The sequence below is a fragment of the Mastigoproctus giganteus genome, chromosome 7 (assembly GCF_048544385.1).
Source record: "Mastigoproctus giganteus isolate SK-2022 chromosome 7, ASM4854438v1, whole genome shotgun sequence".
Lineage (NCBI taxonomy): Eukaryota > Metazoa > Arthropoda > Arachnida > Uropygi > Thelyphonidae > Mastigoproctus > Mastigoproctus giganteus.
Window position 1 is genome coordinate 26,904,802 of NC_143581.1, and position 144,179 is coordinate 27,048,980.

The 144,179-nt window shown below is 36.9% G+C and overlaps 6 protein-coding genes across 6 annotated transcripts; 3 read left to right on the forward strand and 3 right to left on the reverse strand.

Moving 5' to 3' along the window:
* The first annotated feature begins 401 nt into the window (after positions 1 to 401).
* On the forward strand, positions 402 to 3,385 carry LOC150082742 (techylectin-5A-like). Its single transcript, XM_090378784.1, has 5 exons — positions 402 to 507; positions 784 to 944; positions 1,101 to 1,206; positions 2,691 to 2,855; positions 3,096 to 3,385. The coding sequence occupies exons 2-5, from the start codon at positions 813 to 815 to the stop codon at positions 3,377 to 3,379; spliced, it is 687 nt and encodes a 228-aa protein (XP_090234910.1). The 5' UTR covers positions 402 to 507; positions 784 to 812; the 3' UTR covers positions 3,380 to 3,385.
* Positions 3,386 to 5,975: 2,590 nt separating this feature from the next.
* Positions 5,976 to 11,673, reverse strand: LOC150082743 (techylectin-5A-like). Its single transcript, XM_090378785.1, has 6 exons — positions 11,589 to 11,673; positions 11,065 to 11,209; positions 7,811 to 7,968; positions 7,234 to 7,339; positions 6,780 to 6,944; positions 5,976 to 6,305 (listed from the first exon to the last, which is right to left on the reverse strand). The coding sequence occupies exons 2-6, from the start codon at positions 11,207 to 11,209 to the stop codon at positions 6,010 to 6,012; spliced, it is 870 nt and encodes a 289-aa protein (XP_090234911.1). The 5' UTR covers positions 11,589 to 11,673; the 3' UTR covers positions 5,976 to 6,009.
* Positions 11,674 to 15,045: 3,372 nt separating this feature from the next.
* On the forward strand, positions 15,046 to 43,127 carry LOC150082744 (uncharacterized). Its single transcript, XM_090378264.1, has 13 exons — positions 15,046 to 15,460; positions 16,330 to 16,435; positions 23,608 to 23,756; positions 24,652 to 24,808; positions 24,966 to 25,071; positions 26,303 to 26,467; positions 26,621 to 26,903; positions 33,158 to 33,284; positions 39,943 to 40,090; positions 41,935 to 42,092; positions 42,253 to 42,358; positions 42,469 to 42,633; positions 42,822 to 43,127. Exons 1-13 carry the CDS (start codon positions 15,444 to 15,446, stop codon positions 43,124 to 43,126), a joined length of 1,992 nt encoding a protein of 663 aa, XP_090234390.1. The 5' UTR covers positions 15,046 to 15,443; the 3' UTR covers position 43,127.
* On the forward strand, positions 33,294 to 35,554 carry LOC150082745 (techylectin-5A-like). Its single transcript, XM_090377581.1, has 5 exons — positions 33,294 to 33,394; positions 33,520 to 33,674; positions 34,511 to 34,616; positions 34,870 to 35,034; positions 35,131 to 35,554. The coding sequence occupies exons 1-5, from the start codon at positions 33,310 to 33,312 to the stop codon at positions 35,430 to 35,432; spliced, it is 813 nt and encodes a 270-aa protein (XP_090233707.1). The 5' UTR covers positions 33,294 to 33,309; the 3' UTR covers positions 35,433 to 35,554.
* A 3,433-nt stretch (positions 43,128 to 46,560) lies between the features above and the next one.
* LOC150082746 (techylectin-5A-like) lies at positions 46,561 to 61,977 on the reverse strand. Its single transcript, XM_090378786.1, has 6 exons — positions 61,967 to 61,977; positions 59,387 to 59,534; positions 57,393 to 57,571; positions 49,474 to 49,579; positions 47,886 to 48,050; positions 46,561 to 47,080 (listed from the first exon to the last, which is right to left on the reverse strand). Exons 2-6 carry the CDS (start codon positions 59,532 to 59,534, stop codon positions 46,629 to 46,631), a joined length of 1,050 nt encoding a protein of 349 aa, XP_090234912.1. The 5' UTR covers positions 61,967 to 61,977; the 3' UTR covers positions 46,561 to 46,628.
* Positions 61,978 to 106,919: 44,942 nt separating this feature from the next.
* On the reverse strand, positions 106,920 to 118,691 carry LOC150082747 (carboxypeptidase B-like). The gene is made up of 10 exons (XM_090378265.1): positions 118,595 to 118,691; positions 118,265 to 118,340; positions 116,233 to 116,369; positions 113,714 to 113,810; positions 113,285 to 113,386; positions 111,551 to 111,760; positions 110,962 to 111,052; positions 109,790 to 109,992; positions 107,305 to 107,389; positions 106,920 to 107,110 (listed from the first exon to the last, which is right to left on the reverse strand). The coding sequence occupies exons 1-10, from the start codon at positions 118,681 to 118,683 to the stop codon at positions 106,923 to 106,925; spliced, it is 1,278 nt and encodes a 425-aa protein (XP_090234391.1). The 5' UTR covers positions 118,684 to 118,691; the 3' UTR covers positions 106,920 to 106,922.
* Between the last annotated feature and the right edge of the window lie 25,488 nt (positions 118,692 to 144,179).

Genomic DNA, 144,179 nt, shown 5'->3' on the forward strand with positions numbered 1-144,179 from the left:
CTTGTCAAGTGACTGCATTCTGCTTCCTGTCTCTGAAGAAAGTAAGCCAAAATGAAAGGTAAGTTCCAATCCTGTGTTCCTTCTGCGTACTTTGATTTTTTGTTCTCGAGTTATATCGAAGATATTCCACTTAAAACCAAAATACTTTGATTAAATTAATGATGATTATTGAGAACAAATCAATCATTTTCTATAAAGTTTGTTATTACATTAATTTTTGCGATTTCAACACAATTTATTTTGTCAAGAAGACCTGGAAGTTTAACTGCTGATTTGTTTTGTAGATGACGTTGCAGTGGTTGTTAATAACTTTAATTTCGTTGGCAACAACTGGAATTCGAACATCGGATGACACCAAATGCTCGACAACTGGAACTGGAGAATCAGTCGACTCCAAATGCGTAACAACTAGAACTCCAGCACCAATCAACACCAAATGCGATTTGATTTACGCAAAAGAAAAAGTTGAAGAAGCTTATCGTACAACGAAGAATATTTTATCGAAAGGTAAATAAAACACGAGTATGGATTGGTATATATACGTTTATTTGTTAAATTTTGGTTGGAGTAATAAAGTCAGGGTTGTAAAAGGGTTCATTGTACACCAATACCATCATTTATTTTACTTTTACCAGTCAAAATTATTAAAATAGTTTCGTTTTATTAATATGCATGCTGGTAACGACAATCCTGTGGTTAAATTCCATGATTATTTAATTAATTCCATGAAATTTTATCTCTAACTTTTAATCCCAATATTTGAAGTTTTATTGTTTTTTCCAGTCAGCCAATGCGGCTGCCATTGTCCCCCAATGGACTGTGCCGATGTGCTGGAGAGAGGGTATAATACCAGCGGAATATACAAGATATGGCCCAGAAGTAGGGTGCTGACAGATAGCATCAATGTCTATTGCGATATGGCCACTGATGGTGGTGGCTGGACGGTTCGTATTTTTTGTTATTGTTCAAAATTATACACAACAAAATTTTAAAACATTACTGAATATAAAATGGAGAAAATCTGGTGGGACATTATAGCGAATTTATATGCTTTATATTTCATTTGAAATAATATATTTCCAATGTTTCGATATACATAGGTTATCCAAAGAAGAGGGGAATACGGTCGAGCAGATGACTTCTTCTATAAAGACTGGAATTCATACAAAAAGGGATTTGGAGACATCGATATGGACTTCTGGTTAGGTATTGTGGCGTACATTAAATTTATGTCTGAGAGAGTAGGTGTAACAGCTAGAGTGTCCCCAAGATATTAGCAGCACAAAAGGGTATTCATTTCTTAAGATAAAGTGTAACGTAATGCCATTAACAACTCTGGAAATTTGTTGTACTTCTACTAACAATGAGAAAACGATGCGATTTATTTTAGAACAATTTTTACATTTCTAATTATTAAACAAAAAATCCATGCAGAAAGTCAAATGAAACCATGGAACAAATTCGAATACAGATTTTGCATAGTCCACGGAAATTAAGTAGAGAAACAAGAACTGAATTATATTGTGTTTCTCTCGTGAAAATTTAGAGGATGCTTATGCAATAATCTTAAGCCCTAGGGGTAGCACAGTTGGTAGAATCGCTGTCCTCCCCATACCGGGTGGAAAAGACCCGAGTTCGATACCCGTCGATGACGGGAGAATTTTTATGAGCCTTTTTCACAACGTAGCTGAGTTATTCGGTCTCAGGCGAGGTTCGCATGGTTTTTTTCTCCCGGAAACTCGAGCTTTTCTTCCAGCAAACAGAAAATCGACGCCAGAAACACGCAATTTACAGACAATATACACAGAGCAATAAGGGCCTTAGTCGCTGATGCTCCTGAATCCTATTGCAAGAACAAACCTTTTCAATAAGATTCCACTGCTATAGCCGTGATCCTAGTAATTGAGCCTTGGTTTTGAAGAGGTCCAAATCTATGACCAAATCTTTCTATTCTGCCTGAGTGATTTGATGCTGCTTTGCAGTATCAGGAGTTGAAAAGTCTGGATCTGTTCTCGTTGGTTCTCCATCTTCTGAAGACTCCTTTTCCGATTCTATATCAGAGTCAAGTCTGTTAGTTTCTGTTGGCTTTGGTGCTGGCATTTTATCATCGTGAGTAGCTGACCTGGAGCAGAAGGTATGTTGGAATAGTCTACTCTAGGATTTTCCAGAAAAACCAGTAATCCAAAATTAAGGTGTACTTATAATAAAAATTAATACCACGAAAAATAAGCAGTTAATCTTCTATACAAACCTGGTTCCAGGAACATGAGAGTGAATTCCGCTACCCTATTCACCACGTTTCAATGCAATTGAGCACTTGGGGGCTGCGATGGAAGGAGGTACCACTACGGGGCTGAGATACTACGTGCCACCAAAAACAAGATACATACATATCCTGTATGCCTCCGCTGTCTGGACCTTTGCTTCAGTTACTAATCTCAAGAAGTAGTTTTCACTTCAACCTGGACTGGATCTCCTTACCATCATCAAACTTATCCTTTAATCATCAAATCATATCTGACGCTTGGAAATTTAAGGAAATTATTATTATTTTTGTTGTTTAAGTTGCATACCTTTTAATTAGAAGCTAAGATAAAAAAGCAAAATAATAATAATAATAATAATAATAATAATATTGAATTTGTCCATAATATAAATTACAAAATAGTCTTCTGTTTTTCTTTATCTAGGGAATGACAACATATACGCACTTACAAATCAAAGAGACTATTCTATTAGGTTTGATCTTAAGGACTTCGAAGGAAATTACAGATTTGCAGTGTACGATGACTTTTGGATTACGGGTGAGGAAGAGGCTTATGTACTGCACACCAGTGGCTACAGAGGAAATGCTGGTAAGCATCCAGTTAAAATTTCTTTTAATAATTGCCAATTTGCAGTCATATATGCAAGACATTATACAATTATAATCAACAGTCCTACATTGGTGAAGATATCCATCTGCCTCAGTAGGAGATTAGATTTGGTCTTATATTTTAAGGATATTATGTGCTTATGTTATTTATCGATACTTGTACACATTTTCAAAATTCATTTGTGCAGAAATAATTCAAATATTATTATTGTTTTTTCAGCGGACTCCTTCAGTCCGCACAGTGGAATGAAATTCTCCACCAAAGACAGAGACAATGACATTTTCGATCAGCATTGTGCCCAGTTATATCATGGCGGTTGGTGGTTTTACACTTGCCACGCTTCCAATCTAAATGGGTTGTACCTCAGGGGGAACCACACTCGGTATGGTGACGGAGTGGACTGGGTATCATGGAGAGGACATACGTACTCCCTTTTCTGGACTGAGATGAAGATCCGTCCTGCTAAGTTGAGGATTACTCAGAGAGAAGTTACTCCCCAGTAAATATTTGTAACCACAATCGCATTATACTTTTTAAGGTCTATTAATTGTAAACAGAAATTGGCCTATTGTATTGGATTTGTTTATTAATTAATTTCCAGAGAATTTTGTTTTCGATGATTGGTACTGCCTGAAACCTCATTTGTAATACATGCCATCAACATATAAACTCACTTGATAAGCTTAATAGATCGTAAGGGCCCAGCAAAGATCTCTAGAATTGCATTATTCAAAATTTTGCAATCTACTTTTGACTTCAATCTTCCTCAAAGCGCCTACTGAATAGCAAATATTTTAATATAGCCCGAATTATTTTTCAGAGGCTCTGGAGGCAACGTCTTTGAGGTCCAGGACGCTTTTCCATTAAAGGGATTACTAATGTTTCAGACGATACGAACAACCTTTCAATTGAAAAAAATATATACAAAGTATTATTAAAATAATTGAAATAATCCAATTAAAATAATAGAAGTAATCTTAATTTATTATTATAAACGTACGTGTTATCAGAATGAATTCGAACAGATATTGAATATTGAAATATGTTTATTGCAAAATAAATAAAACTAGCCTATTTATATAGTAAAAATACACTGGCAGGTCAGAAAATTAGAAACTTTTATTCAATACCTTTTCCCACATTATAGTCCATGCACGTCGTGGCATGGATTCCACTAGATATCCGAGGGAGTCTAGTTCTAGATTTGACCATTCTTCCATCAGAATATTTGTCAGCTGTTGTATTATGATCGGCAGAGAACACGTATCCCAGACAATCTCAATTGGATTCAGATATGGCTAATTAGAAAGCCATGGTCTTCGGAATCTTCGGAATCGTTACTTGATCCATTCAGGCAGTTCACAGATGCACTAAAAGAGATCAAAATGAAGCACTGCAGGGTGAAGTTGATCGGATACCACAGAAAGATATTCATTGGAGGTAAGACGACCTTCCAACAGTCTGAGCGGACCCAACCAGTACAAACAGAATATATCGCATACTATGATATCTCTTCCAGCCGCTTGAGTGGTGATTGAGGATCACGTCATACTTTCACCCTAACATTGGTCCAAAACATTGTAAAGCGAGACTCGCCACACCACATGAACGTTTTCCATTGGCCTGTACTTGGCATTGGCCACCATTCTAGTCGAATATTTCCGTATTTTATAAAAAAATAAGTAGTTTCTGTGGGCACACGACTACCAAATCACAAATTCTTCAACTGCCGCTGCAAAATTCAGATGGATATGAGTCTTCTTTGCCTAGATCGAATTATTCAGTTATTTTTTCACTCTGGACCTTCTATTCGCTCGATTCGTTTTAAATTTCTTCAATCTCGTTCTTGGATTATCGATTTTCTATCGCATTTATTCCCTTTAGAGTTGCATTTTCCTTTCATCTTCCACTCACTGTATACTTATGAGATGGTTGCTTTCATTCCACTAGTGATTTCCTTTGTTTTCTCAGTTGTGGCTCTTGCTAATCGTGGTCCAACAATAGCAGCTTTCTGAAAATCGAAATGATCACCTGTCCTCCCATGATCAGATCCATTAAGGAGCCCCAGAAAAGCATAGAGTATTTATCTGATTCCAAGAAACTTGGGATCGTACCATTTAACAACACATTTGCATAACGCACATTTAATTATCTGTTGACAACAATTGAAAAAGGTTTCTAATTTTTTGGCCAGTGATTGCACAATCAGTTTACTCATCTTTAATCAGCCCACTGCATATTCATATAAAACATTAGTGAACTTTACTTCTCGTACTAACTCTTTGAGTTAGTTTAGCAGCTTGGAAGGAATTTTTTTTGTTGGAAGTTTTGTTTTGTGGTGTTAACAATTATTTTAAGGTGTATTAATCAAAAAATCTTTAATGTTTTTTATGCCATCTATTAACATTTGTACACGTTGCATTTCTTAAAATGAACACTTGTACATCACATACAAACTAAAAACAAGAACAGGTCGAATAAATTACAATAAATGTTTAATATTTCATACCATTAGATCTAGAAACCTTTTTGGAAACAAAGATTTAATTTATTCGATTGAAAATGGAAGAGAACACCCCAAAAAAGTCACGGAGAAGACTTCTACAGAGAATGAAATGGCCTCAAGATCACAGTCCATTTTAATACGATCACAGTCCACACCACACCGGTGTGGGGGGGACTGTGATTGTATTAGCTTTCGAATAGTTATACCCTCATAACAGTCCAACAGTTAGTTGACAATACCCGATGGACAGTGATGTAGACCACTGTCTGTCACGGAAAACTTCAAAGTTCAAGCATTTTAGGAGCAAGAAAAGAACGTAGTCTGGCTTTATAGTTTAAAAAAAATTAATACCACGTGATTTTTGTAAAAATGTATTTATTTAAATGTAAGAATACAATAATAAATTGTTCTGTGCAACACAGATTCTTAATATACACCAACTACGTTGGTGTATATTAAGATCGAACAGTATATATCAAAGTTTAAACGAAGAAATATATAACAAAAATTAATTCTACAAGAAAATATGGACATTCACATTGTATAACAATCAGAATATGGATATATGTTAATAAATCATCAACAATCCTGGCTCTGATCAACTGCACATTACCATGGTAATGTTTCTCATAGTGGATTCAGCTCTTCTTCTCCAGATGATGATGCGACAATATCCAAAGGCCTCAGTTTCATCTCAGTCTTAGCCAGAGAATATTTATAACCTTTCCATTTCATCCAGTTCACCCCATTGCCATCGCTGGTATGGTTCCCTTTTAAATACAGTCCATTAAGATTAGACTCGTGACACCTTTCGTACCACCAGGCTCCTTTATAGGTCTGTGCACAGTTCATATGGTTGATGTCATTATCTCTATCCTTTGTGGTAAAATTGCGGCCATTATGGCGAATAATAAAAGAATCCCCTGAAAGAGAGAAAATGTTTAATATTTATGCACAGATTGGAACATTGATCTTTACATTTGTATATTCAATAAGAGAGAGAAAGGATATTTTTAAACAGTTCCTTTCAAGTGATTTAGTTTCATTTAACATATTTTGTTGTGTACTGAAGATAAATGAAATATTTTACCATTAAACTGAAAAAATAGTGCAGTTTGAGAGATAAATTTTGACCATGATGAAGGTTTAAGTTTCCTCTTTTATTAGCAGCTTGTTTTCCTGTTAATAAAGGTTATTTGTAGCTGGGGCACTGTATTGATGGTAGGGCATAGTATATACTATTACAATTGCACTTCATAAAGCAAAAATTAGTTTCAGTAGCTGATCTGAAATAATGATTCAGAAATGTTTATTAAAACAATATTTAACGATAGAAAATACGTTATTTTGGTGTCATACTGTTATTTTATTGTAACCTATTGACAAATATTAAACACCTGCATTTCCTCGGTAACCTTCAACGTGCAGTTTGTATAGATTTTCCTCGCTGTCAATCCAAAATTTATCATAAACAGCATAGCGAGTTTCTCCAGGGACGTCGCTCAAGTCAAACCTGATGGAATTAACTCTTTGGTTGGAAATAGCGTGGATTTTATCATTACCTGCAAGAAAAAAAAGAGTCATTTCAATGTACCCTACTTCTATTTCATATCTTTTAAGGATTCTTTTATGTCTTTTATTCAATCTATAATTCAGGCACACGGAATCTTACGAGATACTGACCTTCAATTTCTAATATTTTTATGGAGCAGTGTATATCCTTTAATTATTGTTAACTACCCTCTGAAAAAGTCTCTCATTAAGATTGAACTGTGCTGGAATTCTTTCAAATTAAACAGTAAAATAACTGTTATCATTTTATGCCTCGTTGCGCGAGCTACTAATACTCACCCAACCAAAAATCTTGGTTCAGAAACCCGAAGCCAATTTTGTAGTCCTGCCAACCTTTGTAAAAGTAATTTTCCTCTCGTCCAAAGTCGCCTCTTCTTTGAATAACCTGCAATAATCAAAAAATCGAGTAGCTTGGGGATCATATCAATTTCCAAGATTTCTGAAATTTATAATGGACAATAGCAGACCAGTGTGGACAAAGCAGGACCAAAAGAAGTTGCAAAAGCTATGCAATGGGTCCATTCAGTTGATGAACATTCCCGTGTTTTAGATGATAACGTTCGGAATTCAGCTGTGTGGTGTCCACTGTTACTGCAACATTCTAGGATTGTAAAACCTCGTGGTAAATTGTAGCTCGTCACAGTAACTTCGGAATTCCCAATGTGCCAAGAAATACGATCATTTAACTCCTTCCAGAGTTTCAATGCTGTCCTCTTTTTCTATCCACAGAGTTCAAAGATAAGTTTTATTACTCGTATACCCACATTTTAAATTGATACAAAAACCCTGTTAATACCACTTTTTATTATTATTATAAATAATTTATTTTATTGTTATTATTAGAAGGACTACTTACTGTCCAACCTCCACCATCAGTGTCCATGTCACAGTACACGTTGAAACTCTCCATCACTGCTCTGTTTCGGGGCCGTATTTTGTATATTCCGCTCTTGACATGTCCCTGTTGAAGTATTTCTGCACAGTCCACTGGCAGACAATGCATGTGAGATGACTCTGTTTGAATAATTAATGTAATTAGAATTAGAATCGTGAATGTTATTGATCTGCTCTTTTTTTATGAGTCAGAGACACGAGCGATTTTAAAAACTCAGTAATTAAATAAAGAATTTAATTATTGAGTTTATCGTAAACTGTAAACAGGGAAAACGTTTCAGAAAACATAAAAGAATTATGGTCATAATTTTAAACATTATAATCGTTGTAAAGAGAAGTAAAATATAATAAACATCGTAGCACAAATCAAGAATAAGTAAAAATAATAGCAGGGAAGTTGGATCAAAGCAAACCATGGATTGTTGTTGGCGCTGAAACACAGCATGGTACGGATTAGGTGGATGTCAGGTATCGATGCTCAATCATCTGGCACAGTTTTAGCCACAAGGTTTGGAAGAGTTTATTCCAGTTGAACAGATGCGATCCACTCTAGGAGAATGCGACAGTATTTGCAATCGACAACCACTTTCTACAGGTCAACTCAAAGGCGCAGCAGTGCCTGTATTTTAGGGAGTGGCTGGCAGGTAGGAAACGATTACAAAGTTTCAGACGATTGTGTTTCAGGATCATTGTGGTCAGACCTCGAGGATGGCTGAGGGTTGTTCCATTGACAGAAATCCCAGATGTTTTGGGCTGAGCAACTAAAGTCCTTAGTTGCTCAGCCATATCAGTGGTTCTCAACTGAGGGGTTCGGCGATGCTTATTTGTGGCCCATTTCACGGTCTAGTATTCACATGCGAACACGGGTTTTTGAATGAGGCCGAAGCAGATGCCCAGATTTCAGCTGCATATAGAATAAATGGATAAACGATGGTTTGAAGATATCTGGAAGTGGTTGCGGCATCGTTGGAATGAAGTAGGTGCTCTCCAGAGTAAGGTGATACACAGTATACCTCCAGAAGCGATTCCTAAGGATCGCTACCGGAGGTATTCTGTGTGCGCATCAAATATCAGCTTCGAAATAGACATCGAGGTCCTTATGGCTGGTAACCACTGGAATGAGAGTGCCACAAACTGATGGTTGAATTATTGTTGCTGTCAGTGAATAAATCATTATTGCAGATTTAGAAGGGTTAAGGTCTAACCCAAAAATCTGCAAGTAAGTTGAAAGACCGATCAAGCTCTCTGTGAATGAAGATGCAATTGCCTTTGGGTTTGCAGACTGTGGGATTATGGTAAGAAACTTTATATCATCGGCATATATTAAAGCATCATCACGGGGACACATAAACGGAATAAGAATGGCTGAGAAAGGGGAGCCAGAAAGGACACCACCTTGCTAGACTCCTGCAGTAATTTTCAGGATAAAGTGATACTTCTTCATTGTGAGGTGGACACTTCTATTACTCAATAAAGCGGTGAAGAAAGCTAGAACACCGCCATTAATCCTGAAGAAGGATTTCAGAAGACAGAGAAGGGCTGTGATGTCTAGGCTGTCAAAGGCAGCTTCAATATACAAAATAGCCAATTCTGATTTAGTTTCGAAGGCCTGAAGGATGGATGTCTATGCCGCCATGTGATGTGTTATTGTGGGTCTATTTGCGACTGAAAAATGAAATTGCTTCGGTTTCTGTAGCATGAGCTATTTGCTTAATTCTGGAAGGAGTACATTTTCTAGAGGTTTTAGGAGGATGGAAGAAGTTGTGATTGGTCTGAAATATTTTGGGCTTGTTGGCACTAACTTTGGTTAGTTAGTTGGCACTAACTTTAGCAGTGGAATCACATAGTATTCATTCCATTGGGCAGAGAAAACTCGTGTGGAAAGGAATGAGTTCAAGATTGAAAGCAATGCATCTAGGATGAAGGGGCTAAGGCACTTAATCGTGAAATGCGGTATTTTATCTCGGCTCGCCGTACTAGATGGACGCAGTGAGTTTATAGCATTTATCAGTTGCTGTCTGGTGATAGAAACGATGGATAAGTCATCACTAGGAGCAAACTCTGAGTATTGGAGAGGAATTTCTGCAAAAGCGGAATTGGCTTTGAATCTTGCAATGCAGTCCATCCAGTTATAACTTCCCTTCCACTATCATCTTTCAAAAAAATATAGTAACCTACATAGTGTTGCAAAAAGTAACCAAACTGAATTCAATCAAAACAAAATGTTGATAAGGAAAGTGTTTTCTTATTTGTCTCCCTCAAAATAGTCCTCAAAGGACAGAATACACTTATTACAGCGTTCTTGCAAGATTTGGAAAGATTTCGAAAATTCATCTGCAGTCAATCGTTCTTCGAAATGTCATAAACACTATCAAATTGGCCTCTTTCAATCTCAATTTCAACTTGGGAAACAGATAAAAGTCTATCATAGCCAAATTAGAAGAGTAAAGAGGGTGGTTGAGCACTGCAACCTGTTTGTTAGGTAAAAACGTATGCCCTTTGATCGCTGTTTGAGAAGGCGCACTGTTATGCAATAGACGTGAACAACCGAACTGTTAAACTCTAGACGCACGCCCTTGACTCGCCAACAAACGTTACAGTATCTCTAAGTGGTAGTGGGCGAGAAACGGTCCTTCTGGAACGAATTCCTTGTGGATTATCCCTTTGTGATCAAAGAATGCATTCAGCTTGGTCTTTGATACACGTTTTCTGGGAAAGAAACTTTGGTCTTGGTGAGCTTTGTGATCGTAATTCTGCATTTTGTCTTTTGGTCTCAGGATCATAATGGAACCACCAACTCTCATCTCCAGTAATAAGTAATAATGCCATTTAGGGGACCAGGTCACCTAAGCAACAACTTCAAGTGGACAGATTTTCATGAAATTTTATATTTGGCTCTTCTAGAACGATTTGTCGATCCTCCCCAAATTTAATTAAAATCGGACCATTGAAAATTATACTTATCTTTTGAAACATAGCTGAAGCACTGGATATTATTTGTTGCTATGCGCTGGTTGGAGAAATGAAAAGATTGGCAGATGCGCAGAAACAAAATTGCCCCTGATTACACACAAAAGTTGTTGCTTTTTCTTCTTTTCTCTTTTTTTTCCATTCATATAGTAAATCATGAATAATTACTACTAAATTGTTACTTAATTAAATATGCAAGGAATATTTAACGGGATGAATGCATGCATTTGAGCTTATGTAGTTTACCTTTGGACAAAATATTCTTCATTACTCGACAAGCTTCATCAATCTTTTCATTTGCATTACTCAGAGCACAATCATTATCAACTGATCCATGAACTCCGGTTATTACGAACCAAGTGAAAATTATTATCCACCACTGTAGCGCCATCTGTAATTCAAATTGGTTATTTTATGATTAAAAGATCAAACACTTGCCATGTAGATTGAAAATTGTTGGAAAAACTCCAAACTTTGAACATGTTATGAACGCTTTTTTGATTTTTTTTTAAATAATTAGTTTACTACTAAATTTTAAAAGTGTATTTATGCATTTCCTAATTTTATTCAGTAAGATAAGTTTTATCGATACTAATTATTAAAATCAAAATTAAATTAATTATTTCTAATGGGTTTTAGACTCTTTAAGGTTTTTTCTTTCGCTAAAGTATTTTGAATATTATTTAATCAAAATATTTTGGCTTTAAATATTATTCATTCCTACATGTTAGAGACAATTCGAAATTCAATCGAACACAAAAGGAACTTACCCTTAAAATGAAACAAAAGCCTGGAGTTAAAAATGTCCACTTTAAATTGAGCAAAATGCTCCAAGAGCTGTGAGAATTTCTGAACGTGTACCTAAAAACGTATTGCGTGGAACTTTCTTATAAGTACTTCCGTCAGAAAGACTAACGGAAGTGGAGTATACACTGATTGATAATCAGTAGAAGGAAGTAAATTTTTAATTGATTCTTATGGTTATCACAAGAATATGATAACTTGTTAGCCTATCATCTATGCGTATGTGCACGTGTATACAAGTAAGCGTACTCAAATAACTAGTACAGTACCCTATCGAAACTATTCGATCATTATCACTTTTGGAGAAAAAAATAAAATTAATTTCAATGACGTGTAACCCACATTGCCCATAAAATTAATCATGGAACACTTCGGACAAGTTCCTTGTAGTAGAGAGTAGGAATTTGTGTCCATTCCTCCTTTAGAGCAATCCCCATTTTGAAAGAGGGGGGAATTGTCCACGACCTGATCCAGTGTTCCAGTTCATGAAGGTGCTCGATACCATAGAGAACACTTTTGAAAATCATTATGCTAATTGTCGTATGCACTTTTATCAAATTGGTATTCTGAATACGCAACAGCTGTTGCTTTGTTGAATTTAGCAAAACTCTTCTCTATACGATGATGGACCTTGACACGGCAATAATAACAGGCTGAGTTAGGGTCGGAGCGAATTTCTATGAAACCACCATGATGACGTTTGAAAAATTCATAATGGATTTTTCTGAGCAAACCTGTAAGCCAAATTTCATGATTTAATGATCTTTTTCTGTTCTGATCTTGATAAAATCATCCGAATATGAGGCCCTCGTGGATAGCACAGTTCATAGAAGCGCTGTCCTCCTCACACCAGGTGGAGGAGTTCGAGTCCTGTCGATGAGTGAAGGGATTTTTATGGGCCTTTTTCGCAACGTGGTTATCACGGAAACTAAGATCCAGCAAATAAAAAATCAACCTCAGAACATATGTATTTCATGTGAAGGAAAAGTACCAAAACCTAGGTTCTTTTGCAAACAATATGCCATCAAGAATACAAATGGAATATCTGTGCTGAACTAAAAGTGGTGGCGTTGCTAACTGGGTTGCAAGGTGGATACACTAAATACTGTTGATTTTTATTCGAGTGGGACAGCCGAGTGAGGGATTAATTTTCACTACAGGGTAAAAAAAATGGCCAGACAGTTCAGAAACTACACCAAGCCAGAAAAGTGTAACACATCTTCCTTTGGTGGGTAGGTCGAAAATCTTTTTAACCTGTAGATAAATTTAATTGCACGTCAAGCTAGTTTTGATAAAATTATTTCTGAAAGCGAGGGACAAAAAGGAGAAGGATTTTCCTGTATGGGGCAAATGTTTGCTCGAATCAGCGAAGCGAAGATAAAAGAGGGAATTTTTGTGGGTCCTCAAATAAAACTGCTCTTCCAAGATGAGTAATTCACTAAAAAAAATAAGGCTATAGAAACAAAAGCCTGGAAGGCATTCGGAAACGTCTACCGGAACTTTGTAGGCAAGGTGAAATCACCGAATTACAGTGAAATTATGGATGAGCTAATTTTAGCGTACAGAGAATTGGGATGCATTGTGTCGTTAAATCTTCATTTCCTACATTTCCATTTAGACTATTTTTCTGAAAACTTGGGAGCAGCCCCGATGAACACGATGAAAGGTTTCACCAAGATATTTCTCAAGTGGAAAAAAGTTTCCAGGAAAAATGAAATCCAAATATGTTGACAGACTACTGTTAGAGTCTTTTATGGCAGACACCGCAAATAACGACAAAATAAGAGTGTTTGGTTATTAAACAAACATTTTATAAACAGAATAAGGTTAATAGACATATTTTTCGATATTTAGTGCTGTATGTAACATTTTCTAAAAATATATGAAATCTATTTTACTAGAAACTTAAGTTTTAGTATTTTAGATTAAATATCATTAGAATTCCAATACTGGATATTAAAAGAGTTATTTATAAACACCAATTTTCGGGATGCAATTATTGATGATCATTTAACACATACAGTAACTGAAATTAATTACTTGTATGTATTTATAGGAGCTTAGATCTATTTTGCATTTGTGATGAAAAATCCAAGAAATTCCCTACACTAGGAAATCAGATACTTTAACAAGTATCCCTTTTGGGATATAATAAGCCATGTTTTTCTTCTAACTGGGAGTTAAGCATCCAACCTTCTTGGAATTACACCGTTTTTTGTAAAGTGATTCTAAGAAATACTTCAGATTTAAATTTAACTGACTACATTAGGTCATGGTAGGAATAACCATCAAATCGTTTGAATATCAGTGACAAAAATCTATATTTCGCTGATTTAAAATCTGTTTTTAATCTGTTGTCATTTCGAAACTAGATCCCCAGTAGAAATCAATTTTCATAAATTCTCAGAATAATAATTAAACCCGCTAGTACGTTGAAGGAATAACATTCAAATTGACGTATTGCAGATTCTGTTTTTAATTTTATCACTAAAAACATGCAATTCTATGTAGGCTACTCCTCTGAAATTATAGGAATTCTCTTTCAAATAGAATTAAGGGAAATGTTTACAGCTTAAAGACTATATATACTTATAAGTGCCAAAATTTCATTCAGTAGAAATATTAATTCAAGCATGAACGGTCTCTTTCCAGTGCTCACACAACGGTAGGTCATAAAATACTTCATGTTTTTTTTCTCAGTTCAGTTAAAGCCCTCGCCGATAGCGTTGCGGATAATGTCTCTTTCACTGTCTCACACAGAATGAAAATAGCCCGATAATATTCATCTGGAAGGGAAACATTTATGACTATTTTAATCCATGGCCATGTTATCCGGTTTCGGACATTAATGGAGATTTTTTCTCATTATTTTAGTTGTTGTTAATAAATTAAAATTTCTTCTATAAATAAAAAATCTAGAGATGACTTTATTATATAATATATATGTATACAGCGCGTATTAATCGGATCAACACCATGACGAATTATGTCCATATTTTTATCTCCAAAAATATTTTACAGCCAATCATATACTATTAAATATTTACATAACCACATAATATTAAATATTTCGGATGATGGCATATTATTCAATTTTTCGAATAATCACACAATATTTCATTTTTCAGATGATCCAACAAGTGATTTGTGTTTTTATTCCTTTTATCATTGTGGTGTGTGGTGAGAGTCTCACAACGGACAGTAAAAATTGTGGTATTTCTGATTCTAGAAAAAAGATTGAAGAAGCCTTCAACATCGTAAAGGATGTACTAGAAAAAGGGAAGTATAATTTCACCCTCTATTTCAACTCTTTTGTTTGGCAAGTTTAACATAAATGTTGAATCCAAAATACTGTGTTAATGTTATAGAATTCTTTTAAAATATTCAGATTCCTTTTTCGCATTTAATTCAGCATTCAGACTTCAGCGTTTCGATAATCTATTCCATAAATATCCTGACAGCACCGGAATTCATAAGTAATGGTGCAACGTTTCCAGTTGATCCTGGATTATCGACTTTGAGCTCTGATGAGCTCAAAGTCGATCTAAAAGAGATGCAATTTCTCAACTATCACAAAAGTATAACTTTAGAATAAGAATATATGTATGCAATTTTTGCTTCTTTGCCTCGTTGCTAATAGCCATTTTCGCTTCTAATTATAACTACACTAATTATTCTAACAGCTGAAAGTCGAGGTAACAAGCCAGTGGACTGCGCAGAAATATATCGACAGGGCCATGCCAAAAGTGGGATATATAGAATATGGCCAAGAAATAGAGTGGTGATGGGAGGCTTCGAAGTGTATTGTGATATGGGCACTGATGGCGGAGGATGGACAGTAAGTAGAAAGATTTTCTATAATTTTTGGGCTATGCACATTTGTTTTCCAGATTTAAAAGAAAATCAAGTTAATCATGATCCTTTCCTTGGAAACGCTATCTAAATAATGTGTGATAACCAGCCTTCAGAACACAAAAACCTGAATCCAAAGTGCATTTTAATTGAATTGCTCTCAACAGTCTGAATATACAGTTAAACTCACCTTGGTAAAAACATTTCCACTTGCTTTTTTCAAACTTGGCGAATCAGACGATCACGGAATAGGGATTACATGATTTGAGTTCCCTGAAACTTAAAAGATAAACCAATTCAACTCTCCAGTGTTTCGATCAAGTAAACAAACTGAATTTTGCATTGAATGCCCCTAAAGATGTAACATTTGCAATGGCCAGTGAAGAAACATCTTGCCATTTCAAATTAACAAAATATTTGAATATCGAAAACTATTCGATATTCAAATATCTGTTGGATATCGAAATCATAAACCGTAAAATTTCATTTTATCTTTTAAAATTTGATTTTATAAAAAAACGTGAGAAAAGCGAATATAAATATTCCCTTCCAGAGATCAATACTTCCTCTAAAACTTCATTCTTATTGAAGGAAGGATGAAGTATCAATTTTAAGTCTTCAACTTCTTTTAAAATTACAAACATAATGAATAATTTTTAAATTCAAAAAATATTCAAAATCGCAAAACTATGAAAATTATCCAAATTCTGTCAAAGCGAACTTTGCTAAAGAAAAACCCTTCACCACAAATTTCTCTTTTTGTACTACAGTAAAGAAAATAAATATCCAAATTGTTCAGAAATTTTTATAAACTGTTTTATAGCATGTGAGTAATTTATATACCGATCATTGCAGGTTATTCAAAGAAGAGGAGACTTTGGTAGAGAGAAAAATTACTTTTTCAAGGAGTGGCAAGACTACAAAGTTGGATTCGGTCTGTTGGATCAAGATTTTTGGTTGGGTACGTAAGCTCATGAAATGAACTCCAAAATATTAATCCTGACAACAGTCGTTTTCTCCTTAACTAAAATAAATAATTAGTCTATCATCGGAAAGCAAGTTTCTGGTTCGAACGAAGTTTGATCATGATAGAATGATATATTTATAGTGACCAGAAAACGGTTCCAACACCAAATCGTTGGTATAATACCGTCTTCCTCACATCACTTTGAAAAGACCTGAATTCGAATGCCGTTAATGATTGGAACAATATTTTATGGGCCTTTTTCACAACAGAGTTGAGCTAATCGGTTTCAGAAGATGGTAGTATTGATTTTATTCCTGCAAACGTAGTTTTTTCTTACAGCAAACAGCAATTTGACCACAGAATATTTGCAATCAATAGGCATAATATATATCTCTCAATATGGACTAAGTTGTTGATGATCCGACAACAACTTTGTCCATAACTGTAAGTGAACCATGACCGCTCATGGGAGAGTATAAAATCTGTCATATTAGGACCACCCGAGAGGCAACTCAATTGCCCATGTATTATCTATATAAATTGCGTGTGTTTTCTAGTCGAGGGCACTGATGCTTGTTTTACTAGAAGAATGACCCGAGGTTCGAGGGTGGATAGAAAGGTTTTCCAACTGACCAACTCAACTACTGAGCGATTTTATTGTAATAGTGTTCTTAGGAGCATCGGCAACTAAGGTTATATTGCTCCGTATATATTATGTCTGTAATTGTGTGTGTTTTGTGTTCGATTTTCTGGTTGCTGGATGAAAAACCCAAGGTTTCGGGAGAAATAACCAAGCTGCCCTCGCCTGAGACTGACTACCACAAACCTTTGTGAAAAAGCCCCTTAAAATTCCTTACGTTTTCGACGGACTCGAACCCAGTTCTTTTCCACCCGCGTGGGGAAGATGGCGAGCCTACCAATTGTACTACCCCCACTAGAGCTTAAGATTCTTGCATAGCATCCTCTAAATTTCCTGAGGAAAACGCAAACTAATTCTGTTCTTGTTTCTCTACTTAATTGGACTATGCAAAAAATTTTTGAATTTGTACTAACAGTGCTGACACCAAGGATCTACTGAGCTAAAATCTCAAGAGCTATCTCAAGTCACCGACTTATAGATTAATACAATTTGGAATTCGACCCCATTTCCTTTTAAAATTGCGTTTGCGTAATCATATGAAAAAAAATTTTAAATTCAATGTCTTTGACATTCAAAAATCATACAAGGTACCCCGCATTGATAAATGCAAAGCTGAAGTTTTTAAAAATTGGCATTAATCATCAAACCCGAAAAATTTAGAAACTTAACTATCAATTAAATGAAAAAGAAAACTTCAGATTTGACATCATGTCACTCATTCATTTTTGGGTTTCTGAAAGACGGCGGGTTTTCGGAGAATGCGCAAGATTTCCATATCTCGAAATGTTTTCAAGTAAATTTATAAATCATACTTTTCTGTAGGTAATGATAAGATCCACGCTATTTCCAACCAAAGACCAAATTCTATCAGATTCGACTTAAGTGACTTTTCTGGAGACTCTCGCTATGCTGTTTACGATAAGTTTTGGATTGACAGCGAAGAAAATCTATATAAATCGCACGTGGATGGTTACAGAGGAAATGCAGGTTTGTACATTTTCTCTCTCTCTCTGTTGCATATTCACACATTCACACTCCAAGTTTAGCTAAAATATTTTGTCTCATTTCAGGGGATTCTTTCACTCCACATCATAACGGCCGCAACTTTACCACTAAAGACCGAGATAATGACATTCACGAAAGCAACTGTGCCGTGTCCTATTCAGGGGCCTGGTGGTACGAATGGTGTCACACCTCTAATCTTAATGGTCTCTACTTAAAAGGAAATCATAGTAGTGCTGGTAAAGGAGTAAATTGGAATTTGTGGAGAGGGGATAACTATTCTTTGGCTAAAACCGAAATGAAACTGAGACCGTTGGATTTTGGTTCACCAACTTTCCAAGAGATGCCAATGTAAAGAACATGGGCTGATGGAGCTATTTGGATATGTGATGGTTACTATTGTGATATTTGCTCAAAATTCTTTTATGGTTGAGATTGCAGAATTTTCTAAGAGAAGACTCAATGATTTCGTTGAATACGGACTTGAAGAGCAGAATTATTTTGTCGACTTTACTTTCATGTTATTTCCTTTTGTAATATATTTACTTGTAAATAAAGTGTTTCTGAGATTTATCCAATTAATAAAATACTCAATAAATTGTATTTTACGTCCACGAACACCTTTTATGTAGTGTACTGATTCTTTAAAGTATTTTATGTCATATAATGTATGCACGTTGCCAAGAACAAGGTAGCATATTTGTAAATGAGCTTCTAATAATTTTAGAAGCTCATTTTAGAAGCAAGGATAGCGAGACTAAGCAGTGGGGGTCATTTTGTAGAAAGATGGGAGAAGAGTTGCTCGGGAGCAAACAATAGGTCGGGTGACCAGATTAGTCGCAGCGCCTCCTCTGATCAGCGACACCATAAGTTCCGAACAGGAAGTAAGGGTACGTCAAGTGTTCGAATTTAAATTAAGACATAGGTTTGCTCGTCGGTGATGGGGACCTTCATATACGCTATCAACGGTTAACATCAAAAAAGGGATACGGTTGGGGAAGGAAAGGGGCAGATATCCATAAGGGAGGTTGGCTCGCGCGAAAAAGGGAATTGCATTGGGAAATTAACACTAACGAATAACACGGGATGTGATTCCAAGGCGTCAGAAGAGAGTGGTTAAAGTCCCGAGCAAAGGCAGGGCAACAAAGAGGGGCGGTACGAAATTTCGGGGAACAAAAAGGAACAGCGCACGAGAAAAAGGGATTCAGTCAGTCAGTTGAGTAAGTTTTGACCAAGATTAAGATGGAATAGTTAACAGAATAAGTTTAGATAAAGTTTTAAGATAGATAAATCAGTTAAGAAAAGTGTGATAAGTTTAAAGACGAAAGAAGTGAGTGAGTAGGTCCTATAAGTTCTCCGCGGTAGAGAACAGTTGAGAGGTTGTGTTATAAGCTTAATGATGGAAGCAACGGTTAAGTAGTGTGCTGATGTGTGGGCCAAGCAAGGAAATAAAGCCTAGTCCAGCATTGGAAGGTAGTAATCTGGGGATCGAAGTTCCTGGCAACATAATCGCAAGCTGTACCTCCAAGGTTTTGTCGTGTAAGAGACTACACTTGTGTCCAGGGTCCGGCCAGTTGTGAAGACATGTGAGTCGAGTAAGGAAAGAATGCCAGTCCGCCACGGAATGAGAAAAGGACGAGAGTCGAGTTGTGTTTTTCTTGGAGAGAAAGGCCCAGAAAATAGTCCCCGAGAGAAGTCTAACGGAGAACCAGATATGGAAAGGATGATTAAGTTTTAAAAGGTCTAAGTATAAATATAGTGAGGTAACGGTGAGGCGAACCTGCCCGAGATGAGATGGAAAGCCCGAAAGTTTCCGGAGAGAAGAAGCGGAAGCCCTAGCGGAGAGATCCAGTTCACCAATAGAAGTAAGTGGTCAGATAACGAGATATTATTTTGTGACTTAGAGGACTCTAGAAATGGATGGGGGGGGTTATGGGGAACATGTTAGCATATATGTACAATCAGAAAGGAGGTACCTGGATAAGGTTAAATTGCCTTTAAATGAATGGATGTAAATTAACTAATTTTGGATGGGTTAATTAGGAAAGATTATAAAGATGAATGTTATATAAATGAAGTCCCGAATGTGATGTAATGGACGGTCGGAAGTATGGTTGCCAGCATAAATGTTAGAAATAAGATATATGAAAGTATTAAAGATGATTTTAATTGTACTGAGATAAAGTCTAAATAGGAAGAGTTTATCATCATTCTTGTGACTAGAAGAAGAGTATTGTATAAAGGAAGATTCGAATGTGGAATCTATGTTGATACAGAAGAGATAAAGGTGAGTTACTTAGAGAAGTCAGTGCCTGTTAAATTATGGAAGTGTTAACAGCCTTGTGATATATAGAAGGGTGATGTATAGGAAGGTAGTTTAACCTGGACGATAATTACATATCTTGTTCGGTAAGGTTAATACCCTCTAATTGTAATATGTACTTAACCATTGATCATTTCCATTCATGTTCTTTGGCTAAGACTGAAATGAAACTGAGACCGTTGGATTTTGGTTCGCCAACTTTCCAGTAGATGCCAAAATGTAAAGAACATGGGCTGATGGAGCTATGATGGAGCTAAATTGGATATGTCATGGTTCCTATTCGATATCTGCGCAAAATTCTTTAATGGTCGACGTTACATAATTTTCTGAGAAAAGAACTCAATAATTTCAATGAATGTGGAGTTAAATATCACGATCATTTTATCTAATTTACTTTCATATTGCATTTGTAATGCTGGTACTTTTAAATAAAGCGTTTCTGAGATTTATCCGATTAATAAAAGACTCTTTTTTAACTGTAATTTCACAGGGAAATAAAAAAATTTATTTTATGTAGTGTACGGATTGTTTTAGTGTAATGTGGGCGACTTACCATAACAAGGTAGCATACTTGTAAATGAATTTAACCATGGACTCATGGAGTCTATGGTTAAAGATGAGATTCAGAACCATCTCCACAAGAATGATGTCATCAATAGATCCCAGGATGCGATCATTAAAACACTGGCCGTGCCTGATAAACCTAAGAAATTACTATGAGATAGTAAATAAACAGTTTGATGCAGATAAGAATTTCAACATATATCTTGACGTTGGTTGAAACAGGGTTTTAGGCATATCAACAATGCGTCGTTTATAATATGTCTCTAAATTTCTTGTGTTCTGTGGTGGATTTGCTGTTTCCTGTTCGAAAAGAAAAGAGCATGGTACCTTCGCCTGAGGTCGAATAACTCAGCCACTTTTCAAAAATTGTCCATAAAAATTGCTCGAGTCATTGGCGGGATTGGAAATCGAGTCCGGTGTGTGGGATTGGCAAGTACCAACTGTGCTACCCAAGACGGCCATATGGGTAGCATTAATTCCGGATTTAACATACCAATGGGGTTGTACCACGCTCGACTTGGTGAAGTATTAAAAGGAACTATGGGTAACTGCACAGTCCAACATGAAGACGTTCTCTGGGCTGTGCAAACAAGCTACTAGTTGATGGGGTTCTTCGATGTTATACAGGAATTTTTTCAGTAGGGATAGGTTGTTGTTGTTATTGAGGTTTTAGGAGCATCTGTCGCTAAGGCCATATTGCTCCAAATATACTGCAAATTGCGTATTCTGTGTTATCATGGCAGTACCAATGCACTTTATATCAAGACGCCCCTAGTCGTAACACTTCAGAAAAGTGTACTGACGTAGTTTCAAGACTTCTGATTATTGCTCTATTTCAGGGGTCGGCAGTCTATGCACTGTGGACCATATATAGCCCACCTTGTGATTTACTTGGTCCCGACAGGTTAACATTTTAAAAACCTGATTTCTTCTCCTTGCAATTCTTAATAAAGGAAACAAGAGACGTAAGCGTGTATATATATTTTAAATTTTTTCAAAGAACTCTTAGTGATCGAACTATTCAAAGAAACGAATCTAAGATACAGACAAAAACTGAAAGTGTACAAGTAATTGTAATTGTAGTAGGGTTTTCTAGGACCATCAGCGACTAAGGCCATAGTGTTCCGTGTATACTGTCTATAAAATGCGCTTGTTATGAGGTCGAATTTCTGTTGGCTGGAAGAAAAACCCGAGTTCCCTGGACAAAAAAAACCATGCTACCCTCGACTGAGACCGACTAACTCGGCCAATTTGTGAAAAAGACCCATAAAATTCCTCACATCGTAGATGGGATTCGAATGTCGCATTTTCCACCCGGTGTGGTGATTCTACCCACGAGGGGCGTGTTCAAGTTAACAAAAATTAATTGTAAAGACAATCTTATTTAAAAAATTAATACTTATTTTGGTGGTTAATATGATCCTTTTTAATTTAAGAAGTGGCTACCATTAATTAGTATTTTTAAAAATAGATTATATAGCTTATGATGTTCTTCTACACGTTTGTTCTAATAATTTTACTGCCATTACTAAAGGATTTTTTAATTTAAGAATTGACACAAACAGAAGAGAAGCAATTTGTTAAGGGACCTTAGGCATCCTGTGAGCAATAATGGAACCCCAACAGCTATTCCCATTACTGCTGAAACGTTACATTCTCTAAAGATCGATTTTAGGCATAAGGAAACAGATGATTGCTTAGAATCTGGTGAATTGATAACAGTTTTAACCACTCCAGTTGTTTGCCCTCTAGTTTATGTTATTTGTAGATCTAACCAGTATTTTGAGCCCTTTCGCATTATTCTCCAAAGGTGGCTTAATCAGTAATATACTTTCAGATAAATTAAAAACGGCGGTAAGACATTATTGTATATTTTATTGTAAAATTCTGATTTTGTCATCTGTATTTAAATTAATCCATTCCCACAGTAACTAATGAAACTCCCTAATACCCTTTCCCACGTCTATGGGACGAATCACATTCAAATTGACGCATTGGAGAATTTTTATTTAATTTTATCACTGAAAACAGGCAATTCTATGGAGTCCACTCCTTGGCAATTATAGGAATTCTATTTCTAACAGAATAAAGGGAAATGTTTACAACCTAAGGTCTATATATACTGTAATACAAGTGCAAAATTTTCATTCAATAGCGTAATAATTTTAATCCAAGCACCAACTGTCTTTCTGCAGTCCTCAGACAAAGGTAGGTTACAATTTAAAATACTTCAATTTATTTTTCTCAGTTCAGATAATGCCCTCGCCGGTGGCGTGTGGATAAAGCTCTCACTGTTTCACACCGAATGAAAATAACCTAATTTAGATTACCGTTGACTATCAAAGTTGAGGATAATATTATTTTGGAAGAGAAGCTTTTTATGGGCTATTTTCATCCATGGCCACGTTATCCAGTCTGGACTTTGCTGGAGATTCTATTCTCTAATTTTATTTGGTTTTAATAAAGTGAAATTTCATCCATAAATATGTATGAGTCTGTGAAGCACCATCTGATAAAGTATAGCTCTATTTGTAGTTCTATAAAAAAATTTCAGGTGATCTGATGTTATTAAATATTTCAGGTGATCTCATACCATTAAATTTTTCGAATGATGAGAGATAATATTTCATTTTTCAGATGATCCAACAAGTTATTTGTGTTTTGATTCCTCTAATCATTGTGGTGTGTGGTGATAGTCGCACAATGGACGATAAAAAATGTTGTATTTCTGACTCCAGAAAGAAGATTGAAGAAGCCTTCAACATGGTAAAGGATGTACTAACGCAAGGAAAGTATAATTTCTTCCTCTGTTTAAAATCCTTTGTTTGAAGAGTTTGATATAAATATTGTGTTAATGTTCCAGAAAACTTTTTAAAATATTCCAATTCCTTTTCTACATTTAATGTTTCAGAGACTTAAGTTTTTCGATCATCTATTCCTCAACTTGCCTTCTGATAGAACTGGAACTCGTAAGCAATGGTGCAATGTTTCCAGTTGATGCGAAATATGTTGGCTGATGAAATCGAAGTCGATCTAAAGAAGATGCAATTTCTCAACTATTCTTTCTGTCTTTAGGTAGTAAGATTAAGAGTAGTTTGACAAAATAAAAGAAAGAAATAAAAAGAGTAATTAGACGAAATAAAATAAGTATATTTTAGGATTATGAGGAGCGTGTTCGACACAAAAAAGCTTTCCAACCTGCATAAAGATTACAAAAGCATAAATAGAGGGCAGGATTACTGATATCGATACTGCTTTCAGATGGTTAATCAGTCCACATACGTCATACATCCGTGAAACCATATCCTTCATTCCACATTTATCAGATCGACTCTCACTGGTAGGATTTTCATATATTTTCTTTTAGAGTTTCGTTTGTCGAACATTCCAAATATCATTAAATGTGACCAATAGAAGTCCAGCAATGTTCACATAGGTTTCTGTATATTGTATCTCAAATCTGGAGATTTTGTTCTTTGCTCTGCATTGGTTTGAGCAATGAATGGACAATATGGTGAAGATGGAGAAAGGAAATATTCTCGGGTCTCGGTTGTTATCAGTTTACTGATAACAACCGAGAATTACTCTTCTGCGTGACTGTTAATTTATTTTAATTATTATACGGTGAGTATACAGATAACCAGTTAAGCTTCTAATTATAACTACGCTAATTATTCTAACAGCTGAAAGTCGAGATAACAAGCCAGTGGACTGCGCAGAAACATACCAACAGGGGAATGTCAAAAGTGGAATATATACAATATGGCCGAGAAACAGAGTGGTAATGGGAGGCTTCGAAGTGTATTGTGATATGGATACTGATGGCGGAGGATGGACAGTAAGTAATAATTATGTAATTAAGTAATAAGAACTTTGCTAAAGAAAAGCCCTTCACCATAAATTTCTCATTTCTACTAGAGTGACGAAAATAAATATCCAAATTGTTCAGAAATTTTTTTAAAGCACATGCGTACTTTATATACTGATCATTGAAGGTTATTCAAAGAAGAGGTGACTTTGATAGAGCAAAAGATTACTTTTTCAAAGAGTGGCAAGACTACAAAGTTGGATTCGGTCTACTGGATCAAGATTTTTGGTTGGGTAAGTAATAGTAACTCATTAAATGAACCACAAAATATTAACCCTAACAATATTCGTTTACTCCTTAATTTGAAAGCACCAAAATTATCAATAATTATATGGAAAAGAGCTTGCGTTTAAGGATTTTTTCAATGCAATTAAGGTTGTAGTAAATGACACACTGTTTTTTAAACTAAAATTAATAATTAGTCTGTCAGAAAGCACGTTCCTGATTCGAACGAGGTTTGTTCATGATAGAAGCGTAACGTCAAAGTATCGACCACAACCCATTTGAACATCTTTGGGATAAAATGTAAATCAGAATAAGGTTAAGATGTCCTTCGATAGTGGAGCTCATAATTGCTTATGGGTTTCTATTAGAATTTTTTTAGGAAGTTTTCCACAGCGCATAGAATAAGTGATTTCGAAAATGGTGGGCCGACACCTTTTTTTTTTTTTGAATAAATACATGCTTTGTTCATGTCCATCGTGAGTAGTTCCGTTGGTATAATCACCGTCTTTTCCCCCATTGGATGGAAAAACCCTGAGTTCAAATCTCGTCAGCAACAAGAATTTTTATGGTCCTTTTTCACCATGTGGCCGAGTTAATCGGTCTCTAGCGAGGTAAATGGATTTTCATCCAGCAAAGAGTAAATTAATCACAGAATACACGCCCTAAGTTTCTGGTGCTCTAAAACTCCAAACAAAACTCTTTAAAAACTGTAATATTAGGGCCACCTGAGAGCCCATGTGCATAAATTGCGTGTCTTCTTTGATTTGTCTGTTTTGGTGAACGAAAAATCCTAGTTTCCAGGAATTTTTTCCAGAACAGACATACTTTCTATCCAGGGTTTAGACCGACTAAGTCATCAAACTACTGAGTGAAAAAAAGCCTATTAAAGTTCGCGATTTATAGATTAATACAAATTGGAATTTGGACCGATTTTTTTAAAAATATTTATATAAAATATGAAAACATTTTAAAATTTAATGTCTTTGACATTCAAAAATCAAATAAAGTATTCCGAATTAATAAAGCAAAGCTGAAAATTTTAAAAATTTGCATTAATCAATCAAAATCAAAATTTTCGAATGTAAAATATCATTTAAATGTAATAAAAAGCTTCAAATTCGACATTACATCATTTACTCATTTTTGTGTTTCTGAAAGAGGAGGGGATTTCTGGTTTTAATAAGATTTTAATTTCTTGGACTGTTTTTATGTAAATTAATTAACCTCGCTTTTCTGTAGGTAATGACAAAATCCACGCTATTTCCAACCAAAGACCCAATTCTATCAGATTTGACTTAAGTGACTTTTCTGGAGACTCTCGCTATGCTGTTTACGACAACTTTTGGATTGACAGCGAAGAAAATCTATATAAATTGCACGTGGATGGTTACAGAGGAAATGCAGGTTTGTACATTTTCTCTTTCTATCTCTTTCTCTCTCTGATGTATTTGCATATGTGTAAACTAATGATATAATAATTAGTATTTATGATCAGATTTTAAAAAAATTTAAAAATTCACACTCCAAGTTTAGCTAAAATATTCTGTCCCATTTCAGGAGATGCTTTTGCTCCACATCATAATGGCCGCAACTTTACCACAAAAGACCGAGATAATGACATTCACGAAAACAACTGTGCCGTGATCTACTCAGGGGCCTGGTGGTACAGAAAGTGCCACACCTCTAATCTTAACGGACTCTACTTTAAAGGAAATGATAGCAATTCTGGTAAAGGAGTAAATTGGAATTTGTGGAAAGGGGAAAACTATTCTTTGGCTAAAACCGAAATGAAACTTAGGCGGTTGGATTTTGGTTCACCAACTTTCCAAGAGACGCCAATGTAAAGAATATTGTCTGATCGGGTCAATTTGGATATTTGATGGTTCCTATTGCGACATCTGCACAAAATTCTTTAATGCACGACGTTTTAGAATTTTTCTGAGAAAACACCCAATAATTTAAATAAGTGTTGGACTTCATTCAATTTGTAGTACTGTTGATTGTAAATAAAATGTTTCTAATATTTATCTAATTAATAAAATACTCGTTTAATTGTATTTTAACACGAAAATCATTTATATAGTTCACTGATTGTTTTAAAGTATTTAATTTCATATAATGTAGACGCGTTATCAATAACAAAACAGCATACTTGTAAATGAGACACTTATTAAAGATTATTTTTTAAAAAATTGCATGCGTTAAATTAATGAAAGTACCATTGGGGTGAGAATCATTTGTACGCGAGTCGTTCTGTAGAGGGTCAAAACAAAGCAGCATCCCCTCTGCCAAATAAACAGTACAGAAGTGTACGGATAATTAAAAAATCATCGCAAAATTATAAAAATTAAAAGAAAAGAAAGTATTTTAAACTAGCAAACACAAATTATATCCTTCTCTTCTCGTATCCGACTATCCGGTTGACCTTTGAATGTATTCAAACTGTCAGCCTCAACTACCTGCGAGGGCAACTTGTTATAGCAATCAACAACTCGCTGGCTTAAAGGAAACTTCCTACAATCTAATCTAAACCTCAACCCCTATGATTTCAATTTATGGCCCCTAGTTCTGGAATTCTTTATAACAGTGAAAATTCCAACGTTAATCCTTCTCAGAGGCGTATAAAACTCAATCAGATCACCTCTCTAAGGTGCCTGGTTGCCATGCTCTGTAGCCCACATAATCAAAGTCTTTCCTGGTACTTCAATTTTGAAGTTGCTTTTCTCCAAGTGTAAGACCTTGCATTTTACTACAGTTAAACATAGCTGCCATTTCTTTAACCATCTTTAAAGTCCACTCAAATCATCCTGAAGGAGCGCTGATTTGTACTGATTATTAACCACTATACCAATTTTTACGTCGTCCGCAAATTATGACATATCAGCTTCTATCCTTTCGTCGATGTCATTTATGAAAATGAGAAACAAAGTGGTCCAAGAAGCGATCCATGGGGACCCACTCCTGATGTTACACCGATCTGAAGAATACCATTAATCACAACCACCTGCCTTCTGGTCTGCAGTCACCCTGCAATCCATCTTAGAATCTTTCCAGTAATTCCAACTGTTCTCACTTATACAGTACCCTGTCAAGAGGGACCGAGCCAAATATTTTGCTAAAACCAAACAAACTATGTCGAAATTGTTCCTACATCTAGCGCATGAGTAACTGTGTCAAAATAAATAAATTTTCTGTTTATACACCCACACCGTCAGAGGAGTTCAGAGGACAGAGAAAATACAAGAAACATCACCGTATTTAACAGTCAGCGGCTTGAACCCCGGTCACTCAAGGCACATGCATTTATGCACCAATACACTGACCACTCGGCTACGGCTTAGTAACTTAGGTAAACACGACTTTCCCTTAACAAAACCATGTTGTGTGTCCTTCAGAATGCCATATCTGTCTAAATGCCCCTGGACTGCAGCCTTAACCATTGTCTCTAACATTTCTCTCCTACCATCGAAGTCAAACTAACCGGTCTCTACTTACCATCTTTACTCATAGAACCGTCTTTATGTATTAGAGATACATTGGCACCCTCTTCAATCCAAAGGAATCTCCTGGAGTCCAACGCCCTAATAATTAACCTCAATGGTTCAATACTTACTGGCAGTCTCCCTCAAAATTGCCGAGTAAATGCAATGAACTCCAGGAGCCTTATTTGCTCAAAGTTTTTCTATTAAACAGTCATAGTCTACGCGGGTAGCAGAGTGGTATTGTCGCCGTCCTCCCCACACCGGGTAAAAAAAGGCCCGGGTTCGAATCCCGTCAATGACGCGAGGAACTTTAATGGGCTTTTGTCACTCCGTGGCTGAGTTAATCGACTCAGGTCTTTTCTACTCGGGGTGGTGTACCTACGAGGGCTATATATCTTAACTTTAGTAACGCTTTTGATACTGTCCGTCATGGACGGTTGTTATATAAATTTGAAGAAGTTGGAGTTAATGGAAAGATCGTACGCTGGAAACCAGGCTGGATAAGAGATAGGGAAAGAGGGTGTTCATAAATTGCCGGTCATCAGGATGACCCGCGCAATAAGTGGGTCCTCATAGAGATCGGTGAGTCCTCTCTTAGTTGTAATTTTCATAAATGATATTGACAAGGTAAGCTGTCAACGTTTGCTGATTTTGAAGAAGAAAAATAATGGTTAATAATCTGGGACAGGCAAGATTACTTCAAAAAGATTTGAATCGGTTGCATATATGGTCAAAAATAGCAACTAAGGAGATTAAATTCTTCTAAATGTGAAGTTATGCATTTGGGCATTTGGTCCTTAAAAGTATCAAAGATGATTCTGAAACATCTAACAGAGAAATTGTTTAGAAAAGTTAAATGCTATTAACATAAATCCTGCTTTTATGAGATAAAAACTACCCCTCTATCATAAAAAAATTGTGTCATTTGTTGGCCACAAGACGTCAGTGCCACTACTCACATCAGGAGATGACGATTGAATTCAAATTCAGAAAACTGCTTGAAATATATACTGGCCGTTGAACTGCAAAGCAATCACCAGAATCTCAGAATTCACAAATGCTGCATCGATTGGCAGAATAAATTTATAAAACCGCATTATTATATTGTGGGTTCCTGTACCAAATATTGTATTTTATTTTTAATTTTCACTTCTGTAAATGACTATATTGACTTTTCCAACTTCCAAACAAAATGTTTCCTTCTAATCACAAAAACTTTCAACCTATCGAAACGATTCTTAATGAGAATCGTTGCGATATTTTTGTTATCAAAGTGTGATTCACTATTAAATTGTTTACTGATATCCAGAACACAAATTTAAAGTTCGCACTCCAAGTTGGGATAAATTTACAATATTTCTCTCTTTTCAGGAGATTCTTTTGCAAACCATCATAATGGGCGTAATTTTACTACCAAGGACAGTGATAATGACCAATCTGATAAGAATTGTGCCGAAATCTATAAAGGGGCTTGGTGGTATGGAAAGTGTCATAGCTCTAATCTAAATGGATTGTATTTAAAAGGGAATCATAGCAGTTTTGCTGATGAAGTAAACTGGAAGACATGGAGAGGTACTTACCATTCTCTGGCTATGGCTGAAATGAAGCTGAGACCGATGAATTTTGATTATTCAGATTTCCAAGAGGTACCAGAGTGAAGACCACACAGCGATGGATTTGAATCTGATTACCGATGGAGTTTTCCGATATCTGCACAATGTTCTTTAATTGATGAGGTTGCAAAAACTTTCTGAGAAAAACACCAATGATTTCAACTAGACTTGGATAACATAATCATTTCTTGATTGCACTGTCATATCATTTAAATCTGAAATGTAGATTGTTGTAAATGAAAGGTTTCTTTATTTATATGCTTAATAAAAAAACGTTGTTCTGTTTCAACACGGTTTAACATATCAATATGGAAGAAAAGACAGACTATAGAATTAAAAAACGATAATAAAAATTATTTTATAATTATGTAATAAAGCTCATTAATATGCTGTTGGTTTACTAGAAAGACAGCTATCTAAAAACAGAAAACAAATATCATAAAACAATAAATAGAAAAGTTAAAAAATTAAAAAGAATTTCTTCACTTCTCTTCAGGGATTCTGGACTTGCAGGTCGATAATTCTATTTCAATCAGCACAAAGCAGTACAGCATTTGTAAAGATCTGATTGGATTAAGTCTGAGATAAAGCTGTAAAAGGTATTTTGCTAGATTAGTCAGGTTGTCATTAATATTGCTGTTAATTGTACGATGTTCGTCTATTGGATTTATTGGATTTATTCGGAGGAGGGGTTTGGTTTCAGTAACAGCTGCGTAGCAACCTATGTTTTTCCATTTAGATCGTTATATTGATGATTATGGCTGTAAAAATAGGCAGATGCCAACGCTCTGAAACACTTCACCATTAACAGGCTTTTGTAACTGATTATCCGATGTCCTGTGTGGAAAAGAAAGTTTAGGAAGCTCAACACCACCTTTATTATTATATTTATTATTATACGAGGGTTATTTAAAACAGTAGTGGGACATAGCAGTTAAAAAAATAGAAGAGATCCATTTATAGTTACAGCATTTGACGGTCGCATTCCCTCTTGGTAATCACCAACCACCTGTGCAGCCCGATCTCCATATAAGTAGAAAATGTTGGATACCATTAACGAAGAATGGAGAGGGAGAAATTTATTGCTTGCGAAGTGGTTTGCTCTCAGAGAGCATTAATTATTTTAGAAAGAAAAGGCATTGATTTTCTACATATTATGGGACAAGTCAAAATCACAACTTGTCCAGAGAACAGACGACGATAGAGCTCAAAGAATAGAAGAGAATAGAGCTCAAAGATCTCCCATTGCCACAATAGTAGCAACTCCTTCACAACCAACCACAAGATTCATTGGACTGTCTTCGTACAAGATGATCGAATTTGTCTCAAAAAAGCAAGAATTTGATCGTATTGATGGAAGTAAACGCTTTAGAAAAAAGGCATATAGACTGTTAACTTTTGTAATCGATTGACATCATACTAGTTGCACAATAGTCCTTCTTTCACGTGCTCTCATTCTTCTCTGACTTTTTAGACAAAATGCTTGAGTGGCATCATGCCTGCAGGCTTCCTGAAAAGCCAGGAAATTTCCTTTTGCCTTTCACCCTCGTGCGACCTCAATCTTAAAGCAAGATCGCTGAGCTGACGTTGTAAAGAAAGCTGAGGACATCTACAGCACACATTTAAGATTCTCAGTCCAGCGAAAGAAAATCGGACATAGATTCCAATAAAGTATATTTTAAATATAAGTGAATTGAAAAAAAATTTACCTCATTCAAGAAAATGAAGTTAATGAAACGTACATTGAAGTCTATCCAATCTCTCTCCATCATCAGAATCATAGAAATTCTCTCAACAAGTAGATTATAATCCCAGTCATATTTTAACTTGAAAATTAAACCACGGTTATTTACGAAAATACTCAGGAAGAGTAATTTTTTAATTTCAAACCACCACTTAAAATTACCATTAAAACCTTCAATTCATGAATCTTTAAACCAATTTAATTTGAATCGCTTTTCGATTTCAAACAGTTTACCCTTTGATTTTGTTTTATTCAATTGGAATTTCCAATTACCGGTATTTACCGAAATTTTTCATTTTAATTTTAGATCAGCTTTCAAATGTAAATTTAAATAAATTTTATTTAGATTAAATATAATCCGAAAAATTTAGTTTTTATTTCAGTTCCAAGGAGTTGCGATAATACACATCCTCCAAGTGAGGATGTGTATCATCCCAACTTCTTGGAAAGACACAGTTTTTAGGGTCATTCTAAGAAATGCTTCCGATTTAATTGGTTGCAAAAGTCATCGTCAGAATACTAATAAGTTTCGTTTAAAATTAGTGACAAACATTTACAATTTGAATTTTAAAAAAAAAACTTATTCTGCACTGCTGGAATTTCTTACGTAGTCTACATTGGATAGTTATCAGAGACTGTTGAAAAATTGCCAGACATATTTCGTACGAAATTCATTCAAATTGACAGATTGGTGATATGTTTACCACCAAAGAACAGGCAATTCTAAGCAGAGCTCACCCCTTTTCAATCAGAGGAATTCTATTTCCAGTAGAATTATCGGAAATGTTTATAGTACAATACTATATATATACAGATGAAAGCTTCCTCCTGTTGAACGTTAATTTTAATAACAAGCATACGTTTTATTCTTCCAGTCCACAGATTTAAGGTAAGTTATAACTCCCTTACTTTAATTTGTGTTACTTAGCACTTATCTCGCGGGTTGTGCAATGGACAACATAGCTAGCTGCTCTCTCTCTCTCTTACACACACATTACAAAATGATGTGAATGCCACTCCACGAGCTGCTTGGGTTGAAGAATAATTCTGATCAGGGACTTAAGATCTTTTAGAAAATGTATTAACCCCATAGAGAAACAACAAGTCTCGTCGATGGGATACCTTACCCTCTGGAAACAATAGTTTTTCATCCAGCAGCAACACTGAAATTGAATTTACTAGGACATAGCTTTAATTTAGAAATCAAAATGAATGTTTCAAATATTTAAAATGACAATTTGTAATTCATGCATAGCGCAAATTGTGTAATAGTTCGAGAAGCACCATCTGGCAGTTGTATTACAGTTAAAGAAAATTCAAAATATTTACTTTTTCAGATGGTCCAGCAGGTGATTTGTACTTTTATTCCTATTATCATGCTGGTAGGTATGTTGCGATGCTAACACCATGCACGAGAGAAAATGTGGCATTTATAACTCCCGAAAGAATATTGAAGATGCTTTCAACACTGTAAAGGAAGTATTAACTCAAGGTCCGTATATTTTTGTATTCTTAAAAATGAAATAATGCATGTTACTTCATTTTTAAGCATTGTATAACAATTTGGTTGATGACCATTTATGCTTCTAATTATAACTACACTAATTATTCCAACAGCTGAAATTCGCGATAACAAGCCAGTTGACTGCGCAGAAATACACCAACTGGGATATGTCAAGAGTGGAATATACAGAATATGGCCGAGAAACAGAGCAGTGATGGATAGCTTCGACGTGTATTGCGATATGGACACTGATGGTGGAGGATGGACAGTAAGTTGAAATGTTTCTTAGATCAAATTAAAATAAAAGTGAATATAATAACTTTCTTCAGTTTTTAGATTTATTATCCTAATCTTATAAAATATCGTTGCGGGATCGCTTACAGACGTTATGGAGTAAAATATAATTGAAAATAACGAACTTACAGAACATAACAAAGTTCTTATCCATGTGCCCAATAAATCTCCTTCCTCTCAGCAGTAAAAACTACTCGGAGACGAGGAGAAGATGTCTTACATAGCTCCCCCCATTAGGAAATTGCATTCGACATATAGATTCCTCCCTACCCAAAAGCTAGCGCTCAGCCAAACCATGATTGTGCACTCCAGATTTACAAAGAAAAGAAAAAAATTATTACAGTACAATGTGTGTCTTGGCAGGTAATTTAGTGGGTCCAACCCTATCAATAACACTAGTACCTTTATAGTTCTTTTCACAGGAAACGATATCAAGGTTTTCCCTCCTGGAATTTCGGATTTTTTCGTAGAGGAAAACAAGTAAACCGACTAGAGAAAACTCGCAATTTATGGAATAATACACATTGGTATATGAGGCTGTTCTCTCAAGTAATCCTCATTATGATATATTGTACATTGTGTAGCTAGCTCTTTCAAAAACAACTGACATAAAATGCATAACAAAAGTGAATTGAACGTGCAAGAAGACCAAGAATTCTCAGTCAAGAGGTAGATGAAGACTATGAGGGCAGGGGAGAAAGTAATTGACCATAAATACCCGAAAGAGTGCTCTTCTGTATGACGAAACCAAAAATAACTATCATTTTTAATATTTAACATATTTATAAATTGCTTTATTGATCACTGCAGGTTATTCAGAGAAGAGGTGATTTTGGAAGAGAAAAAGATTACTTTTACAAAGGGTGGGAAGACTACAAATTTGGCTTCGGTCTTCTGCATCAAGAATTTTGGTTAGGTAAGTTTTAACGTTTCATAAAATAAAGCATTATTTATATCCAAATTTATAAATTAACGTTGACCAATCGAAAATTAAAAAACATCTTAAATATCATTCAAACATGGAATAAACATTCAAATTCGAAACATCGTACCATTCACTCACTTTGACTTACTTGAAATGAGCTTCGAAAGAAATATTTGGATTTCTCAACAAGATTTACATGACATTTATTTTAAAGGTGCATTAATAAAGCCATTTTTTTATATAGGTAATGGTAAAATCCATGCTATTTCCAACCAAAGATTGAACTCCATCAGGTTCGACTTGAGCGACGACCTTGGAAACTCTCACTACGCTGTTTACGACAAGTTTTGGATTGACAGTGAAGAAAATGAATACAAATTGCACGTTGAAGGTTACCGAGGAAATGCAGGTTTGATGCTACTTTTCAACAAATGTTTCATTATTAAATTGTGTGCTGCTATTGAAAATAAATTAAATCTTCACTGACAAATATTCTTCGTTTCAGGGGACTCTTTTGCTACTCATCACAATGCCCGCAATTTTACCACCAAAGACAGAGATAATGATCTCCATACAGAGAAAAACTGTGCCGTGTCCAACAAGGGCGCCTGGTGGTATGAAGCGTGTCATACCTCTAACCTTAATGGATTGCATTTAAAAGGATATCACAACAGTCCTGGAACTGGAATGAGCTGGTACACATGGACAAAGCATAACTATTCTTTAGCAAAGACCGAAATGAAACTGAGACCGTTAGATTTTAGTTCAGCTTTACAAGAGATACCACTAATGAGAAACATGAAATGATGGATGAATTCTGGTACGTGATGGTGTCAATTACGATAAGAAATCCTTTAATTTTGGGAACTGTAAAATTATCTGAACAAAAGACCAATGCTTTGAATTCAGACTTGTTCATTCAATCATTTTGTGCCCTTTTATTTATGTAATTTTTATTTGTATTCTTCGTATTATAAATAAAGTTTCTGTTTCAGAAAATTTACATTTTAAAGAGAACTTTAACATTATTCTGTGTTAGCGCGAATAATGTGAAAGTCTTCGATTTAAGTAAATTTTTACTGATTAGTTTTTTACCGACTTTTCTACTGTTTAAAGTTCTTTTTAAGTAAAGTAGATAATAAATTAACGAGATAAGCAAAGACTTGATGGACTAAATTATAAATTGACAATAAAATTATTCTGAAAATAATACAATGTCCAGTGAAAACATCATAACTGCCTTTTCTAATAACAAAATATACGCGGGCCAATTCGACCTAAGTTGCTGATGCGTATAAAAATTCTACAAAAAACAACCACAGGAGGTATTCTGTGATGGAGTCTCCAAACGCCAGATCTGTCTAATCTCAGAAGAGTAAAGTATTTCCCTTTATCTGCTTATAAGTTACAATGATGTATACTATACTGCCAATCTTCTTTGAGACTGCAGGCACATACTGTAAATCAGAATGATGGAGACCCAGAGAACGAATTTCATCATTAATGAATTCGTGTTCTCTCAATAAATAAGATGCATGGAGACCGATTGAGAGCCATTGTTTCCTGTGTTTGTCAAGAAGGAAATGTGCTTCCAGAAAGAATCATATCGTCAAGTATCTAGTTGGTGAAGTATCCCATCTAGTCTGCCAGATGGTAATCATTTTCTTCTCTTTCTTGATGTCATTATTCTAACTGAGCCTTAGTCCAAGAAATTCTTTTCGGATACTTTTTCGAAGACCTCTGATCGCAAAGTTTACATCTAGAGGAACAGTGCCCGCAAGCACTTGTAATGCTACAGAAGAGACAATTCTACAAGTACGAACTATTATAAGAAGGAGAAGCTGATTTTTTTTAGTAACTGGCTGAAACCAAGCGCCTGGCTTAAAGTCACCATGATACGAAGATAGCGGCATAGTAGGCGACCAGTGGTTTTCTTGATAGACCTCACTTCTGACGAGTAATTCTCAAAACAGCTCTTGCTCTTGAAAATTTAACCTTGATAGACAGTTTATCTAAATGTACATTAAAGTTAAATTCATCATCTAGAGTTATTCCAAGTATTTTGTGTGTCACACACGAACGGCAACAGAAGGTTTTAATCAGTGGAAGTCTATTATAATCCAGCTTACCTTTAAATGAAACCTTCTTAGTTTTAAAGAGATAAATTTTTATGTCTTTTACAAGATCTTTTTTCCATCCCAAAACATTTTATAAAACTGGTTTTGCTTGTAGTTCTAAAGCCGATCTTGATCTTCCACTGATGATAAGGGGAAGATTGTCAGCATATGCAGTAATGGGTGTCCTGGGAAAACTACGACAAACATTCATTCAAAACCATTCTCTAAAAGAGGTGCCCCAGAATAGATCCCTGACGACACCCTCTATTAATTACTCTTTTAATTTGTTGATGTTAGATTTAATTAATACAATCTTGAAAATAGTTGCGGACTAGTTTGAAGACGTGATTACTGAAGCCAACAAACGCCATGGTAAACTGTTCCACCGTTTTCTGTCTGTCGCTTTGCACAAGGATGTAACGGCCTACATCCTTGTTCACAACAACCACTGATAAGGGCGTCACCACTGGCCAGGTGGTTGCATCTGACAACTATCCATCCACCCTTGGAACACTTCTACTAAACTCCTCCTCGAACAGCCCACAAAATTATCAGTTTCCGCAATACTGCTACTCTTCAACCGCTACCTGACAATCATCCCCTTCTCGAATACAATTAGGGTGTATTAGAGAAATAAGATAATAGAAGAAAATTCACAAAAAGGACCATTGATATATTGCAGGGCTACCAAAAAATCTGGGACCCTCTGCCAAACAAACTCTACCAAATGAACAACAGCAGAGAATGGTACAATTGAAAATATTTATAAATCAATAATATAAAAAAATTCATAAAATAATAAATGGAAAATCCCAATCAATGAAGAATAAATTTTGAAAAATTTAACGGTTTATTTATAAGGTAAATAGAAAATCAATATCTAAGTCCCTCTTCAAGGGCCGTGGTATTTAATTGTATTACAGCAATATGATGTTTCTGGAGTGTTTGGTTCTACAGTTGAAAATAAATTGTCCTCTGCGTATTGATTTATTTATAAGCTGAACAAATCGGTATTCTTACGTAGTTATAAGCGTACAATAATTAAAGAGTATCACCTGGAAAAATTTTCGGATCCTTAGGTTCTGGTTGAAGTTGATGGGCAGAATGAACAATTTATCACTATGGTATCTTGCAATTAAGAAAAGATACGTGATGCCCTCTGAACCTGATAAGTGAAAACTTAGCAAGGAGGATTTTCAATAAACAATTGAAAATCCTCCTGTAACTTCCAGGACATATTTACCAACATTTGTGACAAATCTAAAAATCTGCATTCCAGCGATGAAATAAAGTGCCCCTTTGAATGCGCTTAAATATTCACTTTTTGTACCTTTCAACATAAGATACCTTTCAACATAAAATCGTCCTCCGCACACGAGGGAAGCCCCTATGAGTAGCAGAGTTTGTAGAATCGCCAGCTTCCCCACACCGGTTGGAAAAGACCTGAGTTCGGATCACCTAGACGACGTGAGGAATTGAATTTTTACGGGCCTTTTTTCACAACGTGGCTGGGTTAGTCAGTCTCCTGCGAGGGTAGCATGGTTTTTCGTCCAGCAGACAGAAAATTGACCTCAGAACACGTGCAATTTACAGACAGTATACATTAAGCAATATGAGATTATTCGCTGATGCTTTTAAAATATTACTATAATAAAAATAACACGGTGGAAAAGGTTCGGGTTCGAACCCTTCAATGACGTGAAGAAATTTTATGGGCTTTTTTTCACAACAACAACAACCTGTACTTTTGCCCCAAAAGAGTAGACATTTTTTCGCAATAAAGACGGCAAAGCCTAATCCCAGATATAAAGTTTTCTGAACTAAAAACAGAGATCTTGGTTAGATCTTACAGCAAAAGGACAGATTCCTCATCCAAACACATTTCAGATAAAAGGCATAATTGTGTATCCAACTTCTTCTGTCCAGTGTTGATCCCTTTTATAACTAGCGAGGTGGCAACGCCGTTTTCATTAATGAGAAGGAACGCGAGTCTGTGGATGACCTAATTGAAAAAATATTCTGTGCAGTTTGAGTTAAATTATGACCACTGTTCTGCCCAACATACAGACAGAACAGTGGTTAATCACCGTCGTCCCCACACCGACAGGAAAAGGCCTAGGTTCAAATCCTGTGAATGACTCGAGGAACTTTTTCACCTCCGTAATTGAGCCAGTCTGTCTCAGCGGTGGATTGCAAGGTTTTCGGATTTTTCATCCATCTAAACAAACAAATGGACCAGACGCAACTTATGAACATAATATACACGGTTTAAAGTCAGGTCTTGGCTGGCCATAATATGGAAACTTTTTTCAACAAAACGCCCAGTTTACGCATAATTCCTCCACTTTTCCTCCACAGCACCGAAAAACACAAAATCGAATCACCTCTGACACTAATGTGACCTTTCACAACAAAGACGCACAGAAGACTGACCATTGTATTCATCCTGAATGAACTGAATAGCCTGCATCAATTCCCCAATCAGTCATTCCATTCGGAATATAGTATTTTAGGAAGATCTAATTTTTCCCATAATGCACTACTGATAAAACGCTCTTTATTATCCTACTTTGTACCGAGAAGTGACACCAATGGAATTCCCCGCTGCTGATTATAGTAAGTGAACACTGACAACTCTGATTAAACGGTTCAAAGTACCATCAAAATACAGCTTGTATCAATATCAGTCTACAGAACTTCCTCTTAAAAAACAAAGAATCTCTTTCTTCCCATCGTTATGTCGTGTTTGATGCAGGGAGACTTTTCGGCTTCTGAAAGAGGAATCGCATTTCAACTTCCAGAAACGAAAGTCTTGTAAAATAATTCTAAGAAATACACCCAATTTAGTGAATCCAAGGCTCAGTTTGATATTAGAGGCGAATGTTTACATAAAACCAACCCCTTTCCAATTATGGCAAATCTATTTGCAACTGAGTTACAGGCAGAGGTTAAGATAAAGGTCATATATAAATATATTCCACTACTGGTTCAAATTTGATTCTGCGGGTGAGTTCTCCGAATAAGTTAGGTCGCTAACTGCGCACATATTAACGGTATGTTGCAACTGAAATATTTCAATTTCTTTCTCTCCGTTTAATTTTAAAAATCGAAATTTCCCTCATGAAACGAAGAAATGGTGTAAACTTCAATGGATTGCAGCATTATAAAAGGTTGATTTAAAATTATATTTAATTTTCCAGATGATTCGAGGAAGTGTGTACATTCTAATTCCTGTTGTTATAATGGCGTGTTGTGAAGGTTATTCTACGGACCATAACTGTAGCGTTTCTGATCCCAGAAGAAAGGTTGAAGAAGCTTGTAACGCAATAAAAGACGTATTGAGGCAAAGTAAGTATACTCCAATCGGCATTGCATCAAAGGCATACGTATTTCGTTTTAGGTTATAAAAAATAATTTTTTTGTCTAACGAAACTAACCGTTATTATTATCTGTTTCTTCTCCTTATGGGTTTTTCCCCATCCTGCGATGGGTTCTGGAACCAGGTGCGTGGAGTGGTTGTTATGTCTAGTAGCTATTATTAGTCGAGGAACTCTGTGACTATTCTGCAGGTGTTCAGGATCGCTGCTTTCTGGATTAAGAATGCTCTTTTTGTCACAATGCCGGTGGTTGACACATTGATCGGGACTATCGCTACTTGTTTCATGTGCCACATTTTTTTAACTTCCTGTCTAAGTTCTGTGTACTTTCTGATTTTTCCTCGTGCGTTTTGTTGAGGTTTCTGGTGTTAAGCACCGCTATGTCAATCAGGTAGGTAGTCGTGTCCTTCTTGTCGATGAGGGTTATGTCTGTTTGTTGTGTGTGACCATCTTGTCCGTTATTATGGTGCGATTCCAGTATAGTTTTCGAATAGATGTTTTAGTACAAATTGAGGTTCGAACTTAGATAACGATACACTTTCTTTGATAAAATGGTATTTTTTCGCTGGCTTCCGATTTATTACCTTGGTAATCAGAAGATTGCCAAGATAATAAATAAATGACCATCTTGCATCCCACGATGATGCGCTGGGTTGTTTCTGGGCAGGGTGCCATCATCGACATGCGTTTTCTGTCGCTCTGAGGTCCTTGGAGATGTATTTTTGTAGTTTCTGGTATCGATTACCTGATCTTGGATGGCGAGCATGAATGCTTGGGGTCTTGGGAAAGAACAACCCACTGGTGAACATGCGAAAAAAAGGAATATCGCTAGGAATTTCTTCCCAAACGTCAGTTTCTTCTCATGAAAACACTTTGACCTGACTCACACCAAGTCTAGAATTGACGTACCTAATTACTGGACACGGATCCATCAAGGTGAAACTGAAAGAACTCAGATTGACACAGGATAACCAATGCCTCTGCTATAACAAAGAACACTGGCTACACTATCTAGACTTGAGATTAAACCTACTATTAGACAGCAACCTTCTCTCATGCCTTCCAGTGATTGTATCTCCACCAACGACAGATTCAAACTTCTATTCAATTACGCAAAAAACCTGTTCAAGCGGAGAAGATGCCTCCTAGATTTGTAGGAAACCCAAGAACGTACTAATAAACACACTGTGTCCACTCTGATTAGCCATACATTGTAAGCCTTCTTTTCAATGTAGTGTTAATGGAAGTCATTGTAGTGCCTGACATGGAGTGGTTTCTTCGCCATTTTTCCGTCTTCCTTTTTTCCATATGGGTGGGTGAAGTCCCTTCGTTGAGATTAAGAGGGGTGTTAAGAACGGCAATCAACAAGACTATAAGTGAGTTCACTATTATATAGTGAACTCCCATATGGTCTTGTAGATTGCATTTGTATTTTTCCAGAAGTAATTCTTCTGGTTCTGTTATTATTATGATTTCTTAACACATAGAAATTATATTTGTTAAGTTACTTCTTTACTGACTTCCCAAATGTAATTGGTAGAAAAACAGGGGTATCGATCGATCATAGGGCTACCACTTGTTCCTCCGAGAGAACCTACTGTGCCTTTAGGAATTTTCGATAGTTTCTGTAATGATCAAGCTCAAAAATAATACATCGGTGTAATATTTATTAACTGGTGTTCCAGTTCGCTACATAAATCCCCTTATGGAATAAATGATATAAATGTTATCTGATTTTATAGTACTGTACTATTGAAGAATTGCATAAATACTCAGTCTATTTTCGGACTATAATTTCATCGATTATTCTAATAGCTGAAGATGAAGAACGGTGCATGCCAGTGGACTGCGCAGAAATACTCCAACGGGGTCATGTCAAGAGTGGATTATACAAAATATGGCCGAAAAGCAGAGTAGTGATGGAAAGCTTCTATGTGTATTGCGATATGATCACCGATGGCGGAGGATGGACAGTAAGTTGAAGCATCATTAATATATATTATAATAAGAATTTTATTTTTATCTGTCATGTGTATAAATACTTTAGTTTTATGTGGGTTAAGTACATTTCTGTTTCAAAAACTGAGTAGCATTTTTCTTTTCAAACTTGTACTGATATTTTGATCCCTACAGGTTTTTCAAAGAAGAGGTGATTATGGAAGAGAGAAAGATTACTTTTACAAAGGGTGGCAAGACTACAAAGTTGGATTCGGTATTCTGGAACAAGATTTTTGGTTGGGTGAGTGCGTCTAATTTGTAAAAAAACAATCAAAGTTTAAAATATGCTGAAATACGAAATGATTTCCAATGATGTCAAAGAAATGCAATGAAAGAACTTATTTTCTGTAGGCAATGATAAAATCCACGCTATTTCCAACCAGAGGTCCAATTCCATCAGATTTGACATGAATGACTTTTCTGGAGAAATTCGCTTTGCTGTTTATGATAAGTTTTGGATTGACAGCGAAGAAAATGAATATAAAGTGCACGTTGAAGGTTACCGAGGAAATGCAGGTTTGTATAACTCTCTTTCCCAACGTATTAATAATTGCTTTTATCTTCTCTGTATTGTAAAATGGGTTTAATCAAACATTACGCATTTAAAAAAACTAAAAACAATCAGCTGATTCCAGGAGTATAGATTTAAATGCCCGTACTGGAAGTTGGATTGTATCAAATAAACGAATTTTCTCTCTTTTCAGGAGACTCGTTTGCAAATATTCATAATGGAATGGGTTTTTCCACCAAGGACAGAGATAATGATATCCACGAAGGCAACTGTGCTCAAACCTTTAAGGGGGCATGGTGGTATCAAAAATGTCATCACTCGAATCTTAATGCGCAGTATTTAAAAGGGAACCATACCAGTTTTGCTGATGGAGTAAACTGGAAGGCATGGAGAGGTCATAATTATTCCCTGGCTAACACTGAAATGAAATTGAGACCTCTGGATTTTTATACATCTCGGCAGGAACAGCCAAAGCCAAACCGAAGTTCATTATTTTAGATGGCCCCGTTCATTTGCATGTTTAATTCCTATTCCCATAATTGAATATCTTTTCAATTATGGAAAAAAAGTTTCATGAACAAATTTGGATGCAAACTGGTAGATGCAATTAATTGTTTTATTTTACTTACTGCGTTTACTTTGCATTTGTTATATTAGTATTTTTAAATAAAGTTCACTTGATTTCCAGAAACTTTCAAATGATTTCATAGTGCGTTATTTCTCGTCACTTTCGTATTCTGATGAAATTCAGAATGCTTGAAACACCAAAGATGATTTAAATTAATACAACAGACACTATTTTGTACAGCCATATCTTTCATAATCATCAGATTCATGATATCAACCAACAAGCTTCTAGGCAGATATTGAGCTTGGAAAGTTATCTTGCCACAATAGGACTGCATCTGAGCACTTCCAAATCGGCACAACTGACGATAACCAAGAAGAAAGCCAAAAATGATATCCAAATCTTTGTGAGTGGGGAACCGGTGCAAAAGGTGACCTCTCATACTGATCTTGGCCTCACTTGGGACGTTGGGCTCACATTTCAGCCTCACTTTGCCAGGATGAGGCAGAAGACGTACACTGCTCTTTGGGCAGTGCGTCAAGTGCTCGTTGGTGTGCATCAGCCAGCGCTGCTTGTTCGCCACATCCTGAGGTGTATTACGCCGATTCCTCTCTATGCTTCAGAAATTTGGTCATCTGCCCCTGCCTCATACCTTCAGAAGTATCTTAGTTTAGAGTACTGGTTGCTTAGATGGATGAACAGGGTGGTAGGCCACCCCCTAACTATCTCCAGATCTATCCTACAAGCAAATCTGGGCACCACTCCCTGGAGACATATCATCATGACAAAAAATGTTCTCACGCTTGCACGGCTTATAACGAGGCGAATTGATGCTCCATCAGTATCCGCATTAATCTCTGGCCCGAGGAGGGCAAGAGGGAAGCACCCCGACTCCTGTCTCCCTCTACGTCTTACTCTGTCAAACATTGATTCCCTAAGGAACATGTTTCCAGCCAATTGTCTTCGGATCTTCAATAAATTTAGGATCCACCCTGATAGGTTCTGTGAAGACAAGCCCTACAGGAAGGAAATCCTCAAGAACTGTTACCAGATTATGAACCTATAATACTCACCTGCTCCTGGACAGACCTTTATTTTTTTTTTTTATTTATTTTTTTTTTTTTTATTTATTTATTTTTTTTTTTTAACTTGCCTCTTTGTATATGACAAAGACTTTCTGTCTTCATGTAATCATGTATATTACTGTATATTTTGTACATTATTGTTTATTTAATCCTGTAAAAGTCTCGGGTCGAGCACGAATGTACCCTTGTGTATTGTACATTGTGTTCCTCGCACCTTAGTCTGTATTAACACCCTTCTGGCACAGAGCCGTCCCGGGGTGACCCAAGGTTTCTTGGGAAATAAACTGATTTTAATAATAATAATAATTTATGGTACTTATGTCAGAAATTAAAATAAAACTTCTCATCGTCGGAATAAGTTTAAGGAGTTAGAGTTCCATAGAATTTAACCAGGCTAAATGAGGTCATTGGCTTTCTGAGAAATTATGTAACCGAATCCCTAGACAACTAACATTGCTTATATATTCAGGTGACCATTGAATTTGTGCTAAAAATCGAAGAAACGATCATGGTCGTTAGATAAGGACATTTCCAAACTGGTAAGATACATTGCAAAATGGCTGGGTGAGTTATTGATGTTTTATGCAATTCTTTGTGGATAATCTCTGAGTCTAATCTTACTAATTAGCTTTATAAGTGCCGTGAAGAGAAGACTAGACAGCATACCACGCCGGGGGTAGTACCCCTGTAGTAACTCGTCAACAGAACGATTATAATAGGTTAACCGCTCCCAAGCGTAACTTATATCCGCATAAGGGTCATATGTATGTAGACATTTGGGTGTTCAAGGGCCGATATGCACGTTGTGCGGGCTGAGAAACACAGAATAAATCATGGAGATAACCTATTCTCTCCACCTGAGATAGGCTAAATACAGCCTCGATTGAAGAAAACTTTAAATTTTCTCAATTCGTTGATGGGAATCGAACCCAGATTTCTCAGACACGAGTAACAAATGGCGAATCCACTATACTGTCACGGAAGACCTTGTCAAGAGAGGTGGATTGTTCTGTTGTTCAGGAGTAATGAAAGATACCATATCATCCTCTCTGATTTGTAAGTGGGTCTCAGAAAGCACAAGAACCCAGGTACATTATGGCAAATGCATCTGTATTTTCCATAGTGTATCTGACTTTCCTGTAACATGTCATATTTAGATGTGTTACAGCAAATTCTTTATTAGCTTCAGAAGTTGACAGAATTGTATTGGTGGCGTATGGGAGGTGATAATAGTTGATCTGTTTCTCACTATATTGTGAATTTTAATCGTGGCTGAGGTAGCAGGCGATTAATGACAATTGGCAGAATGGTTTTCTCTATCAGTTTTAGTATTCAGGGCACTGCGGAAATTGAAAGGAACTGTGAAACTTCAGTGCGCAATTGAACCGTCACCACCGGGAAAACCTTTTAGGCTTCCAGCATTGTAAGAACGCAGAATTATAAATTGAGGGCAGTAGATCTAGAACTCAGTGCTCGAATAATAATAAGTTGTGGAAAACCGTCGGATCTACCGGTTCCCGGGACAGAGTTCATAGCTGATATGAGGTCTTTCCTGATGATAGCGCAAAGTGGACCATAGTGGAACATCGTGGTTATGAGATCCTGCGGATGAAACGCTATTGGTTTAACTATTAAAACGCGTAATATTGTCCATCCATTCTTCTGAAGACTATTCTATCTCCGGAGAATTCTGTATTCTTTCAAATTCTGTACAGGACCTCTTTTTACTTGAAGGCATGCGAGAGGGTTTGGGAACCACAAGGCTTTAGAACGATTACTGACTGTAATCCTTGCACTGTCTGCTGATTTTTTGATAACGTTTTGCCGTTGTGCAAGGAGAATGATGGTCAAATCAAGGTGATGGTTCTCAAAAACCGCCCATGATACTGCTCTTTGCTTTGATACTGCAATCTGGCATTAACAGCTTTACTACTATGAAAAAAGGGATGGTTGAGTGGGAAAAGACAGAGAGTGGTTACAATCGGGATACGTTGCTGACCAACGGTTTTACAGTTGTCATTCATTTTAAGCAGAGATGTGTGAGATTGGCACAAACAGACTAGGCTTGGAGCTCACAGAGGGTGATGCCTCAGCACGACATCACCCTCGGGTGAGCGTACTGTAAGAGGAGAAAATATTTTCAATGAAGTAGTTATTTTATTTCCGCGTATTATACAACTAGAAATATACACACATTATTTTACAATATACTGAATTAAGCAAAGACAGTTCACTATAAATACATTTATAACTTCCAACAATTTGAATCAATGGCTGGACATTCTAAAATTTAACTAAAACTCTTCAGGATTCGGCCGTCTAGAGAAAAAAAGGATTCATTTATTATTTATTTAAAATCGTTCATGCCAAAGTCGTCGCTCTCCTTGCTTGACGAGTCGTTCTCCTTGCTTGACGAGTCGTTCTCCTTGCTTGACGAGTCGTTCTCCTTGCTTGACGAGTCGTTCTCCTTGCTTGACGAGTTTTTATGTTCGCCTGAATTTTCTTCACTTTCACATGTTTCTTCGTCTTCTTCATTCAAAAACTGCTTGAAGTTTGCAGGGCGGATTTTCATCTCAGTAAAGCAAAGAGAATAATAAGGTCCCCAATAGGACCGCCAGACGATTCCATTGCTATTGGAACTTTGGTTTCCTCTCAAGTACAGTCCATTAAGATTGGAAACGGAACAACTGGAGTACCACCATGCACCTTTAAACGACTGAGCACAACTTTTACGATGCGTATCATGATCTGCGTCTTTGGTGGAGAACTTGTACCCGTCCTGTTGGCTAAATGAATCACCTAAGAAGATATGGAAAAGAACACTAATTTTAATTATCACTAAAAACATGCCGTGTGCAGAGTGAAGTATTTTCGTGAATAATCTAATACAGAGAATCTTTTCAAGTACCCTCTTACTACCTGGGCACTTTATTATTACCAAGAGCTAATACCCTGTTGTTAACCTGAATGACTGATCCAATGGAATCAACAAGGTGTTGAAACAAAAATAAAAGGAATATTAGATGATTAATGTAACAAAACTGTCCTGGATTCTTGTAGCGATGTGGGACGATCACTTTGACCTTTCAAGTTCATCCAACAGCTGTTCAATGCAATCATACCTCTTTGGAAGCCAATGAGATTCCGTTCGTGTGAAGTGATTTGGGGAACTCTTTGGATTGCACAGTTTTATAAGGTTTTCCTGCAAGCGAATACTACACATGATAGCCCATTTTACCTACTCTTAATTCTATTTTTGCATATAGTCGAAACCACCATGGTCCTAATAAAGTGGCCAGGAAGTGTAGAAGGAAATATAATAATAATGTCATACAGGTGTGCACATAACTTACCATATTTACATAACATAAACAGGAAGCAGATTTCTACGAGTGCTCTCCCAGGTTCCAGGAAAGCCCTCATAAAAACTTAGGATATTATTAAAAATGACAATGGTCATTTCAGAAAAATTATGGATACCACTTAACACGTATAATCTTCATATAACTTCGCATTAAAGAACTTAAAATTTTTTATACAAGATTATGTTTAGCTATCAAGAAAAACTAATTGATATAATTAACAAATTAAATTTATTGTATACCATCGTTTCCAGAAAAGCCACTGACGTGCAGTTTAAAAAGATCTTCTTCGCTGTCGATGTAGAAGTCATCATAATGAGCATAACGTGAATTTAGTTCGCAATCTTCCAAATCTATTCTGAGCGAATATTTTTCCTGATTTGAGAATGCGTATATATTGTCATTACCTACAAAAATAAAGAGACGTAAGATGACATGTAATTTATGATAATTCACAGTATAAAAACAAAAACAAGGTTTTTACGTACACAAATACAAAAAAATCATAAAGGAAATCGAAGGTTGCAATCCAAACACAGCTGTCAAACATGGCAGCCTCCAGGAATATTTTTCAAATGCAGAGTGCTCTTACTGAATTCTTGGTATGTGAGAAGGAAACTACTATTATCCATTTGCGACTACAGGAGGTTTATGGAAACGATGCTGTCGACCGCAGCATAGTTGGTCGCTGGATCACGCGGATTTTGTCAGCAGAAAAGTTCGATGATCAGAAATTAGTAGTTAGTTTAGGGAAACGCCAGATGTTTCTGTGACATAATGCGGCGTTGATAATGTGTTCTACAAATAATAGGGCTGTAAAATAAATATGACTTTGCAAACAAATTGTGGAGAATTACTTTTGGAGTGATTGCCCTCCAAAAAATAGCTGTACAAGCATAATTGAAAGGAATTTGGCTGACATATTTCTATATTTCACTCTTATCGTTCATGCCATCGATTTCATGGTAGCCATCATTGTGCAAATATCAGGAAAACTTAATTTGGATGATTCTTAAATTTGGAGAAAGAAGAGAATGGAGGACCTTCCTTGTTAGTAGCCCATTTGGTAGAATCGCCGTCCTCCCCACACCGGATGGAAAAGACCTAAGTTCGAAATCCCCTTGATGATGCGAAGAATGTTTATGGGCCTTTTCACAACGTGGCTGAGTTAGTCCGTCTCGGACGAGGACAGTAGGACTTTTCTCCCTGAAAGTCTGGGTTTTTTTCGTCCAGCAACCAGGAAAATCGACCACAGAACAAAACCCTACAAACGATAACAAGAGAATAAAGACAGGAAAAAATGGAGATGAACTGGCCAGGTGGTTGAATGCGATTCGCAGTAGACAGACTGTGGAACCAGTTCAAAAACGGGTAAACCTCATGGATCTACAGCAAGTGTCTTTATGCACAACGACAAGCTATATGTGTCTCCTTGAACCCTACATCGGTATTGTTATTTCTGTCTCAAGGGCTACTAGGGCCATATTGCCCCTGAACACTACATTAAATAGTCTTTTGAATTGGTGTTGAATCAAGAGGGTGACATAACTTCCAGTGCCCGAATCTTTTGTTTAAAAGCCATGAGGCCATCTGCAATGGTGCTAACTCGTTATATCCTATCCTAACAGTAGGGCCGCATCATTAGGAGTTGGACATTAAAGATCATTATAAAATCATATAAATCATTGTAAATAATTACACTTTATCTGATCACTATAATAACAATCATTACGATCAACGTGTTTCTATACTCAGCTTGGGAAATTTGAATACATAAGAGCTGTGCACTAATAAACTACTAACATTTAAGCATTTGATAGAAATTCATACCTAACCAGAAGTCTTCGGATTTATTTCCAAAGCCCACTTTGTATGTCTCCCAGTCTTCGTAAAAGTAATCAACAGGACGTCCATAGTCTCCTCTCCTTTGAAAGACCTAAAGAGTAAAATACCCTTTATAAAATTATAATAAAAATCATCGATGAAAACATTCACTGTCCACGCTATGGTAATCGTGTTGAAGTATGAATGAAACAAGAATGTATTAAGAATAAACAGGCCCTGGGCCAAGAAATATTCTTCGTCTGTGCGAAGTGTATATTAGTTACGATGTAAGAAAGGCCTGTTTATTAATCTTATTAATTAACAGCAAATGATAATCGCATGACCCTCGACAAACTCGCTTATTTATAAAATAATTATTGTGATTTCAGTTTCTGGAGGGGGCACAGTTAGAACTTTTGAAGCTCTGAGATGAATGAAATTTCTGCTTGTGCCGCATTCAAGGATATTAAAAAACTGTATATTTCTTTTTAATCCTTATTGATTTTTTTTTAAATTTTATTTCAATTTTCTCCAGTCTCCATGATGGTCTAAATGGTTCCTGATTTTCTTTCGGTCACCAAGATGGTCCGGTCTCTAAATGGTCTCTGATTTTATCTACATTATGGATTAAATAGCTTTGTCTATCTTCCGCGAAAAGAATGAGACCCGGGTCACATCCTTGACCTGCCCACCCTAGTTCTGCCAATAGAATTAAACAAACTGTTGATTACTACCATCTATGGTAAAACCCTGACGTAACCCAGTAACTAGGAGGATGTATATGAACATTGTGTTTGCAAATAATCACATTCAGGAAAATAAGATTCTGAAACCATATTAGAAATAGTTTTCTACCGAAAATTTATAATCGTCCATCAGTATATTTGTCAGATGCTGTGTTGTGGTCGGTAGAGAACTGCAAAACCGAACGGCCCTCTCCAACGTATCACCGACATTGTCAATTGCATTCAGATATGGAGAATTAGAGAGCCAAGGTAGCTGGTGGAAATGTTGAGAATGTCATACAGATATAATTTTTGCATGATGGATAGTCGCGTTGTTGTCTTGATAGAATCCATCGCAATCCGGGTAGAACTGGAGTACTGCAGGATGAAGTTGATCCGATACGACATAAAGATATTCATTGGAGGTAGCACTACCGATTAACGGTATGAGTATATTCAATCTGTACCTACAGAACATACTTCACATCATGATACCACCTCCAGCCACTTGAGTGGTGAACTCCAGACAGTCTGAATGCATGCCTCCATTAGGATCACGCTACACTTTCACTCTACCACTGGCACAAAATGTGTAAATCCAGACCCATTAGACCACATGATCTCTGTTCACTGTTCCATAGTCCAAGCTTGGTGTGTATTGTGCACCACTTCGGTAGAATCTTTCGATCTTTTAGGAAAGAAGTGGCTTTCATATAGGCACACGACTACAAAATCCACGATTCTTCAACTAGTGTGGCACAGTTCCGTTGGAAACGTTTTTTTTTTCCCCAAATTGAATTTTTCAGTGATGTGTTGCACACTGGTCCTTCTATTGTGACGCACAGTTAGCTTCAACTCCTGCGGTCGTGTTCTAGGAATAGCAACTGTATGCCTCATTTCTTCCTTTTTCAACAGCATTCTCCTTTCGTCTTCCACTCATTGTATAGTTTGATGGTGGTCACTTTCGACAAGACAGTGATTTCCTTTGTTTTCTCAATTATGAGTCCTACTAAAAGCTCTCCAAAAAAACATCTTTCTGAAATTCGGAAAGATAGGACACGCATGATCCTGATAATCTTGTCTCTCATTTCTATGTTTTCTACACTGATCGATAAAATTAATAGAACACGAAGAAAACGTGATGTAACTCGTGCATCCTGCAAAGAAGCAGTCAAAATTTGGCATGATTGGTATCATAGAATAACGATTAAATGAGGAGACAGCTAGGACCAGATGGTTTCCCTTTTATTCATAATAAAATTATGCAGCACATACATAGTTGACCTTATACTTCACATTTTCAAATGAATCCTACAACCTGGAATCGTTCCATCAATTTGGAGATTCTATCGTGTCAAGCCCATTCTAAAGATTAGGAAACCCAAATCTCCGAAAGATCTGCGACCAAACGCCATCAGTTGCTCTTTACTTAAAAATCTTTGAAAAAGCGATTCAGCCAGAAATTGCCCAGCACTGCTTTGGTCACAGGCCCGAGTACCTTCATACCGTTTTGCACAATCGATCAACAACCACCAATCTTCTAGATACTCTCTTCAGAATCCAACAAGCCCTGAACAGCAAATCCCAGATCGACATCATATTCCTGGACATTGAATCGGCATATGGCAGAATATACATTACAACTATGTTTATCATACTTAAGCACTACTTCGGTCTGGTAGATACTTTGCTACAAATCTTGAATTCAATTCTACTTCCCAGACATCTGTCCGTTACCGTCAACGACATCCAGGTAATTTTCGACGGCGTCCCACAAGGGAGTATGCTTTCAACTATCCTCTTCGCAGCTGCTTTGGAACCTTTCCTAGCATGTAACTCTAACTTTGTTTCTTATACCGACGATCTGAAGTTCTACGTGAGTTCAAATCATCCTCATCAGATTTTTGCTATTATCAACATGCATCTACACAGATAACGAAACTGGAAAACTATCTAGCCACAATTGGGCTGCAGCTGAACACTTCCAAATCTGCTCAAATACCGACAGCCAAAAAAAATAAAAAAAAAAAAAAAGAGTCAAAAATGATGTTCAAATCTTCGTTAGCGGTGAAAGGGTGCAAAGGTCCTTGAGGTTGTCACAGACATTCTCTCAGATATGCCAGACAAGCTGCACTTGCTACCTGGGAGTCTAAAACGTTGAGGAGACTGATATTCCGGTGACACTCAAGTCAAATGGACCCAATTTCGGCGATGTCCGGACGATCTGTGACAGCCAAATCCTCTGCTTGCACCTTCACGAGGGTGGGAATTTTAATAATCCTGGGTATAACCACACGGCACAAGCACACTGTAGGTGACCACCCAGGTGTGAACCAACGTAAACAGAGGTCGAGGTGTGGCGTCCACACCACATGGAGGAATGCCGCCCCTCTATGTTACCAGGCAGTACTAGGTGGCAGATGACTCTCATCAACCGGTGCAATACCACCAATTTGCTTATTGGAGGCTTGAAGTGGTGGAACCCATGTTTAGTCTCCAGAGCAAAGTTCCAGACAACCCTTCCCCATCTCTTCCATCATGCAGTATGACTGATGACTTTTGAGGTTATGATGGACATCATGACAAGATCCAGTCTTCCTTACATTCGAGGGTACAACTCTAAAACGGTGTTCGCAGGCCGGCCGCTAGTTAGTACACAGACTGAACCTATTGGTAACTCTCTAGGAGGCTTCTGGACCAGATAGTGTATAATCTTGCTACCTCTACTCTGCCAGATAGTGACTGGAGGGAGTCCGAGTAGCGTGTATGCGGGGAGCATTCTCGAAGCAACGTTATGTCAAGGATCTGGGTATATTCTTACTCTATATATACACCATATCCAAAAATTTCGTTATTTCATACAGCATGTCCCACCCACTTTTTCTCACTGTTGAATACACCATGAATTGTCAAACTAACAGAGAAACTTATCTGCGAAAAGATCTAAACCTCCCAAGCACTTCCTAATTCATTTCATAAATATACGTGGTCTCAATTCTAATATCAACGATGTCCATTTCCACTTGCAGTCTGCCAAACCCCATGTACTTTTTTCTGACACAAACTTCTCAGTTATCGGTTGATTCAACTATTACTCATCTCAGTTACCCAAATTATTCGCTGTATGATTCCTTTCGCCTCAAAGGTGGTACTTGTGCATATGTCCGTTCTGATATTCCCTGTCAGAGACTTGGCAATTTGGAATCTCCTCTCTTTGATCTTCTCTGGCTTAAAATCTCTCTACCTCATTGTGTCAAATTCATCTGTTGTCTCTACCGTTCTCCCAACTCCACTAATCACTTGGAGCTCTTTGACTTCCTCTCTCTTTGCAACTTGACTTTCTCCAGTCCAACTTTCCTAACAGTGAGGTAATTTTCCTTGGTGATTTTAATGTTCACAACTCCAGCTGGCTTCCGTTTTCTAGTCACACCGACCCAGCTGGTCGAGATGCTGAGGCGTTTGCAATTACTAATGACCTTGCACAGATTGTTCATTTACCTACAAGAATACAGGACAATCCTAACCTCAGATCTTGTCAGTGAAATTATTCTTGCAGGAATGGAATCCTTTATCCCACACTCCACTTTAAAATCTCATCCTTTATCTAAACTTTGGTTTTCCAATAAATGTGCTAAGGCTGTTCAAGAGAAGAATGTTGCGTATCGTAATTGGCTTGTTTCTAATTCTTCAGTTTCATTTTCTGCCTACACCAAAGCTCGCAACAATTGTAAAGCAGTTATTAATCAGTCCAAACTAGAGTTTGAACAGGCTAAGAGTAGAAAACTTGCTTCTTGCCCTAATGGTAGCCGAGGCTTCTGGTCCCTTGCCAAAGCTATTGGCCCCAACTTTTGCCCATCTCTGCTCCCACCTCTGTCCAAACCAGATGGTTCTGTTGTCACTTCAGCCAAGGATAAAGCTGACCTGCTAGCATCCCATTTTTCTTCCAACTCGTGTATTAATGATCTTGGTAAAACATCTCCCACCATTCCCAACACGCTCCATTCAATGCCTCCTGTGGTCTTCCATAAAAAGGATGTCAGAAGATCTTGATGCTAAGAAAGCTCAAGGTCCCGATGGTATTTCTCCACTTGTTCTCAAAACCTGTGCTCCTGAACTTACTCCTGTTCTTTGCCGCCTTTTTTCACTTGCTTATTTCAAAGGTGTTTTTTTTCCTTCTGCTTGGAAATTTGCTCATGTCCAGCCAGTTCCTAAAAAGGGTGACAAGTCCCTCCCGTCCAATTATCGTCCCATTGCAATTACTTCTACTCTTTCTAAAGTAATGGAGAAATCAACCGCCAACTCTTATGTTACCCATTTATGGACTAATTCAATGGAAAGGTTCGGTGAAACACAAGTAGTTGCTCTTGACATCTCAAAGGCATTCAATCGTGTTTGGCAAAAAGGTGTTCTAAACAAGCTTCCATCTTATGGTTTCCCAACTGTTTTTAGTAATTGGTTATCCAGTTTTTTCTCTGATCGTTCACTGAGGGTGATGGTAGATGGCTCTCTGTCTTCTAACTTCTCCACTAATACCGGTGTCCCCCAAGGTTCAGTTCTTTCCCCCACTCTTTTCCTCTTTTATATTAATGACCTTCTTCCATTGACTGGAAATCCTATCCATAGTTTTGCCGATGATAGCACATTGCATTCAATTTTCCATTTTGAGAAACCTTGTCCTGCTCGATCAGCTTCAACTTCTCGAAAATCTGCTACCAATTCCTTAAATGCCGATCTCCAGGTAATTCTCCAGTGGGGCAAAGACAACTTAGTTGATTTCAACCCTTCTAAAACATAGTCTTGTCTTATATATCTTTTGGTGATTACCCTGATTTCTAATCTCTCTTGGCACAAGCACATTACAAATATTGCTTCCTCTGCATCAAAAAAACTTGGTTTTCTCTTTCGCTCTCGGCGTTACTTTTCTTCCAAAGAGCTGCTCACTCTGTATAAATCGCAAATCCGCCCTGCCATGGAATATTGTTCCCACATCTGGGGTGGTGCCCCCAAAACCTCTCTCAGGCTTCTTGATTCCATTCAGAAGAGGGCAGTTAGGTTAATTAATGATTCATCTCTAACAGAGTCTCTCCACTCGCTTTCTCATAGACGTACTGTTTCTGCTGCATGCCTCTTCTACAGATACTTCCATGGGCACTGTTCTTCCGAATTGGCTTCTATTATTCCCGCTCTCTCTTTCAAAACAGTCCGAACACGTGCCGCCACCAGCCAACATCCATTTACTGTCCAACTTCAAACCCACAGAACCAACTTTTCATCTTCCTCATTTATTCATTCAACTGCCGTTTTCTGGAACAACCTTCCTTCATACGTATTTCCTGAAAATTACAATCTACAGAAGTTCAAGTCCAATGTCAACAAATATCTTCTTTCGTCTTCTCAACCTCCAACCCAAGCACGATACTAAGTACTATAGGTTCTAATACCTCTCGTGTTGGGGGTTTACATAAAAAAAGGGGTAACTTCCCATACTGACCTATGCCTCACCTGGGATGTTGGACTCACCTTCCAGCCTCACTTTGCCAGGATGAGACAGAAGACGTACGCGGCTCTTTGGGCAGTGCGTCAGGAGCTCGTTGGTGTGCATCAGCTAGTGCTGCTTGTTGGGCACATCCTGAGGTGCATTACCCCTATCTCTCTCTACGCATCTGAAATTTGGTCACTGCTACTGCCTCCTACCTAAAAACGTACCTCAGTCTGGAATATTGATTGCTCAGTTGGATGAACAGGGTGGTGGGCCACCCTTTTACTATCCCCCAATTCATCCTCCAAGCTAATTTAGGTACCACTCACTGGAGACTTCTCATCAGGAAAAGAAATACACTGACGCTGGCTCGGCTTATCACAGGTCGAATTGATGTTCCGTCTATATCTCCATTAATCTCGGGGCCAAAGAAGACAAGAGGAGGGCACCTCGACTCATGCCTCCCTCTGCAGCTTAACCGTATAAACATTGATTCCCTTAGGGACATGTTCCGGGCAAATTGCCTTCAGATCTACAATAAATTAGGCATCCACCCTAATAAGTTCTGTGAGGACCAGCTCTACAGAAAAGAAATACTCATGTTACCAGCTATTGAATCTATGACGTTCACCTACAACTGGACTTTTTTTCCTGCTGCATTTATCTAGCTGTTTATTACAAACTTTTCTTTTATTTCGAACTCTTGTAAGTTCAGCTCTGTAAATATGTCAGGTCGAGCACGCACGTACTCTTGTATATTGTACGTGTGGTTCATCGTACCTTAGTATGTAAATTTCGCACCCCCCAGGCACATTGCTGTCCCGGGGTGGCCCTCAGTTTCCTCGGATAATAAATTGATAATAATAATTAAACCAACGGGCCGCCTCCGCTTACCACTGCCTGGCTTCAAGTCGTCCAGCAGGCGGCCATCTCAAAGGATCATCTAAACAACGATGACTTGCAATCCGAATACTGGAGATGTGGCTGTCCCACTGAGCAAACCAAAAAAACGAGAATGAAGTGATGCAACCGCAACCCTTGTTTTTATAGATATGAATAATTTGCATAATGTATGGCTCTGTATGGTAGTAGATCGATTTCTATTGGATACTCGGAATTTACATCCCAGGATGAGTATTATATCAAATATTCGCCACACTGTTCACATTAAAATATTCATGAAAAACATTTTGTTCTCTTAATTTTGTCGAGCAGTGTAGTTTTTGTGTGCAAGTCCCTTTGGCGTCAGGTTGTTGGTTTCTATTCTGTAATGGAAACCAACAAATGAAAATCCAAATGAGATTACAGACCACTGCCTGATGCATGTATTCGAATTAGTTAGAAAACACGCCTACGTACGCCTATAACATGTTTGGAAAAGGCATGCAGCAGAAACTGAATGTCTGTACACCATTTCGCTGTTCTACAATTTTGTTTTTATTTTCCTGCTACTTAGAGTTCTTCTTCTTCTTCTTCTTAGTAATCTGTACGTAATAAAAGTTCTATCACATTTTAAAAAAATATCACTTACAGGGCGCATACCATACTTTCACCCTGTAGTCCCCTTATTATGTAATACAGCGAATCTGCTGCAATTGGAAGCATTTCCATAGCCACCCCCTTTGTGATCTGAATTTTTGTTTTTATTTTCCTGCTGCTTGTGATCTGTATGGAATAAATTTAAGAAAATTGTAAAATCATTTGTTATTAAAGGTGCTTACCGTCCATCCACCGCCATCAGTATCCATATCACAGTAAACGTCAATTCCACCATCGATAATTCGATTTCTTGGCCATACCGTGTAGATTCCGCTGCGATGGTGTCCTGATCTGAATACCTCAGCACAATCAGCTGGCTTCCAGGGGCATTGCCTACATTGCTCACGCTGCCGACACGCCACTGTCGAAAGAAAACAGCCAATTATCCAAATGGTATCGAAGAGAACATCATTTTATGATTCCTTTAAAAGGACTCGTAAAATGAAGCATATTTGCGAGTTATCTTCATTAGATAGATCAAATCATAAATCAATTTGGATAGACAAATTCTTGATAGACTTGTGCATTCAGAATACTGATAAACTCACCGGGCAAAAACTTAAAAACCTTTTGCATTTGGTAATCCACAGATAATTAAAACATACGGTATGCAAATATAAGTTATCACATGATATGATCACAAGTTCTTGGCACCGTATATATCTCTGGTCGATTTCCACTTTGTGGGACGAAAAACCGGAGTTTTTCAGTTTTTCGCTTGAAGGTTCTGTTATCTCCAATGAATATATTTCTGGTGTATCTGACCAACGTCACCATGAAACGTTTAATTTTTACTCGGATTGCGATGGATTCTTTCGATAATAAACACTACTAACCACCTTGCAAAAATTGTCTGATTGATTAAGAATGGTCAAAACTGGTTCTCGACTCCCTCAAGTGTAATTCATAATACGTGTGCAGGATGTAATTCGGGCAAAAGGTAGTCAATTCATACTACTATTACTAGTAGTAGTAGTAGTAGTAGTAATAGTAATAGAGGCATGTGATGCAAGAAAGCAAGCGTATGAGCATCAGCCAAAAAACAATTTCACACAACCAACCACTCTAAAAGTTTTGTCCACTTCTGCCTTGAATTTATTTAAGCCATCAACTTCCACACGGACAGATCGGAGTTTGTTCCAGCAATCAACTACCCGCAGGCTAAGGAAAATTTCCGCACATCTATTCTACATCTGTCTTTTCTTAATTTGAATTTATGCCCCCTTAGGTTCGTAATCTGAACAAGTGGAAGGATCCCATCAGAATTCAGCGTGCTCAACCTATTCAAGGCCTTATACACCTCAATCAGATCATCTCGCAGGTGCCTAGTCTCCAGACGATGCAATTTGCAGAACTTAAGCCTTTCTTAGTAAGAGTACCCCTTCGTTCCCCTCACCAATCTTGTTGCCCTTCTCTGTACCCGCTCTAGCAACTCTACATCCTTCCTAAAATTAGGCCTGCAGACCTGTATACAGAACTTAAGGTGTGGCCTGACCATTGCCTTATACAAAAGGGTAATCACCTTCTTTTCTTGCTAGCAAAATTCCTGTATATCATTGACAATACCCCATGACCTGATCTGGCAGCCTGTTTGCATTGCTCAGAAAACTTCATATCTGCCTGCACAATTACTCCCAGGTCTTTTTCATTTTCTACCACCCTAAGTGTAGTACCACACAGTTGGTACGTTCCTCTTGTCCTACTTTTATCCATATACAGTACTTTGCATTTTTCAAAATTAAACTTCAGTTGCCACTTCTCAGCCCATCTGGCCAACTTCCATTACTGTCATTAACAACCCTGCCAACCTTTGTATCATCTGCAAATTTCGACATTAAACCTGATATACGTTCATCAATATCATTGATAAATATACAAAAAACAGTGAGCCCAACACCAAACCCTGGGGGAATCAACTACCCTTTTATTCATTGTAGCAACCTGCCCTTAATACCATACTGCTCCAATTTGTACCGTGTCTTCCATGCGCAACAGTATCAAAAGCTTTCCTGAAATCCAAGTAGATGATTCTGAATAAAAGTTTCTAATTTTTTGTCCAGTGAGTGCATTTGCATCTGGAATGCACGTGTCAATGTCAAATGTAAAAACATCATTAAGGAAAAAATTAAAGAAAATGAAGTAAAAATGCTACGGTAAATACCAAAAAACAAATTACCTTTCTGTAAAATGTTATTTATTACATGAAAAGCTTCTGAAACTTTATGTCTTGCTCTTCTAACGTTAAAGTCGGGATAGGCATTTGGACACGCTTCGATCGTTAGCAGAAAAATGGTTAATACACACAACACTGAATACAGCGCCATCTGAAAAAAAAGCTTTTAGCAATTATTAATTGAAAAATTCTGTTAAATATAAGTTAAAAATAACAAGTCGAAAAGAAACAAACGTAATATTCCCCAACAAAAATATTTAACTGCTGACAGAGTATTACATGTTGTTAATAAAGATGTTTAATAAATAGAGTCCCGTGCCAATCGCGAATGGGGAAATTTTGTGAATGAAGAAAAGTTGTCGAAATTAGTAACCGTGCAGTCATCCAGTATTTATAGAAAAAATGGACTAATGCCAAAGACAATTCATTAGGATATGGTTACAACATTGGGGGAGAATGCGCTTTCCTACTGCATGGCTAAGAAGTGGGCAGAAGAATTTAAACGAGGTATGGACGGCCTGGAAGATGTGCAACGTCCATCATTCTGGAAGTTGTTGAGTGTGCATGACAGTTTTTGTACATTGCCAGCGCCTTGAGCATCTGAACGTGCATAGCACATACTAACAAAGATTCTCACTATAAAAAATGTGTCAGAACGACGGGGTCCCAAAGTTGTTGATAGTACTTCAAAACACAAAAGATTTGTCAAGTCAAATGAATATCTGCATTGTTTTTAAGCAGATCCATCAACTTTCCTTGCAAGGTTTGTGATCATGGATGAGATGTGGCTCCATCACTTTTATCCAGAGACAAAGGAGCATTCCGAACAGTAGAAACACAGTCCGTCTGACTTCCAAAGAAAGCTAAGCGATTCTTTCTCCTGGCAAAGTGATGGCATCAATTTTTTGGGATGCTGATAGTGTTTCTAGTGGATTACTTTCAGAAAGGCCAGGCGGTCATAGAGATATATTACGCAGACCTTGTGAGGCATTTGCGTAAACACATCAAAGAGAAACGCCGAGGAAAACTCAGCAAAGGAATCTTGTTCGATTAGGACAAAGCTTCTGTTCACAAGTCTGTCATTGCCATGGCTGCACTGAATGAATGCGACTTTGAAATCTTGGACCATCCCCCATATTCATCACATTTTCACCATCGGATTTTCACCTGTTTCCTAATTTTAAAAGATACCTGCCTGTCTTCTATTCTCTCGCCGACTGTGACATCATTGCAGCAGTAGATGCATTCCTGGAGGCCCAAGAGAAAACTATCTTCGCAACTGGGATCAGCGCACTTCATCATCGGTGGCAAAAGAGAACTGACTCCAAAAGGGAAATATATTGAAAGATACAAAATGAACATGTTACCAAACTTCTCAAATAAACCCTTCTTACTTGAGCAAAGAACTTTTCAAATTCCGAACTAATTTAAAAATGCATGAATTCTCTTCGTTCTACTTGACATTTCAAAACAATTGGGAGAGTTGCGAAAAACCCATGGATGTATGCTGGAACAATCCTGTGCAATCCGGTACAAGCAACAACCATTTGAAATAGTCCGTTTTTGAAACTTGTTGAATGAGGTGAGGATAAATTTGTCTGAGATGGTCTCAGATGTGTTTTCAGAGATTTTTCCAGAGGAATTTTCATACTGAAAACAGACAGCCTAGTTTTACAGTGAGTTGGCTTTACATTAGCAATTCCTACCTAAAATCTCTCGCGTTGCACAATATGTCCAGTAATATCCGCACATTGTCAGGTGGATGGTCGTAACATCGAATGTCCTTTTCTAGTAGTTCCCAATTATAATTCATTATCCTGAAAGTTAGTAACATACTGGAAGGTGTGGCATGGCGCTTTGTCTTCTTGATAGACTCCGGAGTTATGGAGATATACTATCATCATAAAGGGGTATCCTTTGTTGCCGACGATAGAAAAGTAAGCGTTCCCATAACCATTGATTAACGATGATCAGACGATCCAGGATATGCCACGAAATCTGACCCCAAACCACCGCCTCAAGTCCGCCACACATCAACATGCGTGCATCCATGTGCCCTGGTGTATGCTTCACAGCCGTCGACTGCCATAACCTATACGAGCTAATGTCCGGTGCATAGTCCATGCTGATATTGGTCTTGCTGCTCCTACGTTGTAGTGGGTGGTTACCTGGGCTACTGTGCTTAGTCGCTGCTATGGTCCGAGACGAGACACAGGACGCTCACCATGGATGCCGAACACCCGTAGCTGTTTCCCATATGACCTTTGACTGGTCGTTAGACCGCTGTTGAGCCAATCACCATAGACTCGGGACACGACAAAACAGGAGCATTTAACTGTGTTGGCTATTGTCCAGATGCTGGCACCTGCACTTCTTGCCCCACAATCATTCCCGGCTTTGAACCTTTACCAGAGTCGCAGACCACCCCATTAATACACAAGGAGGTGTTGCTAATGCAAAGACAACTTAGTGTATTACACGAGCACTTTCAATTTGTGATTGAAATTAACACAAAATTAGCACGATTACAAAATATTTCGGAATAGAAAACGAATACAGTAAGCGACAAACAACTGAACTTACCTTTTCTGTCAAATAAATGATAAATTTATTCTGCGAGTAGTTCAGCAAGCACTGGTATTTTTATACTCTCATATGTGAGGCAATATTCCTTCGTGGATGCGCTTAAATAGATCAGAACTGTTCTCATTGGAAGAAATACGTTGTCCTTGGTTGGATACGTGTAGGTCGCCAGCAGTCTCAGATGTCAGACATAGTTCTTCGCGTGTCTTAGAATACAAAAGTATTTGATGAGCCAATGTTTAACTTTTGCTGATTATTAAAGTACAATCTCTTTAATCGTTACACTATTTAAATGTGACTAAATGCAAGGTCCTGAGCAGACCAATGAGGTTTGGCATGCCCACGACTTCGGACAAATTCCGTGCAGACAGTGCAGTATGACGGCTCATTGTCATTCTGAAACAGAAAACAAAACTACCATACTGTCACAGTTTTATACGCTCATATGTGTGGCAATATTCCTTCATGGATTCTTAAATAGATCAAAAGAGTGGAATTGTCGAGTCCAAGTACATCCCTTCTTCATGACATTGTATTCAGTCAACTCCAGCATCTATCAACAAAACAAGCGCCATGCCATAAGGCCTGGAAAAGGTGCTTACTGGTTTCAGGAACATAACAAAGAATTATCCGTCTTCCCATGGCTGTCCAACTCATCAGATCTCAACCCAATTCAGCATTTTGGGACCTAATGGAAAAGGCAATGGATGCTAGGACATCCACCTGACAACGTGTCCAAGGTATCCATCCAGTAACGGTATTCCATGCCAAGATGTGTATGGGCTGTATAACGGGCAAAAGGGGGGGCCACTCGAACTATTAGGCAAGTTGCTAATGCAAAACCAAAACAGTGTATACTATCTTGACAAAAGTAATAGAACACCGCTCCCAAAGAAGTGAACGGTGTGAACGAGATATGTACAAAACATGTTTTAAAAGGTGCAAGGAATAGTAGAGCAGTCACATGACTCCTCTGATCAGGGCGCTTAAACAATATCCATTCCTTTTTTAGTGGAGGCTGCACTGAGGGAAGAATGGACACAAATGCAAGGTGAGTGGGCAAGGTGAGTCTACGCTTCATTGAAACACGTTTTTCCCACCCAAACGAAATGGTGTCCGGATACTTTTGATAAGGCAGTGTACTAGTTATCTGTGTATACTTATTTGTATAGACGCATGAATACTCGTGTAGATGATGAGGTAATAAGTACAGCTGATGCATCTGAGTAATACGATTAGGTTAGGTTATGTTAATTATCGGCGCATGCGTACAACTATAGTACAGCCCTTTGTCGGTGTTTTCAGTGATGGATTTAAAACTTGTGCCAACTACTATTACATAAGTATAGCTTTAATTAAAATAATGCCAAATCACATCTTATGTCTCGACAATGTTTATGCTAAATCACGTCTTGTCTTGACACAGTTCAATCAGCATTCAGCTAAGGTAACCACATCGTGAAGAGAATTGGAACGAAACTGTTTTACAGGCTGGATAATCTTTCTTTTGAATAAATGTTAGCGAATTTGAAAGAAATTGTAAACAGGGTCACAGAATCTCTTTGATGCAGATAATATAAAGTAGCTTTGTCCATTGGTAAGCAGCATCTGTTCACTTCCATGCATAACAATTGTTAACTCAAATTCTTTTAGCCTAGGATATAGCTCAGACAGTTTCTAAATTTGCCTGATTTGATGTTTAAATGTCACTTCTTCGATGACTGGAAACAACTTTACAATTGACATTGTTGCAATCCAATCCCAGAGCAACAAATATACTGATGCTCAAAAAGTTAAGGATCAAAACCAATACCGTTTATTAGTGTATGTATGTGCGTTTAAACACCAAAGCAGCTAAGGCTATGAGGGGTCAGTATATTGTGTTTGTAAACTGCGTGTATTCTGTGGTCCATTTGCCTTAAATTCTTTCTTAATACATCAGTACCAAATGTGAACATAGCAGAACTTTGGGACTTATGGCAGGGATCACTGGCAGCACAATAATAGTTGTATGAGGCCTGGCATTGTCTTGATGGAGCCTAGATTGTCATCACACCGGAATATGGCTGTCCTACAAAGATAAGAAGTTGATAAGAAGTGTGCTTTGAATTATGCAAATGAAAAGGTTGAGGAAGTTTGTGGAGCAATGAAGAATGTCCTGTCCAAAGGTAAACTGAATACGCGTGCTTTGTTGTGCATAATTCTTTAAATAATGCGTATTTAATTAAATAACTAGTTAATGCACGCAGTGCGTTACATTTCAGGCGCTTCAACAAATATAATAATTCATGATTTATAACAAAAAAATGAGTAAATGGCAACAACTTTTATGCGCAATCCGAGAAAATTTTGTTTCTGCCCATCCTCCATATTGCCCATTCATTCCTGCCAACCAGCGCATGGCAACAAACAGTGTCCTGTGCTTCAGCTATAATGTATGGTACAGTATTTGGGTTTGCTTAAGTGATATTTAAGAAAAAAATAAATAAATAAATAATATTTTCTGTTGTTCCGATTTTAATTAAATTTGGGGAGGATCGACAAATAGTTCTAGAAGAGTCAAATATAACTAATGGTTTATTCCAGAAATCGCATATCAAGACCAAGCTGATCGCATTCTTCAATCGCACAAGGATAATCCATAAGGAATTCGTTCCAGAAGAAAGGACCCAGCGATTACTACTTAGAAGTACTGAAACATTTATGGGCGAGATTTGGAACAGTCTGGTTGACGGCTTTTGCATTACAATACGTCTTCTCACACAGTGATCAACGTGCGGACTTTTCTAACTCACAAACAAGTTGCAGGGCTAAACTATCCTCCTTACTCCGCTGACTTGGCTCCAGTGATTTTTTTCTGTTTCATAAGTTGAAAGTGGAACTGAAAGACTTCGATTTGATAGTGTTTATGACATTCAGAAGGATGTGACGGCAAAAGTCTTTCCAAAGCTTGCATGAACGCTGTAATAAGTCTATTGAGTCCCTTGGGGACTATTTTGAGGGAGACCAGTAAAAAAACATTTTCCTTATTAATATTAGAGTTATATTCTAATGTATATATTGTTTTACTGATGTACTCAATGAATTAATTTCGTGAAATCGTACTCGTACTGATTTCAGTCCCAATATCCGCATTCTATTCTTTTTCAGTCAACCAATGCGAATGTAAGTTCCGACCAGTGGAGTGTTCCGAAGTTCAAGAAAGAGATTATAACATCAGTGGGATATACAAGATATGGCCCAGAAGTCGGGTACTGACAGAGAGCATTAATGTATATTGTGATTTGACCACAGACGGTGGAGGATGGACGGTGGGTATTTGTAATATGGTTTTGAACGATCAAAAAATTGTTGCTTAATTAAATATGCATAACTGAATTATGGTTGTGTTATCTGCGAATAATGCTTTTATTTTTCATACGAAATATGCGTAGGTCATTCAGAGGAGGGGGGGATTACGGACGAGCGGAGGATTATTTCTATAAAGATTGGAATTCGTACAAAAATGGATTTGGAGAGATCAATCTGGATTACTGGCCACGTATTATTTTAACGTACATTTTATCCATTAAATGTGTATATGTAGTTGTGTTTCTGGACTCCGCAAAGTATTATATTCGATAGAGTATTTTAAAGTACAGGCAATGAACATGAACTTTGGAAACTTGAAGAGTACTTTTTTTTTGTCCTGATCCTGTGACGTGGTACACTATTGAACCGACTGTCGAAATGCGAGGTTTGACAATTTAGTTTCAGAGCTGAATTAGTAAAGATACCACATTAGAATGAAAAATTCCTTTAATATTTCTCAAAGTAAAAACCTTGAGCAGCTCTAACACGACTGCGTGAGAAAGAAATACAACATGCAATGGTCTTGTAGAGGGAAACACTCATATACACTGTGCTGCCACTTTATTGGGTACACCCCTGTTGTGCACACAAATGGTTTGTCCCACAACGTTGCAGTCACATCACCATTGTGGATATAAATGCAGCAGAACAACCTTTCTAGTATCAGTTAAACGTACAAACCGTAGCAAGAATGGAGGAAAGGGAGTGAGCTAACGGACTTCGAACGTGGCATGGTAGTAGGTGCAAGACGTGCCGGACAAAGCATCTCTGAAACGGCAGTTCGCCTGAACTTTTCCCGCACCACAGTTTAAAGGGTGTATCGAGAATGGTGCAACGAACAGAAAACATCCTCTCAACGGCACTCCTGTGGAAGAAAATCGCTTGCTGATGAGAGAGAGAGGTCACAGGAGGATGGCTAGAATTGTGCAAACAAACAGACGGGCCACAATGTCGCACATTACGTCAGAATACAACTTTGGTGCGCAGAACAAAATATCGCAATGGACCACTAGTTGCACTTTGTCGCGAATGGGCTACTACAGCCGACGGCCACATTGCGTACCTTTGTTATCAATGAAGAACAAGAGAGCACGCCTCCTGTGGGCACAGCACCACCAGCACTGGACTATCGAGGATTGGGAAACAGGTCTGATGCATCATGTTGATGGAAGGCTCAGAATTTGGCGAAAAAAACATGAATCCATTGACCCGTCATGTCTGACGACTACTGTGCAAGGTGGTGGGGGCAGTGTATGGTGTGGGGAATGTTTTTTTTTTTTGGCACACATTGGGTCCATTGATACTTCCAGCAGGATAATGCGCCGTTGCACAAAGCCCGAATCTCTGTGGAATGGTTCCAGGAACATGACAATGACTTTTCATTGCTGCAGCGGTCAGTCCGCGGATCTCAATCCTGTTGAACATCTTTGAGATGAGCTGGAAAGGGCTGTTCGCTGCAGGCCTACACCTCCGTCGAATCTCAAGGAACTGCGTGACACACTCATGTTTGCATGGTACTCCATTCCTGCACAATGTTTTCAGTATCTTGTTCAATCCATGCCTAGACGAATTCAGGCTGTTTTCAAGGCTAAAGGAGGCTCAACACGCTACTAGGTAGGTATACCTAATAAAGTGGCAGCACAGTGTAGGTTCGCTGCTCACATAGAACTTATATCCCTTAACATGCGTTGAATATACTCAGTAATGAAACAATGAAACTCAAATATCAAACCTTGTTTAAATATCTTAAAAGTGAAATCAAACACAAGGTATCAAGAACACGTAGTTGAACTTTCCCAGAAATCTTTGGATACTTCGGATAGTTCTTACTGAAGCGTAAATCGTATTTTATAGATGACTGAATACAGTCAAGTTATAAGGAGGAGTAATTTTGAACAGAAACTTGCAAGTTTGCGATTAATATACGTATTCAAAATACACCATCCTTCAACATCGGTTAAGATAATAAATAAAATATGGTGTGTCCAAATACATACTGAAGGACAGCGTGCGTTAATTTTATCTATAAATCATGAGAAGTTTTAATTTTGGTCGTAATATATACATGGATACATTATATAACATTGGTCTGTTTTTATTTCTAGGAAATGACAACATATACGCCCTAACAAATCAAAGACAAATTTCCATTGGATTTGACCTTAAAGACTTCGAAGGAAATCGCAGGTTTGCAATGTATGATGAATTTTGGATTGAAAGAGAAGACGAGGCTTATGTACTGCATACCAGTGGCTACAGAGGAAATGCTGGTAAGCATCGTGTTAAAATCTCTATTGATAATTGTCAATTTGCAATCGTTTATCAGAAGACATTTCATAATGATTATAAACAACGGTCCCACATATATATATCAATCCTTACGTTGTGGAATGGATTCCACCAGTGTCTGAAAGAGTGTTGGATGGTTGTTAAAGGATTCGTAGAGGATGCTGTGTTTATAAACATACTGAAATCGTACAGGGAAGTTGAGATTCATTACCTCTTGTGGCCACTGAAGATGTGACCACAATAATCAACGCGATCAATGTTAGGATCTCTTCTGTGATCCCAACGTGTTCCAGAATGCCCAGTAACCTCTCGTGCAGGAGAGAGTTGAATGCTCTGCTAAAGTCCATATAAACAATGTAAAGATTATTTTCTACTTCCCACACGAGTGCCTCTGTCAAAATAGCTAACCACTTTAATTTAATTTCATTTACTTTACAAAAAACATGATTTATTTCCTTCAGAATACCATTTTTGTATTGAATTCCCAGTCATTACCTTGATTTTTCTAACCACTGAAGTCGGATTAACCAATCTGTAGTCACTGACATCGCTTTAAGAACCGCCTTTGGGGACTGGAAATACGTCGGCACTCCTCCAATCTAAAGAAATCTCTTCCTGAGCCCAATGATGCCCTAAATTAATCTTAATAGTTCAATGCACTCTCTCGCTGCTTTCCTCCAAATTAGTGGGTATATGTCAACCACACAATGGGCTTTGTCTTTACTGTAGACATAGTTCAAACGAACCACGTCTACAGTAATGGCAGGACGAATTGCCATGCCTTCCATTAGCTATAGAGGAGGAATTGAAGGAAGAGAACTTCCTTGCTGAATAGTTCTCTCCAGCATATCCCACACGTTCTCAATAGGATTGAGATTAGGTGAATGTGGGACAAGGGAAGATGGTGGAAATCAGTGTCATGTTCTCCGAACTATTCTTGCACGATTCTGGCACAATGCGCCGTTTCATTGTCATCCACTAAATTGACACCATGTTCGGGATAAAAGTGCCAAATTGCAGGGTGCAGTAGAACTGATACAAAATTCAGATATTCTCCGGATGACATTTAACCTTCCACCAGTATCAACGGATCTAATCCGTGCCAACAAAACATTCCTCATACCATGATAGCACCTCCAGATGCTTGGGGTGTCTAAACAAGGCAAGCAGGGTCCATCACTTCGTCAGGTTCTCGCCACACTCTCTGCCTATCATCTGTGCAAAACAAAGTGTACAGTGATTCGTCTAACCATATGACTTTCTTCCACTGGTGCACTGCCCAATTCCGTTCTTGGCACCACTGCAAGCGGGTTTTTCTGTTTTTCTCTGAAACAAGTGACTTCGGCATAAGCGACTGTCAATAGCCAACTTCTTCAATTTCATGCTCATGGTTTAAGTTGAGATAGAGCAGTTCTAGGATTGGTTAAATTCAGATGTTATTTGCCGAGAACTTGATGCCCTATTTTTTGTACAGTTTTCCTCAGAGTGCGATGGCTTCGCTCTTGAAGCATTATTTCTCTGCCACATTTACACCTTCGAGATCTGGAAGAACCGCTTTTGATGGATGCGTTTGAGAAACCCATTATGTCTTTCTTTTCTTGAATCATGGGTCCTGCTAAACGTACACACAGGATAAGACCGTTTTCAAAGTGTGGTAGATCACGCGTTTTCCCCATTCTGGCTTCAGATTACTGCAGTCGAACAGCCTGTGCAATCTTTATACTCAACGAGGCAAGACGTCATCACCATATGTCACAGTTTTCTTTGCAAATATTTACATTTCTTCTGTCTGTGACTCTTGATACAAAGGTTCATTTGTTTGTTTGTTGTTTTTCTTTACAACTCTCCTACCTAAGTATCAAAATAATATAACAGAAAGATAATCAACCTTTAGCAGCGCAAACGTTAGACACCCCTCCAAGGAGACATACTCTCACACCCGTCAAAGTGTGAGTGCCACTTCCAATAATAAATGGTTGGAATTAAATAGAACCAGGAAAATCGCAAGCACCATCTCTTGAAGAGGACATCAGTGCTTGTGAACTCTAGAAAGATTTCTATTTCTATCGTTGATCGTTGTTCGGCCAAATGTCAGCAGGTGGCTCTATACGATCTTGACACTCAAATATTTCTGTTTTTCCAGGTGACTCCTTCATTCCACACGATGGATGCAAATTCTCCACCAAAGATAGAAACAATGATAATTTCAATGATAAACATTGTGCTCAGGCATATCATGGTGGTTCTTCGATTGTCACTCTTCGAATCTGAATGTTTTGTACCTGAGAGGAAATCACTCTCGCTTTGGTGATGGAATAGACTGGTTCCATTGGAAAGGACATACGTACTCCCTGTTTGAGAGTGAGATGAAGATCCGTCCTGCTACGTTTAAGGTTACTTTGGAAGAAGTCACTCCCCAATAGATGTCCTATTACCACAACATTGTTCTTTAAGATGTTATTTGTAATGTAGAACTCAAATGAGTCTACTGTAATTGATACCACAGGACACCAATTGTTTCAGCGGAATTTCTCTTTGATTTCCCATGTAAAACCTTTCTTAGCTCAGAAAAGAATGAAAAGACGCCGAAGTTAAAAGTTATGTAGGTTTGATTACCAATTAAAATCCAATCCAATTTGCAATAGAGAAAATTTTTACTAATATATTCAATTTGTTGTTAACATCCAATGACATCACACTGCAAATTCACCAATATGTTTTTTTTTTCGGTTGTAAATATGGCAGGAATTTGTCATATTTAGAAAGTAAGGAAAACCCATACGTAATTTCCTGTTTTAATTCAGCCACTCAAGTTGGTCGTCAAAACATCATGCAAAATACTAAAATGCATGTAAATATATATATATAATTATAAAATAAAATGGAAAAATAAATACTTATTTTTAAAATAAAAGAAATATTTTAGAAAATTTTTAAATTCTTAAAAATTTTAAAATGCCATTTATGCACCATTAAAAAAAAAAGAGCACCAGTATCCTTGATCTGAAGTTATGGTTGAATTGTACTTTTATTTAAAAATGAGCTTTCATAAATTTTTAAATTGTGAGGCAGACGCCTTGCTAGAAAAAAATAAAAAATAGGATGTTGTAGGACAGGGGGCGCTAAGGTAGGCCATTGATATAAGGAATCTTGCAGGTCATCATCAGCCATTTGCAATCCACTGCAGGACGAATCCACTTCAGCAACTTTCCAGTTCCTTCTGTTTTGTGCAATGGCCATTTTCTTAGTCCATCTGCCATGTCTTCGAGCTATGTGTCCTGCCCAAGACCTTTTAGTTCTTTAGTTTTGATAAGGGGTTGGCATCTGGAACGTCAGTTCAACCGCCTAGTATCTCTGTAAAGAACAGTATCACTGCAAAAGAGCCAGATATGTAGGTTTGTGTGTGTGTTGTGTTGTTCTGGGTACCTAGAAGCATCAATCACCTGAACAGATGATTCTGGGTACTTGCCCACACCATGGAAGATGGGCCAATCTCAATGAAGCATATACTGTCCAAATACGACAATCTGATCCACCTGTTGCCAAAAAGTAGGCCAGATTCTTCTAGGGCCCACTCCAAAGTAGAAGGGAAAAAAAGGTTCCTGCGGTGTTAAAAAAAATTATATATATATATATATATATATTCTTTTTCTTGTAAAAACATCAGACGCAAACTGCTGAAGAGCAACATGAGAATTCTTGTCTCCCATCAGAAAAGTTTCATCCCCATGACATAGTGTAGAAACTGACAAATGAAGAACATCCCTAATGTAATTATATAGCGGACAGTCAAATAAAATATATGGTTCCAATCTTCATTTTCTCCTCATTGACAAACTTCTGTTCTAGAAAGATCAAAACTACATAGTTTATCGTTAAAAGGTCCATGCCCCATTAAGGGGAAGGATGCGTATAAGTCCAAAGAGAACCAAACAGGTTCCTACTTTACTCAAAAGGTCACATCAGGGAAGAAAGTCCTAGTAACAGATCCGACAGATGACGTATCCCAGCGGGTCTGCCACAGATTTATCATTTCATTCCACGAACGATTATGTTCTTGCTTAACATCTCAATGAATATTCAGAACCAAACCCATAAATTCAGCGGGTAAGAAAGTGGGCCACAAAGGGTCAGAGGAGTTTACAAGCACATTATCGTATTTGGCAATCACGTGAACTCGAACCGTAGTTAACCGAAATTGTGTACTAGTCTACTTTGCCATTTGCTACCCTGGTACATCAATCCTTGCGTTCATTGGACTTATGATTCATGGTATACGCTTGCTGAATGGGCAATAAAGCCAGATACACAGTAAAGAAATGCCCTCTGTTTGCGAATATGAAACTCGTTGATCTTTGAGAAGTTAGTTTTTTGTTTATCAGTTTACTAAATATATACTCACTGGCCAAAAATTTAGAAACCTTTAATCGATATCTAGTAGGACCATCTTTTACCCAAATTACAAATTGTACACGCCTTAGCATGAATTCCACCAGGTTTCTAAGAGATTCAAGCTCCACATTTGTATGAGCGTACCACAAACCCCATACAATGATACTAACTCCAGCCGTGAGTTACATCTCTTCTCCTCAATTTATATTATTGCAAAACACTAGAATCTTCTACACTCTTTTATAATATTGACACAGTACTCTCACTTTCTAGAATCATCTTCAACGTTCTACCACATTCAAGAATCATCTAAACTTTTCGGGAATATTCTCCAATATTCTAGAAGTTTTCTTCAATATTATTTCGGTTTTTTTTATACATAATAGAAAATGTTTTAATAAAAATTGGTAAACACGTTGATCCTATTTTAATAAAAACTTTGAAAATTAAGGAAAATTAAACGTAGATCCAAATTCAATCTTTAATTTCAATAATCAAAACCAATATCCTGTCAAAGAGATGATCCTCCAAAGTATCCTCGAAGAAAGAACTTACGATGACCTTTTAGATAATTAAATATGACACTTCGATAAATGAGACAAGCAAAAAAGAATCTGGTAAGAAATCTTCGAGTTTATGTATTCAAACAACCCTATTTTGGGTTAAGGTTTTTATCCTGGAATTCTGTTCTCACCAAAAAACCCTACGGGATATCTAATTCCAAATGAATTCATTTCACAAACATTTCTGCAGAGGTTTCAGCAAAAAATGAACGTCAATGAGACCGAGTGGTGTGACTTCTTAAGTGACGGGTCATTACTTAACCTAACCCCAATCTATTTTTTTACATATTTGTTCATCCCATCTAATAATTTGTCTAATCCTTCCTGGATTTATTCAACCTACCTTAAAAACTTCAGTGAGATCAACTAGCAAGTCCCTAATTTCTACTAATATCTATGTAATTGCTCCAATTTACATAAGTCTGTCTTGATAAGAGCACCCTTCTGCGCCCTGACTAATGTTATTGCTCTTCTCTGTACCCGTTTCAACATTTTCTCCACCATCTTCTTAAAATGAGGCTTCCAGGCCTGTATACAGTACTCACAACGAGACATGACCATTGCCTTACACAATGGGATAATCACCTTCTTGATCCTGCTGGAAACATTCTTCTATACCACCGATAGAACCAAAGTAGCCTGTTTACACTGTCCAGAGAACCTCGTGTCAGACTGTATGATTACCCTTAGATCTTTTTCGATTTCTTCAACTGTGAGTATGGTACCACTCCATGTTCCTAATTTATCCAGACCTTGTTGGAAGAGCATGCCCTGATTGCTCTCATTCATCAGCCATCCAACCATTGTATGATTTCGTTAAACATCGAAAAGAGTCATGGATTCAACACTGAGCCCTGTCCAACTCCACTAAAATTTAATCATGAAAACGTGAAAGCTGTGATATAGCGATGCTTCTCGTTCTGAATATCAGATAAAATTGCGGTCTAAGCAGCTTAAATAAGGTCTAGCATCCATAAAAGATGACTCTCTCGCTCGTGATGACCGATATAAGTAACCAGTCCCAAAGGTGCGCAAAAAAGATTGAAGATCCCATAAGCATTTAAGAAAAAAAAACTAAAAAAAATTACTATTGGGCCTTTAACTCCCGTCGCATAAATCAGTTGGAAATGGGTCTGTCTTCATTTAAATTGAATGTTTCAGTCATTTGCTGCTCACTGGAACTTCTATTCTGGCACACAATTCGCTTTAAATTCCTTCGGTTTCAATCTTAGAGTATGGACTTACTGCCGCAGTACGTAGATCCGTCGAATCTTATCAAACAATTTCTAACAGAAGTTCAAGGGGACCCCGGGGACTGATTTTACGGACGAGCTGTGGCACATAGACTAAACGCCACAGTACTCAATGCACGAAAATGCTGGAAAGTTGGGTTAAGGAATGATGAATCCTGGTTTTCATATCTGATGGCCGTGTTTCGGTGGCAATTACATAGCTGAATTTATCGCTGTATTGGAGAGACTACCATGGAGGATCTTAGCCTTGTGGGCAGCACAGTGGTTTTAATCACTGTTATCTCCACACCCAGTGGAAAAGGTCAAGGTTCCTCAGGTCAATGACGTGAGGAACATTTATGGGATTTTTTCATTTGTGGCTCATTAATTGGTCTCAAGCGTGGATTGCAAGATTTCGCACCAGGAAATATTAACTAACCATCTAGAGGACGTATGCAGTTTACGAAAATGGATGTATGAGATTATTTTCGGGTAACCGTAATATGACAGAAATTCCTTCTTTTTTTTTTTTTAACTCACGAAGACTCAATGTGCTATTTCAGGTGGGCAGACTTTTGTTAATAAAGTGTACAGGAAGTATTTTAGCCTTATTGTTGAATATAGATGGAGTGGTACAGGATTTCTGCTCATTTTGAATAACTGAAAACGATGATAGTATCCTACCCAAAAGAAATATTTTTAACAAAATTCTAGAAATTATAAAATAATATGGAAAAATAAATATTTTATCCTAAAATCTAATAAATGTTTTAGGAAATTTTGGATTTCTTTCAAACCTTGAATAACTTTTATCCATCATTAAAAAAATTATATAAGGGCTTATTAATAATTTTTCTAAAGGACCATTATTTATTTAGGTTCAATTGAGATTTGTTCAAATATATCATGTGTTGGAAAGACCTAAGGTCTTTCCATTTATAACAGCAGAATTTATGCAAATATTGTGATGAAGAGGATTTATGCAAATATTTTAATGAAGAGGATTTATGCAAATATTTTAATGAAGAGGATTTATGCAAATATTGCGATGAAGAAGATTTATGCAAATATTGTGATGTGAACTTGAACAACAAAATGTAATTTGTGAACTAGTTGATTACAGATGGAGGTGAAAGAATTCTAGTTCGATGTGAATAAGTAAAAAATATTTACATATGACAATTTCAAAAAATATATATATAAATCATTCAAAATCAGCCCTCTTTGAGAGTACAGGGATGTCCTCCTCTTTCGGAAAAGTCTGGATTCCAATCTCGTCAAAGACTGGAGAATTCTTTTATTGGGACTAATCAGTCAATTTCTGAAGGAAGGAGTACAAATATTTGCCTCATTTTTAGGAGCGTTAACATATAATATGTATATAACTCCTATTGTCTTTACCATATCCGTCCTCATGCAACAACTTGGCTCCCAGTAGACAGATTTAAATGAAATTTAAATTCCAGTAGAAAGATTTGCCACTCCAAATTTAATTAAAATTACTTTAGTTTAAGACTACTCAATAAGAAAATTTCAATGAATATCTCATTTTCAGTTGGCCAGTGATGTATGCTAAAGTTAACCTCTGGCTCCTTTCAACCATTCTTTATTGACTAATAAAGATTTTAAAGCAGCTTCTAATATTTCTCGGTAGCTCCAAGGGGGTGAACCTCCATCAGTCTAGTATGCTGTCCCTAAATCGGTGATTTTTAATCTTTCAGACGATATGGACCACCTTTCATTTGAAGAAAGAGTCCATTAATGAATTATTTCTGTACGCTGTCCTGTACGGACATTGAACACAAACTTTCTTTGTGTGAAAAAAAAGGAATCTTTATTGCAAAGCGTTCACGTGTAATGGTTATAGAAAGCCGTGGTGTGTGTGTGGAAATTCAAACTGGTTACATTTATTCTGCCAGCTGGATTTAGTTTTAAAGCCTCTGAACCACGTCAAGGTACCAACTGTCTCAGAGGAGTTTCTCTTTGGTTTCTCAGGAGAAACCTTTCTTCGTCCCGCAGATAGACAAAGAAAGAAAAGAGACTGAGTTCTACACGGTTATCTAATTAAAATGCAACCCACGTTTTGTTAAAAACGAGTACAATATTTAATTAAAATTATTTTAGAATGTACTGGACGCATCCACCTTCTCGTATATAACCACAACTATTTAGTAAGTTTCATACGACTCTATGAAAATTGTATTCACTAAAATTGTATAAATTCAAAAATGTATTCACCAAAATTGCATAAATGGATGGAGATATGCAAATGCTTTGGAAAATACTGTCCCGAGAGCTTTCAGGAGGAGACGGATGAATGTGATTATCTACCAAGATACCTATGGTCGTCTTTCATATTCACTACAAATTACTGCAATTAAGAGAACGTTTTCAGTGGAAGAAACATGGGTGGAGGGTCAGAAAGGAAGTGGCCACAGAGAAGTCAATCCACTTTCATACCCTAATGATTAAAGCGCCTAGAGTTGTCTGAAAAGTTGACATTACCCAAAAGATGTATAAATAGGGACAACTGATGTGTTTCAATTGACTGCTACAACTTCGTTGAATAATTCAGAATAATGATAATTCAAAAATATATTTAGAAAACCGAAAATAATTTATCCTTTTTTAAAAAATTTAAAAACAACGCTCTTAAAGTTGTTTCCATACAGGAAAATTGGATTTTCATTGCGTTCTGCACCTGCTTATTTATCCAACTAAACTTATCAGAATATACAAAATAATAGTAAGGTTTAATATCGTTTAAATCCTTAAATTATATTTTGAATTTTATTTATTAATCCTGAAAGTTTTGAGCAAATTAGAAACACCAATATGAAATTTAAATGAACTATTTCATTTCATAAATAAACGAGAATACCCATATGTTAATATCTCAAGGTGAGGCGAAAGCCTTACTACTGTAATTCTTTTTTATTACATGCATTTTTCAAGGTTAACAGAAATTTCCAGGTTAGGGTAATTGTCCTTCTTTCGTTAAATTCTTCCAGTTTTCCAACATTTTTCAATATTTCAAAGTGAAGCAAAAGCTGTACTCTATTTGTTCTCACCATTTTAGCCTAGTTCTGTTGTGCTTCAAAACCCTCCAACAGAATACGTCAAATTGTACAACATTAAAAAGAATATAAGTTAAAGGTTTTCCTTTCTTCTTTATATTAAAAAATTAAATTTTCTCCTTTAATTTTGTTAACATAACAAGAGACATAAAATTATAAATTCACGATTTTTATCAATGCCATCAAAAAATCAAAACACCTCACGCACTAATTAACTAAATTTTAAAAATTGAGGCTGGAAAATTTTGAATGCATTAAAAAACAAAAAAAAAAACTCACGAACGCTTTGTCGATAGCTACGTATTACTGCATAAATAGAGAACATGTTCAGTAGAAAAAACAGCACAGTCAACTAGATTCAAACCCTGATCATTAATCGTTGTTGGGTTACCGAAAAGCTGTCTGTACACATTACCCAAACTGAAGGGTATAAATAAAGACAACTGATTTGTTAAAACTAACGGCTACGTGACTGTTGAATATTTGAGAATACTTAAGATTCAAAATTTACTTCGAGAAAAACAGCCAATTTAAAATATAATTCTGCTTCTTTAAAAAATAAAAAGAAAGAATTCTTAGAAATTTGTTTCAAAACAGGAAAAATGTAATTTAGATAAGAATTAATTACTTCACATCGCTCAATCAGAAGACGGCTATAAATTCAATTTTTTTCAATGTGAGGGGAAAACCTTACCATGGTAATGGTACTCAGTAAAATTCTTTAAATTTCTGACGAAGGCAAAAGCCTTGCCACCGGAATCGTCCTCCGTTAAATTTCTCAAGATGTGAAATTAATTTTAAAAGACCATTATAAAATCTGAATGGCTGTTTGTGTCTCTAAAAAAATATCGAATAAAAATAAGTGCCGTAAATCTAACTATAATAATTATGCAAATAAGGAACGGATCTCTCATGATTACGTATTAATTATTACCTTAATCATATATATATTACTAGGAAGACTTTTCCAAATCTAAAAAAATGAACTCATCCCTGTAAGTAAAGGAATGTCAGCAATGGAATTGTACTTAATAAAGTGATATTCTCCTTTGAACAAAGCATTTCCCTGGAATGCATTTATTATTTCTAGAAGAGAAGAAAGACATGTGAGCTCTTCTTCACACAATTCAGCGCCTGAACATAAATGGACGGATATCTGCAAATGTTTTGGAAAATACTGTCTCGAGAGTTTTCAGGAAGAGACCGATGAATATGATTATCTTCCAGATAAATGTGGTTTACCTTCATATTCACTACAAAGTACTGCATATTAGGAGAACTTTTTCACTGGATGAAACGTGGGTGGAGCGTCAGAAAGCAAGTGGCCACAAAGAAGTCAATCCGCTTTCATACCCTAATGATTAAAGCACGTGGATGTTGTCCAAAAAGCTGACTAAAGATCCAAAATATGCATAAATAAGGAGAACAGATTTGTTCAAACTGAGTTACGAGGTTTTTGAATAATTCAGAATAATGATAATTCAAAAATTTATTTAGAAAACCGAAAATAAATTTCTGTTTTTAAAAAATTAAAAACAATACTCTAAGAGTTGTCTCAATGCAGTAAAATCTCATTTCATTGCATTCCGCACCTGCTTATTTATCGAACTAAATTCAGCAGCATATACAAAATCATAGGAAAATTTAATATCTTTTTAATGCTTAAATTAACTTTTCAAATATTTTATTAATCCTGAACGTTTTGAAAACAGTTTAAACACCAAAATGTAATTCTAATGAATGCCATACTTAAATTTTAGCTATTTCATTCATTTAACAACATAGGAAACAACCCATATAAATATGTCAAATATCAAGGTGAGGCGAAAGCCTTACTACTTATAAAAATTTATTTTTCAAGGACAACAGATTAATTCTTCATCTGAATTATCTAACCACATTATTTCTGCAAATGAGGAACAGAACTATGATGGTTATGTATAATTAACTTAAAGATATAGTAAGTTAATTATACTGCCTAAAACTGCTTTTTATAAAATTAAAAACAATGCTCTAACAGTTGTCTGAATGCAGTAAAATTGTATTTCATTGAATTCCGCAACTACTTATTTATCGAACTAAATTCAGCAGCATATACAAAATCAGAGGAAAGTTTAATATTTTTTTAATGCTTATGTTAACTTTTCAAATATTTTTATTAATCCTGAACGTTTGAAAACAGTTTAAACACCAAAATGTAATTCTAATGAATGCCATACGTTAATATTAGCCATTTCATTCGTTTAGCAACACTGGAAACAATCCATGTAAATATGTCAAATATCAAGGTGAGGCGAAAGCCTTACTACTGTAATTCTTTTTTATTAAATTTATTTTTCAAGGTCAACAGAAATTTCAAGTTTTAATTATTCATCTGAATTATCTAACCACATTATTTATGAAAATGAGGAACAGATCTATGATGGTTATTTATAATTAACTTAAAGATATATTAAGTTAATTATACTGACTAAAACTGCTTTTTATAAAATTAAAAACAATGCTCTAAGAGTTGTCTCATTGCAGTAAAATCGCATTTCATTGCATTTCGCACCTGCTTATTTATCGAACTAAATTCAGCATATACGAAATCAGAGGAAAGTTTAATATCTTTTTAATGCTTAAATTAACTTTTCAAATATTTTTATTAATCGTGAACGTTTGAAAACAGCTGAAACACCAAAATGTAATTCTAATGAATGCCATACTTAAATTTTAGTTATTTCATTTGTTTAACAACACTGGAAACAACCCATGTAAATATGTCAAATATCAAGGTGAGGCAAAAGCCTTACTACTGTTATTCTTTTTTATTACATTTATTTTTGAAGGTCAACAGATGAATTCTTCCTCTGAATTATCTAACCACATTATTTATGCAAATGAGGAACAGATCTATGATGGTTATGTATAATTAACTTAAAGATATATTAAGTTAATTATACTGACTAAAACTGCTTTTTATAAAGCTCTAACAGTTATCTCAATGCAGTAAAATCGCATTTCATTGCATTCCGCACCTGCTTATTTATCGAACTAAATTCAGCAGCATATATAAAATCAGAGGAAAGTTTAATATGTTTTTAATGCTTATATTAACTTTTCAAATATTTTTATTAATCCTGAACGTTTGAAAACAGTTTAAACACCAAAATGTAATTCTAATGAATGGCGTACTTAAATTTTAGCTATTTTATTCGTTTAACAACACTGGAAACAACCCATGTAAATAGGTCAAATATCAAGGTGACGCAAAAGCCTTACTACTTATTAAATTTATTTTTCAAGGTCAACAGATTAATTATTCATCTGAATTATCTAACCACATTATTTATGCAAATGAGGAACAGATCTACGATGGTTTTGTAAAATTAACTTAAAGATATATTAAGTGAATTTTACTGACTAAAACTGCCTTTTATAAAATTAAAAACAATGCTCTGACAGTTGTCTCAATGCAGTAAAATCGCATTTCATTGCATTCTGCACCTGCTTATTTATCAAACTAAATTCAGCAGCATATACAAAATCATACGAATATTTAATATCTTTTTAATGCTTAAATTAATTTTTCAAATATTTTTATTAATCCTGAACGTTTCAAAACAGTTTAAACACCAAAATGTAATTCTAATCAATGCCATACCTTAATATTAGCTATTTCATTCGTTTAACAACACTGGAAACAATCCATGTAAATATGTCAAATATGAAGGTGAGGCGAAAGCCTTACTACTGTAATTCTTTTTTATTAAATTTATTTCTCAAGGTGAACAGATTAATTATTCATCTGAATTATCTAACCACATTATTTATGCAAATGAGGAACAGATCTATGATGGTTATGTATAATTAACTTAAAGATATATTAAGTTAATTATACTGACTAAAACTGCTTTTTATAAAATTAAAAACAATGCTCTAACAATTGTCTGAATGCAGTAAAATCGTATTTCATTGAATTCCGCACCTGCCTATTTATCGAACTAAATTCAGCAGCATATACAAAATCAGAGGAAAGTTTAATATCTTTTTAATGCTTATATTAACTTTTCAAATATTTTTATTAATCCTGAACGTTTGAAAACAGTTTAAACACCAAAATGTAATTCTAATGAATGCCATACCTTAATATTAGCTATTTCATTCGTTTAACAACACTGGAAACAACCCATGTAAATATGTCAAATATCAAGGTGAGGCGAAAGCCTTACTACTGTAATTCTTTTTTATTAAATTTATTTTTCAAGGTCAACCGAAATTTCAAGTTTTAATTATTCATCTGAATTATCTAACCACATTATTTATGCAAATGAGGAACAGTTCTATGATGGTTATTTATAATTAACTTAAAGATATAGTAAGTTAATTATACTGACTAAAACTGCTTTTTATAAAATTAAAAACAATGCTCTAAGAGTTGTCTCAATGCAGTAAAATCGCATTTTATTGCATTCCGCACCTACTTATTTATCGAACTAAATTCAGCAGCATATACAATATCATAGAAAATTTAATATCTTTTTTAATCCTTAAATTAATTTTTCAAATATTTTTATTAATCCTGAACGTTTGAAAACAGTTTAAACACCAAAACGTAATTTTAATGAATGCCATACTTATATTTTAGCTATTTCATTCGTTTAACAACACTGGAAACAACCCATGTAAATATGTCAAATATCAAGGGGAAGCGAAAGCCTTACTTGTTACCAAATTTATTTTTCGAGGTCAACAGATTAATTATTGTTCTGAATTATCTAACCACATTATTTACGTAAATGAGGAACAGATCTATGATGGTTATGTATAATTAACTTAAGGCTATATTAAGTTAATTATACTGACTAAAACTGCTTTTTATAAAATTAAAAACAATGCTCTAACAGTTGTCTGAATGCAATAAAATCGTATTTCATTGAATTCCGCACCTGCTTATTTATCGATCTGAATCCAGCAGCATATACCAAATCATAGGAAAATTTAATATCTTTTTAATGCTTAAATTAACTTTTCAAATGTTTTTATAAATCATGAACGTTTGAAAAAATTTGAAATACCAATATGTAATTTTATGAATGTCATACATTAATATTAACTATTTAATTCGTTCAATAAACGAGAAACAACCAATGTAAATATCTCAAGTCTCAAAGTGAGGCAAAAGCCTCACTTTGAGACTTATTTTTATTAAATTCATTTTTCAAGGCCAACGGAAATTTCAAGTTTTAATTATTCATCTAAATTATCTAACCACATTACGTATGGAAATTAGGAACAGATCTATGATGGTTATGTATAATTAACTTAAAGATATAAGTTAATTATACTGACTAAATCTGCTTTTTATAAAATTAAAAACAATGCACTAAGAGTTGTCTCAATGCAGTAAAATCGTATTTCATTGAATTTCGCACCTGCTTATTTATCGAATGAACTAAATTCATCAGCAATTGCAAAATCATAGGAAATTTTAATATCTTTTTAATCCTTAAATTAAGTTTTCAACTGTTTTTATTAATCCTGAACGGTTTAAAAAAATTTGAAACACCAAATGAATTTTTAATGAATGTCATACATTACTATTAACTATTTCATTCGTTCAATAAACGAGAAACAACCCATGTGAATATCTCAAGTCTCAAGGTGAGGCGAAAGCCTTACTACTATAATTCTTTTTTATTAAATTCATTTTTCAAAGTCAACAGAAATTTCAAGTTTTAATTATTCATCTAAATTATCTAACCACATTACTAATTCAAATTAGAAACAGATCTATGATGGCTATGTATAATTAACTTAAAGATATATTACTATAGCCACTTTGGCAAAGCTAAAACATCACATTCTATCACTCCCATATAAGGAATAGAACCATTATCTCTGTCTCACTTATATTCTACATTATATTACTCATTCTTTCAAGGTCAGCAATGGACTTGTACTTAATCAAATGATATTGTAGTCCGAAATTGGTTCCGCTAGCATCAATGGGCTTCAAGAAAACACGTCTTATATTATACCACCACCATCACCTTTCACCTTTGACATCTTCTCGGCTTAGAATTAACTATTTCATTTCATAAATAGGGAAGAATATTTATCCATGTGTTTCAAATTTCTCAAGGTGAGGCAAATGCCTTACTACAATAAGTTGTTTTCTTCATATTCTTTGAGATCATTGAGACAACAGAAATCCCAGTTTCTTATACATTCGTTTAATAAACTGGGATTTGTAACATCTCACAACGCTTTTTCCCTCGTCCGCTCTATTCTGTTTGTGTTCCTGAGCCGACTTTTTGTTATTTTGCTGACTGCAGTGGAACCCGATTTGGTTTTCAGTAAACTGACTTCTGCAGTGTATGACAAGTTAAATTTTGATTCCTTTATTTTAGTTCTGTTATGCTTCAATCTCCTGCAATAGTATACATCACATTATATAAAATTAATAATAAATATACGATAAAGAGTTTCACTTCTTTAAATTTTCTTATTTTGATTTATTACTGTAAAATGAGACAACAGTATATAATATCACGACAATTGTCATTAAAAAACATTACATAGAATATTAAATTAAGTATATAAATTAATGTCGGACACTTTTCAGGAAAGAAAAAATAAAAACAGTAACTTACAAGTACATGACTGGTAGGTACGTATCGAGATTATCTATGCGATCCCATTACATGATCAAAAGTCAAACTACCTTCAGATTCAGCTGTGCACCTGCTCATTCAATCAACTTAGTAAAACCGGATTAATACTTAGTAGAGAAGACTATTGTTACTTATTCTCAATGAGTACCACCACCCAGATGGAACCGTTTCAAAGCTATTGGCCCATCATCGGTGGGTAGAATATCATCTTCTCTAGTTACTTATTCGAGGTAGTGTAATACCATGGCAACTCGTTATGAAGGAAGAGCACAATATGAGATACAGAGCAAATGATGCCTCCCATACTATAATTGCAGTTTCTTAAGAGTTATCTATGGTGTATCTACACCGATATTATATAGCAAATAAGGAATAGATCGATCAGGGTTATGTATTTTTAACTCATTCATATCTATAAACTCTTCTCAAACCTAAAAAATCGTATTATTTCATACCCATATAAGGAACTGAACATAAGCAATGGAGTTCTAATTTAGAAAGATATATAACCTCTGGAACAATGCATTTTTCTTGAATGCTGTTATTATCTTTTTTAGGAGAACAAAGAAATGGCAGGTCCATGCACAATTCACACCTTGAACTGACGTATGAAAGCTAACGGATAGGTGACTGTGGAATATATGAGAATAATTAAAATTCAAAATTTATTTCTAGAACAGCAGATTTAAAACATAATTCTTCTTCTTTAAAAAATAAAAAAAGAATTCTTAGAAATTTGTTTCAAAACAAGAAAAATGCAATTTAAATAAGAATTAATTAGTTGACATCGCTGAATCAGAAGATGGCTACAAGTTCAACATTTCTCAATGTGAGGGGAAAGCCTTGCCGTTGTAATGGTACTCCGTTAAATTCTTTAAATCTCTGACCACGAGGCAAAAGCCTTCCTACCTGAATCGTCCTCCGTTAAATTATATCCATTTCTCAAGATGTGGAAATAATTTTAAAAGATCATTATATTATAAAATATGAATCACTGTTTTAGCCTAGAATTAATTATTTCAGTTCGGTCAACAAGAGGACAGCACGAACAAGATAAATTTTTTTCAACGTGATGCAAAAGCCTTACCGTTGTACTCCCTTAACTACTGTTAAGGTTATTCACTCTAAAATATCTAACCATAATAATTATGCAAATAAGGAACAGATCTCTCATGTTTATGTATTAATTATTACCTTAATCATATACAAACACTTTGATAAATCTAGAAAATTGCACTCTCCCATATAAGGAACAGAATGTCAGCAATGGAAATGCACTTAATCATTAGGTTATGAAAATGGATTGGCTTCTTTGTGGCCACTTCCTTTCTGACGCTCCACCTATGTTTCTTCCACTGAAACCGTTCTCTTAATGTGCAGTAAATTGTAGTTAAAATGAACTTAAACCACAGTTATCTGGTAACATAATCACATTCATCGGTTTCTTCCTGAAAACTCCCACGACAGTATTTTCCAAAATATTGCAAATCTCGGTCCATTTATGTTCAGGCGCTGAATTGTGTGAGGAAGGTCAGACACGTCTTTGTTCTCTTTTAAAAGATAATACTTGCATTCAAGAGAAAGGCATTGTTCAAAAGAGAATATCACTTTATTAAAGCGCTTGGAGTTGTCCGAAAAGCTGACTATGGACATTACCTAAAAGAAGTATAAATAGAAGCAACTGATGTATTCCAACTGACTCCTACGACTTTGTTCAATAATTCAGAATAATGATAATTGAAAATTATATTTAGAAAACCAGAAATAAGTCTGTGTTTTTTAAAAAAATTAAAAATAACTCTCTAAAAGTTGTTTCCATGCAGGAAATTCGTATTTACATGGCGTTCTGCACCTGCTTATTTATCCAACTAAATTTAACGGAATATACAAAATAATAGGAAAATTTAATATCTTGTTATATTTTTAATTAACTTTTAAATTACTTTTATTAATCCTGAAATTTTTAAAAAATTTGAAACACCAATATGAAATTTCAGTGAATGTTGTACATTAAAGTTAACTATTTCACTTTTTAATTGGAGTCTTGTATACTTTTATATGGTAATATCTCAAGGTGAGGCAAAAGCCTCACCTTGAGATATTCAATATATTCTTTCAATTTTTCAAGGTGAAGTATTACCTCTAATTGTTCTTTGTTAAATTTTCATTTTTTTTTAAGAGTGCAAAAGTTTACGACTGTATTGCTTCTTCAATAAATTCCTTCAATTCTTCAAGGTGAAGAAAAATTACCACTAATTGTTAAATTCTTCAAATGTAAAGACCATTATAAAATGTCAACCTCTTTTTAGATTAGAATTAATTATTACCGGGTATTCCCGTCAGACCTATAGTATCGTGCTGCAATGCCTCAACGTATGAACTATCCAAGCACATTGCGCGCCTCCTCTCACCTCTTCTAATACCACACACACACCGTCAAAATAGCGGCGAATTCATCCACCTCATTAAAGACCTTTCAATTCCTGACAGCTCCATCATTGCATCATTTGATGTGGTCTCATTATTCACTTCAATTCCCGTCCAACAGGCCGTACATTGCGCCAGGAGGTTCCTCGAGAACGACTTAAGCCTCTGAAACAGAACATCACTATCCACTGATGACATCTGTACCGCCCTCAACCTATGTTTATCAAGCAGCGTCTTCACCTTTGAGGATTCAGTCTACCAACAGGTGCATGGCACTGCCATGGGTGCCCCTGTCAGTTCCGTAGTAGCCAACATCGCCATGGAAGATTTAGAGGAGCAGATACACCTGAACCCACCTGTGCCTATTACAACATGGTGCAGATACCTTGACGATATTTTCACTGTAATACAACGTGGTTCTGAAACAGCATTACTAGAATACCTTAATTCCCTGTCTAATTTCATACAGTTTACTCTAGAGTTAGAAGTCAACGAGGCGCTCCCTTTCCTGGATGTCTTAGTGCAACGCGTGGACCCACGTCTAGAGACTCCGGTATACCGCAAACCTATATGGTGCGGACAATTTACAAACTACAGATGCGGCCACGCACCCAGTCATCTGAACAGCACTGCCCGCACCCCAGGGCTTGGAGCCATTCCAGCACTGATGCAATCAGACGCAACGAGATTTCCCGTGTGAGGACAGACCTGACCAAATATAGGTATCCATCCCATGTGCTAGACAGATGCCTATTACAAGCACAAGAACTCGCATCCCACCCAAAATCCCCGAACCAAGACAGTATACAATCTGCCTACATTCCCTACTATCCAGGCGTGTCAGGTCGGATCTCAAAAATCCTTAGAAATTACATCAAATGTTACCCTGCAGAAACCTACGTTCGCTTGTCTCCAGCGTGAAGACCCCTGTTGCAATACCGCATCACCTGGAGAGACTGTGACAGCTGCTACATAGGTGAGACATCAAGACGTCTTCAAGATCGCCTTACGGAGCATAGCACAGCAATCCGGCTTGCCGAAACTGACCAGTCCGCATTCGCGGAGCATTTTTGGGCCACCAACAACGATCTCGATCCCAAACGTGACTTAGAAATAGTGGACCACTCGCCACCGCGCATGGCTAGAGTCACTTAATATATTGAACAAACCGAAGGCCATAAACCGCTGCAAAGGCATGAGAATGCACCGCGTCCTGGAGACAACCATTTTACACCTCGACAAACGCTGGAGTAAAATAGCGCATGCGTGCAACAACAATAGGAAACCAGCTTGAATGAATAACGTGACTTCGCTCTCAGCTCACTGCACGCATAACTATATCCGTTGTATTCAAATTTCAGTGTATTAGTTGATAAAGAGACTCCTCAGTCTCGAAAGCTTCTACTGTATCTTATTGTTTTTTTTTTTTTTTTTTTGGTAGTTGTTGGCGCATCGGCTTCTGTGGCCATAATGCACCTCCCAAGGTTTTTGCAGTACTTTGATCCAAGCCCGAGGCGGGATTCAAACCCGCGACCTTTCGGTTGCCAGGCAGGCACTTTACCCACCCGGCTAGTCCGGTAGGCGTATCTTATTGTATTTATTGTGTTATTAAATACATTCACTGGATTATATTGTATTTTTCTTAACCATGGACCCCAGTACACCAGGCCCTTTCGTCATAACCATTTAACTTCATAAATAGACGAGAATACCCATATTTTAATATCTCAAGGTGAGGCGAAAGCCCTACTACTGTCATTCCTTTTTATTAAATGCATTTTTCAAGGTCAACAGAAATTTCCAGGTTAATTGTTCTTCTTTCGTTAAATTCTTCCAGTTTTCCAACGTCTTTCAATATTTCAAAGTGAAGCAAAAGCTGTACTCTATTTGTTCTTACATTTTTTTTAGATGACGCATAAGAGTTTCCACTGTAATTGCTCTTCAATATATTCTTTCGATTCTTCTAGGAGAAGAACAATTCGCACTGCAACAGTTCTACGTCAAATTCTTTCAATTTTTGTAGGTGAAACAAAACCCTAATCACGGTATTTTTTTTTTTTTTTTTTTTTTTTCAATATTATCTATTCGATCCCAGTACATGGTCAAAAGTCAGACTCCCTTCAGAATCAGCTGTGCACCTGCTCATACAATCAACTTAGTAAAACCGAATTAATACTTAAACATTATCTCCAAATGTTCTGATCCAACGTAATGATTAGTAGTTATTAAGTTATTCACTCTAAATAAGATAACCGTAGTTAATATGCAAATAAGGAATAGATCGATCACCTACTTGTACCTGCGCTTCCTGAGCAATAAGTTCATCCGCGCTTTATTCCTCTATCCTATCAATTTTAATATTTTGATCCTTAATCATATCCTCCGTATGATAAATCAAACATTGAGGATATGTTACCGCCCCTGCCCCGAAGAGGCGGATATCCACTATCTAGAGCTCAATTAAACTTTAAACTTCAAAGGCCTGTCCATATTTAAACTTCTATAAATTGTGATTCTTGTTCCAGCCAAATTAAAACTCTAAACATTTAAAATTCATCGTTATATTTTTGTATTTTTTACTTTTTGCAACATTTTCTTTTTATACAACTATAAACTCTAAAATCAATAAATTCCAATTCCAACTAAATCTCAACTCCATAAAAACATTATTTATATACAATTGTTTACATTTGTCTAATCCTGCTTACTTCTCTAGCGAACTCAGCAAAAGCTTAATTCCATTCTCTATTCTTAAACAAGTGACTCCAGGTGTATGAGTCAGAGCCAATCTGTCTAATTAACACATTCCTTGATATATCATATATTACGCACTGCTGTAAAATATCCTCTACCATCCCACAAATACACATTGGATTTTCTTCTACTCCAAGCTCTACCAGTCTTTTCTTTAACCCATGTCCAGTTATTAACATTGTTTGGAACATTCCTAGACCAGACCAAGAAGAAATCTCTTTCATAGTTTTCACCCCCAGGCAGAAAGGCAAAGGTAACACGCCCCTTAGCAGAACCGCTCCATCTTTCCTGGCATATACAGTCTATATCTTGCTGTTACCTTTTCTTCTCTACGTTCAAATCCGGTCTTCCATACTCTCTTCCCTCTTCTCTACAAGATTTTATTCCCATAAATTCTAATCTCTTATTATTCTTAATCGCATATTCCATTTTCCTTTTAAGTATAATCAGATCCACTGGTTACTTTCCTGCAATAACTTGCAGAGCATCATTTGAAACGGTTCTGCAGAACCGCGTCACCGCCAGAAGGGCAAATCTCTGTGCAAATTGACTTCTTTTAACGTGGGTACTACACTGACAGTGGTAGAGAATTAGAAGGACCTGGGGATAATTGTGAAGGTAGATATAAAGTTTTCTCAGCAGTGCAGACGGTCTGCAAGAGTAGCTCATGGTGTCTTGTCAATGATATACAGGAATTTTTCTAGCAGGGATAGGGAGGTGATTATCCCCTTGTATAAGACAATGGTCAGGTTACACCTTGAGTACTGTATACAGGTCTGGAGGCCTCATTTCAAGAAGGATGTAGATAAGAATTAATTACTTCACATCGCTCAATCAGAAGACGGCTATAAATTCAATTTTTCTCAATGTGAGGGGAAAACCTTACCATTGTAATGGTACTCAGTAAAATTCTTTAAATTTCTGGAGAAGGCAAAAAGCCTTGCCACCGGAATCGTCCTCCGTTAAATTTCTCAAGATGTGAAAATAATTTTAAAAGACCATTATAAAATCTGAATGGCTGTTTGTGTCTCAAAACACCTTCTGTAGGGAGCGGTTTCAAATTAAAAAATTGTCGAATAACAAGTGCCGTAAATTTCCCATACCTTTACTGGGAGGAAGTTTCCTCAAAGTGCACACGAAGGGTTTCTCTAACCCACATTCGACATTTCGAGAGTGTCCGAGGTTTTTCAAGAAACGTTTTAAATTTTTCAAGGGTGAACAATCTAATTGTTCTTCATTAAATTCTTCCTATCTTTAATTTTATGAAACATTACGACTATAATTATTTCTGAATTATGTCTCAATATTTCATAGTGAGGCAAAGACTTACTACAAACCGTTCTTCGTTAAATTCTTTCAATTTTTCGAGGTGAGGCAAAAACCTTTCCATATTTGTTCTTTGTTTTAATTATTGTAGATAAAATGTCCAGCTCCGAACATAATGCAGAATAACTTAATAATCTAGCAGTTTTTAGATTATTCACTCTAAAATATTTAACACTTTAATAATTATTCAAATAAGGAATAGATCTCTCGTGATTATGTATTAATTATTACCTTAATCATATATTTCTAGGAACACTTTTCCAAATCTAAAAAAATGCACTCATCCCTGTAAGTAAACGAATGTCCGCAATGGAATTGTACTAAAGTGATATTCTCCTTTGAACCAAGCATTTCTCTGGAATGCATTTATTATTTCTAGAAGAGAAGAAAGACATGTGAGCTCTTCTTCACACAATTCAGCGCCTGAACATAAATGGACGGATATCTGCAAATGTTTTGGAAAATACTGTCTCGAGAGTTTTCAGGAAGAGACCGATGAATATGATTACCTTCCAGATAAATGTGGTTTACCTTCATATTCACTACAAAGTACTGCATATTAGGAGAACTTTTTCACTGGATGAAACGTGGGTGGAGCGTCAGAAAGCAAGTGGCCACAAAGAAGTCAATCCGCTTTCATACCCTAATGATTAAAGCACGTGGATGTTGTCCAAAAAGCTGACTAAAGACCCAAAATATGTATAAATAAGGAGAACAGATTTGTTCAAACTGAGTTACGAGGTTTTTGAATAATTCAGAATAATGATAATTCAAAAATTTATTTCGAAAACCGAAAATAAATTTCTGTTTTTAAAAAATTAAAAACAACGCACTAAGTGTTGGGTCAATGCAGTAAAATCGTATTTCATTCCAATTCCGCACCTGCTTATTTATCAAACTAAATTCATCAGCATATACGAAATCATAGGAAAATTTAATATCTTTTTAATCCTTAAATTAGATTTTCAACTATTTTTATTCACCCTGAACGTTTTGAAAAAATTTGAAACACCAATATGTAATTTTATTATTATTATTATTATTATTATTATTATTAGCCATATGGTACAAGGAAGCCTGAGGCTTATGCTGCACCAGCCAAAAAAAAAAAAATTCCCGATCTCAAGGTGAGGCAAAAGCCTTACTACTGTAATTCTTTTTTATTAAATTCATTTTTCAAGGTCAACTGAAATTTTAAGTTTTAATTATTCATCTAAATTATCTAACCACATTACTTATGCAAATTAGGAACATATCTATGATGGTTATATATAATTAACTTAAAGATATATTAAGTTAATTGTAATGACTAAAACTGCTTTTTAAAAAATTAAAAACAACGCTCTAAGAGTTGTCTCAATGCAGTAAAATCGTATTTCATTGCGTTCCACACCTGCTTATTTATCGAATGTACTAAATTCATCAGCATTTACAAAATCATAGGAAAACTGAATATTTTTTTAATGCTTAAATTAACTTTTCAATTATTTTTATTACTCCTGAACGTCTCGAAAAAAATTGAAACACCAATATGAATTTTTAATGAATGTCATACATTAATATTAACTATTTCATTCATTTGACAAACCTGAAACAACCCATATTAATTTCTCAAATCTCAAGGTGAGGCGAAAGCCTTACTACTCTTATTCTTTTTTATCAAATTTATTTTTCAAAGTCTTTAATTATTCATCTAAATTATCTAACCACATTACTTTTCAAATTAGAAACAGATCTATGATGGCTATGTATAATTAACTTAAATATATATTACTACAGCCACTTTGGCAAAGCTAAAACATTACATTCTATCATTCACATATAAGGAACAGAACGAACCATTATCTCTGTCTCACTTATATGCTACATTATATCACTCAATCTTTCAAGGTCAGCAATGGACTTGTACTTAATCAAATGGTATTCTAGTGCGAAATTGGTTCCACTAGTATCGATGGGCTTCAAGAAAACACTTCTTATATTATACCACCACCATCACCTTTCACCTTTGATATCTTCTCGGCTGTTGTACGTTAGAATTAACTATTTCATTTGATAAATAGGGGAGAATATTTATCCATGTGTTTCAAATCTCTCAAGGTGAGGCAAAAGCCTTACTACAATAAGTTGTTTTCTTCATATTCTTTGAGATCATTGAGACAACAGAAATCCCAGTTTATTATACATTCGTTTAATAAACTGGGATTTGTAACATCTCACAACGTTTTTTCCCTCGTCCGCTCTATTCTGTTTGTGTTCCTGAGCCGACTTCTTGTTTTTTTACTGACTGCAGTGGAACCCGATTTGGTTTTCAGTAAACTGACTTCTGCAGTGTATGACAAGTTAAAATTTGATTCCTTTATTTTAGTTCTATTATGCTTCAATCTCCTGCAATAGTATACATCACATTATATAAAATTAATAATAAATATACGATAAAGAGTTTCATTTCTTTAAATTTTCTCATTTTGATTTATTACTGTAGAATGAGACATCAGTATATAATATCACGACAATTGTCATTAAAAAACATTACATAGAATATTAAATTAAGTATATAAATTAATGTCGGACACTTTTCAGGAAAGAAAAAATAAAAACAGTAACTTACAAGTACATGACTGGTAGGTACGTATCGAGATTATCTATGCGATCCCATTACATGATCAAAAGTCAAACTACCTTCAGATTCAGCTGTGCACCTGCTCATTCAATCAACTTAGTAAAACCGGATTAATACTTAGTAGAGAAGACTATTGTTACTTATTCTCAATGAGTACCACCACCCAGATGGAACCGTTTCAAAGCTATTGGCCTATCATCGGTGGGTAGAATATCCACCATTTATCAAAAATTATCAAAAATTTTATTTATCAAAAATTACCAATCTAATTGTTCATCATATTCTTTCAAGGTGAGGAGAAAGCCTTACCACTGTAAATTTAATTATTTTAAGAAATGAGTGAGAATGAACATGTAAGATGGACGTATGGTGTGACGAGGAAGGACAGGTTAAGAAATGACGGTTAAGGTGGGGCCTCTGAGTAAAAAAATACAGGAAGCTAGGTTGAGATGGCTTGGTCATGTGGAACGAAGAAGTGAGGAGTATGTAGGGAAGAGGTGTGAAAAGCTGGGGGTGATAGGGAAGAGGAAGAGGGGGAGACCTAAGCTGAGATGGAAGGACAAGGTGGCAGAGGATTTGAAAGAGAGAGGATGGAGGAGAGAGGAAGCCCTGTTTAGAAAGGAATGGAGAAAGAGAATTAAGGAAGGGAATGCCGACCCCATATGAACATGAGAAGAAGGTGGGGACAAAGAAGAAGAAGTGAGAATAGTGGTGCGTTGTCTTTCAATATTTCGAGGTAAGGCAAAAGCCTATGAAAGTAATTGTTCTTCATTTAATTCTTTCAACTTTTTGAAACATTACGACTATAATTATTTCTTAATTATGTCTCAACATTTCAAGGTGAGGCAAAACTTTACTACACATTGTTCTTCATTAAATTCTTTCAATTTTTCGAGGTGCGGTAAAATCCTTTCCATTTTTTTTTCTTCATTTTTTTTCACTTTTTCTAGGTGAAATGTCCAGCTCCGACATAATGCAGATGAACGTAACAATTTAGCAATTTTTAGGTTATTCACTCTAAAATGTCTAACCATAATAATTATGCAAATATGGAACAGATCTCTCATGTTTATGTATTAATTATACCTTAATCATATATTAGTACAAACATTTTTCGAAATCTAAAAAAATGCAGACTCCCATTTAAGAAAAAGATTGTCAGCAATGGAATTGTACATAACAAAGTGATATTCTCTTTTGATCAAGGCATTTCTCTTGAATCCATTTATTATTTTTAGAAGAGAAGAAAGACATGTGAGCTCTTCTTCGCACAATTCAGTGGCTGAACATAAATGGACAGAGATATGCAAATGTTTGGGAAAAACTGTCGTGGGAGTTTTCAGAAGAGACCGATGAATGTGATTATCTACCAGATACATGTGATTTTCCTTCAAATTCACTACAAATTACTGCATATTAAGAGAACGTTTTCAGTGGAAGAAATGTGGGTGGAGCGTCAGAAAGGAAGTGGCCACAGAGAAGTCAATCCACTTTCATACACTAATGATTAAAGCGCGTGGAGTTGCCTGAAAAGCTATGGACATTACCCAAAAGATGTATTGTAAGGATCTGTCGTTACAACTGTTATTTAAAAAAAATGAGGGTTATTGATATTGAAAAATTATTAAGGAATATTAATACAGACAACCATCTGAAAAATATATGGTCAAAACTAATAACTGAAATTGTATAGGATAGTTCAGATAAGTCCCAGGTTAATTGTGCTCGTTTCGCCTATTAGTTTTAAGCAAGAGGAAGATTAACGTAGCAACGGGGGGGGAAGCGTTTCGAACACGCGATACAATAGGAAACACTGATGGAGCAGACCGTAGTTAATGAGCACAGATCAGAGTTAACATTTCGCCCTAAAGAACAATGAGCTGAAACAAAAATAAATAAGATAGAGATGGAGCTCAGTAATGGAGGTACTCATGAATTTTAAGTGAACACTTTAAAATTTCACGGGGGCAATTAACGACAGGTGTATCAAGGCCAATACAGGGGGTAGATGGGCAAACACAAAGACGATCTAGAAACTTCTAAATTTCAGGAATTTCCAGTTACCTTTCTAGAAAATTCTAGGAATTGTTGGAAACAGGTAGCCCTCTCTAAAAAGGATGGAAGACACGCCCACGGAAGAGTATAGGAGACGAATGGGAATTACAGGGGAAGGGATGTACAGGTCAGCGATTGGTCAGAGCGAAAAAGCGCAGGAAATTTTGAAATTCAGAGTGAGGAGAAAGAAAAGTTTTTTGGGAGAGTCTTTGGGAAGTGCGTAGAGGAAGACAGTCGTGTGGCAGAGTCGTTGCTGAGTTTTGGGGAGATGGTTTAGTAATGGGAAGGAAATTTTCCTTGTAAGGAAATTTCATAAGCCTAAAGTTGGGGAAAAAATGTGTCCATGTGGAAGAAAGAATATACTGCAGTAGTCAATGTATACAACAACAGTGTGAGAAGCCGATGCAATTCATAGTGAAGGAAGGAGAGCGCCCAAGAAAAAGTCTAGAGAATGACGTAAGAAAAGGATCCTTATTCAACTCAACAGAGCAGTGCCTATGGGAGAGGAACCTCAAGTAAATTGATGCATTCCAAGGATGAGCAACCGCCCGCCTACTTGAAATTGTTTATTGCCATGCTGAAAGCCACTTGTAGACCTACTAGGACAGTTGATTGGTAGGAAAGCTCATGTAAGGATTATGAGATGTAATGAACTCTTAGATCCGTTAGAACCCAAGGATGAGACACACGAAGAACATAATGATATGTATATATATATGTATGAAAATTCTGTAGTCTGAATTACAAGGATATATATACAGATAAGGCCTAGCAGTCTACACATAATAAAGTTCACAGTTAATCGTAGCCATTGATTAGAAATGTATATATATTGTCAATAAATATTATTATGTTTTGGTACTTAAGTGTCTGTCAGTCATTTTGAACTTCAGCCAATCCAGAGGAGGAATACAAAAAATATTGAGACCCCCTTAGAGTCTAGAATCTTCTGGAAGACAAACAAGTCAGGTGTAAAGTGGGAGGGGATTAAACGGGGGGCACAGTAGAGTACAGGGAATAATTAAATAAGCCCTTATAGCATTGTGGAACAGGTTGTGAGAAAAAAAAATAGAATAAATAAATAAAAAAAAGAAAAGGATATTTATAAAGGAAATTATTTAAATAAAGTAAATAATAAAAAATTAAATAACAATAACCCCCCACAGTATAAATAGGGACAACTGATGTGTTCCAACTGACTGCTACGACTTTGTTGAATAATTCAGAATAATGATAATTCATTATTTAGAAAACAGTAAACTGAAAATAAGTACTGTATATGCTTTCTTAAAAAATTGAAAAGAATGCTGAGAAATTTGTTCGGATTTAGGAAAATCTGATTTACGTTGCTTTTCCGCACCTCCGTATTTATCTAAATTTACAGCGATGTATAAAATTCAATTATTCGTTAAATTCTTTCAATGTGAGGAAAAAGCCTTACTTCTGTAATTTGCTGTTCTTCGTTAAATTCTTTCAGTTTTTGAAGGTGAAGCAAAAGCCTTTCCACTGAAATTCTTCATTAATTTTTTTCAAGTGAAGAACAATTACCACTATAATTGCTCTACGTTACATTCTTTAAAATTTTCAAGGTAAGGCAAAAGCTTAACCACTGTGATTGCTCTACAATTTCTGGCCTCATATTTAGTTAAAACAGATCGCACTAGACACGTCGATTACAGATGCAATCGTTTTCCAGAGAAACGTTTTTCTAAAACGATTTTTTCTTAATTTTTTAACTTAATTTCTTTCCAGGAGACGAACGTATTACCACTCTAATTGCTATTCTGTTTCCGGCCTTATATTATATCCAAATAGAAAAAAACATCGATACCGATGTGATCACTATTTTTCTTAATTTCTTCCTAATTTCTTAGTGTCAGGTGAAAGCCTTTCCTCTGTAATTGCTAGACAGTTTCGAGCTTCATATTAAGTACAAATAGATCACACCAGGCACATCCATTACGGATGTGATAGCTTTCCATGAACTTGTTTTTCTTTTAATTATTTTTTCCTGAACTTCATTCAATTTCCCATAGGGAGGTGAAAATCTTACCCCTTAGATCAGCCTGGCATAGACTGTTCTGAGAGGTAAACTGTTCATCTTGAATATAAAGTGAACCAAGAGTGGAAAGCGTCTTACAGCAATGCCGGTCATGTTGGCTCCATGTTTCACTGAGTGTTGACTCGAGTTCTCCCTGGCGCATCCCTACTCCCACTAACTCCTTCCACCTCGTATCGAGGTGCTCAATTCGATTGAGGTCTAGTAGCTGTGGAAACAACCAGAGTGTGCTGAATACTCTCCTGTCCTTGGAACAAGTTCTGAACAATATCGGCAACACAACCCTTACCGTGACCTTGAGACAAGCCGCATTATCCATTATCCTGTTGGAAGTAACCTTTCACAGAGGGATATACTGCAGCCATGGAGGGATGCGCCAGGTGGAATCAATTCCCAAATAACCTGTGGCTGCCGAACTTTACTTCCCTGGTACAAGTGCTCTAATAAAACATACCACACTGCCACCATCACCTTTCACCCTTGATATCTTCTCGACGACTCCACGGGCTCAACTATTTTCTCCGTATTCTTGTCCCCCATCATTGAAACAGCAGGAACTGGGATTTCTAACATTGGACAACGTGCTTTCATTCGTCCGCTGTTTCCTGTTGATGTTCCTGAGCCAACCCAATTTTTTTTGCTGGCAGCAATGGAAACAACCCACTTTGGTTGTCAATAAACTGATCTGTGTACACATGACATGTTAAAAGTTGGTTCTTTTAGTCTAGTTATCATAGATAGCCATCATATTACATAATATTAATAATAAATATAAGTTAAATTTATTTCTTCTCTATTAAAAAAAAATAAAATTTCTCCTTTTGTTTTATTAATGTTTAAAGAGACCTAAGATTATAAATTCACGATTTTGTACCTAATGTCATTAAAAAAATAAAAAACAAATACCATGCGGGACATTAATGAAGTATAAAAATTAAGGCTGGACACTTTTCCAGGAAGAAAAGTGTCCTAATTTATTTAAAAAACAGCAAATTTAAAAATAAAAATTAAATCTTTTAATTTTTAAAAAATAAAAGAACGCTGAGAAATTTGTTTCTGTACAGGAAAATCAGATTTCCATTGCTTTCCGCAACTGTGTATTTAATCAACTAAATTTAAAGTATTATATAAAATAATATGTAATAATAAATATTTCTTCGTAATATTAAATTATTTTTTCAAAATTTTTAACTATCTCGAAAATTTTTAAATAATTTCAGAACACCATTATAAAACTTGAATGAATTGCTCAGTATAATTATATATATTATTTCAGTAATGAGTGAGAATATGTTTTCATCAAATCCATTGATTTTCTCTAGTTGAGGCAAAATTATTCAATTTCTGATCTAATTAATTTAATTATGTACAATAATTAATCATGTACAAAGAGAGCAAAACACGGATTGCTGATGTGATATTAAAAATTTTTAAACAATTGTTCTTAATTTCATCCTAATTTCTTAGTGGAAGCCTTATCACTGTATTGCCCTTAATTAAATTACTATTACGTAATTAAAATATTAGCCATTTTATTGGGAATAACATCTAACAGCGTAATAGCATTTAGATCTTCACCCCATTTACCCCTTAGATCAGCCTGGCATAGACTGTTCTGAGGATTTAATTGCTCTTCCTGGATGAAGTTTCAACCAGGTGTCGAAAGCGCATCACAGCAATTCCAGTCATGCTGGCTTCATTTTTCGCTTATTGTTGACTCAAATTCTCCCACAAATTACATGATTGCGGACCTCTTCTCCGACAAGCTCCTTCCATCTCATCCCACAGGTGCTCAATTCAATTGAGATCTGGTAACTATGGACAAAACCACGGTGGGTTGAATACTCTCCTGTTCCTGGAACCAATTCTGAATAATATCGTTGGCATAAGCTTTGTTGTGGCCTTGAGACCTTGCGTAGATGGATATATTGCAACCATGGAGGGATGTACCTATTTGGAAACAATTTCAAAATCACCAGGGACTTCCTAACTGACTCAAGTAGTACTGATGTGCCCCAGGAAAACACCCTCCAAACATCAGCTTTCACCCTTGATACCTTCACGGTAGGGTCACAGAGTGATGATCTTTTCTCCATATTCTTGTCCTCCCATTATTGAGATAGCAGGAACTGGAATTTTTAACGTCTGACAACGTTTCTAGCAGGGCTTACTGTTTCCACCATACACATACATATAATCTCTCATTGTTTCACTTATATATAACTTAAAAATAATGGCTGGAAGCTTTTCCAGGCAGAAAAAAAAATCACTAACTTTAAACACATTGCTGGTAGCTACGTTTCGAGATAATCTATGCGATCCCATCATAAGTTTAAAAGTTAGAATCGCTTCAGATTCAGCTGTGGACCTCCTCATCCACTCAACTTAGTAAAACCGAATTAACATTATTTCCAAATGTCCAGCTTCGCCATAATGTTTAGCAATTATTAGGTTATTCACTCTAATTCAAATCTGGATTCGAACCCAGCCCTAAGAAAAGAACCGACTCGAATCCTTTCCAGACGATTGATTTTATGGGCCATTTTAATTGAAATTTTATGGGCCATTTTAATGCTGTCATTTGGTAGCCAGCAAATTGGGACGCTCCTCCTGGACTAAGGACGACTTACAAATCGTTATCTTCAGTGATTCTCAAGGACCTTTCCCATAAGACATTTCTGATGTGCACTCATTTAAATAAAAGTTATAAAAGCCTTTTAAATTTTTCATCCTGTCCATTGAATGATCCTTATTTATAAACAAAAGAGCAAAGTTAGCATTCTGGTTCTGCATAAACCGTAATTGAATGATTAGTAATCAAGGGATTCGAATAATATAATCGAATACATTCGAATTATTTAATCGAATTAAATAATTCGATTGATTAAATAAAAAAAAATTCAGTCATCCAGTTTCTGCAATCGAACTACTACATTTATGTATGAGAATGGCAAAAATTAGGTTGCAGAATTGGAGATGAAAGAATTTTGTTTCAATTTTGATGATTATCAGTATTCTGCGCTGAAAGAAAGTCCATATTTTTGCAATTTTATAATAATGTAATGGAGTACACAAACAGTACAGGATAATAATGTTTTCAATGACTTTCTGCGCTTGCGTATTTATCAGTTTGTATTTATATGAATAAATGAGATTTATAAAATAATATACAAAAATAAATATTTCTTCTTATTATTGATATTCATTTAAAATACTTTTACTATTCTGGAAAATTTTAAAATAACTTTAGCACACCATTCTAAAATTCGAATGACTGTTCTTCATCTGTAATTATTTATAAATTTTTCGTTTTTCTTCTTCTCCTCTCTTTTGAAGTCAATTTGTTTAATGTTGGGGGCGAAAGCCTTACCAATGTACAGACCTGATCCGTCATAAAATGGACTCAATTCGTTTCCCAGAGACAGCCTGGATTTGTCATCAAATGGACTCAACTAGGTGTGGAATGCGCACCAGGGATGTGGTCCATCTCGATTCAATTGCTTTCCACGGTTGTAAATGGATGATTGAGGATCTCAACTCTACTCTGAAATGCTTCTTTGATTACCATCGTTGTAGAGGATTATTACTCAACTGACCATAATGTTGCTCTGCAGCAATGGAGTTAATTAAAATTAGAAGAAATAATTAAAAGACTACAACCAGAAGCTGTTTCAGAAGCATTGATGGTCAAGGAGTAAGAGTACTAATCGAGTTTGGCAGCTCAGCCTTGAGCGAAACAACTTGGGGGTGGACGGATCCGAGTACGCTTGGTTGTTAATTACTTCAGGCAAGATAAGATGGGAACTTAATTCTATAAAGCCATAGTTTCTAGTTGCGATGTTATTAGGCAGGCAATAGAAAGCTGCCCCTTTAGCTCAATAGCCTCAATTATTCATGACCTTGGACTCCACGAAGAATCCAGAGTTCCGCAGGTGTGCTAGTCCATCGAATTTACCTCAGACGGATGGCGACGGATCCTGCAGCCAACAACTCTTTCTACCTGGCTGCCTCAATCAGGTTGAGATATGAAGAATTATCTGCTCAAAGAAGTACAAAAACTTCACTATTATGCTCCCTGCAATTATTCTCAGACCACTGTCTTGTGACAGGCCATTATCCCGCTGGGAGTAACATTTATAGATGGATAAACTGCACCAAGAAAATGTTCATCAACGGCGTGTTCTCAATTTTTTGCTTCAGTTCATCCAGAAGTACTGGGTTGTTGTATATTCTGCCCTCTGCAAAATAGACGTTCTTCTCATATAAACCCATATTACGCACGGTATTAATAAGTGATAGACTGTTTCTTAAATAATCACTGCCGTCACAATGAAACTGCCTTCTTTTGCCTGTGTAAAAATATCTCGCCCGTATCCAATAAGATTATATACTCTGTTGCCACAGTTACCAAACACATTACCCGAAGATTAACACTTCAAAACATGTCTTCACACAACTGTGTATGATGTGTTTGTGAATGGTCAAGTAAGGCTTGCAATTTAATGTCTGCATCAACTTCTGTGACAGTTCATGTGAAACTCGAAGGAACAGTAGTACTCGTGTTTGACTTGGCCATAGTTCGAACCCACTTTTAGTCAGTTTTTTTAGTCAGAACCCACTTTTTTTTTGGCTGACTTTTAGTCAGCCAAAAAAAAAGTTGCATATAATGTGGGTTCACCGAAACCAACACTGAGCAGTGGAAATTGTAAAATTCCTTTCTTGGTCTGACAAATCGCGATTCATGCAATTTCACCCTAATGAGAAGGGCACAATATGGCGAAAACAGCATGACCTCATGGACCCATTGTGGTAGGTGTGAAAAATGCAAACTGGCGTGGTGGTGGTGGTGGTGGTTGTCGTGCATCAGTAAGGGGAGTGCTTTCGTCTTGTATTTTGGGCTCTGTGATACCACAGGAGATCTGTAAATTGCTTTTGACCAAGCACATCTCTTCATGGCTGCATCTGCCACTGCGTTCTTTCAACAGGAAAATGAGCCATGTCGCAAGGCCTGAATTGTACAGCACTGGTTCCAGTAACAGAGTGTATTCATCGTATTGGAGTGGCCTTCCAGTTATTAGATCCAAATCCAGTATCTACTCTTAACCAACCCGTGCTATTGAACTTATAACTACATTTCTGGGGGCTGTCCTTCCACGCTCTCTAATTTATGGTAATGATAACGCGATTTATCTTGAAAATGTCTTTATTGCCTTATACAACGGGAGAGTCGCCACCTTATCCCTACTCGCAAAATTCCTCTATATCATTGACAAAACCAAAGTAGCCTATCTACATTGCCCACAGAACCTCATGTCGGACTGTGGAATTATCCCTAGATCTTTTTGATTGTCTATCAATTTGAATGTGGTTCCACCCAATTCATATATGACTGAGAATACTGCATATGCAATACCTTGAATTTATCAGCATGAAACCTAAATTTCCATTATTCAGGCCATCTTTTTATCCAGGTCTTGGAGTAGCATACCGGGAGGAACAGCAACCTGTGTATCATTAACAAATGTGTACATTAAACGTGACAGTCATCAACGGCCAAGCACTGAATCTCTACTAAAAATACTCTAAGAAGAGTAGTGGGCATTAATATCCACTATCTCTTGTCTGCCACTGAACCATTCTTTATAACAATGGCAATAACTTGCCTCTATTGCCACTCAGTATATGGATGCAAAAAATAATTTTTGAATCCATATACTTAGACATCTCAAATTAATTAACTAACTAAGATTAGCACACTGAACACCAGTGAAGATGAAGCACCACTTCAATGGAAGCATAATCCTTTTCTAAAATTAATCCATACTACTATTTTTCAATTTATCAATTTCTAAGTTAGAAGGCAAGACCATCCTACTCTAAAGCGCTTTCAACTTTAAGAAACGTTGAGTTTCATCTTCACACCTGTGGATGACACAAATAGCGGAGTTTAAAAAATTCTTTGCATGGCCTGAAGAATCCTGATTGCTGTGTCAAGCTATTTGAAGGACCAGCATATGGCGAAAATAGCTTCAATGGGGAGTGAAGTGCATTTGTCTCTGATTACCTGGAAACTGTTTTCGACTAGGCAAGTAGTGCAATACTAGGGCTACTCGTTACAAAGGCAAGTTTGCCCGTCTTAAAAATTAAGAACATTGCATTAAAGATGTAAGACTGTGTTCATATATTCATTAAAACAGACTCCTCTTTAAAATCAGACGGTGCCAGATTTTAAAGGATTTACTGGACTCCTCTGCTATGAAAGGGTTGGATCTTGAGGTTGCCTTTAGGATAAAGCCGAACAATACTCATCATTTCTTTTGATTATACCTTCCTCGACCTTATGTAATTACCTCGCAGTTCATGATGGGACCGTTGTAGAATATTTTAGAAAACCATTGACGATTAACAAGATCTAAGCGAACAAAAAGCTACCTTGCTTTGGGCAAAATTCTAAATCAGATATACAACTCTAATTGTGAATCTGGCTCCAAGAAGGTAGAATGTAACAACCCTTGCTAAAGTCTAACTGCTAGGAGCCATCCAACAATCTCACCTGAACACTGATCAGATTAGTCAATTTTAAAATTCCAGCACACAAAATTGGACACACTGCAAGAGATCGAGGAATGGTTTTCTCTCTGCGTCCCAGTAAGCATCTCTACACCCCTCTTGACATCGAAATATTGGCTGAAATGTGGAACAGTCTTGATTGTTGTAAACCTCTATTAGGAGCGACTGCAATAATAGCAAGCAATATTTATTAAATATATCTTGTGGTTAGTGTTTCGTAACAATAAAACCATTTTCAACAATCGTTTTCAATATGGCGACTGCATGCGTTTCATTTGCATAAATGACAATTTGGTAAATGGTTAATGTGCTATTTACACTGCGGATGCTCAAATATTGAAGTCCAGTGGCTTAATCTGCCTTAGAGAAATAAGAACGATAGAAAGCCATCACTAGTTGGATTGATTTTCGATTAGCAAGGTATTATGGTGTTCAATTTAAATTCCATGCTCGAAGTGAATTGAATTTAAATTCCGGTACGCCATTTATGTTTTCTCTTAAAACTTAAATGGTCACTTGAACGCCTACCTAATACCTGGTGGGGGACACTTTTTGCCCCTAATACAACCCATACGCGTCTTAGCATGGACTCCATAAGGTATTTCAGAATATCCTATTGTGTTGTAGTGCTACACATACATCGCACAACGTGTCCAATACTGCAAGCACATTTTCTGGTGGATGGGTGTAGCATCCAATGTCCTTTTTAAGTAGGTCCCAAAGGTGCTTGGGTTGAGATCAGGTGAGTTTGGCGACCATGAGAGGACGCACGCAGAAATCCTTGTTTGTTCCTGAAACAAGTTGGCAACCTACTAACGGAGCCTTGGGGCCTGGCGCGTTGTCTTGTTGTTAGAGGCTGGAGTTGGATGGATACACTGTCATCATTAAGGAGTGTATTTGGTCCGCAAAGACAGAATACATTTTACAGTCAACCATTTTTTTGATAATTCTTGTATAACCCCTATAAATGTCCATTATACCTGTCTGAAGTTTCTAGCTGTTTCATCGCATTCTATTGTATACCACAATACAAAATTTTGTCCCGCTTCATCATGGTTTCTACGTGTTCGATTAATTTTATTGAGCAGTGAATGTACAATTAAAATTATCTTAAATTTTATCAAGTATTTTAACAAGAGGCTTCGGATAATCCCTAAATTTTAGGGATAAAGTGGTCCCTAGTGGTCACAAGTGGTCTTTAGTGGTAACACGCAGACCAAATAGTTGTAAATTATACATCTTTTGATTATACCTTCCTGGACCGTATGTCATTACCTCGCAGTTTATGATGGAATCGTTGTACAATATTTTAGAAAACCTTTGACAATTAACAGGATCTAAGCGACCAAAAAGCTATCTCGCCCTAAGCAAAATTCTAAATCAGATATACAACTCTAATTGTGAATCTGGCTCCTAGCAGGTAGAATGTAACAACAATCCTCGCTAAACTCTAACTGTTAGGAGCCATCCAACAAGCTTACCTCAAAACTGATCAGATTAGACGACTTCCAAATTCCAGCACACGAAATTGGGCACACTGCAGCAGATCGTCGAATAGTTTTTTCTCCATCCAAGAAAGTATCTCTCTCTACACCCCTGTTGACATCGAAGTTGGCTGAAGTGTGAAACAATCTTGATTGTTGTAAACACTTATTAGAATCGAACGTAACAGTAACAAACACTATTTAATATATCTTGTGGTTAGTGTTTCGTAACAATAAAACCATTTTCAATATGGCGGTTGCATGAGTTTCATTTGCATAAATGAATATTTGGTAAATGCACTGCGGCTGCTCAAATATTGAAGTATTAGTGGCTTAATCTGACTTAGAAAATTAAGCACGATAGAAAGCAGTCACCAATGGGACTAATTTTAGATTAGCAAGGTGTTATGATGTGGAATTTAAATTCTAATATGGCACGAAATAAAAAGATTAGGGCCAATTACGATATCTGATACTGAAAAATTCAAAAATTTATGGTGTTTATGTATTGAAATATTGTTGACCATAAGTTGCGCCCCTGTTCACTGACATTGCATATGACGTGATGTGTTTATGAATATGATTGGTGTGTGATGTTTAGCGTTTCCACTCTGATTTTCAACTATTTGAAGGTAGCCTACACTTGCCTTCAAATTTTCATCGGAAAGGCGCCTCCAGTGGTTTCCGACATCTGCTGAAAGATAAAGAATGAAAATTTCATTCTTCAGTTCTATTTAATATATTTATTATCGCATGATTACTGTGCCAGTGTGCCTTCCCCCCCTCCCCAGTTTGTACAATGCAGCTAAATCTACCACTAATAGAACGAAGGTTCTATTAGTGGTAGATCATCTACTTCCATCTCTCGATAATAGTTCCTTCTTTCCATCAACTTACCTCGATATTGAACCACTATTTGAAGTATGCTGTTCGAAATAGTTCAGCCGAGAAACTCATCTAAAGATAGAAAATACTTCGATTTAAAATAAACAGAGGAATGCCTTTAAATATTACAAAGAGTTTGTTTTTTTTTTTATTTAGTGCAATATCAAGGCAACTTGTTGTGAAGGTGGTTAGCGCTCCGGGTCAATATCTACACCATTAAAGAGGATTTTCTTACTAGGATTAACCAAAATTCTGTTTAACAAGTTTAAGATTATCGGGACTATTATTTAGAAGAGTTGCCATAAATCAATCGTATCAATATATTTTTTTGCCAAAAAATGTACTATACAAAAGTAAATTTTTAAAATGTTACTGGGATACACATTTTTAAATTTGTCTTTTTGTTATAGTATGCCTACCAAGTATAAACACTTTTTTGTTGATTAATTTTCTCTGATAATGCATCAAAGTAGGCGAACTTTAATTATAGTCACCCTGTATAAATTGATATTCTCGGGACAAAATTCTATCCCATTTGAATCAAAAATCTGCGAGTATTTTCGAACTAGCTTGCCAATTCAAGATGGATTTTTTAAAAAAAGGTATTTTATTCCACGTAAATTACATTTTTTTTTCACAAATAATACATAAATTAGTTAATTGCTGTACTGGAACGAAATCAGATTTTTACTAACCTGAAGAATGGTTTATAACTGGAATTTTTAAAGATTATTTATTAATCCGAAATTGGATTTAAATAAATAAGAGTCAGAATTAATATCACATGGCTTTTCTCTTGATTTCCACATGCATCCATTGAATCAAAATCCTTTCATAACTGAAATGGCCTTATTTTTAATTGGTTACAACAGATCAAGATAGTTAAGTATGATGGAGAAACGCTTTTATCTTAATCAGCTGAAGAATAATTTTCAACGTTGTATTTCCACTACATCTATGTGCTTCTTTGTTATAAACAACCATTAACATGATGGAGAAATACTTTTCTCTTGATCAGCTGAAGAATAATTTTAAACATTGTATTTCCGACATCTACTGGCTTGGTCCCGAACCTATATGCTGGATTTTCATGTGGATTGTTGGGGGAACTCTGTTCGTAGTCTTTTTTTTTTCTTCTTCTTCTTCTTCTTCTTCTCTCTTTCGAGATGCATCCTTGAACAGAATGAGGAGCTTTTGAACAGGGAACTTCCTATGGATTTGTCTTAATATGTTGTGTTAAAGCTTTGACGCCTGCGAAGGTTTCTTGGGCAGTGGGTATAATTAGTGAGCTGGGCAGGAGGAATCCATAACGACCTTTATCTCGTAGTTCAACAGCAAAACTATATTTGGCTCCAGTGGCTTCATAAACCCAATCAGTAGAGGAACCAGTTGCCGGATCTGAAAAAATATATTTGACACCATATATTTGACATTCTGCATGGATATTTCATTTATTTTCTAGTTATGAAAATTATTATCAATTAAACCTGCAGCCAATCAGTATCTAGTAGGTGGTTGTGCCATTGAAAATCTGAATCTTAATTTTTACATAATAATTCATCCCAAAACCAGGAGCATCCAAGCGTACTTACAGATAACATGGGAAATTGTTCCAATGCGATAATCTTCCCAGTGAACAGATCGGATTGCATTAGTAACAACCTGCAAAGCCCTCATCTGAAACATAATTACAATGGCAGAAAATCATAAGGATTCATTGTCATAAGTTAAATTACAATTTGTAATACCGCACAAAATACACTACTCGACAAAATTAACAGAACACAGAAAACGTGGTGTAACTCGTGGTATAGTTCTGTTCTGTTCTCTGATAAGTCCCGTTTCAGCCTATACAAACAGATCCTAGCCATTATTTCATCTGGAGAAAACGAGGAATGCCGTACCATCCCTCCAACATCAAAGAAAGGGATACTTACGGGGAGGGAGTATTCTGTGTGAAGCGGAATAATGATCACCGGCCGCACCTCTCTCTCTTTGTTTTGATAGGAGTACCGCGACTGCGCAGAGGTACCGAGAACAGATCCTCGCACCTATGTACGACTTTTAAGGGGTGAGGTTGGCCCAGATTTTGTTTTCGTGTACGAACACCCCACTGCACGTACAGCTCAAGTGGTGGAGGAATATCTTGAAAGTATCTAACTACTGCCGTAGTCAGCACAATCACCAGATTTAAATCCAATCGAACATATGTGGGACGTCCTTGGGGGTCGCATTGCACGCCAACAGCCAACTTCTCGTCACTTTTTGAGCTAAGGTCTGCGCTAGTGGAAGAATGGGATTTGTTGCCACAGAATCTTACAGACACTCTTATATCGAGCATGGTTCATTGCTGTCAGGTCTGTTCAGCCGTTGGAGGGGATAATAGGGTGTACTGATGTCATGTGGCCATATTTTCAAGCGTCTTGTATCGACCTGTAATGTGACCTTATTGGTAATCCTTATACAACCCCTATAAATGTCCCTTATACCTGCCCAATGTTTCTCTCTGTCTCCTCATTTCATCGTTATTCTATGGTACACCACCATACCAAATTTTGTTCCACTTCATCGCAAGCTACACGAATGACACCACGTTTTCCATGTGTTCCGTTAATTTTGTCGAGCAGTGTAGTTTAATATTCCACTAATTTAAATTGCTGTTTTCGTTGATATCGATAAAACATTTTCAACCGTATGCACTTTAAATCCTTACAGAATATCGAATAATGTTTAATAACTGAATAAACTCATTTAAAAAAATTAATTTTATTAAATTTTTATTTTCTAAAGACAAAGAAGAACACTAACATAAAATAATAATCCTACTCTGGATATACCTGAATAAATAATCACATACAGTATCGTATACAGCGCAGGTATTGTGTGCCCTTGTGGTAACTCCTCTACACGATAATTGATAGTTCTAAAAATCAATAGTATTATTGCAAATTTTTTGGCTTTGGCATTTTCCTAGTCTGAAAACTCAGAACTAATTTTTGATAACAAGAAGGCAGTATTCTGGTTCATTCCTGGTCAGTTCAGTTACTGATTGCTGACATGTTGCGTTGGCCCTAAGCCGAAGTTGGAATATGGGTTATCGTGGCCAGCGACCGAACGGGTTTCGTTCCACTTCTGTCAACCACTCCAAAATTCCAGTGTTGATATTCCTAATCTGGAAAAATGTTGCCTAATCTGGAAAAATCCCAATTCACTGATAAGAGGACCAGAATATGGCTAAAATAGCAATAGTCCATTGACCGCTGCTGATGGTGGCTGTATAATTTTATTTCGTGTTTTCTTAGTGTACATTGGGCTCCCTTGATACCAGCGTAGAAACGTTCGGATGTCACAGATTTTTCAGTTCTTTGTTTCCGACGCATCTCTTTGTGGTTCACTGTATCCATCTGCCAATGAGTTCTTCCAACAGGATAATGCACTGTCACTAAACCAAAGATTTGCAAAACTGGTTCCAGAAACATGACAGTAAATTCAGCCGACTGCAACAGCCTTTCAGTCAGCAGATCTCAATCCCATTGAGCACCTGTGCGATGGGGTGGAATGAATTCTTCGAAGTACAGATTCGCAACTATGAAATTTGTTACATCTGTAGGAAGCAGCTGTGTCAACATGAGCCAACATCCCTATGGCACTTTTTCGGCACCTCATTAAATACATCCCACTGCGAATGTTCTGACTCCTAAAGAGGGACTCGCTATTAGGTAGATGTACTTATAAATAGGCCACAACTCAGTGCACATACACAAATTATTCGATGAGGAAAAGTCGAATCGAAGAAATTTTCAGCATTGAGCAAAATTTATATAAGGACTGTCGCCCAGTGGTCAAACGTTAGAAAGTAGCAACACACGTGCTTAATTTTATCATTAGTTCGAGCTCAAGTGACTGCCGCACACGGCACACTTGTTGAAATGATTAGATCTGTGGTGTCTTGGTTGGTTGGTTGTTGTAAGGTTTTAGGAGCGCCAGCTACTTAGGCCAATTGCGCTGTATATAGTATATCTGTAAATCGCGTGCTCGCTGTGGTCGATTTGCTGGACGAAAAGGAAGGGTGCTTACCATGTCGTTATAATCTTTGGGAACTGAATGGCTGTGTCCATAAGGACACATCCACAACTGAGAAAACGAATGCAGACTCAGATAAGCTTTCAACCTGTTTTTCACTTGAAGTATGCCATCACGAACAGCTCTGCTCTCGGCTTCCGAGAATGCATGTGTACCCCTGTAGATATCGGAACATTGATCGTTACTTGTTCCTACTCCTATAGGAGAAAATAAAATCAATTTTTACTATTTCGTTAAACATTTACATCAAGATAGAAAAACAGAAAATAAATCGATTCACCAGCAATAACAAGACTCAAACAAAATTATTCTATTAAAAATTAAGTCACTATTATTCTATTAAGCCAATATTGAGTCACTGGAGTCAAAAGTTCGTTTCAATGTATCAAGCTTGTACTTGCAGTACAATCTTTATAGTGGAGAAATGGCCTGAGATCGCAGAAACACGTAAAACACCTATTCAACTCGCGCTAATTCAGACTAACCACAGATAAACGGGTAATTCAGGTGTTACTCTGTCTAGATGAGTCACCGGACACGTTGCGACAAGTGTGAACTCGCTACAACTTCGCAATTTCAAGATAAAAAGTTTCTACCTAACTTTTTGATCACACCTCTTATATGAATTAATTTGAGTTATGGTCTAAGCGTGAAGTAGCATGTGTCACACTGTTACACCATTCTGTAAAAATAGTGCAATATTGCATCACTTTGCTGAAATATTATAGAGGTATTGCATCATCTTGTTTTTAAAATCCACCTGCTGCTATCTTCATTTTAACCAATAAATTTCACCAATAAACCTTCATTACAGGTTTCATAATAAAACTCCATATCATATTGTATTCAGAGATGATCTAGTAGATGATTTTTTCCTTATGATCTAGTAGTGCCACACTACATACCGTACTATCTCTTGACTTCAGTTTCAAAAGATTTCTCATTTTTTGACTAGTGAGTGTATAATACCATTATAATGAATAAAAATTTATTACTTCTAAAACTATAACGTTATTTGCTCAGCCGACAAATGAAGATCAAACAGTTTTTATATACTTTTCAAGTTGATATGAATATTCATAGAATATTTGGACCATCAGGCCGAAATTTATAAGCGGATTCAGAGAAAGTGAAATAAAACTGTTTCAAGATTATCATGAAATTACCTCCAAATTGTACATCGAAGTTTCTGTTTGGATCCACTCCCCTACACCATTGACGTGAAGATCGGACGGTATTCTTCCTCCACATTCGATTCTATTGCAAAATAATCAGTATAAATATGCCATTTAATGAAACTTCAGCAAAAGAGTAATGGATAATAATTTAATCAAAATAATGAGCAATAATAAAGGAACTTTTTCGTGATGTTCAATCGCAAACTGATAATAAATAATCCTTATTTGAATGTATCATAGCCTATAAGTAATAAACGAAATTTATAGAATAACAAATTTCTTCCCCGTTCTTGGACACAGTATATAAATATATATACACTAACCTCCGAAATGTATCAGGGACACCGTCGGTTTCACGTTGATATCAAGTTTGGAATAGATAATTAATATCTATCTATTGATTTTTTGTCCTTTTTATTATATAGATAAAAATCGATTAAAAATAAGTGAAAATTAAATAAGGCATTTGAAATATTCATTTTAAATCTCCAGAAATAACATCTAAATTCTAAACATTTAACATCTAAACATCTACCCCTTTAAAATGCTTTAGCGAAAAATATGAAAATCGACTCACAGTGGACCATGTGTATTTATAACCATCAGGGTTGATCACCGGATAGATTTGCCATTCAAAAGTGTCCACGAGATCCTTAATTTCACTGTTGTTCTGATAACCAGATATTAGTTGATCGATAATATACATGGCTGTAGCAGGAGCAACCCATTCACGACTATGGATTCCAGCGTCTATCCAAATGACTGGCTTGTTGGCACCTGAACCAATCTACAAGCAAAAATTTTAATACTATTTTATAATAAAGTACTGTACACAAAATGATCTTGTTCATTTTCAAATGATGCAAGATATTTAAAGAGCGAGTAATAAATCAAATACGCTGGTCGTTTGAAAAGCTCTTGGCTGAATATGAAGGGTGTGTTTTTTTTTAAGAAGTCAAGTAACGTCACTTTTCAGAATAGTCTCCTTTGTAGTCAATACACTTTTGCTACCGATACTGCAATGCTTTGATTTCAGCTACGAAGAAAGTTTTCTCTTGGGCCTCCAGGAATGCATCTACTGCAGCAGTGACATCACTGTGGGTGGAGAATGGATGCCAGACAGGTATATTTTCAAACTAGGTAAAAGATGAAAGTCCGATGGTGCTAGATCTGCTGAATATGGGGATGGTCCAAGATTTCAAAGTCGCATTCATGCAGTGCAGCCATGGCAATGACTGACTTGTGAGCAGGGGCTTTGTCCTGATGGAATAAGATTCTTTTACTGAGTTTTCCTTGTCATTTCTCTTTGATGCTTTCACGCAAATGTCTCACAAGGTCTGCGTAATATATCCTATGACCGTCTGGCCTTTCTGACGGTAATCTACTAGCAATATTCCATCAGTATCCCAAAAAAACCGACAACGTCACCTTGCCAGCAGAGGGAATTGACTTGCCTTTCTCTGGAGGGATAGAAGAGTTGTGTTTCCACCGTTTGAACTGCTCCTTTGTCTCTGGCTGAAAGTGATGGACCCACGTCTCATCCATGGTCACAAACCTTGCAAAGAAATTTGCTGTATCTGCTTGAAAACAATGCAAATGTTCACTTGACTTGTTAACTCTTGTGCGTATTCGCGTACACTTTTTTCATAGCGAAAACCTGTTATTATATGATACACACGTTCAGATGAGATTCCCAAGACTGGCAATGTACCGAACTGTCACTCGTCGATCCCCAACGTTGTAACCATATTCTCATGAATTGCCTCTGGCGTTAGACACTTTTTCCCAAATATTGGATGACTGCACTGTGACTGACGTTGTCGATCTTACTTCATTCCCACAACTTTGTTGACTTCAGGATGTTGACTTCAGGACTTTCTGTACTTCAGGAGCTGTAATTAAAAAAAAGTGTTGTATATTAAGTATAGAAATTTTTAACACTGTACCATTACACGTTCATACTCAGGCCATGAACTTCAAACGTCTTACCACAGATACCAAAGCCTATAAAAATTGTAACTGGTTTATGCGGTTTTGTTAAAACATCACACATTCAAGAAACAGTACCCAAGAAAAGAATCCGTTCTATCCTTTGTGCAAGATCAAAAGACAGAAAATATGATGCCTACTGCAGCAGATGTAAAAATTATGTATGTCCTTATATATAACTATTATAAGTTGTAAGTCGAGGAGAGTTGTAGAAACCCATTGAATTCGTGAATCTTTGTATATTCTCTGAGTTATTATCTATTTTCTTTCCTTCGAGTGTAAACGTATCTATTGTAGTACTTATGGAAATACTGGAACTTACCTTCAATCCTCGAATTCCATTTCCTTCAGTTGTGGTTCCAATAGTGGCAAGAGTTGCAATATTACTGTGTTTGGAACTAACACCAGAAAGGTACGTCATGATCTAAAATGAAATATAAAGCATTCTGTGGTAAGAGGTAAACAAAACGGTTGTATTAGAATCCATTAATATCATTCCAGGAAAAGTTAAAATCTATCTGGGAGTTGAATATACGAACAGATTTCCAACCACTGTCATATAAACACACAAATATCATTTTAAAGTTCTCGTATCAAATTGAAAGAAAATAAAAAATAAAATGAAACTCTGATACCATCCATTTTCTTCGGCCCAGTTGGATTATGGTAACTTTCGGCTTTAGCGTTCTCAATTTAACAATAAATATCAAGTTCCTTGAAAATAAAGTTTGTTATTTAAATAAAAACTTACTTCATCATAACTGTGATAGCTATTAAAGGAGTATAGAAACCACTGCGGAACAACATTAGCAATTCGGATATTGTCTACGGTTTCTTGGTCTATCCATCTGAAAACAAAGTAATTGCACAGCTCAGAAATAATGCAAATGATCCTTTTATAAAATACAATCATTCTTTAACAGAAAGAAAATTTTATCGATTAACTGATATACTTATCTCATGCGCTTAGTTAAGAAAAACGACAGGTGGCAGTAGCAATAGGTCGACAGTGGATGCACCCTGCCATACCATTAATATCCGGACCCCCTTTTGATAGTTCCTCACAACGTACCTAAACACCACGTGTCAGACACAACTATACATATGCTCGTAGGACGTTTAGGGCATAGTAGTATGACTGTGAATGTAAGATGTCAAGAGTTAAAAGACTTACAGCGCGGAATGATAATAGGGTGTCACATAAGAAATCAGTGTGTACGTGACATTCATATGCCACTGAAGATTCCCAGGTCGATGATCAGTGATGTGATCTGCAAATGGAAGCGGACTGCTGCCTAAATAACCTGGAAAACCTCCAAAGCTGATGGAACGTTGCAAGAGAGTCCTACAAAGAATTGTCCGCTCCGAACACAGGTTGACGTTCTTGCAGCACACAGACCGTCAGTGAGAAGATTGGAACTCTTGTAACCACCAGTACAGTGCGCAGGACGTTGCATTATATGGGTTAACACAATAGAGCAGCCGTCCACAAGCCGCTAATCACCCCGACTAATGCCAGACGTCTTCTGTAAGGCCTGCCACTCTTAGACCAAAGACTAATGGAAAGACGTGCTTAGAATGAAGATTCATAGTACTTGGGCTACCGGTCTGGCGGTCGTGTCTGGGTGTAGAGAATGCCTGGATATAGCTATCTGCTGGACCACATCGTCCGGAGAATGAAGTTTGTCGGAGGCAGCGTGATGGTCTGGTGATGTTTTTCATGGTTTGGCCTGGGACCATTAGTTGGTTCGGACAAAACTATGATTTCCGAGATCTATCTAGGCGTCTTGGACAATAATTCGTTATATAGGTTGTAGAAGCACATCGGGGAAGGCTCATTCCTGTATCAGAAGCACAAGCTCCAAAGCTGGACTGGCCAGCCCACAGCTCTGAACTCAATCGCATATAGAACTTCTGAGATTAATTGTATTGGGTGTTTGTAAAGAGAGACTTCCCAAAAAGACATATCTGAAGTGATTGTCACTTAGAAGGTCGAGGACATTTGCAACAAACTGGTGGAGTGTTTTCCACGGAGATTATATGCTGCTATAAAGGCTAAAATTTTCGTCACATGTTATTAGCTTTCCTATAATATTTGTAGATACTTAGGTGTCCGGATATTACTAACAAAAAGAAGTGTATCTAAGGCAACCTGAACTGAAAGCACTTACAAAAAATTAACTCCGGTTCAGTGAGGAAATTGAAACTTAAAATTTTAAGATTATGAATTAAAAACTTAAAAAATAGTTTTGAATATTAGAAAAATATGTTCCTAATATGGCATATCAGAAACGTTTTATTAAAAAAAGTTTTATTAAAAAGGCCAATGAGAGGACAAAAAAACAAACAAACTTATTCACTTGAGTCTAAGAATATACTGATAGTTTTGCATTTAGCATTTGGAAAAGGAAATTAAAAATTAATAAAGCTTAATAGGGTATGTTGGGTACACTTATTTATCTGTAAGTTTTGTAGCTAAGAGTATGAAATTTTTATATTTGCGAAATGGTAATCATTTCCTTGCATTACTGAGTTTAAGACAAAATGGGCTTTTTCACAAAGTGGCTGAGCTAGTCGGTCTTAGGCAAGGGTAGCATGGTTTTTTCCCTACTGGAAACTCTGGTTTTTCGTTCAGCAAACAGAAAATCGACCACAGAACACGCAATTTACAGAAAGTATACACAGAGCAATACGGCCTTAGTTGCCATAGGCTTTCCTGGAGGCTTGTGCATACTGCCAATAAAACTTCTTATCTGCCCATATTGTAACTCCCAGATCCCTTTCCTCCTCTACTGTTTTTAATTCAACCTCACCAAGTGTATAATTTATTTGTGGGTTGCTGTTCCCCTTACATTTTGCTGCATTAAAACACCTTTTCTGACCATTCTCGAAACCTGTTTTAGTTATCCTGAAGGAGGGCTGCTTTTGATACGCTAGTACCATGAGTGGGTTGAAGGTTGGGAGGCAAGAGACACTTTCTGTACGGTAAAGAAAGTAAATGAAGTAGGTTAATGTTCCCTGTTTCCTCTTCAGTAACTCGACTTATGTTCGTCTCATTTACCTTATCTACTTCCAGCGCCCGAAGAACATGCGTTTCCTTAAAACATCTCTTATATAAAAAGGCCCTATGTATGATTTTAAACACTCAGATAAGAACAGTAATTGAAAGAGTTTTCATTTTTAACTCGAAAGAGAACAATGCAGAATTCCATTCATAAGAAAATTTTGTAAAATGTGTTAACTCTTAAGTATTAAATACACGATGCTTACTCTTGGAGGTTTTCAGTGGAAACCGAATAATAGATTCCTTTAGACTTCAATTTGTCTTCTACTCTTTTAGAAACCGTCGGGCTTAAGCGTAAATTAATCTTCTCAAATAAAGCGTGCGGTTCACTCCAGAAGTCAACCTGTTATGAAATACAAACAAAAATGCATTAATTAAGTTGATGGAGATTACGTTTCACATTTTAAAAAAATCTTTAAACTATTGCAAATATCAAAATCGTTTATATTTATACACATTACATTCTTAATGATGGTTTACATACAGTACATGCTATAATAAGGAGATATGCTATAAAACAAGTTGAGATTACTGGAAAGGCTCTAAGATGGATTACTGGGTGGCTGCTGGGAAGAAGCCAGAGGGTTGCGATTAATGGATATTATTCAGATTGGTGTAACATCAGAAGTGGGGTCACTCAAGGATCGGTTCTTAGACCATTGTTGTTTTTCATGTTCATAAACAACATCGATGGGATAGAAAGCATGATGTCAAAATTTGCAGACGATGTATAGCTTGGGAGAGACAATTATGATCAGTACCAAGCAGCGCTCCTTCAGGATGACTTGAACAGCTTCAAGGATGGTCATTAAAGTGGCAGCTAAGTTTTAAAATAGCAAAATGCAAGTCTATTCCCCTAGGCCTTACACTTGGGGAATAGACCTCAAAATAATTACACACACAGGGTGGGTTGAATTAAAAACAATAGAGGAAGAAAGCGATCTTGGAGTTACAGGCTTGGAGTTGTGTAAACAGGCTGCCAGGAAAGCCCACTGTGTCCTATTGATAATTTATAGAATAATTTCCTATAGAGATAGAAAGGTCATAATCCCATTGTGCAAGGCGATTGCAAGACCGCATTTGGAATACTATGTTCAAGTATGGAGACCTCATCGGAAAAAAAAGACATCGAGCTCCTTGAACGAGTCCAAAGACGGGCAACTCCCATGATGAGATCGGCAAAAGGGCGACCGTACGAGGAATGACTTCGATTATGTTGGCTATAGAGCTTGGCAACCAGGCACCCCCAGAGGGAACCTGATTGAGGTTTAGAAAGCTGTGAGAGGAGTTAGTAAAATGGATGAAGGTGAAATTTTCACTATTATAGAAAATTCCGGAATTCTAGGTCATAAATTCAAATTATAGCGGTTATGGTTTAGATTAGATCAGAGGTTACGGTTTAGATTCGATTTTTGCCGATCTCATCATGCGAATCGACCTTCTTTGGACCCTTTCAAGAAACTCATTGTCTCTTTTCAGATGAGTCTCCATTCTTCGACGCAGTATTCCAAATCAGGTTTTACAATTTCCTTGCACAATGGGATTATGACCTTCATGTCTCTGCAGGAAATTGCACACGCTCAGAGAACTTCATATTATAACTCCCAGATCCTTTTCTTCCTCTGCAGTTTTTAATTCAACTCCATCAAAAGTATATGTAATTGCTATTTCAAGTGAAACGACTTGCATAACTCAAATTTAGTGACCATTTTTGAAGTCTTTTCAAGTCATCCTCAAGGAGTGCTGCTTGGCGCTGATCATTAACCACTCTCCAAATCTTTACATCATCTGCAAATTTTGGCATCACACCCTCTATCCCTTCGTCGATGTGTCGTTTATGAAAATCAGAAACAACAATGGTTTCTGATTTTCGACCTTGGAGAGCCCCACTTCTGATGCTACGCCAATCTGAGAATATATATTAATCACTACTCTCTGACTTTTGCCCTGTAGCCATCCCTGCGAATCATATTACGCTCCTTCCAGTAATCCGAATCAGTTCAAACTTGTACAGTAACCTCTCACGAGGGACTGAGTCAATCTGCCAGTATCAATGTACATCGTACTCTGTACAAATGTACAACGAAATCTGCCAGTATCCTATATAACACAGTTTTCCTATACTAAATGTTGTAATTACCAGTATATGGCATATTCTTTAATAAAACTTATAAGAACAGCTTCTAAACTTATAAAAAACTTTCTTTTTATTCAAGAAAAACAGATGGATTTTCTTACTTCATTATCCTTCCTGAGATCTTGAAGTATACGCAGTTGATTTTCACTGCTGGCAAAGGCTCCAATTATTTTATGCCTGAAAAGATAATGTGGCTATTTTAATATAAATAAAATAAAATATTTATATTGCGAAAAAAAAGATCATAATTCATAATTCCATCGTTATTATATTTTGTTTGATTATATACGAGTTGTGAAAAAAAACTACCCGAATTGTATTTTTAAAAAATAACATTTTTAACGCAATCCAAGAACTATTTGACCACACCTCTTATTTACCAACGTTCTGATTTCAATTTGAATAATGAATTAATTTAATAAACACCTTACCCTGTAAAATTTACTTTTTCGGATGCCTCTGCACCCATAACCACAAAGAGGATCCCAAGTACATTCGAGATGGTCGAAATGGTCTCCATGTTTAACCCTTTTTGTTGCTTAAGTCAGAAATAGGAAAAAAACAAAAATAAAGTAAGTAATTGTTTATAAATAATATTATCACTATAAAAACCAAATTGGAACTTAAGAAGTATAATCTTTTGTTCATTCAAGTCAAGTAATTCTATAAAGCTTATTGAAAGCGTTTTAAGTAATGCGAATACTTAATCACTACTCTATTTAAGTAATGCGAATACTTAATCACTCTCTATTTAAGAAGGTAAGATGAAGAAGAGGTATTTTATAACTTCAAATTAGTACGTAACATCTGGGATTGCTTAATAATTTGTACCTAATACAGTATTAATCTATTATCTGTTGTTGACAGGATGTCAACGGAATTAGGCTTAACGTCAGATTCACCATATTTCTTTTTCTTTATAGTCTACGCTTAGCACGATAATTTGCACTATTTTCGGAAATATCTGCACTACCAAAAGGACGGACTGGTAATCCTCTGATCTGCAATTTTTTATGCCCCGGATGAACGTTAACACCTTTTAGAAGAACAGATGAAGATGAAACGTTAATTGGAGATATCCACAGTTCAGAAAGTTTGTTTTATTTTAGCAGAAAATCCTTAATAAAATAATTAATATGTCCACATCCACAAGTTAGACAACAAATTAAACTTCATCAGGAACTACAGGACAGTTAAAATACAACTAAAATTCGTGGCACATGCACTAAGTGGTCACTTTATTAGGTACATATACCTAATGGCGAGTAGGTCCCTTCCTTTGGCCCTTATAACAGCCTGTATTCGTCGTGACATGGACTCATCAAGATGTTGAAAGTGTTCTGCGGAATGCTGGTCTATGTTGCCTTAATTCTTCCCACAGTTGAAGGAAATTGGATAGCTGCGGGTCACTATTCTGCAGAGCTCGTTCCACCTTATCGCATGGTGACCAATTGGATTGAGGTTGGGTGAGTGAAAAGGCTACCGCAGTAGGATGATTCGCTCTTATTCCTAGAACCTGTTTTGTACAATTATGGCCATGCGATATGGGGCATTATCTTGTTGGAGGAAGAACCCATTCGTTCAGCTATAAAGGGATGTGCCTGCTTGGACACAATGTTCAAATAACCGGTAGCATCCAAATGTTGCTCCATAGGTATGAAGAAGGGACTCCCACGATGTGCACGACGAAACGACTCCCATACGTGCCATAATAAAGTAGGAAGCCTGAAGCTTTACTTCAGATTACCTATATATGAAATCGTCATTGTTGCGACGACTGGTGGGTATCCAAATTCCTTTCTGATGTGGTTCTTCAGGTTGATATTTGTGCCATAGTATCTTCTTTTGAGTCAATGGGAAACGTCAAGGTCACAGCCTTGTTCGACGACTTGCGATCCGAAACCACCACTTGGTCTTCTTTAACGCAGACCATATCCGGCTTTCTAAGGACATCGGGTGTTCTATAGTGGGGTTCTACCACGACGCGCCAACCTCTCTGTTAGAGTTTATACACGTGCCAAGATGGATCCATAGACTCCTGCTGTTTACGTCATATTCTGGTCCTCCTGTCAGCTTGAAACAGCTGGAACTAAACTTTATTATTGACTACAGGGCAACGTTTTTCCAATCATCTACTATTGGTGTTCCTGAGCCTGCTGTAACATCTTCCTTTTGATTTTTGAACGGACTGGAACCAGTATTGTCGTCTGCTACGATACCCTCTCCGTAACAAAGTGAGACGAGTTATGCGTTCTGAAATGCAATTTTTCTGTTAGCCTGCGACAGATCGCAGGCTAAAAGAAATGTCATTCTCACTCTGACATTTCTATTAGCCTGCACAAGTCTTGCCAGTTTTCGTTGACCTGTCGCGTCACCAAACTGTTTTCCCTCGCAGATCGCCGTTGACTGAATGTTGTTTGGTTATTAAGCCAATGGCAATACACCCGAGACAGTCATGCATGAAATTTCATCAGTGTTGCAGTTTCTGAGATACTCATACAGGAACGTCTGGCAACGTCTAAATGCAATTATCGAAGTAACTGAAATCTTTCGTTCTTGCTCATTCTCCGACTGAATTTCCAAAAGAGCCCGTTTGAATTGGTGTCGACTGGATCCAGGATATCAAAACTAAAGAACTAAAATGGTCTTGGGCAAGGACACATAGCTCGAAGACATGATGACAGATGGACTAAAAAAAATAACAGAATGGTACCCAAGAGGAACTAGAAGAAATCCTGGAAGACAAAGGCGGAGATGGATAGATGAAATTCATGAGTTTGTGGGTAGTAAATGGATGGCCAGTGCTCAAAACAGAAGGAACTGGAAAGTTGCTGGAGATTCCTTCATCCTGCAGCGGATTGAAAATGGCTGATCATGATGATGATGATGATGGATCCAGGAGCAAATTGCAGTGGTACTCTTCAGCGATCAGTCGAATACGATCTACAGGAGGGTTTTCGATTCTCCTTTGATTTGGAAGTAATGGAGTACCTGGTTCCATTCCAATAACTTTTTTGGAAAGAGAAACACGTTTAGCGGTGTCGGTTTATTAGTGTGGGGTATCAATAGCCGTACAGGTCTTCATCAGTTACCGCGAGGAACTGAAGGCTGTGAAGCCACTTGTTTCAGAGAAAAACAGAAAAATCCGCTTGCAGTGGTGCCGAGAACGTCATTATTCGACAGTGGAATAATGGAAGAAAGTCATGTGGTCAGACGAATCACGATACGCTTTGTTTTGCACTGATGGTAGGCAGAGAGTATGGTGAGAACCTCACGAAGCGGTGGACGCTGCTTGCCTTGTTAAGACAACCCAAGCATCTGGAAGTGGTATCACGGTATGGAGAATGCTGTTTTGTCAAGGACTGAGTCCGTTGGTATCAGTGGAAAGTCCAACGCCATCCAGAGAGTACCTGAATTTTGCATCAGATCAACTGCACCCTGCAATGTTGCCCTTTTATCCCGAAGGTGAAGGCCACTTGGTTGATTGCTGTAGGACTTTAGGCGCATCAACAGCAGCTATAATGCACCGTATATATTATGCTTGTAAATTGCGTGTGTTTTGCTCGATTTGCTATTTTCTGAAACAAAAAAAAAGTTTCCTGGATAAAAAACGTGCTACCCTCGCCTGAGCCCGACTAACTCAGTCGCGTTGTGAAAAAGGCTGATAAACGTTCCTCGAGATTCGAACTCAGGTCTTTTTCTTCCGTGTGGGGAAGTCGGTGATTATACCAACTGTGCTACCCACGAGGGCAATGACCACTTTATGGATGATAAAACAACAACACATTGTGCTAGAATCGTGCAAGGTTGGTTCGGAGAACATGACATGGATTTCCACCATCTTCCCCGAACTCCACATTCACCTGATCACCTGATCTTATCGAGAACGTGTGAGACATGCTGGAAAATGCTGTTCTATTCGGCAACGAAGTCTTCTTCCTTCAACATAACTGGGTTCTGTTGGAGCTACTCGATATTTTGCTAGAAGAATGGTTACAATTAGACCAAAACGCACTAAAACACCTTGTATATTCCGTGCTGCGCTGTACAGTTGTTATTATTAGAAAAAACAAAGGTGGCCCGTTCCGATACTGAATAAAAGTTTGTATTTTTCTAATGCATGTAGGAAATAAATGTTTCTTATTGCTTGAGAAGCAACTTAAAGCAGTTGACAATGAAAAAGACTTTGAAGTTCTTGCAGAATGGGGTGCAAAATTCCTTAGTGCAGACAGGGTGTGAGAACAGCACATGGTGTTTAATATATGATGGTTGGAATTTTTCTAATAGGGATAAAGCGGTAAGTAGTTGATTGTCCTCCTTCAGCTTTGTGAGGAAGGATGCCTGATTAAAGGAAATATCCTTGAATTCTTAAAGTCGCTTCTTACTATCAGGGTGTCTGCGTGGGTAGCACAGTGGTACCGTCACCGTCCTCCCCACACCGGGTGGAAAAGGCCCGGTTTCGAATCCCGTCAATGACGGGAGGAACTTTAGTGGGTTTTTTTCACTCCGTGGCTGAGTTAGTCGGTCTCAGGCGTAGATAGCAAGGTTTTTTTCCTCAGAAACTGAGGTTTTTTCGTCCAGCAAAACAGGCAAATCGACCAGAGAACACACGCAATTTACAGACACGAATACGGGTTAATGTAATTTCATTTACGGGTAACCCTAATACAGTAATTTAATTTTTTTTTACTATCAGGGTTCTTCACCTGACAGTGAATAAAAAATCCTTCACTAGGAAAGTCAGTGTAGGTGTTCCCCAGGACGGAGTTCTGTCTGGTCTCCTCTTTACTACTGCCATCCACCCATTCCTATGCCAGGAAATGGATTTTCTCAGCTATGCAGATGATTTGAAGCTCCTCTATCGGATCCATGGGACCGACCAACCTGAAACTACTTCCAACACCATCAACAACAGCCTAAAAGCTCTAGTTACGTACTTAGCACAATTCTCTCTCCAGATTAACCCAAATAAATCGGCACAAATAGTGTTCTCACTCAAATCACACCAACTCAACTAAACCTGAAAATCCATAGAACCTCCATCCCTCCAGTAACCAAGCACAGAGATCTCGGGGTCATCTTTGACCCTAAGCTTAGCTTTAAACACCATGTGGCAGATATTCACAACAAGATCTGCCGATCCAGATGGCTTGCCAAACAACACCTCCTTCATGTCACAGAATCCCAGTACACCATTCAATATATTTACTGGTTTCTTCAGCCAGTCATTACATACGGATCTGAAATCTGGGAGTCGGCAGCAAAAACCACGCTAAAAACCATCTCATCTGATAAGTACTGGCTTCTTCGGTGGGTGCTCTTCAAGCACAAGCTTCCACCCCTCACACATACTTCAGAAATGACCAAACTTCTAAACTACAGAAAAGTCTCAGAACGGATCTTCACCCTCCGCTTACTCGTCACCATTAAAATGATAGCGGGTGAAATCAACACGCCAAGTTTTTGGCAGATTTGTAGTTGGAGAATCCGACACCCTTAAGGGCCCTCCCTTCTTTACAGTCCGTGGCGTGGAGGCTCAGGAAGGGCGACAGATTCCTGCCAATGGAGATGCTCCAAAACGTCCAAGATATGGATGCTGACTACAAGAAATCATTGAGGACAAAGCCTACAGAAGACGTATCATCAGGGAGCAGCTCTCATCTTCAACCGAGTGACTGTCACTATTTTTCCTTGATTGGTTTGTTGATGTTGTTAAAAAAAAAAAAAAAAAACTGTTTTCATGTGTTTATAACTTATATTTTTTGTTGTTAGAGTTTTAGTTCGTTTCTATGTTAAACCCCTAGCGTTTTTGCTGTTATGGGCATTGCATCAGATACATGTAAAATTTACTTATTTTCGATGATTGAAATAAAGATATTATATATTGTGTAAAGCTTGGTTAGGCCTAATGTCTGGAATCCTCCGTTCTTCGATATTTTTTTTCATTGGCTTCTCAGACCATAGAGCAGCGTTTCTCAAACTCTATTCCGTGAGATGCGAGCAAGTGTTCCTTGAAAAATCGTAATTAATAATTAAAAATAAATAAATAAAATAAATAAACTATTATTAAAAAAATGACCATGGATTTGTGGTTGAAAAAAGCAACTTTAAAACGAGAAGCAAAGTACTTCTAGTGGTGCAACTGTGGTCGATGAAAATGAATACTTCAAAGTGAGGATGAACAATCGCAGCCTTTTGTATCTCAAAAATTGGAGGTGAAAAACAGAATCTAACTAATAAAAGACCAAAACAAAAGTATGATGACAGTTATTTGAATTTTAGCTTTACATATGTTGGAAATAAAGATGCTCCTGATGCACAGTGTGTCGTATGTAATAAAATATTACAAACAGTTCTTTGGCTCCCGCTAAACTTGTGTTTCTTAAGTGTTCTGTAAATATATAAGTGTTCCGTCAATATATTGTGAGATGAAAAGTGTTCCGTCAATGCATTGTGAGAAGATGAAAAGTGTTCCGTCAATATATTGTGAGACGAAAGTGTTCCGTGACTAAAAAAGTTTGGGAAACGCTGCAATAGAGGATTCATCACGGGCCTATTTGCACGCCGAAAAGACTGAAAAACCTCAGTGAATGAATGATTAATGGGAATCGTACTCCCACCATTGACTAACGTTATAAAAATATCGATCAAACTTATAAGACAAATTTGCAACTTAAACAATTAGAATATGTTTAATGCCATATAAAATTATTGTATATTTAATTACATAAAAATTGGCTGAATTTCCCATAATTTCGAGTGTAGTGTAGATAAAACATCTCGTTTGATATCCTATTTCATGTGCTGACTTTTAAAGAAGCATGTTCAATAAATATATATTTAAAGAGAATTATATTAAAACGTCATAAAAGATAAGAAGATTTAAATGACTTTTAAAAAGTTAAAATATTTTTACCTTTTTAAAAACTTTAACTTTCAATAGTTAAAAGACAGTAAACAGTTTTAAAATCAAAGATTGGACATTTGTATTCTAAATAATAGTTTCTAATTATTATCAGAATTTAAAACAATTGATAATTTTCATAAAAAGATTTCGTAACACATGGTGGCGTTACCAGTCAGGAAATGCTATCTGTGTGTGTGTGTCGTGTTATTCGTCCTGTAAGCATATAATTAGCATATATTATCAATTAATTAATGCGTTAGCTAACATAAAAAATGTTTAATTATTAACATTTTATATAAAATCGTGTTGTAATAATTAGATAATATTATAATTATTAATATTTAGATAAGAAATACTTAGATTCGTGTTATTAATGCACTGTCTATGCTAGCAGCTGATTGTCGTCTGCTCAATTTGTTTACAAATAAATATTGCGGCCATCATTAGACGAATTTAAATCGTAATTAAAAATTGTATTTTTTTTTAAATAATCAAAGCTAGCTGAAGTTATCGTAAAAATTTTGAAAGAAATTATTTAACTCAGCGATTATTATTAAAATTTTTAGAGATCGGCAAGATTTATTTAAATACTATTATTCGACACCAGTACAAAAAAAGTAATAGTAAATATACTTTTGTATGTAGTTTCTGGGATCTTCGTGACTGGGCACGCCTAAATTACTTACCGTTTCACTTTGTCGCAACTGCGACGAGCTCGACAAATATCTTCTGCTGTGCTTACGGAGGGTCCTTGCAAAGACAGCGACGTTCTGAAAGGTGCGGAGACTAGAAACAAGATGCGTTTGATACGCACGTTTTTGGACTAGATGTTAATACGCAAGCGCAACTTTTTGAAAAATTCCGAACTTTATATAACAAGTAGCCAACCGGCAAGATAAAGTAGGAAGGATTTAAAGAATAATTGGCGAACTGTGTTTAGGGAAGAGAAATTGGCCATGAACTTCGCCTACGATACTTCTGTTTCTACAGGTCATTCCACTCAGATGGAAAAAATAGATAACACCAGTATTCCAGGTAAGAGCAGGTTCTGTCAGATTTTTAAACCACTAATCTTACTGATTAATGGTAGTGGTTATGCAATAAGTAACGAACTTAAGAAATGCTAAATGTTTCTAGTTAATATAACAAAAACAAAATATAAATAGAGACTTTATATTAATCTTGTAGCCGGAAGCAATTTATGATAATCTTTAAACGAAGATTAATCGAAGAGACTTCAAACAAAGGCAAAATTAAATTAATTTACTATTGTATATTATTAGATGTATCATTTAAATTTATACTTTGAATTTAATAAAATTAAATTTATTAAATTTAAACGTTATTGTACAGATTATGGCAGAATCCTCAGTTTTGTACGTAGCTATGGGTAAAATAACTTTTCTACGAAATGCATTAATCTCATTTTGTGGAGGTACTTCACCACGAGTTGCCTCAGTATTGCACTACGCAATTAAAAATAAAAAGAATTAAATGATATTGGATTATTGAGATGGTTAAACCAGAAAGAGGTCTTACTTCCATTTAAAATATCCTCTATTGGAGTTCACTGGAGTGTCATCTGACAGAGAATGTGGCGTCTTTGCTTCCATCCTTGCAAACGTTCAGAAGTCTGCTTCCAGGTCCTAAGAAACGTGAAGCTCTTAAGCTGGATGCAGTCTATCTGTAAAGAATGACCAGTTTCTTAAGAAGCACAAGGATGAATTAGTTCTGTATGATTGGGAGAAGAGGTCCTAAGGTCATATATTTACCCAATAGTAGGTGAAAAAGGGGATCCAGTATGCATTTTCCATGTTTTGTATTATTTGTATTAATATTTGCTATTATTTACTTATTAATTTATTTATTTATTGCATGAAGCGGTACCTGCTAAAACTTTGGCTACACCGCTAGTGTTGTAGCGGTGTAGCCAAAGGAGGCAATTCAAGGTCCAGATTAAGGCGTTCAAATCCTGTCCAAGGACTGCAGAAGATAGAACTGCCAGCACAACAGCTTGAGCTCTGTAGAATCAAAAAGTGCACAAAAAGCTGGAGGAGTTCTTCTAGAATCATAAATCAGTACAAGAAACTGGAACTCCCCAGCGTCCAAACCACCAGTAATTGGAGTTGCCCGTGACAGTCACAGCAATGCTGACAGCACCATGATCTTCCAAGGGACAACAAAAGAAAGCCTAAGATGTCGATTATGAGGATAAAGAAATGGGAATGAATACCCACCCTGATTCAGGAACAGAATACCACATCCTTGCTCACTCCCACCGAAACAGATTTAGATATTATGTTCCGTCAAACAGCACAATCCTGCAAATGAGAACTTATAAGCTGGGTAAGCTAGTCTTGTTAATGATGCGGCACACATCTTCCATATTCACATTTGCAACTGAGTTCGATGGCACCCAGATCCTCACCTGTAGATATCAAGAACGTGATCTACTGCAGTGTCATACTTCACCGCGAGGGACCTCCAATTTTCCCAAAGAATAGACCTACTCCCGCCAGAAGAGATGGGGACCAGAGACTGGAATCAGGAATTCCAGCTTGGATTGCTGTAATTTCTGATTCCAGCAATCCAATTTCTTAGAATTTTAGCCAAACAACTTCATGAACCCACACTATACTGCTCTGTGCTGCACTACTAATCTCAAGCTTCCAGGCGCAGAAGCGTCCTTCGTCTATGAAATACCGCATTGGCAAAGTCTTGGAAAGCCAAAAAATTGTCTTGCGTTTCCACTAGGATCGCTTCACAGCCCTCTACCATAAAGTGAAGCCCACTCAACCGAGATAATAATTCCATTCTTAGATCGGTATGTTCTTCACAAGTGTACATAATATGGTCCCATGACTCCATTTCACCACAATGAAAATTAGTTCTTTCATTTATTCCTAACTCATGCAACTTTGCACGTACGAAGCCATGACCAGTTAATAAGAACATAGCCTGTAAGTTCGGCGCAAACCATCTACATTGTATCGATGTTGCGTATTTTTCATCCCGAAGGAACTTGTGAATAACCCGCCGTTTATCACACACTCTCCAGCGCTGTTGCCAAAGATTCATCAAAGCATCCCAGATTGTTACCTTCCCTCTCTCCGTGGTTCTGCCAGGATGTCCTGTTCTATGTTCAAAAAGGAGCTCGGAGAACCAGGGCGCACAGAATAAGTTAACTCGCTGTAAACCATGTGTAGATCAATAGGAAATTTGCGTTAACACCTGTGAAGCTGGGATTCATGTGCTCCTCAGGACATGCCATGAATATCCTGAGGAAGGGTCACGTTACCAGGAACATTCTTCCCTTAGTCTCGTCGATTGATAAGAAGGGCCTTCAATGGTTTACACCAAACCTAGACACATCATTCTCTTAACTGGATATGGTTCCATCAATAAGCAATGATTTGGGCTTTTCTGAAGATGATAAATGTTTTTTTATGGAAAAACTGAAGACTGGAAACACTTAATCTCTTCTTGCACTATCCGTCTTGACCTCCGGCAGTAACTACTCACAGATCGTAACCTGGCTACCGTGCAACCTGTTAGTGCACTAATCAGTTCCAAACAAGCTTTGACAGCTTTTTCCACATTTGCTACTTCTCTCTTCAAGCGAAGACTCCTTATCCTGGCATCAACTCCTCCACAAATCATCCAGCAACCAGCTCCTAGTCACTTATAAAGTTCCAGCCTGCTTCTCTGAGTCATCACTCAATGTGTTCCCATTCTCTTCTCTTCTCTTCTCCCTGCTGATCTGGATACTTCCTCATCAACTAGGTGGGATTTAAGTGCAAACCTTGGTTTTCCAATTCCAATTGAAGTATTCTAATTGACAGCCACGGACATTTGTAACTTTATCAAACCATGACTCCGATCATCAATCTGCAGCATGCGTAGGTTATCATTCCACTGTGCATTGCATTGATTAACCATCAAGTATTCGGGATGATGTTTACTCTATTCGCCATTATAAAATTAGTAAATTAATACATATAAGTATTACTTTACTAATTAGTGTTAATTAGCCGTGCAAGAAAGGCACAGGCTCAGGCTGCTTCTACATTACCAGCCAAAAATAACCACATATGATAAACAATAAAAATAAAATTAATTAATTATCCCTGTGTTTCCCTCCTCATGTAGGTAGCTATCCAGATCACCGTTGAAGTTGTCCACACTGTCATCCTTAACTACCCATGAAGGTAACTTATTCTATAATTAATAACTCGCTAGCTAAAAGAAACTTTCCTACAATTCAGTCCAAACCTCTTTTCCCGTAATTTGAATTTATCGCTTCCAGTTTTAGAACTATAACAAAAAAATTTATTAAGGAACCTGAGAACGCTCTCATCTGCCCATAAATTGCATGTTCTTTGTCGAATTGCCCTGTTCGCTGGACGATAAACTGGAGTTTTCGGCATAAAAAAATTGCTATCTACGCCTAAAACCGACTAACTGAACCATAGGATGAAAAAAGCCCGTAAAAGTTACTCGCTACATTTATGGGATCCGAACACATGCCTTTACCCCCAGCTTTGGCGAGGATGATTATAACCACTCTGCTACCGGCGCCACAGAAATATTTTCTTCTTCATTCGTTTTACTATCCCTCGTCAGAGTTTCATAGTCTCTGGTCCCCACTGAAGTGTGTGGTTGCCAAGCTCTGTAGCCAACATATTGGAATCCTTTCCTTATACAGGCTCTGTTTAGCAGGTCTCACCAAGCGAGTTGCCAGCCCTTTTGCCCTTTTTTGAAGCACGATGGCTTTTGTTTAAGTGTGTGATCTCTAATACTTGAACCCAAGTGTGGTCTTAAAATTACCTTTACACTGGGGTTGCTCCCTATATCTTTCTACAGTCCAGTGTACAATAAATCATCGATGGTACACCATGGGCTTTCCTTGACGTCTGCCTGCCTGCCTGCCTGCATTGATCGTAGACTTTCATGCCCAACCGTATCGGAATTCCCAAATTTCTTTCTTCCTCAACTGTTTTCAACTCAACCTGCCAAATATAATATATATTATTTTCGGATTACTGTTCTTGCATTTTGCTACATTAAAACATAACTGCCACCTCTCTGACCATCCCTGAAGCTTATCCAAGTCATTTTGAAAAGCCCTGCTTCGAGCTGATCATTAACCTTTCTACCAATCGTTACATCACCTACGAATTTGGACATCACAGGTTTTGGGAAGTACCGATCGCCCAGATCTCCACTAGAGAAACTAGCGCTGGCCATATGAATTTATAGCTATATTTCCTAGTAATGGTTAGTTCATGGGTATCTTCGAATCCATGATACCACAAAACATGGTAATATTTTTGTATTTCTGGCGTGAAAACGTCTTTGATTTCATGTAGATATAATAACCTAGAGTATAAACATAAAATTTATTTTAATTACATCAGCAGAGTTTATTTGGCTAAATTGTACCAGGTCATTTAGTGTATGACTAATTTAAGTCGTGATCTCGTAGGCATCGCTAGCTTGATTTATTCTGTTCTTCAATTTCAAATACCTTGTGTAGCATAAAATACATAATTTTTTATGCTACGCAAGGTTACTGTGAAAAGCAGGCCTGACAGAACGCATCTATGGAGAACTCCTGCTGTGATTTGGATGATAAACGTCCTGTTGTTAATTGTAAGCGTAAGCAATAGGCGGTTCTTTTAGAGACAGCGCTACTCTCTAAAAGGTTTATCACTACTGTTTACGATGTGGACATCGCGCCTGAAAAGTTGAAGAAAAGCAGCAGTATTCACAGTCAAATGCTGCCTGAATATGCGGATAGATAACTAATAAGATGACAAGCTTTAATAGTGAAAATCCGGGGAAAATGAAACAAAAATTTTAAAAATATATCTTTTACTGAACTGCTATTACAATCTACAGACCTAAAATAATGAAGATGTTTTGCTGTATGGTAAAAAGTATTAGATTTATATTCGATTAAGATCAAACTAAGTTCGCCCCAAGATATATCAGCCGCATTATGTGGAGCAAGTTACTACGAGTTGCCTCGCTCCTGCACTTCGAATAAACATCACTATTCAGCAAGTAGCCAACTTAACATTTTTGAGAAATTTGAAAACAACACAAATTTTAATAACTACGCTTATACAAGACTACACTTTATAAAGAAAAGAAATAAGAGAATAAAAAATAAACTTTGACAGCAAAGTGCACCTTCTTCTGCTGTCTTGTAAGAGACAGGAGGTAATATATTATATTACCTACTGTCTTAAATTTTTTTTAAATTATCTACTGCCTTTATTTACTTATGTTTGGAGTCGAGTTTTCGTGAAAATAAAACGCAGCATTAAAATTGAAAAATTCTTACCAAAAATTGCGCCTACATAGTTTAAAATTTATAATCACATAAAACGTCCACTTATTTTAAATATTTAAAAAAATTATTTATATGTTTTACCTATAACATTAATACTATTTTTGAATTGTTAATTATTTTAGAAAATGTTTTCTTATTAAATAAATAAACTTGATATTTTAAAAATACCTTTTGTAATTTTTATTATAATAAATATATATAAATGATCATAACCACACAAATTTTGTATGTTCTAGTCAAGTTTCAACAATAAATGATTTGGAGCTTTCAGAGTTTCCAGAGTTAAATTGCCCGTTCGTCTTTCAGAGTTTCCAGAGTTAAATTGCCCGTTCGTTATCAAATTATAACGGATTAGAGAGAAATTTAGCACATACAGAGTTGATTCGTGCATGAGATTAAACATTCAACTACTAGGATGCTGCTTGTTGTTGTTGCACAGACTTATGTGGGTTTGCTGCCAGCGTTTATCCAATTTCAAGGTAGTTGCCTCTAAGATAGGGTGTAGCCTTGTGCCCTTGCAGCGATTCATAGTTCTTCAATTACACGAGATGTTAAGCGACTCTAGCCAGAGGCGGTGTCGAAATTGGTCAATCACTTCGTAATCGCTTGGGATTAAGGTCATGGTGGGTCGACCAGAAGTGTTCCACGATTGCAGATTGGTCAGTCTCACCAAGGCGAATTGACCTGTCGTGCTCTGCAAGGAGGTCTTGAAGGCGTCTCGAGCTCTCCCCTATGTAGCAGCTACCACAATCTTTGCAAGTTATACGGTATACCACACCGCTGCGCAAAAGAATGGCGATCGGAGTCTTCACCTTAGAAGACCAGTGAACGCAAGCTTTTACTGGGTAGTTGCACGCATTTTATGCGGTATTCTCGGAAGATTTTTGAAATCTGGCCCGACATGCCCGTATAGTAGGGAATGTTGGCGGTAGGTATATTTTCATGCGTTGATGACGGTCTCGGGTGGATCGAGAGCTCCTGGGCTTGCAATAAACACTTGTCTAATATGTGGTTGGATAGCCACAATTGACCAGGTCCGTTCTCCCTCTGGAAATATCGGTACGCATAGCTTCATCTGAGCTGAAATGGCTCCAAGCACGGGAGAATAGGGTGCGGGCAGTGCTGTTGAGATGGCTAGGGGCGTGGCCCGATCTGTAGTTGGTAAACTTCCCGCACCACATTGGCTTACGGTATACCGAGGTTTCCAGATGTGGGCCCACACGTTTTACAAGGACATCTAAGAATAGAAGGTACCCGTCAACTTCCAACTCTAAAGTTAAATGGATGAACACTGATAACGAATTGAGGTACTCCAGTAATGTGTTTCAGAACCACGTGAGATGACAGTGAAGATGTCATCGACGTATGTGCACCATGATGTAATAGGCACTGGAGGGTTCAGGAATATCTGTTCTTCCAATTCCTCCATGGAAACCTTGGCCACGACAGAACTAACGGGAGCGCCCATGGCAGTACCGTGCACCTGCTTGTATAAGGAGTCCCCGAAGGTGATGACGCTGCCTGATAAGCATAGGTTGAGGGCGTACAGATGTCCTCTGTGGTTAGTGATGTTCTGATCGGCAGATTTGAGTCATTCTCCAGAAACCTCTTGGCGCAGTTTACAGCCTGTTGGACTGGAATTGATGTAAACAGGGACACTACATCGAATGACACCATAATCTCGCTGTCAGAGATTGAGGAAGATTATTATTATTATTATTATTATTATTGTTAACAGCTACAAAACAGCAAACAAACGTGCCTGAGGGTGCAGCTACAAGGCATTATTACACAGCTTCAAAGCAGAAGCTTGGAGTATACATTTCCCAAAGTAAAGAAAAAAGTAAATGTACAGATAAAATAAAACTAAATAAATAAAAGTAGGACTCATCCGTCCTATTTAAGTGAACAGGTAGGAGTAAGGCAGAGCACTGGTATTTCTTCACACACATTACACAATCAGAGTCTTAGAACTTGCAAGAAGAGTCCATTTTAAGTCAGGTACCGGATGAGGTTAGCAATTTCAGTTGCCTCTTGAAGTGTCCGGGGGTGTCAAATATCTCAATATTTGTTTTGTTCATTGATCTTGCAGTCCTATTGTAGAAGTTGTAGTATCCATAATTTGTTCTCGCATAGGATGGTTTCAGCAGTGGATGGATTCTTAACGCTCTTGTCGGAGCGTTGAAATTTATTTGTGAGACGAGATGAGGGCAATTCAGGGTACCATTTAACAGCTGGTTAAGAAGGAGTAAGTCGGCTTTATCTCTTCTTTTTCCAGCGTTTCGAGTCCAAAGAATACACACCACTCTTGATAGGATTTCTCATTGTATTCAAGGTCACTTTTAAAGCAAACGTATTGGATTGCTCTTTTTTTGAATATTTTCAATTTCTAATTTTTGGTAAGCAACATGTGGGGACCAGACCTGTGAGGCAAATTCCAGGGCTGGCCTAACATAGATTTTGTAAAGAAAGATGAAAAGTGCCAACTGATTGAAGTCTCGGTTAATTCTTTTCAGGAAACCTAGTTTTTTGCTAGCTGCCTTCACAATGTTAGAGACATGGACATCAAAGGAAAATGATTCTTTAATAAAGATACCTAAATTTTTGGCTGTACTAACTTTTTTGATTGCCTTGTTGTTGATACAATAAGAAAAATTAAGTTAAGCTCTTTAATAAGGCGAATGAGCTCGCCGCTGTTAGTGACAGTGTGGGCGGTATTTCCCACAGGAGGTGTAAGGAGTCGTGCAATATACTTATATAGTTCATATGTAGGTGCATTGCAGCAGGATACAATGGTACGGAGGGGAACGCCTGGATTATGAATCTTAGGCAGGCCATAAAACCGAGGCAGTTGGCAGCCCGTGGCATGCAGAAGCCACCGAGTCGAAGCAGAAATTTTCCCTGATTTAAACCATGCATAGACTAGTTTGTTAACGCTTGACTCTAGACATTCCAAGACTTTGATAGGCGGATCTGTCACAGGTTCGTAGACGTTGGGGTGTTGTAGCAGGACGAGGGCTTTCTCTAGATAATCTGATCGGTGTAATATGACGGTGCGGCATCCCTTGTCTGCGGGAAGCACGACGATGGTGTTGTCTCTTCTTATGGAGGAAAGAGCAGCATGCTGTCGGTGGTTAAGGTTGGAGGGGGGCGGGCCGTGTGCATAGGAGGACTACCGTTGTGCAACGGTTGCTGCCGTTTGCGGCAGTAACGTAAATTTGTGAGTTTGAGCAGAAAAGCCCACTCTTAGAGGACGAACACCCATTCAACTAATAACACTTCCTTCGTTTTCAATTTGAGCAGCAAACAACCACCGAGCAGTTCAACGTTTTCACCTCCGGAATGAAGTTCACTGTCTTGCTGTCGAAGCCACCGATCACACATTTTGCTATGGAAATAGAAGCAAGCATTACCAACCTCCCTGAAGAAGCTGCTAATAAAATCCTCTTCAAAACGGCCTCAGTCCTCCGATGCCGTTTATAAAATTCAAATTTCTGTTCAGTAGTTGATAAATAGTTGGCATCTGCTTAATTATTGTAATATTTTTTTTAAATTTAGTTACTGTAATAGTTTGATAATTCATACCTTAATAATGGTTTTCACTTCGTCCGAGGATATCAATATTCAGACAGTATAGCTGTAGGCGATTCACGTGTGTGTGTGTGTGGATCACAGGTTCTTCATTTGTATAGCTGTGACCTGTATTCCAAGGTCTATCTAATAGGCAATCCTAGCTCAACTGGGCATTTTTTTCTTCATTCAAGATGTGAGGAGCGTAACGATCTTAAATGAAAACTTGATACATTACCTGATGCAATTCAGTTACAGAAGAAAAAATTGAAAGCTCTAGAGACAAATAAATCTGGTGACTCATTAGGGACTGAAATATCTGGTAAGGTGCCAGGCCTATTCGGGCCTCAGAATAGAACAGTCAGTGCATACTGCTCTGGTTTCTAGATGATTAAAAGTGAAGTTCAGTAAAGTGTCATATTAAGATCACCCGAGAACTAATTCATCTGCCTATGTGGGATGTGTCCATAAATTGAGTGTGTTCTCTGGTCGATCTGCTGTTCTGTTGGACGAAAAACAGGGGGGTTTACGGGAAAAACAAGCCCTTGCATGTAAACGACTAACTCAGCTACTTTGTGAAAACAAGCCCGTAAGAGTTCTTTGTATTACTGATGGGGCAAGAGGACTGAGTTTTATTGGGAAATTCCATTGTCGTGGAAACTGGTAGCGTTTTCTGTAATAAAGATAGGTGGATTAGAACCAGGGTGCGTTTACCGGGGTATAACTGTTTTTCTGGATGAAAACCCAGTTTCGGGGTGGGGGGAAGAACTAGCTATCATCACCTGTGACCAACTTACTCAATCATGGATCACAACAGTCCATAAAATTTCCTCGCGTCATTGACGGAATTGAAACAGTTCCATTTCTACATCTACCTGTGCTCTGTCATTCAAGATTTTTTTTTGTGAGAAATTTAGTTAATTATAGATTTTTCGAACAATTAATATGACCTAAGTCTTAAAATAATTCTTTTCGATGCCATAAGTAGAGACAACAGCTATTGCTGATATAATAAAGATGACGAACTTCTTCATGTGCAGTTATTATTGAATACTTTTCATCAAACTATAACATTGTGGCCATAAAAAGTTTAAATATTTATTATGTTTTCTAACTAATTCTTCCCGTATAATTTGAATTCATGAGCGTACAGAGTATAAGGCGCAGCTTTCCTACAGCTGCGCCTTATACTCTGTGCGGTAATGTGGACATGTGTTTATGTATAGGGCAGCACCTAGAACGTCTGTTCAACTCTGCCTCATGTCTCTGTGAAGAACAGTATCACTACAAATGGGCCAGATATGTGTGTGACGTAGGTTTGTGTGTATTCTGTGTGTGTTTCGTTGTTATGATCTGGCAACTTGGCAACCCAGAAGCATCAGTCACCTGGACAGATGATTCTAGGTACTCGTCCACACCACGGGAAGGTGGGCCAGTTCCAGTAGAGCACGTAATGTCTCAAAAGAGACTCTGATCCACCTGATGTTGCCAAAATGTGGGCCAGATTCCTCAGGGGGGCCCATTCCAGAGGAAAAGAAAGGAGCGAGAGAGAGGGGGAAAAATAAAAAATAAAAATAATAAACACAACGTGGTGCTGGTTGAAATAAAATAAAATATTAAAAAAAAACATTAGTGAAAAAAAAGACACGTTGGGATAAAAAAAATAATAATAATAATAATAAAGAAATAAAAAAAGAATAAAATAAAAAAAAGGAATAATAATAATAAAAATAATAAAGAAAAGAAAAGAAAAGATTCTGATGCTGGTAAAAAAAATAAAAAATAAAATAAAATAAAAAAATAACAGACTGGTGCTGGTGATAAAAAAAAAAAAAGTAGTCTTCAATAAGTACTCTTGTATTCAGGATAATTCAGATGTGGAACTGGTGACCTTTGGGACCAGTGCAGTGACAATTCTTGCGTACATGAATCCAGCAGAAAATATATCGAATTTTGACGCAATTATGCAGAATTCATGAGCAGCCCAGCACTGCGCAGAAATTTCTGAGTGTTCCCTGAAGTACATGTTTTGTCATCCAGGATAGCAGAGAAGCAAACTATTGTCCCGCTTACACAGGTGTATTTGGTGGATTGTTTTGGTGCGCTACTCCGGCGTTGATTCTCTTTTTGCGAGCGAACACCTCGGAGGCAAAGTTCTGAAGAGCTGAGAGATGGTTCTTATTCTGCAGAAGCATTTCCTCCCGCCCTGGAGAGAGATCTGGTACGTCAGTTCGGAGCTTCACCCTAAGATCGTCGTAGATTGCACAGTTAAAGAGCAGGTGACTCCAATCTTCTGTATTCCCGCAGCTGCAGAGATTGGTGTGATGCAAGCGAAACTGATAGAGTTTTTGATTGAGAGAGCCATGTCCAGTTACCAGAAAGGAAGTTTCCATAATTAAGGAGCACCAGGTTTTAACCGATTTAGAGAGTAAGAAGGTCACATCAGGCAGGAATTTTCTTGTCGTCGCTCCAAGTGCGATGGTGTTCCTTCTGGTCTGCCAGATGCTAATTAGCTCGTTAAAACATCTGGATTTCTCTTTTTTAGGATCTTCATTTAAATTTATACCAAGGTAATTCTGAAGGTATTTGTTTTTTGTGTCGAAAGCAGAAGCCACGATAGATGACAAATAGATCCAACGGAAGGGACCTCATAATAACTTGCACTGCAACGGTGGAAACTGTTCTGCAGACTCTGAGAATAGAAAGGAGCATGCTCCGCTGGATGGAATTCAGTTTTAACTTCATTTTGGAATTGGTGGCCCGATGAAACCAAGCTCCTGCTGCATAGGTGACTATGGGCAGGAAAGCAGCATTATAGTAGAGAAAGAGTGACTTAATAGAGAGACTCCACTCCCATTTGGAAATTCTAATAATTGACCCTGTGAATTTTTTGATTTTAGTACTTATGTGAATCATATTAGGATAGAAGGAAAGCTTATGGTGAATAATGACCTCAAGGAGTTTTGCCTCAGTGACTATAGGGAGCCGCTTGCCAAATATTTTGACTTGGGGAGGCCGCCTGAGATCCAACTTGGACTTAAAAAGCATAATTTTTGTTTTCACTGGATTAATTTTAAGTTTGTTAGCCAATGACCAGGTAGAAAGGTCATTTGAAATCCTCTGTGAAAACCAAAAGTGTGAGTAGTGTGTTGTTTTATGAAGTGTAGTGATGGGTTGTGTTGTCATCTGGCTTTTCGCCGAGGACCCCTGATGGGACTCCTCGTTGCCCACCACTAACCTCTGGGAGGCAGAGATTTTGGGACTCAGGCAGTCCCCAAAATCTCTGCCTGGTCTCTGGCAGGGTTGCCTGAGCTTCCTGACAAAGACCACAAAAAAAAAAAAAAAAGAGAGAGAGAGTACGAAAATGAGGATATAGTTTAGGGAAAGAAACGAGGGAGATAGGATGAGCCTTGAGGACGACATCGAAGGTATCCTCAGGTGAGATGGAGATGTCTCCATCAGGCGAAAGGGGAGGAAAGACAAGGGGAACAAAAGTGATAGTGCAAGGGAGCACTGCGTAGATCGCCATTTGTCAGGTAGAGTCAAGTCTAGGTTATTTTCTTTGAGTCAAGTCCAAATGGTGTTTAGATTTTTATATCCAGTGATCGTCCGATTGTTTAAAGTTTATGTCCTAGACAAGGGTTTATCGCTTTTTGAACAGGTCCTGGGCGAAGCGGGTGAAGGCAATATAGTCTTCTTTATTTTTCAGTACTTGGTGCTCTAGGTTTTTTTGGAAGATATTGTATCCTTGTGAGAAGAGTGCATCTTACTGTATATCCTTGTGAGAAGAATGTATCTTACTGTATATCCTCGTTGATTTCACAATCGTTCATAATGTGGTCCCAGTTTTCAGGGGTACCGGAACGGCACAGGGGGTCGTCAATGATGCCCTGCACTTCCAATTTTCCTTTGACTGATCCGTGGCCAGTAAGTAGTAATGAGACGTACGGGCCAGGGGAGAACCACGAAGGTGACTCTGGGTAGGTTCTTGAAATTTCAAGGATGAATTTTTTAGTAATATTTCTTTTAGTAGAATTAGTCCATCTTGACTGCCAAGTCTACATTAAGTGTTCTGTAAGCCGCTTTTTTTCTGCCTTGGTATTGTTGGCACGATCAGTTGTGAATTCAAGGCACATGGTGGAGCCCCCCCCCCTTGGAAAGACTGTGCAGCAGCCCACGTCTGACAACCTCCAAGTCCATCGGAAGTGTACCAGCCAGCACCTGCAGAGCATGGATGCTAAAGGTGCAACAGGCCCTTGTAATAGTAAGAAGGATGGCACGTTGCATTGTTTCTAGTTTACACCCTTACAGTTTGCTGTAAGGGTGTAAACTAGAAAGTTTACACCCATAGTTTTGTGAAACCAGACCCTGGATCCATAGCTAATAATGGGCACAAAGACAGCTGCGTAGTAAAGAGAGAGGGCACGCTTTTACAGGACCCAATCTCGTGAAATTTTTTTATAATGCAGCGTAGTTGCGAACTTTGGGATCTTTTTTTCTCTCTTCCTCCTTCTCCCTGCTAGCAAAATTCCTGTATATCATTGACAAAAATCCATCAGCTGTTCTGGCAACCTGCTCAGCGAACTTCATATGTGACTGCACAATTACCCTTCAGGTCTTCTTCACCTTCCAACTAAATACTGCGTAGTCACTCAATGCCAATGGTTCCTGTACAGTAAGCCCTCCGATGTCATTTTATTCTTGAGTAATGATGAGGTCTAGAATATTCCCATCCCTAGTACTTTCTCTAACATACTGGAACAAATAATAATCATCTAGTTTATTTAAAAATGATTTTCCCCAAGGTGAGTTCCCTCTTACTTATTGCAATCAATTTAGGGGCAAACTGAAGTTACCCATAATAAGACATTCGCGCTTGCTTGCCCATCTGCATGCAGAGACTCTGGTCATATTCGTCACACTCTTGCTTGTTTGTTATTTGGTTTTTAGGAGCATTATCAACTAAGGCCATATTGCTCCGCACAATCTTGCAGTCTGTAGATTACTTCCACTCTCATTATACCTTTGCTTCCAATTAACTCACGCCACACAGTTTCTATGTTGGCAGACGTAACTTCTGACTCAGCAAGAGCTGTTTTCGCGCTCAGGCTACTTTTTATAAGCATGACCTCCTCATTCTTTCTATTTTCTATTTTTCCTACCATACCATACCTAATAAAACTCATCATTCTCTATTTCTGAGTGGGACTACGTTTCATATAGCCCTATTATGTTAGTTGGAAGCAGGAGTTCGTATTCGCTCATTTTATTGACCTTAGCCCCTTAGCTTAGACTCTTGAGATATGTGCAAGCATCACTTTGAAAAATATCATCAGGTAAATGCATATATTATATGTTACCCCTCTTCTCCCAAGTAGCAGTTTTTCTGAAACCTTAACGATATTAGTATTAGTAGTGGCAAATGGTGCAAAAAAGCAAGTTTATAAAGCACCATCAAAAAAAAAAAAAGCTTTCCATATCACCTCTCCATTCCTCCAATAATTTATTAAGTTCTTCCTTGATTTTATTCAAATTACCAATTTCCGACAGATAGAAGTTTGTTCCAACAATCAACCGCCTGCTAGCTGAAGGCAAACTTCCACACATCTATTCTGCAACCATACTTCCTCAATTTGAATTTATGCCCCTTCATATGTGTAGTCTAAGCAAGGATTCTATCAGCATTGAGCATATGCAAACCATTTAAGGCATTCAACATCTCAAACAGTTCTCATCGCATGTGCCTAGTCTTCAGATGCTAACATTTACAGAACTGAACGCTCTCTTGATAAGAGTACCCCTTTGTTTCTCTCGCCAATATCACTGCCCTTCTCTGCACCCTTGCCAGCAGATCTACCTCCTGTCCAAAATGAACCTTCCGTAACGTATGCAGTATTCAAACGCGCCCTAGCTATTGCCATGTACAATGGGATCCTTCTCCGTGCTAGCAAATTTCCTGTATAGCATTAACAAAAATCCATGAGCTGTCCTGGTAGCCTGCTCAGAGAACTTCATATATGACTGCACAATTACTCCCTCAAGGTCGTTTTCATTTTCCACTATGCTGAGTGTAGTTGGTGTGTTAATCTGGATTACTGCTGCCCTTATGCAGTACATTGCATTTGTTGCAGTAGCTTACCCTGATTACCGTCATTAATCACGTTGCCAACTTTTGTACAATCTACAAACTTTGACATTAGGCCTGATACAGCTTCATCAGTATCATTAATAAACATAGAAAACAACAATAGGCGAAGCACCGAACCTTGGGGAACTCCACTACCATTACTCCACAAAAAGCAGTGTTCATTGATAACCACACTCTGTCTTCTCTCTCTCTCAATCATCCCTTATCCATAGCAGTAACTTGTCCTTAATGCCACACGACTCCAATTTTTACAGCGTTTTTTTTATATGCAACGGCATGAAAAGCTTTCTTGGAGTCCAAGTACGTGTATATAATATCAAAATTATTTTTTGCACCAAGTTCCTTTGTTGCTGCATCATATTATCTAATCAGATTTGTCAGACAAGATCGCTCCTTAACTAATTCATGATGTAACTATAGTATAATTGCTTTTCTGTCTAGATGGTCCTGCATTACTTCTTTAACCAGTGACACAATCTCTCAGGAGAGAGAGAGAGAGAGAGAGAGAGAGAGATTGAGTTTCCGGGAGAAAAACAACGTGGTTTTTCTCCCGGAAACGCGGCTTTTTCGTCCAGCAAACAGTAAATTGACTACAGAACACGTGCAAATTACACACATTATATATGGTGCAATATGGGCAATTTGCTGATGCGCCTAAAACCTACAACCAACCAACCAACCAACCAACCAAGATCTGTATTTACTCAGGTCACCTTTTGATCCCCCCTTTTTGAATTGGGGATACATTCGCCCAACTCCAATTCATAGGTATCCCTGAATCCAAGTATGTTCTCATACTTATGGCTCAAGTTTTGCTTACCTTATTTCCTGCCTCTCTTAATATTAGTGGATAGATCCTATCCACCCCAGTGTCTTTTTTTCTCAGCTTCATCAATTTCCCTTACACTTTCCTTTCAGTTATCACAAATTCACTTAATTCCCCGTTGTAGTTTGTTAATTCCGGCATTCCTACTCCTAAAGAATTCCTCATGTGTGAATGTAGATGCAAAATGTTTATTCAATTTGCCGGCAACCTGAGAAGGGTCATCAGTAGTTAACCAACTGATATCAAGTGGCCCAATATTATTCAACCCCTTCTACTGTTCACGTAGGCATAGAAGTGTTTGCTGCGTTTCTTTATCAGAGACTTCTCATAATATCCCTTAGCTTGCCTAACCGCCTTTGTGACTTGATTACAAACTAATTTTTATATACCATAGGCTTCTGTATCATCTGATTATTTATGTGCATCCCATACATTTTTCTTCACTGCCACAAATTCGTCAGTTCATCTGACGTTCGTTTAGGTCTAAGGATTGAACAGTATTTCTTAGTTGGTATAAAGATCCTAATAGCTTCTACGATCACTTCCCTAAATGCTTCCCATTTAGAATTTGCTATTGGCAAATTCTAAATTATAAATCTGAATATTAGCAAATACACTTGTACCAACGGTCCTGAAATGTAGTCTCAAGATCCTTGTAGAGTTCCAGAAGTCTTGAGTTAATTCACAAAGCTTTCATCGTGTCCGGGGAGAACTGCAGATGTCCTAGCATAACTAGGGGCATTTTTTCTGGTCCTATATTTAAATATAAGACCAAATTCTTATATTTTTCTGGCCTGGTCTTATATTTAAATTGGCTTTTAGAAGCATAAGCGACACATCGTCAGTTCGTGTGTGCTTAATATCACTAGTCCTCATATGAATAATAACGGATCTCTTTATTCCCAGCCCTCAAGGGTAGCACAGTTGGTAGAATCGCCGTGCTGCCCACACGTGTTACCTTTCTCTGAGCCGACTAACTCAGCCACATTGTGAAAAAGTCCCATAAAAAGATTTGAGTCCGAACTCAGATCTTTTCTACCCCGGTGTGGGAGGAGAATATTATTTTATTCGAACCAATGAGTTTTATTCGAATCAACCAACCGTGCTACCCGCGAGGACGGTTTTATTCGAATCAACCAATGATCCCTGACCAAACCAGCTACAATTCATCACACTGCCTCTGCCAAAATTTATTGTCGGGACGAAACAGCCCGGCAGGTAGCTTTCTCCGGGCATCTGTCCCACCAATCACGACGCCACTGCTGCTACTGTTCAATATATTGTAATTTTCACGAGTTGCGCAGCTGTGATTAATAAATAGCTTAATTATTTACTTTTGAAATCAAAACAACGCAATTCAATCTACTCTAATAGTTAGCCTAACTATTTATGCTGTAATTTGCATATCAGAATCTGACTAAAATATATATATACTGTACTAGCTATACAAAGATATGCTTGATATAATTTTTAGACAAACGCATTACAAATAATTATATATCGATAATAAAAACTGTGGTAAATGAATTAGGAAGTGCCATGACAAAATCATTTGTACTTAAAGCTTCACAATTTGGACTGGAGTGAAAACGCCTACAAAGCTTTTCTCCAGTTATCGACGCGATCACAGAATGATCTTTTCATCGTTCCAGTCGCTTTGGCAACACGCAAGTCATCTTGAGACTGCATGAAAAGTTAATCACAAATTTCATTTTCCACTATAGCGCTTCGTCCTGCAAATTCGCCATCGTGTCATTAAAATTCGATCACACAGCAATCACGTCAAATCTATATTTAGAAGTAATAGTTCTAAAAATAGATCATTCTTATGGTTGCCTTAATTCTCTTGCCACTCATGGCATGTTCTGGGTTTAAATTAGTTGAGTGACTAAAACTGCTATTGATCTCATTTAAAGTCAATCAACTCTTCAATTTTTCTGCATTTTTTACGCCTACGATTATAGGTATGCGACGATGGAAAACATTTATTTGATCTGATGTCATCTGTTATGAGAACGTGAAGGATCTCCACTTAAACAGCATCATATTCTTCACGGTTACCGAACCTATATATGCAAACATGTACCTCGTATGAATAACCATTTTTGTAAGAAGTGCGCTTATAATAGTTACTTTAGGGAATGACGTCATTTAAATGCTTAGTTTTTTTATTTTTATTATTATTTTTTTTTTTTTTTTTGCATACA

Bases quoted from the DNA above. Each gene is read 5' to 3' on its own strand.
- LOC150082745 (XM_090377581.1), top strand. From the start codon at position 33,310: ATGCACGAGAGAAAATGTGGCATTTATAACTCCCGAAAGAATATTGAA. The intron at 33,395-33,519 runs GTCCGTATATTT...TTATTCCAACAG, and splicing joins AAAGGAAGTATTAACTCAAG to CTGAAATTCGCGATAACAAG. The intron at 35,035-35,130 runs GTTTGATGCTAC...TCTTCGTTTCAG, and splicing joins AGGTTACCGAGGAAATGCAG to GGGACTCTTTTGCTACTCAT.
- LOC150082747 (XM_090378265.1), bottom strand. From the start codon at position 118,683: ATGGAGACCATTTCGACCATCTCGAATGTACTTGGGATCCTCTTTGTG. The intron at 113,811-116,232 runs GTAAGCATCGTG...CTTTGTTTTCAG, and splicing joins TCCACTGAAAACCTCCAAGA to ATGGATAGACCAAGAAACCG. The intron at 107,390-109,789 runs GTAAGCACCCTT...ATTATGTTTCAG, and splicing joins CCAAAGATTATAACGACATG to ATGAGGGCTTTGCAGGTTGT.
- LOC150082744 (XM_090378264.1), top strand. The intron at 26,904-33,157 runs GTAAAGAATATT...ATTCATGCATAG, and splicing joins ACTTTCCAAGAGACGCCAAT to CGCAAATTGTGTAATAGTTC. The intron at 42,093-42,252 runs GTAAGTTGAAGC...TGATCCCTACAG, and splicing joins CCGATGGCGGAGGATGGACA to GTTTTTCAAAGAAGAGGTGA.
- LOC150082742 (XM_090378784.1), top strand. From the start codon at position 813: ATGGACTGTGCCGATGTGCTGGAGAGAGGGTATAATACCAGCGGAATA. The intron at 945-1,100 runs GTTCGTATTTTT...CGATATACATAG, and splicing joins CTGATGGTGGTGGCTGGACG to GTTATCCAAAGAAGAGGGGA. The intron at 1,207-2,690 runs GTATTGTGGCGT...TTCTTTATCTAG, and splicing joins CGATATGGACTTCTGGTTAG to GGAATGACAACATATACGCA.
- LOC150082743 (XM_090378785.1), bottom strand. From the start codon at position 11,209: ATGGCGCTACAGTGGTGGATAATAATTTTCACTTGGTTCGTAATAACC. The intron at 7,340-7,810 runs GTAAGTAGTCCT...TGATTATTGCAG, and splicing joins CTGATGGTGGAGGTTGGACA to GTTATTCAAAGAAGAGGCGA. The intron at 6,945-7,233 runs GTGAGTATTAGT...TTTTTCTTGCAG, and splicing joins GAACCAAGATTTTTGGTTGG to GTAATGATAAAATCCACGCT.
- LOC150082746 (XM_090378786.1), bottom strand. From the start codon at position 59,534: ATGGCGCTGTATTCAGTGTTGTGTGTATTAACCATTTTTCTGCTAACG. The intron at 57,572-59,386 runs GTAATTTGTTTT...TTCTTTCGACAG, and splicing joins AAATAACATTTTACAGAAAG to TGGCGTGTCGGCAGCGTGAG. The intron at 47,081-47,885 runs GTATACAATAAA...ATATCTTCTTAG, and splicing joins TGGCTTTTCTGGAAACGATG to GTGATTCATTTAGCCAACAG.